General features: G+C 39.2%; 3 protein-coding genes across 8 annotated transcripts; 1 reads left to right on the top strand and 2 right to left on the bottom strand.

The window, feature by feature from the left end:
- Positions 1-397: 397 nt before the first annotated feature.
- crtc3 (CREB regulated transcription coactivator 3) lies at positions 398-48,645 on the bottom strand. 6 transcript variants are annotated; one of them, XM_056259017.1, is made up of 17 exons: positions 48,343-48,645; positions 47,209-47,526; positions 38,167-38,277; positions 37,405-37,533; positions 27,831-27,892; positions 22,326-22,388; positions 21,587-21,690; positions 10,588-10,626; positions 9,617-9,702; positions 8,654-8,703; positions 8,342-8,559; positions 7,357-7,622; positions 5,999-6,100; positions 5,177-5,410; positions 2,299-2,382; positions 2,014-2,209; positions 398-1,014 (listed from the first exon to the last, which is right to left on the bottom strand). In XM_056259017.1, the coding sequence occupies exons 2-17, from the start codon at positions 47,338-47,340 to the stop codon at positions 809-811; spliced, it is 2,082 nt and encodes a 693-aa protein (XP_056114992.1). In that variant the 5' UTR covers positions 47,341-47,526; positions 48,343-48,645; the 3' UTR covers positions 398-808. The 6 variants fall into 6 exon arrangements, with proteins under 6 accessions (XP_056114992.1, XP_056114993.1, XP_056114991.1 ...); XM_056259018.1 differs by having other exon boundaries at positions 47,209-47,383; XM_056259016.1 differs by lacking the exon at positions 48,343-48,645 and having other exon boundaries at positions 47,209-47,901.
- Positions 48,646-80,587: 31,942 nt separating this feature from the next.
- Positions 80,588-137,643, bottom strand: iqgap1 (IQ motif containing GTPase activating protein 1). Its single transcript, XM_056258987.1, has 37 exons — positions 137,446-137,643; positions 133,988-134,090; positions 107,061-107,217; positions 106,890-106,967; positions 106,633-106,709; positions 105,695-105,762; positions 105,155-105,268; positions 104,788-104,966; positions 102,648-102,735; positions 102,393-102,556; positions 101,188-101,272; positions 100,837-101,000; positions 98,406-98,566; positions 95,706-95,830; positions 95,453-95,616; positions 89,236-89,326; positions 88,969-89,136; positions 88,658-88,800; positions 88,343-88,513; positions 88,130-88,213; positions 87,837-87,908; positions 87,140-87,209; positions 86,163-86,527; positions 85,914-86,077; positions 85,592-85,816; positions 85,042-85,182; positions 84,184-84,268; positions 83,452-83,684; positions 83,221-83,353; positions 82,908-83,010; positions 82,690-82,825; positions 82,344-82,431; positions 82,045-82,254; positions 81,749-81,915; positions 81,519-81,641; positions 81,286-81,394; positions 80,588-80,874 (listed from the first exon to the last, which is right to left on the bottom strand). Exons 1-37 carry the CDS (start codon positions 137,489-137,491, stop codon positions 80,761-80,763), a joined length of 4,968 nt encoding a protein of 1,655 aa, XP_056114962.1. The 5' UTR covers positions 137,492-137,643; the 3' UTR covers positions 80,588-80,760.
- A 1,381-nt stretch (positions 137,644-139,024) lies between these two features.
- On the top strand, positions 139,025-139,985 carry cartl (cocaine- and amphetamine-regulated transcript-like). The gene is made up of 3 exons (XM_056259014.1): positions 139,025-139,233; positions 139,473-139,547; positions 139,684-139,985. The coding sequence occupies exons 1-3, from the start codon at positions 139,102-139,104 to the stop codon at positions 139,789-139,791; spliced, it is 315 nt and encodes a 104-aa protein (XP_056114989.1). The 5' UTR covers positions 139,025-139,101; the 3' UTR covers positions 139,792-139,985.
- Positions 139,986-144,179: the final 4,194 nt, after the last annotated feature.

Raw genomic sequence — 144,179 nt, 5'->3', positions numbered from 1 at the left:
TGGTTAGTTTAGATGTGTCTGCTCAGTAGCCCGAGCCAGACGATTCAATAGAGCGGCTGACACCAGACTCTGTTCTAGTCCTGGTATTGAAACAAAGGTTGGGTTGTTTTGCGAGGGGGGGCGGTGGGGGTTGAAGGCTCAACCCATCCTGCTGGTGTCTCGTATCACAGCATTTGGTGCATCAATATGGGCTGGTATTAGGCCGGCTGTCGACTCCTTCTGTTCCGTAACACGTCACATTGTCGTCTTCACATTCAAGACCGTCCCATCCGTTTGCTGCTATCGAAATGTCATTGAAAGCTGGTGTGACACGATAACATTAAAAAGCACTGTGTAAAACAAGCACATTCATTTTGTTTTGGTTGCATGGCTTTGAATTAGACCACCAATGCAACGGTTTGGCATTGCTATGGCTTCGGTGTTGATTGTCACTCGGCACTAGGAGTAGACACACGGCAGGTTCATGTGTTTAAGCATGTGTGTTTGTTTCGTCGTCTTTACAGGTCAAAGCAACTGTGAAGCGTCCAGATTGGTTTCACACATCTGTTGAGTGATGAGCGTTGTCTCGGGAGACAGATGGAGCATGCTGAGCAATGGCGGCCACTGAGAGACGGCGTCTGGGTGACTCATGCGAACTTGATGATTCGTTTTAGATCAACATGTAGTGTTTATGCATGCGCTTTGTGTTTAAGAAAACGTAAAAAAGATATTTTTTATATGTTTGTAGAAATCTGAGTGCTATAGGTTCTGTGCTTTAGTCATCATGTCCATGGACTTGTATGCATGTATACATGCATGATGTGGCTCTTTAAAGTCTGTCGCTTCGAAAGCTGTCCTCTACTGAGGGGTCAGGGAGGACCATATCAGGGTCACTGAGCATGCTCAGTCCATCCAAACTGAGCGGCTCGATACGAAGTTCATCCTCCAGTGGAAAACCTCCCTCTGAGTCCAAACACTCTGGCACTGCAGACAACACACTGCTGATGTCCTTAGACAGGTTGGGATTGGAGTCGTCTGAGAGAGAGCAGAATCGTGAGTGAATACAGGAGATGCGAAAGAACAGATGTGCAAAACTTCTTTTTTTTTTTCTTCAGCTGATCACCTGAAAGGCTAGTCCACTAATCAGTCTAATGGAATCTCAGAGTAATCTAACTGGTTTTGGGTTTGCGTGGCCCCAATCAGACGCGTTTCTTCTAGGGCATTTACATAAGACACATTCTTATGTTGGTACACAATATAGAAGTCTCAAGACACTATTTTGAACTTCACATACCATTAAGACTCAAACACTTGTGTCGGGACACTCAAAACAAATGCAGCGAGACACCATTTTTTTCATATATACACTACCACTTAAAAGTTTGGAGTCTGTAGGATTTTGTTGTTAAAGACATTGATACTTTTATTCAGCAAGGACAACAAAGAAATGTATATTGTTACAAAAAAAATATATTTCAAATAAATTCTGTTCTGTTAAACTTTATACTCAGAATCCAAAAAAATAAATAAAAGTCAGTTTCCACAAAAATATTAAACAGCACAGCCGTTTTCAAAATGATATGTGAATAAAAAACATGTCTTGAGCAGTAAATCAGCATATTAGAATGATTTCTGAAGGATCATGTGACGCTGAAGACTGGAGTAATGATGCTGATCACAGTAATAAATCACATTTTAAAATATATTCAAATACAATTTTTAATTGTAATAATATTATTTCACAGTAATACTTATTTTACTGTATTTTTAATCAAATAAAATCGCCTTGGTAAAGATAAGACTTCTTTCTAAAAATAAAAAAATAAAACATACCCCAAACTTTTGAATGGTATACCTATGAAATGTTTTTTTTTTTTTTTTTTTTTTTATATAAACTAAACAGCTGTTGGACGACTAAGTGATAATCAACTAGGATATTTTTTGATTCCCATTTCCCTTTTATTGCCAGTTACATAAAAACAATAGTCCATGAATGAGATGAATGAGACTTATTTTTTGAATCAGAGCTTGTACCTGTAAGGATGATGTTGGGCACTCCTCCTCCACAATTAGAGTAAAGCATGTTGTGCCTCATCTGATGGTGGTCTTGCAGGTTGCCATGGCTACCACCCAAGCCCATGAGGGCAGCCTGGGAGCAGTAGAGGTTGGAGGAAGGGTCAAATCCTCCAGCCACTGAGCTCATGACATTCTCCAACATGTTATACTGATCCTGCGGTTTAAACACATGCGACATGTTTGTAAGTGTTTATAAAACAAAAGATGAGCAACAGAGTGCACTGCAGAATCGTATACGTTTACCTGATAGGACGAACACTTGGACTGACGTCCGGAGAATTGCAGCTCCATAAAGGGATCGTTAAAGAATGCTGCCATGCTGTTGTGCTGCACGCAAACAGAAGCAAGAGGAAGTTATAAACATGTCCACACTATATACAGCCATGGTCCGAATTATTGGCATCCTTGGAAAATATGAACAAAGAAGCCTGTGAAAATAAATCTGCATTGTTAATCCTTTTAATCTTTTATTTAGAAAATTCACAAAAATCTAACCTTTCATTGAAGTAAAATAATTGAAAATAGGCGGGTTCCAATGGGGGGTGAGCTCCAAAACACGTTACACAATTAATGGCTTTTATCCTATCCTTTTCAACCTCCTTTTGCCAAGATAACAGCTCAAGATAATCAGTTTTCTTCTATAATGCCTGATGAGTTTGGAGAACAATTGACAAGAGGTCAGAGACCATTCCTCCATACAGAATCTCTCCAGATCCTTCAGATTCCCAGATCCATGTTGGTGCTTTTTCTCTTCAGTTCACTCCACTCAACAGGTCAGGGGACTGGGACGGTCATGGCGGAAGCTTCATTTTGTGCTCAGTGACACATTTTTGTGTTGATTTTGTTTTGGATCGTTTTCCTGATGGAAGATCCAACCACGGCCCATTATAAGATTTCTAGCAGAGGCAGCCAGGTTGTGATTTTTTATCTGTTGGTATTTGCTAGAATCCACAATGCCATGTATCTGAACAAGATGTCCAGGACATTCAGCAAAAAAAAAAAGGCCCACAACAACATTAAAGACCCAGCAGTATATTTAACCGTGGGCATGGGGTACTTTTTATCCCTGTTTGCACCAAACCCATCTAGCGTGTTTGCTGCAAGACAGCTCTTTTTGTTTAGTTTCATCTGACCATTTATTTCGTCCCCTTTGAAGTTCCAGTCGTGTCTGACAACTGAATTTGCTGGAGTTTGTTTTTGGATGAGCGAGGAGTATTTTTCTTGAAACCCTCCCAAACAACATGTGGTGATGTAGTTTTTTTTTATTTTTTTATATTGTTTAGGCTTTCTGACCCCAATACTCAACTAATCTCTGCAATTCTCCATCTGTGATCTTTGGCCACTCGAACTCTCCTCCTCACCGTGCATTAAGGCAATATATAGACACGTCCTCTTCCAGACAGATTCGTAACATCTTTAGTTGATTGAATCTTTTTAATTATTGCCCTGATGGTCAAAATGGGGATTTTCAATTCTTTAGCTATTTTCTTACAGCCACTTTCTATTTTGTGAAGCTCAACAATCTTTTGATGCACATCAGAACTATATTCTTTGGTTTTACTTATTGTGATGGATGATTAAGAGAATTTGGCCTTTGTGTTTCCTCATATTTATACTCCTGTGAAACAAGAAGTTCATGTTCCTAGTCACCCTGGTGTGTTTAAAAATATAAATATGAATGGGAATATCCTTCAGAGATATTTTACTCATAAGAATTTCAAGGGGTGCCAATAATTGTGGCCAAGGTGTTTTGGAGAAAAACATTTATTTCATAATGTAATTTTCCCCCCACTTTCAATTGTTTCACTGCAATGGAAGGTTAGAATTTTTTTAATTAAATATCAAAAAGATAAACAACGCAGATTACATTTTTCACCTCCTTCTTTGATCATATTTACTAAGGGTGCCATTAATTCTGACCAGAGGCCTATACCATGATGGTAGTTGAACACTCAGGGTTACAGGATTAATTGACAAAACCAAACCAATTTAATCAGGCTGTGTTGGTACAATGATGCTGATCATAAACTTTCTCGGTTAACTCAGGCTTTGACCTGAGTTCATGGAGTGCGTACACATGAAAGTGTGACATCAGTAGCGAACAGCCAATCGCATGCCTTGAAACATAGAAACTGCGATTCACCTCGCGGCGAATCAGCAAGATTCTTTTCTCTCTTCTGCCAAAGATCAATAGATTGAAGAATATGAATTACATAAATGCATTTACACAGCAAAAAGAAAATATCTTGCTATATCAGCGCAAGTGAAAGTTGTGAAGTTAGTTAATGTAGTTGATAATATATATAGGTATACAGAGACTCAGACATGCAAGCTCACATGTAGTCATTTTTAAAACCTTATCTACCGATTCCAAATCTTATTTATATTACATATTATCTGTATATGTTCATTTAAACTAAATGTTTAACAATAATAATAATGGATTAGGGGGTATAATAATTATATAAATAAAATATAAATCATATAAAATAACTATATTAAATAATCATTGCTAAAAGCCAGACATTTTTTTATTTAAAAATCTTTTAGTATGTAGTGAACTTTAATTTGGAGTAAGAGTAACAGGGGATTGTCTTTTTTGCATCAGACATGTGTCACTTTGCTCACAGCTGATTGGTCCAATTTCTGTTTGAGATCTCTTGCCTAGAACATTGAAACTATGTTCTAGGTAAGAGATCAAGTGCAAAGAGATTCAAGAGATTAGGTAAGAGATTCAAGCGTAAACTGCTGCAAACTAGAAACAGAAACTTGCAACGGAGCAGGTTAGCTGTGGAGAGTTACTATGGTGATGAACAAATCTAAAATTTGAGCCACTTTCATGGTGCCTAAAACCCAGGATTGGCGCAAACTAAACTGAAACATACCTGGCTATCACGGTATAGGCCCCCAGGACTGTATATCTCATATTCGAATGACATTATTTACATTATATAGTACCGGAAATAGTGCCAACCAAGTGTTTCTACAGTCTTGGCTGATCCTAATGTGTTTCAGTGTTTTCCTGTTCTGCCAAAAATAACCAGCCTGTGAAACAGCTGAACATTAGCCTCTCCCCTTAGAGCCCTGTCTCTATTAACAGCTGATTTCAATTGGAACTCACAGCGCTGGAATTAAAGTCGAGTGGGACGTTCTGCAGCGGGGACACAGGCTGGTGCTGTTGGTGCTGTTGTTGCTGCTGTTGGCCACCTGTTTGTCGCTGCTGCACCCCTGGATGCTGGGAGCTCTGCTGAATAGACTGATGGGACTGGGGAGGCTGTTGCTGCTGGGTTTGCTGGTAATGGGGGTAGGGAGGGGGCGGTTCCATTGGTAAGTTACTGGTGTCCAAGGCAACCCCCTAAAGAGAACAGGAAAGTTATTAAAATAATTTGACTGGGCTACGGTATGCATCAGAAACACTCTGTTCTTGGCAAAAACGAACAATAAACCAGCTGCAATATTTCAAAAATGTTGTGCTCCACAAAATAAAGTAAAGAAATATATTTTTTTTTAAACATGAGAGCGATGGCATTGAGTTATACAGATGACACCTGGTTTTATAGTCTTTTCTGCACACACAAAATCACACAAAAAGTATGACTTCAGAAGACTTTGAAAGTACACAGGTCATATTGACCATTTTATGGTGCTTTTCCCCCTTTTTTTTTATAACAAAACACCTGATTACACCTGGTCACTTTATGTGTTTTCTCTGATCTGATAGCTTTCCAATTGTGAAAAGACCAGGTGTAAATACCCTCCAAAACACTTTCGAGACAGGATTTAAATCCGATCACTCAAACGAATTTAAGGGGTGGTTTGAGACGCATTTCAAATGAAACTGGACAAGTGTAAATGCATCTGGTTGTTGAAACCACACATGTAAATTTTACTTCTCCCAAGATGGTAAAAAAAAAAAAAAATATGTGTAAGAGCATGTTATTACCGGCTCCTGGTAGCCAGATATGACAGCGCTACTGCAGCACACATTGCCACAGAAATGGCCCGCCGCAGATGAGTAGCTGAGTATCTCTTCAAGCGCAAACTGCTGCAAATGAAACTCAAAGTTTGGCGTCACATCCTGAAGCTCAACACAAAATCATCTTCATTATAAGTAGTGAGACTAAATGATCTTTCAAGTCCTGATGCAGCTATCTCTCTTATTGTAGTCTTTGACCTTGAAATTAACTGATAATAAAATCATGCTCATATATGTTGCTTTTGCTGACGTGAACTCCACTAAGACATATTTATATGGCCAAGTTTAATTGGAAATGTCTTAATAAATCGGATAGCTATTCAGAAAGCACATGAAGTGACCAGGTGTAAACAGGCCCTTAAATGCAGCCTTGGAGAGCATAAGAGACTTCTTTTTTTAAAAACGACAACAACAACCAAATGGTAGTGTATATTTGTATAACTGCTCTGTGGATACCAACTCAAGTAAACTTTAGATTGCATTTCTTGTGCAAACTCATAACAATGATTACAATTATTATAAATTATAAACTTCCGTTATAAACTACCATGAAAGAGTATAGAAAGTCTAGTTAAATGATTCCATAAAAATAACCAGTTTAAAAGAGTCAACACTGAAAGAAAACAGTGGCACAGAGCATAAAATTAATCTTGGGATTTTAGGAATCAAACGTGGAGCTTCTACAACTGAAAATTGCAATTACCGGTAATGTAAAAAAAGAAAGAAAAGAAATCTATGCTTTTACACAGCCCAAGGTACAACAGAAAAAACAGCAATAGGGTTTGGAACGACATGCAGACGAGTATATAATGAATTCGAATCATAACTATATGCTCTAAGCCGTTTGGAATCACCACAGTTTGTAGCAGAGAATCTGGTGTTGAATTCAAATGGCTGCGCCACATGGTCCAGATCAATTTGATAGTGTTGCACAGTGGATCCATTTGAATTCAACACAGAAATCTGTTACAATGCCTTGCAGGGTCAAAACTGATCAGTAGGGCGCTATTCAAAGACTCACAATAAACAAACCTTTGCTATCCACTCATGCCGTGCAGATAATTGGTCTGTGCTGCATGGTTCATTTGTTAGTGCTGTATCACCACACATCTAAGTATTTGCCTTTCAGCAGAAAATGGTAGTGCAAGATTAAAAAGATTTTTTATTTATTTATGTGTAGTCGCACCAGTGAAGTCTAACAAGATGCAGTCTGGAGCCCTGTACAGTTTAATACAAGAAGTCTGATCTTTTGGATGAATATTGAGAAAAGATACCACTGCAGAATGTGAGATGTTATGCGAGGAGTTTAATGAGCACTTTCTCACCTGTGTGATCGGAGAGAGTGAGGGCGACATTGTCGGGGAGAGCTGCTTACTCAGGCTTCGTCTCTGATCACCCCCTGGAGAGAGCGTCAGAGGACTAATGGGTGCCGGGCGCCTTCTGGGTGAACTCGCCATGCCCGTTGGAGGAGGGTTGGACAGCGAGGAGAGACGTAGGGACGTGTGGAGCGATGGATTGCTGAGAGATGAGTGCAGCTGAGAGTTGTTGAGGGACGCCTGGATGGAAGGGTTGCTTAGAGAGGATGACAGCCCTGAGAGGACAACAAATAAGACATAATCAGCTTCAGAGGTCAAAAGTTCTTCTTGAACTGCCTTAATGAAACCGAGATAAACCAATAATGGCTTTATGAGTCACTGCGTGCAGGCCGGCTCTTGTCCTGATGTCCACTCCTCAGAGAAGACACTAGCAATTGTCTGCAGGTTACTGGACCAGTGAGAGCGAGAGAGAAAAGAGCCGTTTATGAGCAGCCAATTCAGGGGTTAAAGGTCATCTGTGTCTCTGGGGATCAGCCAATGAGCGAGCAGCACAGCTGAAACGGGCAGCAGAAACATCCCAGCACACCCTGTTCCCAGACATGAGAGCGAATGGAAAGAATAAAGCTCAAGAGAATGGAAGTCAAAGAGAGCGATCAGATGGCGGATGGATTTAAAAAGGGGGGACGAGAGAGGAGGAGAGCTGTAGTCTTCTGCATGGATGTGGCCCTTTAGAAAACACATGGCATTCATTCCCCAGAAAGCGCCTACAGTGTAAGCCTACAGTGTGCCTTAAACAAAGACTAAAGTGTTCAGCCAGGCTCTTCTGAAGCCAGGAGATGCTTTAACAGCAAATGAGACTCCTTGAATAACGATTTGGTCACAAACAAAAGCTCTTTTTATCTTTAGACAGAGCATGAATGAGATTACGCATGTGTGAAAACCAGCACAAGTATTAATGTGGCTGTTTATGCCGGATATAGTCAACCTAACTGACCTTGTGAATTTCCAATGCCCAGATGCATCATGGCTGCAGGCAGGTTGCCGGTGCTGCTGCCTCCGCTCAGGTTGGGATATCCAGCCTCGTCAGGGTCCAGCGGAGTAGGCAACGGAGAGGGGAAGTGCAGGTTACTGAGGTCAGGCAAAGACCCGCCAGTGTTTAACGTGCCCTGGTAGTGAGACAGACCAGCATTCTGCTCTGGAGATGGGAATATACTGCAGAGAAACAGAGACAGACAATTTCAGGATGTTTAAATGAACAGCAAATATCAATAAACACACACAAACACGTAAATTTCCCTTGACTTACTTGATTCCAGGCACTTCACAGGACTTTGGCCGGGAGGACAGAGACTGCACCTGCAACCAGGCAACATGTGAATTAAACGTTCACACTAGCCGAAGAAGATATATTTAACAACCTACCATCTACAAATAATCAATTAGTACCACTGTACCTAGTAAGACAAAATGGCATCATACTCAAATCAATACTACATTTTCTGTAATCAACAGCACAAAGATTTTGTTAAAAGTCATCATGACATTTGACATGACAAACTGACAATTCCTATTTGTTTACTGAATGTTGCAGTGTTTATCATAAATGATTTATGCATGCACATCATTCATTAAAAAAACAAAGACAAAAACACATTGTGCCGTTAAATCCTTTAATAAGGATTTAAACTCTTGTAACCACAGCCACGTCCAAGTGATCTGAGGCGCGGGCGCTTCGGTCTGCGCAAGCGCCGGAAGTGATCTCTTCCAAAAAATTTTTTACAAATTCAACGTTGTCTGTTGATATATCGAAATCGTCTTCCATTACGATTTCCTGTATATCTAAATATATTTTTAGATCTTCACAGTGAAAGGTAACACTTCCGGCGCTTGCACAGACCGAAGCGCCCGCGCCTCAGATCACTTGGACGTGGCTGTGTTTACAAGAGGTAAAAACGATATAAATACTGTTCGTTTTCTCACACAAACCGCTCGTTTTGTGTCTTAGGCCATTAATGTGTACTTACATTTATGAGTCATTAAATCATGTTTAATTTGGACTTCTCTGTGCATGCTCTTTGAGGGGGACCCCATAGGAGTGCATTATATGACTGACAGACAAGAACGGTTTGACCTAAAAACATCAAAATTGAAACTACTGCGGAAACAAAGACACCTACATCTTGGATGCCCTTGAGGTAAGCTAAAACAAAAATTAATTTCAAAGTGAACTATCCCTTTAACATCCCTAGTCCTCATGACATGTACTCACCTTTTTGGCCTCCCATAACTGTTTGGGCAGTGGCTTATTCACACCGAGTAGATTGTCCTCATTAGGGACAGCAGGAAATGAGAACACTGAAGAGAAGAAAAAAAAAACAGACCCACAATAAATAACACAAATAATCCCTGTTACTATCCTTTGCTGTATGTATATTCACATTGCACCAGTAGTGTTGCTCAAGTCACTAAAAGATCATTTTATATTTTCAACAGCTTAATTACAAATATACTAAACCAATTTTAAAAAAGTAAACGTAAATCATCTGCATCCTACAACTCACCAGAAAACAGAAAAAAAAATGAGGGAGATTTATTAAGGTATCTTAAGGTAAACTATATGAGAGGCTGAGTGGGATTGCAAGCAGGGGACACCCAACTATTCTACAACAGCATCCATCAGCCCAGCACAGCAAACCACAGGAGAGGTGTCATATTGTGAGAGCTGATGCAGTCATTAAAGGGGTGAATACTTGATGGAGACTTATAGGTCGACCTGCCATAAATCAGAACTGGACTTTTTTTTTTTGACCGTTCTCTGACAATCATAATTTGTGTGGAAATATTACAAAGTCTGTAAACTGGACGTTAACACGAGACAGGACACACTTAAGATTATACCAGGCACATCGATAAAATGCCTATTAATGCAGTGTTTATAAGCGAAGCGCTGCTTTGTGTACAACAGTAACCAAGAAAACGTATTATTGCTGCTGTTCCATTAGAGAGATGTTTTTGTTTTGTGCATGAATATTTTATGTACTGTAGCATAATTTCACAAAGCTTGAATCCTTGAATGATTGAAATGCAGTTGTTGCATTCAAATGGCTACAGATTTTTGTTTTTGTTTAGGCATGTAATAGAGCAAATAAACAACAGGGGGGGGTTTAGGAATCGGCCAATTAGCTTGTAAAATAAATCGGAATCGGCCCTCGAAAATCATGATCATGCATCACTACTTACCATCTCCAGCATTGTCCACCTCTGCTTCATTCATGCTGGCTGCACGACCACAAACACACAAACAGAGAGAAAGAACAATTAGATCAAAGAGCAGTCAATCATTTTGCACTAGGACAGTAGAGAATGAAAGAAAATATTTGGAGAGAGACATTTCTTTCAGCATTTTAGCATTAATGTAGCTAATTCAACCACTGCTGATATAACAGACAATATATTAACACAAATCACTTGTGACGTGCATTAACACAAGGTTTTTACGTCAAAAAGATCCTGAAATGAATTGCCTGTCAAATATCTACTTTACAAATGATTGACTGTTTAAAAAGCATTAAAATGAATTATTTCTTGATTCACAGAACCTACTCTGAGGTGTAACTGTGGTGAATATAAGCACCCTCATACTGATATTTTATATCAGTGTACAAAAAGATTTATGTCATTATAGCATTACATTTATTATTTAATCATATGACTAGCATATGGCCTAATAATATTATTCTTGGTAAATCCCCTCTATTTTTAAGAAATAACAGAATTTCAGAATTTTTAAGAAATAACAGAATAGTGACCTTAAGGCAATTCACAAAGACACAGCTCAAACCAGACAGAGCCTCCACAAATTTAAACATTCAAATACAAATACAAATAAACATCAAAATCAAAGCTTAAAAAAGGTTCTTCCTGAATATATATATATATATATAAATATTCAAAAATGATTAATATAACTAACTGAATCACTGGTGACGTAAGAATATATTAGCAAGCATCACTAATGACATAAATGATTAACACTTTGACCGAAAACTTTTATGTAAACCAGATGAAATGAATCAGGTTTTATATATATATATATATATATATATATATATATATATATACACACACTACTACAGCATTACAGTCAGCAACCCTTCCCAGAATAAAAATGTCACTAGGCCATTAAACAATACATAGACATTTCAATTTGTGCTCATTCAAATTTTATATTATGAAAATTCTCCTCCTTGTTTTTCTAGCTGAAAAGTACTTCCAATGTTTGGAGAACATAACTCTTGATAGACTTTAGTTTATTAGTTTTTTAACCAAGGCCAGTTTTGAGAATAATTTAGGAAGAATCTGAATTTGAGTGTCGAAATATCCTGTAAACACAGCAGCTTCTTGATTATATAACAGGATATATAAACTGTAACCATAGTGACAGTGACTAAAATAATATAAAAGATGGGGACATAAATAAAACTGTAAAGTCTTATCACATTTGAAATGGGAAAAGTCAAGTCACAAGTTCGTTTAAAAAGATTTGTGCAAAATAAAAGAACACAAAGATGATGGATGTTCTATGTTTTCCCTGTTTCTTCCTATGCATCTTATTTTGTTTCTCTGTTTGGATTATGCTAAAAAAGATTAATATAACTAACTGAATCACTGGTGACGTAAGAATATATTAGCAAGCATCACTAATGACATAAATGATTAACACTTTGACCGAAAGCTTTTATGTAAACCAGATGAAATGAATCAGGTTTCCAAACTCCACGTCTCAAATGAATCACGCCTTGAGAATTCGAAGTAATTAATTATTGCACACAGAACCTTCACTCTCCTCTGCTGCCTGGAGTCTAGAAGAAACAGCATTACATACACTACAGTTCAAAAGTTTGGAGTCAGTAAAATGTTTTAAAAGGGGTCCTATAATGCCCTTTTCACAAGATGTAAAATAAATCTCTGATGTCCCCAGAGTGTGTATGTGAAGTTTTAGCTCAAAATACCCCACAGATATTTTTTTAGCATGTTAAATTTGTCACTTTTTGAGGGTGAGCAAAAACGCACCGTTTTGTGTCTGTCCCTTTAAATGCAAATGAGCTGCTGGCACAGAGGGCGGAGCTTGTGTGTCAGCAGCTCCGATTACCTCACACACGCACTGAAAATTTCAAAAAACTTTTAGCCTTTTATGTTCAAACCGAGTCAGAAAGATGGAGAGACTCAAGAAGAAGTGACAACGTAGAATGCAACAGGACATCTCTGAATGGTTAGTTGATGAATTTATGTAGCTGATGTGGAATTAGCTTTCTTCTAGTCATTGATAAGCATATTCTGTCATGATAATCTATAAATCTTGTTCCGGGGGTAAGGTTTATGTACATTTTAGGGTTAGTGATATCACTACCCCGTGAAGAAGCTCAATGTAGTCCCTACCAGCCGTTTGTTGTGGTCCTTAAAAAGCGATTTCTGTAAAATAAAATATCTCCCTTTGCTTTGAACTTTGAGCGTTGTAACTTTGTTTATGCTCAAACAGCAACATAACTAAAGTTAGAAAAGTGAAGTCATAATCAACCACTCCTTTAATGTTTTTGAACTAAGTCTCTTATGTTCACCAAGGCTGCATTTACTGTATTTTATCAAAAAAATATTACTTTATAACTATATAATTACAATTTTAAAGAACTGTTTTAATATATTTTAGTGTCATTTATTCCTGTGATACAAAACTGAATTTTCAGCATCATTACTCCAGTCAGTGTCACACGATCCTTCAGAAATCATTCTAATATGCTGATTTGCTGCTCATCACATTTATTATCAATGTTGAAAACAGTTGTACAGTTGCTTAATATTTTTTTGTTAAAAAAATATAGTTTTTTGTTTTTTTCCAGGACTCAAAGTAAAAAAGAACAGCATTTATTTGAAATTTCAAATATTATTCTAATGTATTAATTATTATTATCTTTTTAATCATACTGACCACAAACTTTTGAACAGTAGTGTATATATATACATATACATACATACATATATATATATATATATATATAGGCTGCACAGTTCAGATCAGACTGCTAAATACACAAACATTTGATTAATTGAAATGAGTCACTCAGTGCACACTCACTCCACCCATTGAAAATTCAGGGCACAAATTCCAGAAGGAGAAGTTGAAAACAGCTTCTTAGAGTGCACTGTCTCTTTAAGGAACCATGGAACCCCATGAAAGGGAAAGAGAAAGAGGGTAACAAAAAAATGTATAACGGGAGAAATCTGTGACCACAAGTGCAAAGTGAATCAATGGAGAGGCATTGTTTTCCATACACCACAGAGATCCTGTGGAAAACAAACCTCCTTTCTACTTCCTCTGCTGATGCTGGCCCAGCACAGATGCAGTGTGGGCCCGAAGCCAGATCAACCAGCTCCGGCACTTCAGCAAAGCTGCCGGTCTCAGACGCCCAACTGCGACGCACAATGAATCAAACAAAAAGTATGTCAACACCTCGTTTCCCCCTCACTGAGAGTCTCATTCAATGCCATAACTGACAGAAAAAGACGACTAGAACAGAAAAACACTGGCTTGAGTCCAGAGTTTCATCACTTTTATCTTGAAGTGTAAAGTACCTAAAAAACGCATAGTTCAAGTTAATGTGAAGTAAATTATTTACAATTACGTTTATCAAGAATGATCCAAAAGCAAAATTCGAGCATTAAAAACAGTAGTTCTTATTAAAGCCGGTGCCAAATCATAAATCCCAGTAGGGTAAGACTCAAGCGGTTGAATGTGGCACACGGTCTTGATGCTTTTGGGAGCTCCAGACATGAATAGCACAGTTGCATCACACAGTTAAGTTGGCTGGCAGGTTTGGAATGAGACTACTGTGATAGCGGAAGCGAGACAAATTTTTGTCCCATGTGAGAGGCTGGTTTGTACTTGTTCATATTACGCGAGCCTCACTGCACACCTCCACACACTGTCAGCTGTCTACATAGCTCAGATGAGCTCGCAGATGCTGTCTGCCATGTCCTTAAATGAAGCAGTTTCGTCTCAGATTGAACGGAAGTGTCTCTGTGAAAACAACTGCCCTGGGCCAGAGACAGCCTTCTGAGTTATAGTGCTCCATATCTCGGTTTGCTCCACATCTTCACTCATTATCTTTTTTAAACCTATTGACTATAAGTCTGATACACAAAGATGTTTTTATCTTGGATACGCAGTGCAGATGTGCTGCAAACTCAAGCCTATATGCGTGCAAATCAATTCATAAAAGAGCAAGTGATAAACAGAAAGAACGCAATAGAGAGTAAGACAGAACAGGGATGTCACAGATTCAATGTTACATTTTTTTGTGACAATGCTGATTACCACAGCAAATAATAGACTCATTCTCCAGTTCTTTCTAGGTTTTTTTAAGCAAATTTGCAAAGAAAATGTAAATACATTAGGCAAGACAAATCACTTGTTACTTTAAAGGGTTAGTTCACCGAAAAATAATGAAATCTGAGAGATTTCTGTCCCTCCATTGACATTACGCAAATGACAATGACGCTTTAAAAAGTTCATAAAGAGATCGTAAAACTAATCCATATGAATTGTGAATTCTGAAGAGACACGATCACTTCATATGATGAACAGATTGAATTTAGGCTTTTATTCACTTATAAACATTCATCAACTTTCACATCAGTTGTGGTAAATGGAACTCAAGCATGTTCGCTTGACGTGTGAGAACCAATGAGGTTCATTCTCGTGCTACGCACGTTTGAGGTTCATTCTCGTGTTACGCACGTTTGAGCTTCAGCAAGAACCAATGAGGTTCATTCTCGTGTTACGCACGTTTGAGCTTCAGCAAGAACCAATGAGGTTCATTCTCGTGTTACGCACGTTTGAGCTTCAGCAAGAACCAATGAGGTTCATTCTCGTGTTACGCACGTTTGAGGTTCATTCTCGTGTTACGCACGTTTGAGGTTCATTCTCGTGTTACGCACGTTTGAGCTTCAGCAAGAACCAATGAGGTTCATTCTCGTGCTACGCACGTTTGAGCTTCAGCAAGAACCAATGAGGTTCATTCTCGTGTTACGCACGTTTGAGGTTCATTCTCGTGTTACGCACGTTTGAGGTTCATTCTCGTGTTACGCACGTTTGAGCTTCAGCAAGAACCAATGAGGTTCATTCTCGTGTTACGCACGTTTGAGGTTCATTCTCGTGTTACGCACGTTTGAGCTTCAGCAAGAACCAATGAGGTTCATTCTCGTGTTACGCACGTTTGAGGTTCATTCTCGTGTTACGCACGTTTGAGGTTCATTCTCGTGTTACGCACGTTTGAGCTTCAGCAAGAACCAATGAGGTTCATTCTCGTGCTACGCACGTTTGAGGTTCATTCTCGTGTTACGCACGTTTGAGCTTCAGCAAGAACCAATGAGGTTCATTCTCGTGTTACGCACGTTTGAGGTTCATTCTCGTGTTACGCACGTTTGAGCTTCAGCAAGAACCAATGAGGTTCATTCTCGTGTTACGCACGTTTGAGCTTCAGCAAGAACCAATGAGGTTCATTCTCGTGTTACGCACGTTTGAGGTTCATTCTCGTGTTACGCACGTTTGAGGTTCATTCTCGTGTTACGCACGTTTGAGGTTCATTCTCGTGTTACGCACGTTTGAGCTTCAGCAAGAACCAATGAGGTTCATTCTCGTGTTACGCACGTTTGAGGTTCATTCTCGTGTTACGCACGTTTGAGCTTCAGCAAGAACCAATGAGGTTCATTCTCGTGTTACGCACGTTTGAGCTTCAGCAAGAACCAATGAGGTTCATTCTCGTGTTACGCACGTTTGAGGTTCATTCTCGTGTTACGCACGTTTGAGGTTCATTCTCGTGTTACGCACGTTTGAGGTTCATTCTCGTGTTACGCACGTTTGAGCTTCAGCAAGAACCAATGAGGTTCATTCTCGTGCTACGCACGTTTGAGGTTCATTCTCGTGTTACGCACGTTTGAGCTTCAGCAAGAACCAATGAGGTTCATTCTCGTGTTACGCACGTTTGAGCTTCAGCAAGAACCAATGAGGTTCATTCTCGTGTTACGCACGTTTGAGCCTCAGCAAGAACCAATGAGGTTCATTCTCGTGCTACGCACGTTTGAGGTTCATTCTCGTGTTACGCACGTTTGAGCTTCAGCAAGAACCAATGAGGTTCATTCTCGTGTTACGCACGTTTGAGCTTCAGCAAGAACCAATGAGGTTCATTCTCGTGCTACGCACGTTTGAGGTTCATTCTCGTGTTACGCACGTTTGAGCTTCAGCAAGAACCAATGAGGTTCATTCTCGTGTTACGCACGTTTGAGCTTCAGCAAGAACCAATGAGGTTCATTCTCGTGTTACGCACGTTTGAGCTTCAGCAAGAACCAATGAGGTTCATTCTCGTGTTACGCACGTTTGAGGTTCATTCTCGTGTTACGCACGTTTGAGCTTCAGCAAGAACCAATGAGGTTCATTCTCGTGTTACGCACGTTTGAGCTTCAGCAAGAACCAATGAGGTTCATTCTCGTGTTACGCACGTTTGAGGTTCATTCTCGTGCTACGCACGTTTGAGCTTCAGCAAGAACCAATGAGGTTCATTCTCGTGTTACGCACGTTTGAGCTTCAGCAAGAACCAATGAGGTTCATTCTCGTGTTACGCACGTTTGAGGTTCATTCTCGTGTTACGCACGTTTGAGCTACAGCAAGAACCAATGAGGTTCATTCTCGTGTTACGCACGTTTGAGGTTCATTCTCGTGCTACGCACGTTTGAGCTTCAGCAAGAACCAATGAGGTTCATTCTCGTGTTACGCACGTTTGAGGTTCATTCTCGTGTTACGCACGTTTGAGGTTCATTCTCGTGTTACGCACGTTTGAGCTTCAGCAAGAACCAATGAGGTTCAATCTCGTGCTACGCACGTTTGAGCTTCAGCAAGAACCAATGAGGTTCATTCTCGTGTTACGCACGTTTGAGGTTCATTCTCGTGTTACGCACGTTTGAGCTTCAGCAAGAACCAATGAGGTTCATTCTCGTGTTACGCACGTTTGAGCTTCAGCAAGAACCAATGAGGTTCATTCTCGTGTTACGCACGTTTGAGGTTCATTCTCGTGCTACGCACGTTTGAGCTTCAGCAAGAACCAATGAGGTTCATTCTCGTGTTACGCACGTTTGAGGTTCATTCTCGTGTTACGCACGTTTGAGGTTCATTCTCGTGTTACGCACGTTTGAGGTTCATTCTCGTGTTACGCACGTTTGAGCTTCAGCAAGAACCAATGAGGTTCATTCTCGTGCTACGCACGTTTGAGGTTCATTCTCGTGTTACGCACGTTTGAGCTTCAGCAAGAACCAATGAGGTTCATTCTCGTGTTACGCACGTTTGAGGTTCATTCTCGTGTTACGCACGTTTGAGCTTCAGCAAGAACCAATGAGGTTCATTCTCGTGTTACGCACGTTTGAGCTTCAGCAAGAACCAATGAGGTTCATTCTCGTGTTACGCACGTTTGAGGTTCATTCTCGTGTTACGCACGTTTGAGGTTCATTCTCGTGTTACGCACGTTTGAGCTTCAGCAAGAACCAATGAGGTTCATTCTCGTGCTACACACGTTTGAGGTTCATTCTCGTGTTACGCACGTTTGAGCTTCAGCAAGAACCAATGAGGTTCATTCTCGTGTTACGCACGTTTGAGCTTCAGCAAGAACCAATGAGGTTCATTCTCGTGCTACGCACGTTTGAGGTTCATTCTCGTGTTACGCACGTTTGAGCTTCAGCAAGAACCAATGAGGTTCATTCTCGTGTTACGCACGTTTGAGCTTCAGCAAGAACCAATGAGGTTCATTCTCGTGTTACGCATGTTTGAGCTTCAGCAAGAACCAATGAGGTTCATTCTCGTGTTACGCACGTTTGAGGTTCATTCTCGTGTTACGCACGTTTGAGCTTCAGCTAGAACCAATGAGGTTCATTCTCGTGTTATGCACGTTTGAGGTTCATTCTCGTGTTACGCACGTTTGAGCTTCAGCAAGAACCAATGAGGTTCATTCTCGTGTTACGCACGTTTGAGGTTCATTCTCGTGTTACGCGCGTTTGAGCTTCAGCAAGAACCAATGAGGTTCATTCTCGTGTTACGCACGTTTGAGGTTCATTCTCGTGTTACGCACGTTTGAGCTTCAGCTAGAACCAATGAGGTTCATTCTCGTGTTATGCACGTTTGAGGTTCATTCTCGTGTTACGCGCGTTTGAGCTTCAGCAAGAACCAATGAGGTTCATTCTCGTGTTATGCAGAAAGGTTTGAGCTTCTGGAAGAGGTTTGTTCTCACACGTCTAGCAGGTACGGTTGAGCTTCTGATTATGTTCAATGATCAATGTTTATATGTGAATAAAAGCCTAAATTCAATCTGTTCATCATATAAAGCGATCCTGTCTCTTCAGAAAATTTGGACTAAACTGCTCATATGGATTAGTTTTACGATCTCTTTATTAACTTCTTTGAAGCGTCAAAGTGTCAGTTGCGTAGCTGTCAACAGAGGGACAGAAAGCTCTCAGATTTCATCAAAATTATCTTCATTTGTGTTACGAAGATGAGCGAAAGGGTTTGGAAAGGCATGAGGGTGGGTAATTAATGACAGAATTTTGGGGTGAACTATCCCTTTAAGTATTGACTAGGGTTGTGAATTGAAAATTGATTCCATTTCTAGAATCAGATACTTGTTAAAAATTGGATTCCGATCAATTCCTGTGTGCCCATTTTAAAGTGATTTTAAACCATTTAAAGGTATTGTAGGTAGGAATTTTATAAAAAACTTTTTTCCAAATTTGTTTAAACTTTCTGTATATATCAATGCATAATTAAAATGTAAGTACTCTGAAAAAGAAAGTATAAAAATCGAGTGTCTGTAGACCTCTCACGACTGTTTTAAAGACAGCTCATTATTTCCATTCACTCCACCCCCTCCCTTCTGGGCTCCTTCCAAAGCCACGCCCCAAAAACACATGAACGCGCGACTCCGACCGCTGCTGAGCTGAAGACGCATTATTTACCTGAGACGAGCGGAGAGGAAGGAGCGCAGTGCATGTAGTGACATCATGTCAGAATCACATGTAATAAAAAAATCTAACTTTATCATTATGAAGATAAACAAATAAGATGTATTTTAGTACTCAGTACTATTGGTAAAGTTTAAAATATATATTATACACGTTTTTCCATTGCCATCATTTACACTGTGATGAAGATGAATTTCGTGTAACATTCATAACATATATGGTGTTCTGCATGTAAGAGTTTCCATGATGAAAGCATTGTTGACTCTGATGAGGACTACACTCCAGAGACAAGTACCGCATCGTCAGCTCGAGGACAGATCCGGGGTCGAGGGCGAAGCAGAGGAGGTCGTCACAAGGCGTCACTTTTCAGCCCCTTGAGGTCTCTCAGTTCTCGCCATCGCTGGAAAGCCACGCCGATATTGACACGCGTTTTATTTCGTTGTTTATCCAAAGACTTTTTGTTCATTGCCTTTTCTAGTAACGTTACTGTCTTCCTTTTTTGCCTGGTTTGCCTTCGCGAACTGCATATGTGAATTTTGATTGGTCTTTCTCTGCCATTGTTTTGCTATTCCTAGGTTCCGTGCCTCTTGAATTCCTCAAATCAAACGGGTACGCGCAAGTGGGCAGGTCCTGTGTGGCAAAAGGGTGGTTGCCATGGTTGCGAGAGAGTGACAGTCGCCTAAGCCAATCCTTTGTTTCGTCCCGGGTGGAAATAATGAGCTGTGTTTAGTGCAGATTAAACGGTCTAGAGTCACTCGATTTGTATACTCTTTTTATCAGAGTACTTACATTTTAATTATGCATTGATATATACAGAAAGTTTAAACAAATTTGGAAAAAAGTTTTTTATAAAATTCCTACCTACAATACCTTTAAGCGCAAGACGACGCAAAATAGAACTCAATTTAGCACTTGCGCCCTGTTTTCTATAGGCTTCTGATTTTTCTTTTTTCAGAAGCCTATAGAAAACAGGGCGCAAGTGCTAAATTGAGTTCTATTTTGCGTCGCCACTAAATATTTCTTTTTTAACCATATTGGAATCAAAACGAATCAATAAGAATCGGATTTGCTCAAATTAAAATGGTACTTAAACCTAGTGGCGAAGTATCAAACACTGTTTCATGGTTCAAGCCTCAACTTCATTTCAAGTGAGAATACTATTCTCAACTGCTATTTATGAGCACTATTCATTTTTAGCACACCTTTAAGCTAAGCATTTATAAACACGGTGTACACTACAGTCTCTGGGCTCAGGCTGTCCCGGACACCAATGACAGAAAAGATGAATCACTGTCTGGTCAACTGACATTTTAGTATGGAGATAAAAGAAAGGATCATTAAATGTCTTTGAAAGAAGAAAAAAAATTCCAGGAAAAAAAAGTGAAATACTATTACAATGCAAAACAACTGTTTTCTATTTTAATATATTAAAATATGATAAAAAAAAATCAGGATTGCTTGATGGGTAGAAAGTATTTGAAATAGGATTTTTTATTACATTATAAATATTTACTGTACTTTTGATTCAATGAATACATGATTCAATAAAAGTGAAGTGCTGATGCAATATCATGAAAAAAAGATTTATCGTATTATTGTATTGGCACAGCCACAAATGTCTTTGGCAGACTTCAACTGATACAATGATGAAACAGATCATCCCGCCCTATGACATAATCCTATAGTCTTACAAACATCTTCACTGCAGCACGTGTATGTGAACTCTGGCTATCTGTCTTTTTAGGGGAGGATGAGCCAGACTATCTGTAAAGCTCATGGGGATGTACATTCATTTGTTTACGAGAGCTCTAGAAATCACAGAAAAATAATGGTAGAGGGAACATCCTTTAACAGCACACTGGGCCGGCCGGGCTAATTGTCAACCATTTTCAGCATACCATCTGAAATGCCTGCGTTTGTAACCAAGACAACTAGATAAACATCATGACAGTGAGCCCCAGCTGTGTCATGCAAACACGCTGCACCACGGGTGCCACGGTTTGATTTGGGTCTGCTATAAATCATTGATTTATCATCCATGCCTGACATTGTGCAATCCATTTGACCCCTGTGCAACACTGTTATGCTACACAATAACAATGATTAGAATATGGTTGTGTTGGTATTAAATTGGCTCAAAATTAGTATGTAAACAGGCCTAGAGGGAGGAAGCCGAGCTCACCGTTCCGCTGAGGAGGTCCTCTGCCCATCTGCTGGTTCATGCCAAAAGGATCCTGTGGGTTTGGGCTCATGGCGCTGGTGTGCAGAGCTGAGTCAGAGTTTGTTCTGTGGGAGAAGGGAAGGATGGAGGAAAAACAAAACAGCTCGGTCAGTGAGCCATCATTGAAAAAAAAGAAAAAAATTGCTGAGCCAAGCCATGGCCACATGACCCTTTGCCCTCGCTCACTGCCTTTATTAAGCAACTATACATGACGGCACTCTCAAGAGCACTTCACTGTCCTCCAGAGCCTCTCTCTGCTTTACATCCTTTATCAGGTCTGATCATTAAACCATTCTCAGGTGACATTGAAAAAGAAAACACCTGTTTTAGTGCTGTTTTTTTTGTAGAGCAATAGTTCAAGGGTGCAGTCACTCTACATCACAATAATGAGTGTGGTGATGGGGAAAGAAAAAAAAACAGATTAGTAGAAATAATGATCCCTGGTTTGGATTAGTTTGGTACCGTGAAATATTAGTGTACAGAGAATAGTCGGCCAAGTAGAGAAACGGCATCTGTGATTTGCTTGAAATTATTCTGTTTGTATGAAGACTTGATAAAGAATCAGATTTGATAAGATCTAAAACACAAGAAGGAGAATGAGCCGAGAAGGAGATCTGCAGGAGATGATAATGAGAAAAAAATAAAAAATAAGACAGGTCCAGAGGAGATCTGTGAGAGGAATTTGAAAGTCAAAGGTCACCTGTTAAGCTGTGATATTAATCTAAATCCAGGTCGTTTCTCTTCAGTCCATGGCAGTTGCTCCCTTTAGAAAATGGAAACAGTCACGTGTTACTCACTACTGTACTGAACCTGTAGCCCTGGCTCAGGGGTTAGTACAGCAGGATGAGCAAGCAAGAGACAAAGAGAAGAAGAGAGCGAACAGGGTGAAAATTTCTCTGTGACACCTTCAGGAAAACATAAAGAGAGTGGTAGAAATCAGAGCCTATTCCCCCAGGTTAGTCTAATGCTGTGTGCAGCACTGATTTACTGCTTCAATTAGATTGGATCTGCTACGTCTGAGAGCAAACAAAAGTGCTATAATATCTTTAATGGTTAATGAAAGAAACACGAAGGCAACACTGCAGTAGAGTAACCACACCGGGAAATCAGGATACAGACTAAACCAAATAAACAAATACATCTTACTGGCCACAAACGCAATCAACACATATAAAAACCTTAATCTTTGTGACAGCCATGCAATTCAGGGACAAAAAGCAAAGGCTCTGTGACCTTAAAGATTGTGGTTTGTGACGAGGACGGAGAAAAGGTTTCTTTCAGGACTCTAGTCTAGTCCTGTAGCTCAAATGGTAGAGCATGGTGCTAGCAACGGCAAGGTCATGGGTTCGATTTCCAGGGAACATACATACTGTACTGTTAAATGCACTATCGTTCAAATGTTTTGGATCTGTAAGATTACTTTTTTAAATAAATAAATAATACGTTTATTCAGATTTTAAACGGATCAAAAATGACAATGTAAAAAAAATATAATAATAATAATTAGATTTCAAATAAATGTTCTTCTTTTGAACTTTAAATGAATTAAAATAAACTAAAAAAAAACTGTTTCCACAAAAATATTAAGCATTAAATATTAACATCAAAATCAAAAATAATAATAAGATTCTTCTTGAGCAGCAAATCTGCTGAATGATTTCTGAAGGATTATGTGACACTGAAGACTGGAGTAATGAGGAAATAAATTACATTTTAAAATTATTTTCAAATAGAAAACAATTATTTTTGAATTATTATTTAATAATATTTCACAATATTATTATTCTTTTTTTTGGTCAAACAAATGCAGGTTTGGTGAACATTTGAACGGTAGTGTATATTAAAGCAAAATATTGATTTCTTTATAACTGTAACTGCTTATCAAAGCAGCCATTGATATCATAACTCAGCGGTGCCATTACTCACGGCGAGTGCAAGACATGAATGTATAATGATCCACGTTCGCCCGTGTAGATGCGTAAGAAGTCCAGCAGATGTAGCCTGTGGTTCCCACTAACAGGGTTAACATATTCCTATCACTAAGACAATAAAGAGAAATAATAAACAGATTTCCTGCAGCCCGCTCTGCAGCTAAGGAGATGCTACAGTATGCCAGACCACACTAGGGTGATGTAATGCTCAAGGGAAAAAAGATACTCCTTGTGACAACAGAAAGTGGCCTTCTTTCTAATGATTCTGTAAAGCAGGTCTGTTCCCCTTGCTTTGAAGTGCATTAGGGCTTAGCTGCACATGCCAGATATGAAGCACTAAAGTCAGTGCCCATCGACCACCCATGCTGGAAATATCTGTGAATTTTAAGACTTAAAATAGAAGAGTTTAAAGGCAGCAGTATATGGCATAAATAGAAATGCACCAGGAAGTCTTAACGGAGTAACGGCTTTGTAAACAGCTTGTTATTTGACCCTTGATCACAAACGACGTGAAAAGCAGATGTTTTCAAACTGGCATCAGGCAGACCACCAAAAACGGAGAGATTTTTTTCAATGAAAGCCCATTGCTGTTGGATCACACTTGAGTCGAATGCCTTTCTAGAAAACCTCCCAAAGGAAGTCTTGTCTGGGAAGAGTAGAGGCTCAGATCCAGGATGGGAGAGCGTGGGACTAAGAGAACAGCGCTGACCCGAGTTCCTGACCCAGTCCAGCTGAACTCCACAGGGAAACATATGGATGTTGCCTAGGATTCAGAACCAGCCCGCGTTTACCCAGACACCAGAGGGACAGCTGTACCCCAGGGAGAACTGAGCCTGAAAGTATCATAGTAGCGCTGTCGTCCCTACGGATGCAACTGAGCTCTGGGGCACACTAAAACAGAGATTCAGACTGTACACAACATTAACGTTAGTTCAGGAAGGGTCACACAATGTTTATCTAGACCTGAGAATATGTTGTGTCAAAAAATAACCAAACGAAAAATGTGTTAGGAATGGACGATAAAAATCATTAATCTTACAGAATTGGGCTCTCTTTCTCTCTACCATTTCAATGCCAACAACATCTTTTTATTGGCAACATACTACCTCAGTCCTCTAACATTTCCTTTTCTGGTGATAGAACTGAGAAGGCCTGTGAACTGACCACAAAACACATCCGCCACCCATACATCAGGTTATTGTGTGAATAAGCGACAGAAATCTGCACTGGTTGGACCAAGTTGTGTGGTGAAGGGAAAGGAAGGGTTAATGAGCTGAGGGTGACGCCTTTTTCAGCTCATTAACCCTTAACCAGTGTGTGCTGCATTAGGTAATGCATCACAGATGTGTTGAGAGAACTGTAAACAGTTCCTCGAGGGCATACGTTAGGATGGGCCTCCCAGTAAATCAGGACCATCATCCTCTGCTGGCCAAACACCTGCCCACTGGACTCCTAAACCAATAGAGAACCATGACCAATCCCCTACAGACTACTCATACTAGCACCCAATGCTCATTTACTGAGTATTAAATGTAACCAGGGGGCTGGGGCCCACAAGGGGGCCTCAAGATAACGTAAAATGATTTCAAATAAGACAAAACAAGCATTAAGCAGAAAGTAAATAAGTAAAAGTCAAGTAAATAAACTAAATTGAGAAACTATTGGCATTTTAAAAATATGGAATTGTTTTACGACGCCTTTATTAACTAATTTGTAGTTAGAGTTTCAATGGAGAGACTGGCCGTCGTTCGAAAATATCTTCATTTGAGTTTCAAAGATTAGCTAAAGTTTTATGGGTTTGAAATGACATGGGGGGTGAGTAAATAATGATATAAATGTCATTTTTGGGTGAGCTTGTGAAAAAAAACATTTGATCCCAAATTTGCTTTCTACTACTGAGTTATAGTTTAATTTAGATAAAATTAGCAACCATTACCCAGGCTTTTTGTCTATTTGATTAGGTTGACATTTTGCAAAGCTCAGAAAATAATGCTCATATAATTAGTTTGACCTCATGAGGATATTTTTTTAAGGTAAAACACATCGCCTAACAGGGAGGTCAATCATTTCAGGCCCTATTTTGTACCCTTCACATGGAAATTCCCACTGAACTTTCACGAACATTGCTCTATAACCATAATCACCGATTTGTTGCCAACTGGCCTCGACTAAGCAGAACTCCTCCCTTCCCTTCTCTTTACATGAGTTAAAGAACCACAAATATCCAAGCAAACGTCCCTTTTACAACTACGCAAACCAAACACTAGTAAATCTGCAGATTTTCTGTGACGTGTCACACTGTCAAGACCAAAAAAAAACTGCAGACATCACAAACAAAACATTGTTAAAAATGCCAAAAAACATTTGCAATCGCTCTCTGACTCGTCCTAAACCTAGCTTAACCTCTAATGTCCGCACAGACAGAAAACATCTGTTCGGTCCTTCTTTTAATCACGTGAGGAGATATTACAGCGCAAGATCCCAACATAAAAAAAGAGACAGCAGAACACTCACTATTCAATCACATATATCTAAGCAAGGTCAAACGGGCAAAGCGGAATAAAAACAAAAACCAAACCAAAACATGTACTACGGTTTTTAGCAAATGCTAATCTGGTCCAGAGTAAAAAGGGAGGGGGGCGTACAAACACGCTGAGCTCACGATCTGTTCTGGGGGAGGGCGGCTCTGAGGGGTAGCTAGCAAAAGATCTGGCAGGTTTAGTTAGTGCTGTTTACACTGAGAAAAGATTTAAAGAATAGCTGAACATTCATCCTTGAGAAAAAAAAAAAAAAAAAAAGACTGTTAGAATCAGAGAGAAATGCTGTGGTTAGTATTCAGCCTTCACGAGGACACAAAGACAACACTCCTGAAGACGAGAAGAAAACTGGATATAATTAAAATAAAAAGGCATAGTACAAATTTCTGAAATATACATTGTAGAATAAGAAGATCTAACTGCGCTTGATCCTCTGAATCCTATGTTTCATAATTCATGGGATGCCTCTGAGACATCCCTTGAAGTGGAGTGAAGCGCTCACGGTTTATGCATTTATAATGAAGCTCTAAAGTTTGCCTAAGATCATATATTCAGCTAAACTCCGCATGAGGGTTCATCTTCTGCTACCCCCATCTGTGCTGCTTTGCACAACAACAACATATACGATGCAATTCGGTCAGTGTTTGAACTGTCATATTTCACATTTCCAACTAAAAGCAATAATATAAAGCCCTGCATCTAGTATTGCATGTGAGCCACTCTACGGCATATGGCTGTCACAGCAGTGTTTCGCCACAGTGGGAACAGAAGGCCGTGCTAAAGCTGATCAGGCCAACCAGTTTTCAGGTGTAAACAATGCCACAGGGCGTGGACTCTGAAAGTTTTACAAGTCGCAGAGTCAACACGGAGGACGAGGCAGCTTGCTGGTAAGAAGGTACGCTGGCCGTCGGCCAAGCCTGCATTCAAAACACGACTATGATGAGGAGAAGCTTCCTTAAGCCTTTTATTACTGGCTGCAATTCACTCCTCGGTAAACAAATGAGGAAAACCGTCCAATGGTTACACCTCACTGGGGCTGAACCCAGAAGAGTGACATTTGTGCAGAGCAAACGTGAGCATTTGTTCTCAGAAAACGGATTTCTAATCACCCAGAGAGTCGAGAACGACACAATGATGTGCGTAGTTCTCTTTGAACACCTCTGTTTTGTTTTTATCTAACCTTTTACTGGTGTTATCTGTCATTGCTGCGGATGCGGATTTTCCACATGCTGAAAAAACATACATGTCATCGTTACTGTTTTCTTTTCAGGCATCTGTAGGTATAGCCTATGCAAATGTAAAAACATGCATTAACACTCCCTCAAATGTGACATGATCTCTCTTGCAACACCACTTGATGTCACTAATATGGCATAATTTCAAGATAACATCATCTTTGCACTCTGCCCTACAACTAACAGAAGATATGATCAAATTCTACATGACGTATAATGTAACAGTGTACGTCACGCATGACCGGACACATATTTGTTGGCATGGATGGGTGTGTAGGACTATATCGGTCCTTATAGTTTGAAGGGGAGGTGTCTTTCCTGTAGTTCAACCGTCGTAGCTCCTGTAGCTAGAAACGGCAAAGTCCAGGGTTCGATTCCCAGGGAAAGCAAGAACTGATATATTCTCTTTTTTTTTTAAATGTACCTTGAATGCAATGTAAGTCGCTTAGGGTAAAAACATCTGCCATATGCATAAATGTAATGTAAATAAATGAGGACTCACCTTCTCCAGCTGTTGTCAGGGGGAGGAGAAAGGTACATCGTTCCATATGGAGAACTCTCAGCGTAGTTCAGTCAAGGAAAGCCTCCAAAGTTTTCACAGGCAAATGTCAAAATCACATGTGCTTCAAACCCTATATAAAAGGCATAAATCTAATTTCTCGTGACTATTTTCCACTCTCTGTCTTAGTTTAAATTGACATAATTTTTAGCAATGTACTGTATTTTTATATTTGAAAGAAATATTTAAAAACAATTCCCAATTAAGGATGTTTACTTTTGAAACTTTTTTTTCTTACAGTGTTGCTTCTTCACAAAATGAAAATATGCAACAAGCTATAGATTACACACGTATAAATGTAACTCAAATTCTTTGTTAGAAAACAATCTAGCGAGAAAACAATATATTTTAACAAATCAGCCTGTGAAGAGACGACTCAACGCCGGCGATATGTTATGCCCTAAATTAATACATGATGATTAACTAACTATATTCTTCTATGTACATTTCTGAAATGCACTTTCTGTAAAGCTGTTTTGAAACAATATGTATTGTGAAAAGCGCTATACAAATAAATTTGAATTGAATTGAATTGAATTGAAATCAGAGAAATACTTCACAGAACTTAACATTTATTTTGACAAGTTTGCAAGGCACCAAAATGGCTGTTCAAGATCAACAAATGTGTAAGATTTTCAGTGGCATGTCAACTGGCTTAAAAAACCCTCTCATACACTACACACAGCAATGAATACAACAAAGTTTGCCAAAGATTTGAAAGGATAGTTCATCCCAAAATTAAAATTTGGTTCTCATCCAAACCAAAGCAATTGAAAGATTTTTCGAAATATCTTCTTTTGTGTTTTGCAGAAAAAAGAAAGTCATACAAGTTTGGAACAACATGAGGAGTAAATGACGACAAAATTTCATTTTTGGATCAACTATCCATTTAAAGTTTCTGCTGTTTAAAGTTGCGATGAAACAGAAGTAGACAGACCATCCATATTATGATGTACATCAGAGTTTAACGGAGTATTGAAAAAAATGCAGAGCAGGTACTTGGTTCTGTTCAGAGCCATAGAGAGATCGCTATGGCTCTGGTTCTGTTAATCGGTTGAAAAAAATGAATTTGCAGTCGATTGTGAAGGAGCAGGGTTTAATCGGACTAAATGACTGGAGAAGTCCGGCATACGTCAACAGAAAGAAGTCTGTCGTTTTGACTTAAAGATTGAGCTATGACATTTTGATTAAATATTACAAGGTCAAAAAAAAAGAGAGATCTATAAGATCTATAACATGTCACAAGATCTATTAGTGTTGTCATGATACTGGAATTTCTAACTTCGATATGATACCTTGAAACATATCAATTTTCTATACTATTTTCAAAACCAAGGGGAAACAACATCTCATTCTAATAATTTGGGTAATTTGCAATAGCTTACACACAGCACAGGGAGGTTTTATTTGAAACTTTGAACTAAAATAAACTGTCAGTAATAAAATAAGAACTAATAGCAAATGATAGGACAAATAAATACAATAGAATAAAGAGACAAATAAACTTGGCTTTGCATGGCTTACATTCTAAGTATAACATCAACCTGTCCAGGGACAGCGGGTGGAAATTAGCATTTTTTGCTATAACCTGGTACATGACATCTCTTCTTCTTTAGACTAATGTTTTTGTTGTGCATTGTCCCTGATCAAATAAATAAATAAATAAAATAAAAATATATATTTTTTTAAGTTTTCAGGTGGTTCTAACAGTAGTATTCAGGTAAGAAATACAACAGAAATGAAATAATCAAATGTGAAATAACACTGGATAGTCTGCATTGTAAAAAAATAAATACAGATTACTCATGAGTTGTTGGAGAGGCGGCTTTATGTGTGCGGCTACGCGACACTGATATAGATCAGTGGTGCAAACGCTTTTGGTGTGAGTGAGAAACCTGCGGGAATAAGGTAAAATCAGACTTAATTGGTGTATCAATACCGCAGAAGAGGAGTATCGGAACTGTTTCAGATATTTCAGTATCGATACATTTAACGATATTTTTGACAACACTAGAATCTATCAGACTTTCTCCTTGTTGCCTCACTGTGGGCAATGTCTCTGAAAACCAGGTAGGATGATGTCACTTGATGTTAAGCTGTTTTTTGCAGCTTTGATTCAATAGATGCTCTGCAGACTGAAGAAGTGTTGAGTTCTAAAAGTTAGGGCCGGTTCACACAGAATGCGTTTTTGCTGTTAAAATCGCGAGACGGCAGGTCAGTGGAACGAAAAAAGCACAAGGTCTAGAAACGCGTTTTTAAAGGTTGAACTTATTTTAACTTGAGTGCTGCGTTTTTAGAAGGCAGTGTTATGTGAAAGACACTGCAAAAGACGCGAGAAGCGAGCACAATGGTTAAAGACGTCTGTCTAGGGCATAGGTCGGCAACCCGCGGCTCTAGAGCCGAATGCGGCTCGTAAGCGCCGCCCTAGTGGCTCCCTGGAGCTTTAAAAAAAAAAAAAAAAAAAATGGAAAAATATTTTTTGTTTTAATATAATTTCTGTAGGAGGAAAAACATGACAAACATTCTTAAAGTTTTTCAATGTTGTAAAAATGTGTATAATAAATATTTAATTTCAACATTTCTGTCAACGAAGAATTTACGTCATAGACTGTGACACACGTGTCTGTCAGATCGGCGTGATGCCAGACCGGTGGCTGACAAACAAACAAACCGGCGGGTGTGTCATGGGCCATGGATCCCAAGGGGAAAAAGAGAAAGATAGCTGAGCACTCCCAACGCAATAGAGTGCGGCGTGGGACTAGATTTGATGGCCGAGCGCGGGCGCGTGCGGTAATGCACTCACTCTACTAAAACAAAATAGAAACGATTTACAGGACAGAATTTCTATTCATAACATGTTTGCAGCATTGAGCGATGTAGCAAATCACAGACATATGTGTTGATTTCTTGAACGCAATGGCCAATCAGAAGCATTTAAGATAGACTCCCCTCACGCTCAAACTGACTTTTCTGTTCAGAGCTGAATTCTGTATGCTGGCAAATCCTTTAATTATAACGAACAAAGTGTGGATATTATGAAAGATTCATTGTGCAGTCAGCTTCATTGATAAGAACAGAGATGTGTGAGATCGCGATGAACTGTCAGCTTTTTAGCAATTATTCAGAGAGCGCACTTTGCGCGCATTCAGTCATGCCAAACCATGCACGCAGTAAACTGCTTGCTTTTATGTTAAATTAACAGTGGTTTGTGCTTTAATAACAAATAATTTATCAGGAGGATGTATGGTGGTGACACGTAGGCTAACTTGAAAGTATTTGGAGGTACAGAAAAAAGTCTTTTTGCAGGCGGGAGCGGGATAAAACATAAATGTTGCGGGCGGGAGAAAGAAAGTTGAGAACGTCAGTTATAACGACCCACACATTAAAAAATGGTCGGGTTAAAATCGGGCTCGGGCTCATAATTACGTTTAATGTGCCGGGCCGGGCCGATCTAAGCTCTAATTTGTAGCCTACTTATCATTTTGATACTAATAAAGCTAATATAACACTTACAGCATGTGTTGCCTTCATTATAAGGCTTATGTAAAGCTTTTAATTTTTTGCGGCTCCAGACAGATTTTTTTTGGGGGGGGGGGGGGGGGTCCAATATGGCTCTTTCAACATGTTGGGTTGCCGACCCCTGGTCTAGGGCGTATTTTTGCATTGAAAAACAATAGAAAAGTAGCACAGTGGAATGGAAAAACACATTCTGCGTGAACGGCCCCTTACATTACATTTTCATATTACAATAAACTTTTCTCATTTGATTTCTCATGATATGACCCCTTTAAAACTTACATTTTCTGCCCGAACCAACTCAAGACTAAAACAAAAGTAACAGGAATTATGGGAGAGAAAATAGCCCAGCTGAAGAACTCCTTGAGTAAACACTGTTACTTCGACTCAGACCGATGTTGACAATGCTGCCTCGTCATGTCCATCTGTGCCAAAACTCTCACATCCAAATGGGAGGAGGGGTGGATTTACAAGACAGAAAGCAGGACAGAGTCTTTTTCTGTTCAACATCTGCACCGGCCTGGAAAACACAGCCATCAGTTATGTTGCAGTAATGAGAGACTGAGCTCTTCATGCCAACTCTTCAACCACCAGCCTGCCCCGTGACCCAAACCATGACACAACACAGCACAACCAACCAATGAGCAGGCAAAGCCAGGCCACAGTAAAACCATTTTAGACCACTTCATAGTTAAGACTGTAATGTTATACCCCATATCATTTGTATGAAATCCCTGGCGTGACTGTGTAAATACTGTTGTCGATGCTCGGCCTGGGGAGAGCGATGATGACATAAGCCAGGCGGCTTGGATTTACGAGGGATCCTTCCTAAGATCTAATTAGCCCATGGCTGCTGAAGCGGTGTGGAGAGACAGGGTGGCTGTGACAGCACCTTCGTCTCAGAAGCTCCAGGATGGCGTGGGTGAGCTAACCTTTCTCTCTGACATTTCACACTCGACCCACACCGCTCGCCCTCCAATAGGACATGATTCCAGAAATACAGACAAAGCCAAATCAAGGCATCTGGCATGATATATGCGGCTTGAAGGCAACTACATGGGTTAGGAGGAAGTTGGACAGCGTTAGGTTGGCTGGCGAGCCTGTGAGAGAGTCTAATCTTGGCAGACGTGGTTGAATCGATGGGAGCAAAACAAGCCAACACTGTGAGGGACATCTGGCACTGAAGTGAAAAAAATCTAAGTGAAAGCAAATTTGGGCTTTGAATCCTCCCTCATTTTCTCTCACTAAGCAGAATTAGAGTGGCATGAAAATGAAATGCTTTAGACATTAACAGAAAAGCCTTGTGGGTGAATGTTTGTTTAGAGAGTCTCTGTTTATTTCGATTAAATGCAGAGTGTAGTTCTGAATTTAAGAAGATTTAAAAATCGTTTTTCTTTTTAAAGAAAATGTGAGTGGCGTATGGCCGTGAAAAACATGACATCATAATGACAGGGTGTTGTAAGTGGTTTCCAGGACCATCAGTGTTATTTTAGTATTATTTATTATATGCTACTATAGTAATTGTTAATACTTTGAATTAGTTTTGTTATATATTTTCAGTTTGCATTTTAATTTAAGTTTCAGTTTTAGTAATTTTGTTGTGCTTTTGTCATTTTTATTAGTATCTGTTTTCTTTAAAACATTTCTATTTAGCTTTCTGTAATTCATTTTTTTTGTTTCAGTTTTAGATTTAGCAAATTAGTTATTCAACTTAAAAGGAAATTAGAAATACTGCCTTGGCAACTAACTGAAATAAAATAAGTTTTTAATCTCAGAATTATATTTGTTTCATTTAAAGCTGCAGTCCGTAGCTTTTTTTGGGTTAAAAATTATCCAAAATACATATTTGAGAAAATACATAACCAGCCAGTGTTCAAAACTATCTGCTTGCCTTAGCTCGATTCAAAGCGGTAAGCTTGTAATAATGTTTTTAATTCCAGTGGTACTGGTGGATTTCTGCGGGAGATTCAAGCATGTCTTTGCGTCATTACGTCACATCTGTACACATAAAGAAGGAGTCTCGGCTAGTAGGCTATTGCGTGTGAGGATGCTGGAGGTGGGGATTTATAGCCTTTTCTCACAGCACTTGATATAATTAAACTTATCAATTTGATGGCGGATCCAGAAAGGTTCAACCGACAATCACCAGTGACAACTAGAGATTCACCCGCTGTAAAATGCAAAAGACTTTATTCGGACTTCGGAGTGCCTACAGAAAAAAAGAGGCTGCAACCGGACCCATGCGAAAACAAGGATAATATCGGAAGGGCATTACATGTAGTCATGCAATGCTGACGTTGTTAACATGAACAATTTGAGAACAAAGTATAATTTGACATGATATGATAAACGATCGTTAGATTTAATCAGCGCGATTTACTGCAATGCTTTTTTCCCCTTAGTTGGTCAGAACAAAAGTGGATGTTACTTGTTCAGATGACATTTTCCAGTGAAAATTCTTATGTTGGTCATACTTCCAAAAAGTAGAATCTGTGATTCTGAATGCCAGTATCCACACCGGCACGGTGACTGACAGCTGCACATTCTCCTCAAAACATTGTGTTCATCCACACTGAGCCGTGCCGAGGCACAACCCACGTAAAGTTAATTAACGTTACATCAAATTGAACGACTAGACGTTAATGACGTATTTAAACATGCATCAGAGATGTCTCTCATTTCTATCAGCACTGCAAGCAAATCACCGGGAAATACATCTCGTCTCATTCCCATTCTCTGCACCGTAATTGCTTTCACAGGCCCTGTGGTCTGGGCACCACATACTGTACATTAGAGTCCATAGAGACATTGTTGCCAGATCATTCTAGAAAAAGCAAACACTTGGTTAAACAAAACAAGCCCAAAATAAGCGATCTGCCTCACATAAATAAGCCTAAAATAATGCTAAATATATATCTCACAACTGCCCATATTTATAAAAAAAAATCTCAAAAATCTGAAGGATGCTTATAATAAGCGGACATGCCAACACTGCCAAAAAAAAGCGCACGGTTTAAAGCAAAAGCTTAAACAAAAAGCAATAGAATGATGGTTGGCCTTGTTATTGACACACATAATACATCTAAAACACCAGGATTTAAAATCGCCCCATTCCTGATGTCATGATTTTTCGCTGCACACCCTTAACGTGTGTTCCTAACTACTCGTGTCTCTCCATCAATCACAAGAGCGTTACTGCTGTGAGAGTAAGATGTTGAGTACGACCGTCTGATGTTGTTCTGTACCTGGATGTAGACAAACTGTACTGCATACCAAAACTGCATCCAAAATATCAAACTATTAGAAATGCATGACTGAAGTTCCTTTTTAACTATGCTTTTCATTTTTGTTTGTTCATCTCATTTCACTACATACTCTTTTCTTACCTATTCTCAAAATGCTGCCTGTTTTTCTAAATATCAATTAATTAAAGCAGTCCAACAAGTAGTTAATAATAGTTTTAGAACTATATACAGATAATAGATTTTAGCAATTACCAGGCTGACTGTTGCAATCATGTTGGTTCATTTTCTTCTGCCTTGGGATCTGACTCTGAGTAAAACATATATGGCTCTATTAAAGCACTGGCCATCTCGAGCATACAAATGGTGCAATTTAGTTTGCAAATCACAGCAGTGGGCATATACTCGCGTTTCTGAAAAATGTAATTCCCCTTGAAATTGTTTTTGATAGAGGGCTCAAAGAACATGGCAACACCAATGCCAAGGTCATGAGTTTGATTGCTAGGGAATGCATGAACTGACTAAATGTATAGCTTCATGAAGCAATTTAAGTTGCTTTGGAAAAAAAGCAAAAAGCAGCTACCAAAATGTAAATGTAAAATCAGTCACAAATGTAGAGGATGAGTCCTAACTTTAAGTATGAGAAAAAGTAACAGTGATGCATCACTAACAAGGCGGAATTGAATCAGTCTGGACTCTTTGCTGCATCAGATTAAAGGCATAGTTCACTTTGAAATTAATTTTTGGTATGTTTTAGCTTACCTCAAGGGCATCCAAGATGTAGGTGTCTTTGTTTCCGCAGTAGTTTCAATTTTGATATTTTTAGGTCAAACCGTTCTTGTCTGCCGGAAAGCACTGGAAGTGATCTCTCACGCGTGTACGTCACTCATTGTTTACACAGAACAGAGATTGTAGGTAAGACGGCTAATTAAAAGGGTACTAATTTGCGCTTATCCGGGATGTTTAAACCGTCGTAAAAGAAAACAATTACAAAAAAATAAAAAAATAAAACAATTGTATGAGTGACGTACACGCGCGAGGTTTCACTTCCGGTGCTTTCCGGAAAAGACCGAAGCGCTCGCGACCTCAGATCACTTGGATGTGGCTGTGTTTACAAGAGGTAAAAACGATATAAATACTGTTCGTTTTCTCACACAAACCGCTCGTTTCGTGTCTTAGGCCATCAATGTGTACTTACATTTACGAGTCATTAAATCATGTTTAATTTGGACTTCTCTGTGCATGCTCTTTGAGGTGGTGACCATAGACCTGCATTATATGACTGACAGACAAGAACGGTTTGACCTAAAAATATCAAAATTGAAAATACTGTGGACACAAAGACACCTACATCTTGGATGCCCTTGAGGTAAGCTGAAACATATCAAAAATTAATTTCAAAGTGAACTATCCCTTTAATGTGTTAGTAAGCTGCCTTATTCATATGCTGAATTCTCTAAAAAAAAACTAAAAGCAACAACAACAACAACTAAAACCAGAAAGTTCTGGGCCTAGAGCAAAAAGCTTTGAAGACGGTAACAACCCAGCTAACCATTTACTCATTAAACTCATTAAAATGATTTTCTTTGTTTCAGAGACAACTAAATACAAGTGTCAGCAATTAAGGCAAACAATCAAAAACATAACAATACAAACAGACAACGAGGTGAAGAAAACTAAATCATCTGAGACTCTGAAGAAACCCGTGAGAATACACAAGAATATCTTCAGCTCTTGGGGAGGGAGTGGCTCAATTCACAGAGCAGAGTTCTGACAAACAGGTCTTGCCGTTTTTAGCATGACTGCGGTCACCATCACAAATGCCTTTTTCCCGCTCAAAGAAGAAGGTGCACAGTGTGGAATTACTTTGAACCCATACTTTGAACGTCAAGTTCTTATGCAACTCAACTCTGCCACACTTTTTTTTTCTTCTGTCTCCCTCACACTGTCTTTGTTGTCTTTTCGTTTGACATGGCATCAGAGCAAGTGGACCATTCCCAAACTATTCCAATTTGAATGACTATGGAGTAGCTTCTTACTGTGTTTATAGATTTTTCAAACCCCAAAAGTTCTCTCTGGCTTTAAAAGAACGAAGATGAAATCAAAACTAAATCAGCAGAAGACTCTTCATGCCCTAAACATCTTCAAAACAGCATGGTAACTCAGAAAGCATTAGGGCCTTTTTATTTTTTATTTAATCTTTAGCGCTAAGCTAAATCTGCAGGCCGAATTTATTTTTTGAGCCCACAGACGATTAAGCTTACAGACAACCACAGAAAAATGAATGAAAGAAATCCATCAACTACACAACCGAGGAAGATAAAAGACCGGCCGGGCCAGCGTAGTAAGTGACTTCATCAACCTGCGTGATGAATGAATGCAGAACTAGCGGCAGAACACTTAAGACGATCTGCGGCAAGGTTTATTAATCACGCACTAATGAGGACACCAGAGTACTGATATTTCAATCTCTAAACGGTTCTCATGAGTGGGGAGAAAACAGGAGGTTATTGCAGTTACCCACTCATTCACACCCACATTGCAAGAGTGGGAATATCAATACATAGAGGATCATCAGCAGCCTAAAGCCTAAAAAAAGCTTCCCACATAAGCAAAGGTCAACATGTATGACACACACACACACAACATTCTGAGCTCATAATAATGATGCATCTACTAGCGTAAATAAAGACCCTCACAGATTATAAATCACTATTTCCCTCTACAAAGACCTTTACAGCAGTGAACTTAAAGGATATCTGCCGTCCGTGCTTGTCAATGGGCCTGCGGTGCGGTGAGTTGATCCGATTGCGGTCTCGATGGACCCTCTCCACCAGACCATGGTGTCTAGTCCCTCGCACAGAGTCCAGACCGGAGGGAAACACCCCCTGTGGAGAAATAAAATGTTGGTTAAGATTCTGCTTACAAATGCATGAATCTGTTTTAAACACCTTTAATAGTAACAGCCTAAAAATTCAGTACAGTGTTCATAATTCAGGACTGATAAAGCATGCAGAATACACACACACACACAAAAGTATTCAAAGTGCCACCATTAGCTTGCGTCCCCCTGTGAATTCAGTCTACTCCAAAGTGCTTTTACCTCTCTAGGTTTCATTTCTCATGGAGGACAAAAAGTAGGGATCACTGCTCGGTGTCTCAAAGAAGCTTTATTCAGAGCAACAAGAGCACTTTCACCTGAAGGTATACAACACTGTTCTCCATAGGGGATAGACACAGATACAGTTCTTCGGCTCTTGGAGCGCACCGCTGTATCAAGTGTACTTGTGGGGATTGCCGTGTACTGAAGGAGTAGGCGAAGTGAGGGCAAACTAAGAGCTGAAGACAAACACACTCTTTGTTTAATAAGGAGAAGGTTTGCAATTACCATCTCTTGACATCGTTTATCTGAGGGTAGAAAAGCGGAGTATATGGCTGGAGATTATCTTCTCCTAAATGAACATGCCTAACTGGACAGATTTAGTAGACTTTGAGAAGTGGAAGGAGGACAACCCGGGTACCTGGAAATCAGTGCTGGCATTGCCTATCTGGTTGACGTTGGGCAGCGAGCCACCGTAGTACTGTGCCCGGTTCTGAGACAGACGGAGCTGCTGGATCTTCTGGAACTGCACCTTTAATCAAGAGGAACACACAGTGAATGCATTTGAAAAAGAAAGGAGAGTGAGAGTCTACCCAGGCATTTTATAAGGTGTTGCTATAACATATGTATTTAACTAAGGTGGAAATTCTTGGAAGTGAGTTTGGTTTTTAAGTGTACCTCTGAGCCCAAGCTGGAGAACAATGTGGATTTTGTTGTTCGGCAAAAGTAAACAATGAAAATTATCGATTCTGATCAGGCACAAGCAAATCAGGAGGCGTTCCTTCCTCCCACTAACCAAAGGACAAAATTTGAATCTCAAAGACTGACCTCATTTAATGATATCAATGGGTTACTACACATAAGCTCAAGTCCTCTTTTTAATCCAACAGACTGACATTAAGCCAAAGCATAAAACCTGAGCTACGTCCTGCTTAGTTGTAAGGGCTACATAATTATATATATATATATATATATATATATATATATATATATATATTGCATAATCTGAAACACATCGTTGCTAAGATAAATGAAATACAAGAATTACATTGAAACACAAATTGAAACCTATTTTTTGCCAATAAATAGAGCTGCTCTTTAAAATTGCGATGAAGCAGAAGTAGCGACAGATCTTCTCCTTCATACATAAGTGAAACGGATTGTCGAAAAAGAAAAAAATGTAGGGGAGACTTATATCTATTGGTGGTTGATCTGTGGCATACGTCACCAGTGGGAAGTTTTTCTATTTTATTGTACAGCAGTCTATGGGATGGGTGTGTGATGATCTCCAGGATCTGCCTTTACCGAGAGACTGTTAGTATACAGTGCGCATTCTATGACTGTTTTTTGATTATAATTGTTTTGGATAATTAGGGTTGCCCCCGACCAAAGATTTTTTAGTCGACTAGTAGTCGTTCATTTAAGCCATTAGTCGACGGCTTACTTCTAAACTTCTAGTTTATATTAATTTAATTACTTAAATATATACTGAGGAGAATACTAAACCATAATAAGCGTTTAATATATATAATAGCCTATTCCGTGCTCAAGCACAGGCAAAAGTAATGATTATAAATGTGTCAGGAAAACATTTAAATTATTTATTAATAAAGTATTGATTTCTAAGTCAGTGTCAGCTGCAAAGATGAAGCTGATGATGGTGACTCGCATAGTGAATGCGCCTATATAGAGAAATGCACATTACATAAGCACAGAGTATTTCTTTTCGTTTTGAATTGGTTTAATAAAAGTGGACATTTCAATCTTTCTAAAGATATATTTCTCATGTCAGTGAGGCAAGTAGCCTATAAGCTGAGTTTTGGTTCATTTTTGTGAAGCGCTCCATGCAGTTCATGGAGACCGAGACAGCAGAAAGCACATCCTGTTTGATTTCTTTATCTTACAAAAGCACATTTTAATGTTACTGTGGCGCCTCCATGTCATGCAGTAAACACGCTATACTTTGCAGGTTCCCCACACTCCGCACAAACACTTGGATATGTGCCTAATAATAGTGCACATCTAAGTTAACGTTAGAGCGAGCCGCCGTGTGAAGTTACTACTTAAATGTTTCAAATGATAAGCCACATTTGAGATTGATGTATGATAGGTGAACGTTTGGATTTCCTGCCCAACATACTGTAACAACCACAAAGAACCACCGTCTGTTCCTCACGGGCTGCGTGATACAGGGTTTTTTTTTCTGCGACTAATACAATTTTGGTCGACTAAGCCTCCTCTAGACAACTAACGATTAGTCGACTAATCGCTATTGATTATCAGCTCTATCATGGCAAAAGTTTCGAATCGTGTGCACAGAATGCTGTCACACAGCACGCGTGTACTGAACTAAGAACTTTTTTACAATAAAATAAAGTAAAACAAAATTTAGGTCAAAACAGCTTGCTTTCTTGTGACATATTTCCTTTTGACATCTCTTGCCCCTTTGTAAAAAGACACCCAACAAGCTTTACTTGCATTGAACCAAAATTGCTATCTGCTATGACAGGTAGTATTAAATAGCCTAGAAATCTAGACGCACCCTAGCGGCAGCAAAAATTATTTTGCAGCAAAGTGTGGTCTAGCAACTCTCCATAGACTTTTGAGCTGGAAAAACCAAAAACTAGTCCGGCCAATCAGATCGTGTAGAGTTGGTGGGCAGGGCTTAACATATGACGGCAGAGTTATGACGGTTCCGCGTGATTTCCATAGGTGATTTCCCTCTGCTTGAAAACAAAGAAGATGCTGCTGGCGAACAGTGGTCTTTCGAATCGGCTTTGCCCGCGACTCTGGATGACTTGGAGTTAAGAGAACGTCACTTAAGTCATTCCTAAAACAGGAAGATGTGTTCAGAGTTTTGACGACCGGATACGGCAAAAGTTTAATATACCAACTAGCTGGTTCACTGGTGGAAAAACGCATGGGACTCACTCAGCCACAGCCGTTCGTTGCTCTGGTTGGTTGTAGCGCTATCCTATTGCGTGCCGAGGGATATTGAAAGACAACCGTTTATCCCGCCCCTCGGATTGCGGTATGCCAATTGTGAGTTCCCAGACCTAACATCTTGATGTAGGTCTGGCTTGCCAGGCTAAGTATTAGAGGGAGGGACACTTTCATTCTAGAGAGCATTTGATTGGAAAAAAAATCTGTTCAGTCAGTGCATGATGTGTTTATCTTTTTGGCTCGTCTTGACATAATTTTAAAAAGCAAACTTTACCGATTAACTGTGCAGCCCTAATTAAATGTCAGAAATTCATATATCATGGCTTTGTCCACACTGGCATCTACCAACATAACCTCACTCTAGAGATTATTGTGTTTAAAAATATGGGCCATAAAACAACAAAACACAAAATATTCTCTCACTCATCAGACACACCGTTTCAAAGCGTAAGCAAGATGCTGTTTCAAATCCAGTTGACACTGTTCCAGGCAGACAGCTCAGAAACGCAGGCTTGTTAATAAACAAGCACAGATCCTCGCTCTCAGCACACACTCTGGGGTCATGGAGTCTCACATCCAGCCTTTCAATGTACAGCGTTATCAAAACAATGACACCCCAGCTGTGGAGTAGGACCAAGCTGCTTAGTGAAGCCGAGGATTTCCCTGGGGCAGCGTGCTTAAGCTTATGCTCTTCCTCTCCTCTGTCGACATCACAACATTGCAGAGGATGGTTACTACATGGGGTGGCAAATTCGGCCGATACTGAAAGCCAATAATTCTTCGTGTTTGAAAGCCGATAACCGATATTTTGGCAGATAAATCTAAATTTGTATTTAATTTCTGAGAGCCTGATTTGAAAAACATAAGATTTACCATTAAGAGAAATGTCCCAAGCACTTCAACATAAATCAAACATATACAGCAGTAGCCTAGTTTGAACCACGGATTCCTTAACTTTTCAAATTCATTTTACACTCCTATGGCCAACTTACCTTAATAAAAAAAAACAATCTATCTTGTCTGCAAACAAACAAGTCGTTGGACAACATTAGTTGCGTATAAAGAATCAAAATGCATGTGCCATGGATAAATGCAATGGAATAGCCTCCGCACGGACAATAATGAAATTATTTTAATTATTGTCCGCACGGACAATAATGAAATTATTTTAATTAAACCATATTGTTGGTGAAAATGACACGAGAAAAGTAAAAGAGCTAGTTCTTAATAATAATGCATCAATATCTTTGAAAAAGAAACATCTGAAATTAATATTATTAATGTAATTAATATATTCTTCAAATAACAGCATTGCTGTTTGAGCTGTGTGCAATGAAGCTAAAGAGCTGAATGAACGCCGTGAACTGAAGCTTTCTGTTAGCGGGTAAATTAAATCAACAAAACGTATCCTATTTGAGATGAATTAGATATTTATACAACATAAACATATTACAACTTGCATCTGCACAAAATGACGCAAATCCACAAGTGAACTTGAACTAAGTTGCGTGTTTATCAGAATGTGTAACTCCTGTTGTGGATCTTCCCATAACAACAACGCGTTGAAACACGGTGACTAAACCCAAAGAATTCAATATTACAATAGTGTTCTCATTATAATGTTATGTAATATGACAGTCCCCCAATCATAGTTGCTAATGTTGTGCATTACTGTTTGAGCTACATGCTCTGAATGCATATACAAAAAAATAAAAATAAACAATGTTACTAAAACTTACATTTTGCACAAAACAAAAGGCTGTGAACTCGACTGTGCTGTCATGAAGGTGTAACTCTGTTCTGGATGTGCTCTTCCCATAACAACGTGCTAAAACACGGGCGCACAAATAATTCACAACATTCTTATATAGTAGTGTTTTCATTATAATTTTATATTGCCTATATGACAGACTTGTGCTGCACATGGTGTACTTAACTGTATTTTCCTTTTCAAAGTGATTTCAATCATATTTCAAGCAGTTCAAAAGCATCATGGTGAACAGTGGGCATCTGAAGTGTCTCAGCTTAAAGGGACAGTTCACTTTGAAATTAATTTTTGGTATGTTTTAGCTTACCTCAAGGGCATCCAAGATGTAGGTGTCTTTGTTTCCGCAGTAGTTTCAATTTTGATATTTTTAGGTCTTCTGTGCTAGCGCGGGCGCTTCGGTCTGCGCAAGCGCCGGAAAGCTCTGGAAGTGATCTCTCGCGCGGTTGCGAAAAAAATTCAACGTTGTCTGTTGATATATCGAAATCGTCTTCCATTGCGATTTCCTGTATATCTAAATATGTTTAGATCTTCACAGTGAAAGGTAACACTTCCGAAATCTCTGTGTAAACAATGAGTGACATACACGTGCGAGAGATCACTTCCGGCGCTTGCGCAGACCGAAGCGCCCGCACCCTCAGATCACTTGGACGTGGCTGTGGTTACAAGAGGTAAAAACGATATAAATACTGTTCGTTTTCTCACACAAACCGCTCGTTTCGTGTCTTAGGCCATCAATGTGTACTTACATTTACGACTCGAGTCATTAAATCATGTTTAAGTTGGACTTCTCTGTGCATGCTCTTTGAGGTGGACCCCATAGGACTGCATTATATGACTGACAGACAAGAACGGTTTGACCTAAAAACATCAAAAACTACTGCGGAAACAAAGACACCTACATCTTGGATGCCCTTGAGGTAAGCTAAAACATACCAAAAATTAATTTCAAAGTGAACTATCTCTTTAAGGAAATGATCCATTATTTATCGGCTTTATATATCAGCCAAATTGTCTTATCGGGTCGATAACTATAACATTAAAAATGAACATATAACAGCCGATACCGATATGGTGGAGTTACTACACTCAAAAAAATATTTAGGCCTAAATTTAAGATTACGTATTTGAATTGCACATAAAATGTCCATCCATTTTGATTACACAGTTTTAACATAAACTAATAATTTTAATGTGAAGCATATTTGTCATACATACAAATATTAGTTAAGAAAAACAGTTAAGACAGGTAAGATTTCTGTAATAGTACTCCTAATAATCTGATTTTATATTTTAAATACACAGCAAACATGTTTATATATTTCTCATTAATAAATCTAATTTGTTTCAATCTCAATTTTAAATAACTGAATATTGCTTGCTTGTTCTACAGAGTTTTCTACAGACATATTTTAACCGTGTTCATACTTTTAAACTGAACAAATGTAATAGTTTTCACAATGAACAGATTTAGCACTTTGGTTGAATAATCATATTTTCAAATTGCATTTAAAATGCCACAAGTCAAACAGATAATAATATACTATGCCATGATTTTTTTGTGGAATCTTAAATTTGGGCCTAAATATTTTTGAGTGTATTATATCCTTCAAAAAATGTTATCCATTATTTTACATTAAAAATAAACTAATTTAACTAGTTTCCCCAATTCAATATTTTCCTCATGCAGTGGTGCATTAAATTCTCAGTTTTAGTTTTTAATATTGTTAACTTTTACTAAGAAACACTTAAGATGGAAAATGGTCTCAAAAAATAAAGTGGCGGACACACTACACTTTTTGTTCCATTGACTTTCATTCATGTGCATGTGAATGCTGGAAACAAGAAACGCAAGCTCAAGCGAAGAAGTTTTTGCAGCGTTCCAAAGTTCAAGTTTGGTGAGCTCTGACAATTTGTATCACGTGAAGAGGTCCGACCAATAGAAGATTGATATGACACTCTTAGCTGAATTAAAAAAGTAAAGTGCAGTAGATTACGTTCAAACAAAGTCTAGTGACCGTGGCCTAACAGAGACACCTTGATCCACTACTTGCATAGGCTGGACATGCCCAAAGGACAGTCAAGCACACCTGCAGCTGGATGAGTTGCAAACATGTAGTGGTCTTATGGACAACAAGTGTTGTAACAGCACACAGACAAGTTCCGTTTACATTTGTGTTTATCACATCCTACTCAAAATGGTAAGACTCACTACAGCTCTGCAAAACATGATCTGGTCTTTGCTTTCCGCCAAATCTCTCAGATCCACAAAAACGTGAAGGTGTCAGATCTGTTTCTACAAGCAGACATTCAAAGCATATCCAATTCTGAACTGTGTTCTTGTTTCGAAAGAAGACAACTGTTTGACAAAAATTGTCAAATGATCTCTCTGTTGATACCAGTTTAATGTGCAGACAGACACCATAAATATAATTAAACAATTTGTGGATTCACTTCTTCAAAAAGTTTACAGAGTAAACACTGTGATGCTGTTTATTTGAGCGCCGCGAGAAATGTTGAGAAACCAAACACAAAGAAAAGTGGTCACTTTGGCATGCCAGAAGCATTGTTAGTCATTTCATTGCAATTGACACACTTCGCTGCTTACTTTGGGATTATTGCCATACAGTACACTAATTTCATTGGTGGATCATTTCTAACTAGGTTTGGAAAGCTACAATACATTCAATGTAAATGTTTCTGAAAAGTGCAATTCCTACAACAATCTTTTTTTTTTCGTCTGTCAGCTCTCCACATATAAACATTCGCAATTATTGATGTAGTATTGAGTGGTTTTATTAAAGATCAAAATGTTTAAAAATGAACAAAATTCAAGAAATGCTTGAGCGATCACAAACTTGCCTCTCTTTTTTTTTACTTCTCTGAAATGCAAGCATTTTCCTCAAGGGCTCATTCCATTGTCAAGAAAGATTGTGTGTAAAGAGTTATGACTTTAAACTCTGACAACGTACTATAACACAAACACAACCACGTTCTTGTGCCCTAGAAGAGGAGGCAGCCAAATCATGAACAGATCATGTTCATTCATTCCCGCCTACAGACTCCACACAGAGACAGAGTGCTGTCTGCCGCAGAGCTGCTTTCTGGTAAAACACTTCCTACTGGTGAAAGACCTACAGTTGAACCACTACACCTGACCGACATTTCTTAACCTTTCTCTAATCCATACTTCAAACGCTAAAAAGAAATCCATCGCAGACATCAACAAAAACATAACTCAAACTCAAGATACACACAAGCATTTTTCCACAACTAACAGTAAAGCAGCCTGAACATGTTCTTTTACTGTTCAGTCCAAAGCTAGGGGATGATGTTCACCATTACAAATGTTACTCTAAATGTTTACATGAAGTGCATGTAAATGAAACTGAAAATGCAAAGCAGCTCAGCACAATAAAAGCCTTTGACAACATGACCCCAAAAAATGTTACTAGTCCTTGTTTAAAATCATAAATTAGCCTATTAAGTGAATCTTCTCGGGGGCATGAGTAAGGGTGGGCATGAGTAAGGGTGTTACAACAATATAAAATCAGTCAAGTTTTAGCACTCTTTAAAAAATAAAGGTTATTTATTGGCTTTGATGATTCCATGAAGATCCTTTAACATCCATGGAACCTTTCCACTGCACAAAGGGTTCTTGATATGGGGGGAAAGTTGCTTCAGATTAAAATGTTCTTCACTGAGAAAGAAAAAGAGTTATTTTAAGAACTATGGTCCTTTATATTTAAGAGTGTTAAATGGCTTTTCTCTTCTGCTGATTTTTCATTCATTGGAATGATTTGATTCTGGTTCAGTCGCTACATCATGCAGTCAAGTATTTCTGAATAATGATTGATGTCAAGGGCAACACTGTATCTTAAGGCAGGGACACACCAGACCAACGGTCGGTCGTCAGCGAGTATCTGTCAGGCTAGTTTTTGCGGTGCGTTCCACACGATAACCGTGACGGGTTTATATTCCAATAACAATTGACTGATTGTACATTATCCATTACAAAACACAAACAAAAACTCCCTCCACATATCCAAAAAGAGGTGCAAATTTAAAAACTTTACATCAGATTCCTCACACTCACAAAGTGTAATAAATAATAAAAGTGTATTCAAGTGAACTACTTTACATTGTGATTCTGTTTGAAGAAATCACATAGAAAATTATTTCAAACAATATTTTTAAAGACAACATTTTATTTCAACTTCTCATAGACTTGAGATATCATAGACCCCCACCCCACATATCCACATACATCATAGAAACATCTCTTCTGTTTCTGTGTTCATTCTGTCATATATGTTGTTTCCACAGTTTTATTGTAGTAACAATAGCTGTGGTAACTATGGTATCTTGGCTGGAAACTATGGTTGCCATAGTGACTTGACTATCTATGGTCATCATGACTATCAAAAACATCTGTACTTAAAGAAAAAAATACGATTGTTGCTACTCACAGCTGATACTAAACATAATGAACAAATCATGAAGTGATGACTAGAAAATATGATGTGATCAATTAAAAGTATGATCGCTTTAATGATGTCCGTGTGAATCGAATGCGTGCAGTGTGAATGACAGCAGTCAGAGACACACTGACATTCTCATCCCTCCTCATGAGCTCGATCTGTCGGGCATTTCACATTCACAGTGATTCAGTTGCGCATAGGACACACTTAGGCATCTGCATTTGATGTATGAAATCGAGGGAGTGAGGTAATTTCCTAATTTGGCTGTGCTTACCCTTGAGACGGTGAGGTCTGTCATGAGCTGCTCGAAGGCCCGCGTCTCCTCCGCCTGTTTCTGGTTGTGCAGCGCGATCTTCTCGCTGAACTTCCGCGGGTTGGAGCCACTCGAGCCCGGGGATCCAGACATGGCTGGGCCGCAGAGTTTCGAGATCAACTTCACAGGGAACTGACTGTTGAATGTTGTCGATATGTCAGTCAAATGTTTTTAACTTGTCCCTCCATGTCTGAAAAGCGTGTAAGAGTGCAGCCCAGATGCTTTAGAGAGGTTTGACGATGTCGCTTTAATGACAAGAGCTTTGCCACCATTAATGAGCTGGAAAACGCGACGAAAACGTATTAATAACAACTTGATGGACTTAAATCAGCTGAAGTACCAAGTAACAATGATATATAGGAATTATTTATACTTATAACGCTATTTTTTGTAAACAGGCGATGAGCCGAATTTGCTAAAAGTTTGTCAGGAAACTGGACATTGCTATAGCTAACGTTATATTCAAGCGTTTATGACCGTTTTGTTTGGCATCACTAAAACAAGTTATTTCCTTGTATCGTGGGGGGGAAAAGGATGAGATGTGGAATACTGTACACTGCCAAACAACAAAGCTTAAAAAAATCACTTGGCTTTACGAAACAAGTTCAGTAACGACTCTAGCTAGCGAGCTAAATACTTTAGATTCTGACAAGAAGCATTAAAAAAAAAAAAAAATTACGATTTACGCATAAATATTTAAGTGCCTACCATTATTTATGAATTACGGTAGACAGTTGGTAATATAACTGTCTAAATGTGTGTAATTGACAGATATTGCTCGGTCAGGTAACGTTAACGTACAGGGTAAAGTCAGCCGTAACAGCTAACCAGCTAATGAGCGATATGACACAATCAAAATATCACTAACGAAATGTCACAAACGAACAGTAAATGACAGCAAGCGACCCACTTATATGGTCAATTCAATCAATCTTATTGCTCACAACACTGAACTTAGTTTCGTGAGATTTCAACAAGTGGTCTCGCCGATGTAAACCTCATTACGCATTCAAAACTCATATAAACAGGTAAGTTAAGCGCGACAGCAACTTTGCAGCAAGGTAGCAAATGAAACTGCACCAGACAGACACTCACTGTCCTGCGGCAGGACAACCAGCGGCCAGTGATCGAGCGCTGTTGTCATTCGAGTCAGAGAAAATGTTTAGATGTTACTGATTCGTGAAATGCAGCGGTGAAATCTGATCGTGTAGTCCGCGTGTACTCCCTTGGACTCTCTTCTCCGTGTCCATCATCTAGATCCACCTGAGCTGTGATACACCGAATCGTGACTCCACGGCTCACATTTGTTTTGTCAACTTCGATCCCTCACTCCGAGTGAAAACAAGCCGAGGAAAAAATACACTAGCCTGCCCCAAAACTGTGTACCAATTTTTTTAAAGTTGTGTCCACAAGGAGGCAGTGGAGTTCCCTTAAAGGGATACACAGCCCTATTATTCATGTTAAATGTGTCATATAGAACGTGCAAAAATAGAAAACTTCTACTCTACAAATCCTACAAAAAGGTGGTCATGAAATACTAAATAGATGCAAAAATGTATGTGTATGTTACTGTAATATTATTTAATACTGTTGTTGTCTTGGCAATAAACTGAAATAAGTTTATGAAGCACTAAAATTAGTAACTGGAAATAAATAAATAAAATATCTAATATGAAAACTAAAATAAAAAGAAATTAAACCTAAATAGCAATATTCTAAATAAAAATCTATACACTGACAAAAGCACATAATGAAATCAATACAAATTAAACTAAAATTAACATGAAAACTAAATATTAAAGCTAATTAAAACCAATAATACAAGTGAAATAAAATCTAAAATAACACTGAGCAGCACAACTGTTTTCAACATTGATAATAATAAGAAATTATTAGCAAATTTCTTATTCTAAATTTCTGATAGCAAATCAGCATATTGGAATGATTTCTGAAGGATCATGTGACACTGACGACTGGAGTTATGATGCTGAAAAGTCAGCTTTGCAGTTATGTATATTACATTTGAAATATATATATTAAAATAGAAAACAGTTATTTCAAATTTAATTTTTTTACACAATATAACTGAATTTTTATTTAAACATTAAATTCAAGCACCTGGTAAATAGTAAAACAGACTCTGCACTTGATGTTTAAATCCACATGATCCTCAGTAAAATAAGAGTAGACAGAGTGACTACCATGACTGCAATATCAGTCTGTCTTTTTTCCTGACACACTACATTCATTCTTTTTTCATGACATGCCACTTACCCAGAAATCTTCCACCATTGATCATATTTACTCAGGGCCTCCTGGCTGTAACTTCATCCTTAGTTTTGTTGCGAAGGCATGTGCAGATCAGCTGCCATTTTTCTTTTCGTATACAAAAAAAAAGAAACCTGCAACATTAATTTATAGTTCCTTAATACTTAAATAAGACCTCCATTGTGCCCGTTCTAAGAACCCAACACTATGGGCTAAAGAGGTAAAAGGAGGATAATATGCCCACTGATGTCCATAGGGCTTGTCACGCTCAGATGAGAGGAGCATGTGAGAATGATCTTTTTAAAATATAACTCTGCATTCAATATCAAAGTTACTTCAATATTCATCATCAACTGCTTGGGTTTGAAGCACCAATGAATCATCCTAACATCCTCAACTCAGTCTCTGAATACTATTCAAGGGGGTAATCCATCGACCGGAAGTTGAAGCCGGCCGGGTGCCGCCATGTTGTAGCAGAACTTCACTTGCGTTAGCATTTCCATTGACTCCCATTTAATTTTGGCATCACTTTGACAGCGAATAACTTTACATCTGAGGCGTTTAAAGACTCCATTTGTCCATTATTTATTTCTAAAGAAACACGACAATGTATAAAGTGCTCCATTACCTTCTATGTTACATTATGGCCCCGTAGAAACAGTTTTAGTAAAAATAGGCTAACGATTGCGTCATAACCACTCGACTCTCTGTCGCGCTGTAAAGAAATTACCGTACAGACAGGAGGAGAAGCTCGCAGGCAATCGGGGGGACGCCCCGTCAAGGGAGAAGCCCATAGATAATGAGTCCATAAAAGCAACGGAATACTTACTCCTGCTCACTCACGCCAAAGAACTCTTTGCTCAAGTTCCCCGTCTCTGCAAGATTAACGTTGGCAATTTTCACGCACAGCTACTAGAAGAGTAACGTCTGTCAGACAGGTTGCTCACGTCATCAAGCTTAGTTTGAGTCGGTTTGAGTCTGCGCGTCAGGAACGGAAGTGCTCAGAAATCGCTAAAAATGGGCTTCAACTGTCTCAACTGAGTGCCAATGAGATGGCTCTGTCCATTTCTTATACTGTCTATGATACTATTACCATGAATGTTTATATACTGTGCACTCAAAAAAAAAAAAATGTTGGATTTACTTAAAAAAAAACTTTGTGAAGTGGGTTCCACATAGCTTTAAGTAATCTCAACAAACAAAATGTAAGTTGTATTTACTAAAAAAAGTTTGTGTAAAGTTGACAAAAACTCCTTAAATACAACAGTAATAACAACAACAACAAAAATTAAGTTGCATTTACTAAATTGCTTGTGTAAAGTTGACTATGTATATGTAATAGTGACTTTACTAGGATTTTGTTAGTCCATGCAACATTTAAATTATGTAATGTTTCTAAAGAAACCCTAAAGTCACTACATGTACTTAATGTTATGTTAAATTTATGAACATTTAGTGTGCAATAAACATTTAAGGATTTTAGTTGCTTTGTAATTGCAATTCAAGAAAACCGTTAAATTATCAGACTACTATTTTTCAGAAACAAATTTTTATTTGCAATACAACCAAGTCTTAAAGGCACACTATGCAAGAATTGTACCTTAATATAACAGCTTCAAAGTCATTTCGGTGGTAACAAACTCATAGTAGGGCGAATCATCCTGGTAGTGAAGCTTGGGGGGGCGCCGCTGGAAAAACCAGCAATGCAAGTTTGAGAGGAGCGCCCCCGACAAATCTCGCAAGAATCACGACATGCTTTACGGCAACGACGTCACACACATCAACCACAACATGAAGCACGAAGACACTTGCGCGCATTTCAGACGTGATACTCGACGATGGAAAAAGCCAAGAAAACGCAGTCGGAAGAGACTAGGAAAAGAGAATGAGCCTCTCAACCCGTAAATAAATGCATCGATCCGCAAGTTTTGTTTGAGTTCTTTAATGGTCTAGTGGTAGATCTTTTGCCAAGCGTGTCAGAGGTTACAGGTTCTAAGTTTTTTCTCTCTCATCAAAACTGAATATGTTCATCAGTGGTTACAGTCTGTATCAAGCAGGGACACGTTTTTTGTGCATTTTAGTTTTTGTGATTTCACTGTAATGAATAGAGAGTCTCCGCAATTGCGATCGATTGAAGAGCGCATCCGAGTGAAGACTGCGCGCGCGCTGCCACAAGAGACACTATGTATCCATGACACTGATAGCAGCGGACACGAGCGCTCCGCTTGAGTTCAAAAACACATTTTAGCGCTAGATCTCTTATTTAAAGCAAAAAATGCACACCATGCAAGATTTGTACCTTAATATAACAGCTTCAAAGGGGTATCAGGCTGTGAGTGCAGAGACTATGGCAGAGACGCTCTGTGTGAGTAGTATTTATGACAGTAACATTAAATACAAGTACTCCACAGCGACTCTAGGGGTCGCTGTTTGACAAAAACGGAATTCCTGCATAGTGTGCCTTTAAAGTTGTAAATTAATTTTTCAATAAATTCTACAAATGAGCATGACAACTCGTGTCTAACATGCACCCCAAAGTCCTACAGAATTTGACCCTTATAGAAAGGAATATTTATGACTGGCATGTTTTTTATACAAAAAAAAAATAAAAAAAAATAAACAGCAGCATTGTACTGGAATGAGAATTAAACATCGATGAATTATTCCACAAGTTTGTTTTTAAGTACCTGAATTTTGTGTGAAAGTTTGCTTGCATCAAGTTCCATTAACACCTTTTGAAGAAACTTGAAGTTGTACATGACATGAGATCAGATGGATAGCTAAGATTCAAGCTATGTATTACTGCCAAGAGGAGAGCACAAGCCTTGGTGACATCTCCAAGCTGCTGAAGCACTTTCACTCATTCAAACAAGGATCCCAACATTGCAATGGTGGTTGTTCAGGTCCTGCACCTTCAGCTTGGACAATAAAAATTCCAGTGACTGTCTCTCTCAGCTTTCTCCAAGTCATTGTCCGAAAACAAAAAACAAAAGTCAAACAGTTTTAAAACATGAAACTTACTTTGACAACAACACTTCCTATATTAATATCATAATGAATAGAAAAGCTTTTAAAAATGTACAGTCACCTAAATGGCATCTTACATGGTATATTCTGTGGCAAGCTTTTCTTGTGATCTTGCTGCCTCTCATGTGTTCAAGTACTTTTTATACAGTTCAACGCAGACGCACAAGCTGTTGTCGTTGTAATGAACAATAATACCTGCTTGTGACACTTAATGAAAATAACCCGCATCTAAGACCGAATAACTAAATATTTAGAATAAAATGAGAGAAAAAAGGAGATTGCGTATTTTTTGTTTTAGATCACATATAGCCTATAGCCTACTCATTCGTTTCGGTTTATTGACACATGATGAAAAACACTATCTTTCCACACAGACACTTTATTAGGACACCACACTGAAAGGGTCCTTAATTTTAGCTTGAACTAATTTAAGTGTGTAATTTAATTTTTTATTTTAATATAGTTTAAATAAAAATACAACCTAAAGTTTAGAATCAAACTGCCTTATGTTGTGTATGCAGCCAACACACCCATGTGGGGCCCAAAGGGGTTGTACTTGGGCTGATATCTGGGGCCCACCTGGGCTACCCAACTGGGACCCAGGTAATTTTGTCCTCAGTTTCCATGGAGGCCCCACATGGGTTAGCCCAGATGGGTTGATGATGGGATCTTGATGGGCTCCATATCGGGCCCATATGGGTAACCTAGGTAGCTCCCATTTAGGGCCTACAGGAGTCTGCCCACATGGGTTGATGATGGGACCCAGATAGGTCTTATCTAGGGCTCTTATGGGCCACAACAGGTATATATATGGGCTACTATATTTGTTTGTTTGGGTTACCTTATTTTACAGTAAACCCCTAAATACAAACATTACATGTAATCCACTAAACTACACTAAAATGTTAAAGGTATTCAATGAACAGAAGCAGTAGTTCATGCTTTACTTTATTAAGCAAGTTATAATAACAATTTTAACATGACTATTAGAACATTGCACATTTACAACTTTATAAAACACAAGTATCAAAATGTTAACTATAAAAAAAGTTAAAGCTCCTGACAATTTCCAAAACAGCTTCTCACTCCTCTGTCGTCGCTCTCCCAACGGTCCTTTGAAAAGAGAAAATAAATGAATGAATCAACCATTATGCCACTTTTTTAAATTCCTTTTCACAGTTCAAACAGATGTGTCAGGTTAGCCTTTTGGTGCCCCACATCAAGTTTATCAAGATAAGGGGGTTTGCAAACCTGTCCTGAAACACCATCTGCACATATTGAATGCACAAAATGTACATTTTGACCCATTTTTACCTCTTTTGAAGTAATTTCAATATTCAAGTCATTAAATGTTCACTTTGTTGTTAAACCATTATGCTGCCTCATAAGTCTGTCTAAAATCAGTTTTGTGAGGCACCTTAGTGTGTAAACGCTGCCTGCTAAGACATTGCCTGATAAGGCAGCGAGGCAATGAGTCAGCTGCCTAAGTTTTCGGATGCAGACTTTGTATGTCTCCCACATCTAATACACCTGATTCATCACATTAGCTCATTAGTAGAAACTGCTAGATCTGAAGTGGGTGTGCAGTGCTGAGGGTTCCCAGGACAAGTTTGAAAACCCCTGATTCAAAATATTTTGGCTACAATCATTCTTGTCTTTTTAAAGTTTGTATTTCCATATAAAAACAAGCATATCTTAAGACTTTTACCCATCTGGCTCTCCACCGTGTGCCCTCGCAGTATGCTTTCTTCCCCTGTCCCTGGCACCGATTAGCCACTTTGACACTGCCTTTTCTGCGTCTCTTCTGGCAATTTGGTTTGTAAGGGCATTTTTTTTCAAGCCTCCTGAAAAATACATAAAAGAGCATTAGAGTGAGATTAAATTCCATATTTGAGCCCTTGCAGCAAAGCAGTTATCTCCACCTTGACATTTTTCACTCCACATCTGACACGATTTCTGTTCAGCAATCAACTATTGTTGTTATGCACTGGGCTAACGTTAGTTAGTTATCGAACTAAACTGCCAGTGTGAAAGCACCCTCAGTCACTTAGCCTGCGAATTCCTAGCGTAAACAAATAGGCGCTAACGTGTACAGTAGGCTACTTCAGTTGGCTTACTTGAAAAGTCTAGGGTGCTTTCACACTGGCAGTTTAGTTCGGAACGGAGCACTGTTTGCATGAAAAATCCCTAATGTGAACGCTGTCATGCGGACCCGGGTGCGCACTGGGGTACCGAACCCGAGACTGCCTGGAGGAGGCGCTCTGAGTTCGGTTGCACTTGATCCGTGCTGCGGTTCGCGTGAATGTGAAAGCAACACGGACTCGGCTACGCACTTGTTCAGGAAGTAAAGTGACCTGCGCATGCTTTTTAGCTGATTATGATGTATTTAGTTAAATAAAACACATTTAAGGGGTGATAGTGTTGATAATTTACCTTGGATAACAGCGAGAGTGAGTCCACCATGCCAACCTAAGGAAAAACAAGATTATCATTATGGGGGAGACAACACAAAATTAACCTGAATAATCACAATTACATTTCCTCCCAAATCGTGCAGCCATAGGTTAATCGATGGCTATTTTACATCAGAAGTAGTAATCTATTGTGTGTATTGTGTATCGAGTCATACACTAGATAGATACACAATACATACAATACAATACACTGACATTATGGATTCAGAAGGCAATAAAATCACACTTACCCCTGTAAACGTTTAAAATACTGTACATGTGTGTTACCAAATCCATCAAAAGGAATTACTAATTATTTGAAACAGTATTCTAAAGTGTAACTATATTGGGTATCTTTTGTGCAGTTGTTTTTGAATTAGCACTAAATAAAGAAAGGAAAAAATAGCACAGGAATCCAAAGGGTTGCCGAGATGGTGTTAAAGCTTCTCAGGTATCATAATTCAGTGAAAACTAGTTGTTCTGTGACAAAATAGACATTTATTAAAGATTTATTTAAAATTAAACATCAAGAATGTAGCCTAAATATTTTATTGAATGTGCACACTTTTAGAATAAAAGCTAAAATGGTCGCTGTATGACGCTGTTCTGTGATCACAATATAGATGGTAGCAGACAGATTAAACAGGCTTGTCGGGTAACGTTAATTAAATTCGAAATATTAATATGTCCTGCTTTCATTTTGGGTGTTTAATGTGCACATCTTATAAAAATTAAGAAACTGCTGCCATTGTGGGATTTATATTGTAAAACAGTGGTACAATTTTTATGCTGGAGTCTCAACTCCAATCAACTTGTTATAATACACAGTTCAAATAGTATTTTTTCGACTATTTTTGACTGACAAGAAACCGGCGGCCGGAAACAACAACAGCTAAAATACGGTCAATCTTAATACTGGCGTTTCCATCATAATTATGCTTTTAAACAAAGGTTTGCCTCGGGTAGATTCACAAAAAGGCCCTAGGTTGCATTTTTTGGGAGAGTGGACCTTTAACAATTATAAGAAACTAAGAATATTACTTGCTATAATAGTAGGGTTGCCACCTGTCCCGGTTTTACCGGGATTGTCCTTCTTTTTAATAACCTGTCCCGGGAAATTTACGCACTCTCCCGGGACACTGAATGTCCCGGTTTTCGAAAGGCTACGTGAATATGTATGTTCAAACTGTGTAGCGCGCGCAACGGCAGAGAGCGAGAGACCTTGCGTGTGTGTGCTAGTGTGAGTCGAGTCTGCCTCAAGAAGCGCATAAGAAGCGCATGTAATCTGAGTGTGGAGCGCGCTTGCTGCACGAGGCGCGGGCGCGAGCACTTCCGTTTTTCTATCAACAGTGGAAACAACTTAAAATAGGCCTACTACTCTATCATTTCTGGTCATAGAAAATAAACATCATTCGCAACAATACATCATTCGCAACTACTTTTATTTGTGTAAACTCACAATAACAAGAAAACGTTGTGCTTTTGTAAAATAAAATAAAACAATCAGTCGCGCTCTTTTATGGTCTCCGTGAACTGGATCGCGTCTCAAAATAAACAAGCCCATAGGCTAAAGCTTGAAATGTCCACTTTTAAACGAACAAATTCGAATCAAAAGAAAATACAGTCTGATTATGTAATCCATATGAATTTCTTCTCTAAAGGCGCATCTGCTTTACAGCGGAGATGGAGATATGTTGCAGCCGATTTAGAAAATACTAGTTTATTAATAAACAATTAAAATGCCTCGTTACTTTTTCAGAAACATTTATAATAGCCTATAAATCATCTATAGCCTTAGAAATATAGTGTTTGGCCTTAGAAAACCATTTTATCCATATAATTTGTGAATATTTTAAATGCTTATTAAAGGGGCAAAAAAAAAATCATGAACAAAAATCTGAAAATACGCGAATATAGGATATATTTTTGCGCAGCATTTGGTGTATAGGCGGGCCTACAGTTAAAATTTAAATTTTGGTGTTCAACCGTTCATTTTTGGTCTTCAAACCCCCCCCCCCCCCCCCCCCCAGTTGGGCGGGTAATATGTCCCGGTTTTTTATCAGACATAGGTGGCAACCCTATATAATAGCGTGCAGAGCGCCAGAAATAAGGGAAAATGGCGCGATCTGAGGGAACTCGAAATTCTAACTGAAATTCTAACGTGACAATAAGCTTTTGGTTAACATTATGTTTTGAAAACAATGTATTTTAATTAACATTTCAGTTTTTAAAAGATTGTAGTTCTTACCTTGAATACAGCAAGAATCTCCTCCCGAAAATTACAGCAGAATGAGTGAGAGTGCTATGGCGCCCGCGCGGTTCAGGGCGTGGAGTGGGGGATGGGAATTGCTGAATGAAATCTCGCGAGATCCATCCTGCCAAAGATTTGTACACTTTCAAGTCTTTTTTTTTTTTTTTTTTCTGTATCCGAAGTTTCTTGGTCCTTTTAATTTGCAAAAATTGGGTACAATTGCAATTGTGTTGGCATTTATAGATTTTTAATAGATTAAAGTCACATGTTAAAGTGACAAAATAACAATACTTTCTTTTTCAAAGGTGCAGTGTAATCAATCTTTGGGATTGACTTTTTGCACTTGTCTTGGTAAACTGAATTAGTCCCCTTGTAGCCCATTTTCAACCCATGTACTCAATTTCCCATTAGTGAACCAACTAGGTCCCATATGGGGAGCCCACCTGGGTTTGCCCATGTTGGACCTACTTAGTTGACCCAAGTGGGCCCCAGATAAGATGCCCATTTTGAGCCCATGCCCACTCTGTACCCACGTAGCCCATGTGTAACCCATGTGGGCCCCACATACACGTGTTTGCTGGGGTGCAATGAACATTACAAAATAGCACCACCTATTAACCCATAGAGCAAGCACTAATACAAGTATTACCGGTTTGAACTTATGCATTTGTGGTGTGCAATATCACGATTTTTGATCGTGGGCGATTAAATTGTCTCTGCTTTTGAAGAAATACTGTCCCAACATTCTGTACAACGTGGCGTAGGCTACATTCACATCATGTTAATGCACAGGTAGAGTTAATTACACTCACGGGACACTGCAGTTAAAAAAAGTTCATCATTTGCCTTAATTCCGGTTAAACATTTATTCGCGTGCTGATGTTCTAACATGTTCTTTTCTGAGCGCGTACACGCGAAGCTCGCAGGCACTAAAAGCCTGTCAAACAGCACCTGGTTACTAGTTATCTTTCGAGTCTTATTGCGCTAATACTGTCAAATACATACAAGGTTTACATAAACACAGTTGGTTATGTCTAAACTGAAAGCAAACATTTGAGAGAAAATCGGGTGCGTGCGCGACGCGTCATATGAGTTATTATGAGTGGTTTAAGTGACAGTAGGCTAGCCTATAGTAAACTGCGGTCAAGTGGGCCGCGCGTTGAAAATACACGGTCAAGCCAGCCGCACATTTTTTTTTAGTATCCGCGTCTAATCGTGTACTTACGGTATGGGTGCTGGAAGCGGTCAAAATTGTTTTTAAGACTCTATTTTCCGCTATTTTACATTTTATTAGGACACAAATAATACATTTTCATGATTTTTTTTTAAAAGCATGACTGTTTTATTATTATTATTATAAAGTGTGTAGGCCTATGAGTTACATTAATTATTACATAATATATTCATGTTCATAGTAATATCAATTAACATGAATCATTTTTACATTTTATTGTTAATTTTAATGTTTTTTTAGAAACTATTTTCTGCTATTTTCCATCTCATTAGGACACAAATAATACAGTTTTATGATTTAAAAAAACATTACTTTTTTATTATTATTTTAATGTTTGTAGCCCTATATGTGATTCATTAATTATTACACAACTTATTCATTTTCATATTAATGCTAATTATCATACATCATTTTTTTTTTACATTTTTATTGTTAATTTGAATGTTTATATATATATATAAAATACATTATTGTACTTTATTAACTTTAATGAAATGTAATATTAATGTTAATTATCATACATTTATATTGCATTTTTATTGTTGATTTTAATGTTTTTATATAAAGTATACATTAATTATTATACATAATGTATTAATGTTTATTTATTTATTTTCTTACATTTTTTTATGTTAATGTTAATGGCAAATATTTGGCAAATAAATGGCAAATAAATACAACAGGCTTTTGGTGGCTTTTAATCTGTCAATTATAATTGAATTGCATACCGGTATATAAGCTATAAACACCTTTATACAATCTATGAAATATACATTCATACCTGAAGTATGAAATATGATACTCAAAACACACACACACACACACACACACACACACACACACACACACACACACACACACACACACACACACACACACACACACACACGCACACACAAACGCACATATACATTTTATATATAATGGGAGTTTTGCCATTTTACTTCAACTTCTAGCACTTACACCATGTCCCATGTTCAAACACTCATAAAAAGTGTTCCTTCATAGGTTTGCTCATTCTTTCATTTGATTCCTGTTCAGAGTGACCCTGGCTATTATTGTATTTATTTTCAAGTCATGTTACTGTATAGTTTTGGAGAAAAGTAAAGGCAAACTCAACCCCATCCATCAAAGTGCATTATAGCACTTACACCATGTCATATATTCCAACACTCATAAACAGTGTTCCTTCATAGGTTTGCCCATTCTTTCATTTGATTCCTGTTCAGAGTGACCCTGACTATTACTGTAATTATTTTCAGGTAATTTTACTGTATAGTTTGAGAGAAGAGTAAAGGCCAACAACCCCAATCATCAAACTGCATTGTAGCACTTACACCATGTCCCATGTTCAAACACTCATAAAAAGTGTTCCTTCATAGGTTTGCTCATTCCTTCATTTGATTCCTGTTCAGAGTGACTCTGACTATTACTGTATTTATTATCAAGTAATTTTACTGTATGGTTTTGGAGAAAAGTAAAGGCAAACTCACCCCAATCATCAAACTGCATTGTAGCACTTACACCATGTCCCATGTTCAAACACTCATAAAAACTGTTCCTTCATAGGTTTGCTCATTTGTTCATTGGATTCCTGTTCAGAGTGACCCTGACTATTACTGTAATTATTTTCAGGTAATTTTACTGTATAGTTTTGGAGAAGAGTAAAGGCAAACTCACCCCAATCATCAAACTGTATTGTAGCACTTACACCATGTCCCATGTTCAAACACTCATAAAAAGTGTTCCTTCATAGGTTTGCTCATTTGTTCATTGGATTCCTTTTCAGAGTGACCCTGACTATTACTGTAATTATTTTCAGGTAATTTTACTGTACAGTTTTGGAGAAAAGTAAAGGCAAACTCAGTCACTAGTGCATTCTATCACTTAACACTATGTCTCATGTTCAAACACTCATAAAAACTGTTCCTTAATAGGTTTGCTCATTCTTTCAATATATTCCTGTTCAGAGTGACCCTGACTATTACTGTATTTATTATCAAGTCATTTTACTGTATAGTTTTGGAGAAAAGTAAAGGCAAACTCACCCCAAACATCAAAGTGCTTTCTATCACTTACACCATGTCCCATTTTCAAACACTCATAAAAAGTGTTCCTTCATAGGTTTGCTCATTCTCTCATTTGATTACTGTTCAGAGTGACTCTGACTATTACTGTATTTATTATCAAGTAATTTTACTGTATAGTTTTGGAGAAAAGTAAAGGCAAACTCACCTCAATCATCAAAGTGCATTCTAGCACTTGCACCATGTCCCATGTTCAAACACTCATAAAAACTGTTCCTTTATAGGTTTGTTCATTCTTTCAATATATTCCTGTTCAGAGTGACTCTTAATATTACTGTAATTATTTTCAAGTCCTTTTACTGTATAGTTCTCTTACGAGAGGTTCTCTCGTATTGCGTAAGCTAGCTCACGCTATGGGAAAGATTCATCTTTTCTGAGAATTTGAAGCCAAAAAAATATCCTATAATTTTGTATCCATTGTCAACGCAGTTCAGCTGCAGCAGACCATGAGCGGGCTAGCTAGCAGCTCATTGGTTCGCTCACAGAGAACTGCTTAAGCCTATGAGGAGACGCGAATGAACTCTCAGCAAATGAAAGTCTGACCTGCTCTCATTTTGTCAGAGCCCGCCGAAACGGGCGTGGTCAGAGAGTATAAATTAGCGTCCCCAGGCTGTAAACTCTGGTTTTCATAGAATGAAGCGAGAACGCTAGGAGCACAAGCACGGCCAGGAACGCAATACTCGTTCCCTCATCTACAGAGAACCGAGGTTACGTTAGGTAACCGATTCGTTCTCTTACGAGAGGTTCTCTCGTATTGTGTAAGCTAGCTTACGCTATGGGAACACCTGGTCAACGCCGTGCGTGCTAAGCATCCACTATGAGTCCCAGGGGAGACCCCGGGGAACCCTTATGAGTGGGAATAATTATATGTACCTGTGACAAAGGCCAGCAGAGCGGGCCGGAGATTGTGTAGTACATAAGCACATGATAGAGAGGGACAGAGCGAAACCGGTCTGTGTGAATGACTCCCTATAGTGCAGCTCAACCAGAAGAGCTGTAACATACTAGACTGCTAGTAGTTTAGCCTGCAAGGCGGGAACTTCCAGATTGTAAAATCTGACAAAGGTGGAGGGGGAAGCCCATCCCGCTGCCACACAAATGTCATGAATGGAAATTCCGCTGGACCATGCCCACGATGAGGCCATGCCTCTAGTGGAATGAGCCCTGATGCCCAGAGGGCATGGCAGGTCTTTTGATGCGTATGCGGCTGCAATGGCATCAACTATCCATCTGGATAGAGTCTGTTTCGAGGCGGCCAACCCCTTGGTGCGCCCACCGAACGAAACAAAAAGCTGCTCGGATCGTCTGACCGGAGCAGTGCGAGTAATGTATAATCTCAGGGCCCTGACCGGACACAGGAGATTAGAGTCAGATTCGCTATCGGATGCAGGCAGAGCCGATAGGGAAATAACTTTTGCCCTGAACGGGGTACCAATCGCTTTTGGGACATAACCATGTCTAGGCTTGAGAACGACTAAGGAGTCATTGGGCCCAAACTCGAGACAGGAAGCGCTAATGGACAGCGCGTGAAGGTCTCCCACACGTTTTACTGACGCGAGCGCGAGCAGAAAAACTGTTTTGAGCGAAAGGTATTTGAGGTCCACGGTGTTTAGCGGTTCGAATGGAGGGGCTTTTATAGCTTCGAGAACTATGGAAAGGTCCCACATCGGCACCGAAGGGGGGCGTAGGGGGTTCATCCTTCTAGCTCCTCTGAGGAAGCAGATGACCAAGCCATCTTTGCCCAGTGACTGGCCGCGCCGGGGTTCAACGAACGCTGCGACGGATGCCACATACACCTTGAGAGTGGACGGGGACCTGACCTTGTCCAACATCTCTTGGAGAAAAACTAGCAAGGAAGGAACCTCGTGTAACAGGTCAAAGAATGACAAATATTTTTGTAACCTTTTATTTTCTATTGGTTGTGAGTTTATTTCACCAAAATACTGTATTGTTCAGTTATGTCATGGTAGCTTATAGGTATTGGGAGAGTTATTTGTTGTGTATGTGCGCCCTCTATTGGATGTGAGGTCATATACTGAATTTTCGCGTTCTTTTCTCAGTCTGCATTCTACATGATTAAGAGAGACTGATTCTGCTCGATGATAGAATCCTGAATTTTGCTCTCTTTGAAATGTAACAGTTGAGCCAAATAAAGTGCCTTGAGGAAAGTCAGTGTCCTGTCTTCAGCGCACCAGAACACAACGCAGTAGTCGGCGAAGTGCAGACCGCGCCGGCTACACTCGCATAACCGTGGGTCCAAGTTTCTGTCGGTGCACCATTTAGAGAACACAGACCCTTTAGACGCATAGAGCCTTCTAGTAGAAGCCGCTCTAGCCTGTATGATCGTGTTTAACACTCCCTCTGGCAAAGCAACGGGTAGTTGTTGATCACCCACGCATGTAGCGCCCAGCGCTCTGGGTGGGGATGCCAGATCGTGCCGCGAGCTTGGGAGCGGAGATCTGCTCTGATTGGAATGGGCCACGGGGCTGTCTGTGACAGCTGAGTGAGCTCCGGAAACCAAGTCTGACCCTCCCAACGCGGGGCTATGAGGAGCACCGAGTGGTGTGTTTCCCTTCCCAGGTGAAGCACCTGTGGTAGCAGAGAAACCGGCGGGAATGCATAAAGCGGGCGGCTGGGCCAGGTCTGGGCTAGCGCGTCCTCGCTCTTTGAGAAAAATGTTGGGCAGTGGGTGTTCTCTACTGAGGCGAAGAGGTCCACCTCTGCTCTGCCGAATATTCGCCACAGCTTTTGGACTGTAAGAGTGTGCAGGGACCATTCCTCGGGGGGAATGGGGTTCCTGGACAGACTGTCTGGACCGTCGTTCAGATGACCCGGCACGTGCGTCGCTCTGAGCGAGAGCAGGTGACACTGAGACCAAACTAAGATGCGTTCTGTCAGCCGGAAGAGATTCCTGGATCTGACTCCGCCCTGACGGTTAAGATAGGAGACCACGGCTATATTGTCCGAACGGATCAGCACGTGGTGACCGTGAATGCGCGGAAGAAAGTGCGTGAACGCGTTCTCGACCGCCAGCATCTCCAAACAGTTTATGTGGAGGAGGCTCTCCTGAGCTGACCAGGGGCCGAAGGTGGGTGGGCCCTCGCAGACCGCACCCCAACCCGTGTTGGATGCGTCTGTCGAGATGACTTTTCGGCGAGAAAGGGTCCCCATGGAAACGCCCCGCTGAAACCATTCTGCCACAGTCCATGGCTTTAGAGCTGTGATACAGGTCTGCGTTACCTTTATCAGCTGGCGACCCGTGGTCCACGCACGGTGAGACACACGGCTCTTCAACCAGAGCTGAAGCGGGCGCATGCGCAGTAACCCCAGCTGGAGCACCGCGGAGGCTGAGGCCATGTAACCCAACGGCTTCTGAAAAGTTTTCAGAGGTGTGAGTCTGTTCATCTGAAAAGATGCGGCGAGACGCTGAACACGGCGTACAGACGAGCCGTCATCGTGACCGAGTCTAGCTCTATACCCAAGAAGGAGATAGTCTGACTGGGTTGTAGTGCACTCTTTGTCCAGTTGACAGAGAGGCCCAAAGCTTTCAGATGGTCGAGGAGAACTGTACGATGAGACAGTAGCTCTCTCTGTGATTGTGCCAAAATCAGCCAGTCGTCCAAAAAGTTCAGTATTGGCAGCCCCTGACTCCGCAGGGGGGCGAGCGCCGCATCCAAGCACCTCGTGATCGTACGGGGTGCTAGGGATAGACTGAACGGAAGGACGGTGTATTGATAAACCTGGCCTTCGAAGGCGAAACGTAAGAATGGCCTGTGAAGGGGATTTATTTGAATCTGAAAGTAAGCATCTTTCAGATCTAGTGAAATGAACCAGTCCCCCTGGCGCACCTGCGTGAGGAGTTTTCTGATAGTAAGCATTTTGAACGGTCTCTTCTTGAGAACTTTGTTCAGAAATCTGAGGTCTAAGATTGGTCTGAGGCCACCATCTTTCTTGGGAACCAGAAAATAACGGCCGTAAAACCCAGACTCGCTCATAGACAGAGGAACTCTCTCTATAGCCCTTTTGCACAATAGTTTTGCTATCTCTGAACAGTGTCACTGCTTCTGGGTTCACAATAGTTTCTAGCCGCGCTCGAAAACGTGGAGGGCGGCGGTGAAAGCGTAAGCGATAGCCTAGCCTTATTGTGTTTAGCACCCACTGGGAAATTCCCGGAATAGCTTCCCACGCTTTGAAGCGTAACGCTAAGGGGTGAATGGGTACATGGTCCCCGTTGCTGCACATAGCGGGCTGCGCGAGCGTGCTCAAAGTGTTTATGACAGCGGGACTAACAACCAGAGAGGAGTTTAAGGGCCGTGTAACAGAGTGAGCAGAGGTGGGACGCGCACACAGGCTCGTGGGCGCGCTTCTGTTCTCTGAAACTCGAGCGGGTTGGAACCGCTTTATGAGAGTGGGCTCTGTGAGAAACACGGGAACTGAAATGCTTTTGTGTATGAGTGAACACAGTGTTGTGGGCACATTTTCTACACAGGAGGCTTTTATGCTCTTATTGAGATTTCTCTGGGTCGCCGTGAAACCGGCGTTTGTGCTCATGCAAGCGGGAAAGGGGACCGGCTTGGTAATGGCGGGGTACACTGCTGTAGTAGCCGCGTGAGCGGGGACTAACAAAGGGCGAAACTTTGACGGCGGTCCGGCCGCGGCGGGAGAGCGCCGTCTTTTTCTCAGCTGTGCTAGGCAGACTTCGAGTGATCAGGTTTCAGCGTGATCCTAGGCCGAGGCCCCCGAGGAGGCGGCGGTCTGTGGCGGCTGTCAGAGCGAGAACGAGGGCGGCCGCCCTGGCGTCGCTGAGAAGTCTGACTGTGCTGAGCTGGGCGCTGGAGTGGGGCTCGTGCAGGAGGCTGGTCACGTGAGCTGCCTGCAGAGGAGCTAGCGCGACAAGGCAGAAAAAGATTCATGGCCTGAGAGGCTTTCTGCACTTCGGAGAAACGGTCAACGATACCCGTGACAGCAGATCCGAAGAGGCCGGATGGAGAGAGCGGGGCATTGAGAAAGGCGGCGCGCTCAGAATCTCCCATGTCGGCGAGTGTGAGCCACAAATGTCTTTCAGACACACAAATGGCGGCCATGCATTTCCCCAGGGCTTGAGCAGCAGATTTTGTAGCACGAAGGGCAATGTCCGTGGCGCTCCTCAAATCCGCAACTGTGGGGGGATTTTTTCCGCTCTCGTCCCATTCACGAAGTAAATGGTGAAGTGCAGAGGCAGCTTGGCCGGCGGCTGAGTAAGCGCGGGCGTTAAGGGAGGTGGTCACGTGATGTGGTAACAAGTGAAGCACGCTGCGTCTCGCGCTCTTGCATTTGCAAATGTTCGCTCATTAATCTCAACGATTGTAACCTAACTCGCTCCTAAAACTATCCAAAAGTGGTGGATTTACTATCTTGCTGATCTGCAACAACTATGCCGAAAGCTAAAGCGGTGCAAACCGACTCAAACGCCGAGGCAGTCACCATGGCGTCACTCACCCACCTGCTTGAGTCTCATCGAACTGCCATCTCCGAGGATTTCAAACAAACTTTCTCAGCTCTTGAGACCAAATTGAACTGTGTCATAAATGCAGTGACAGAACACGCTGAGAAACTTGAAATTCTTGAGAGCGAAGGTGACGCGCGAGAGATACGCCTGAAAGCTGCAAATGAAGCTATCGCTAAGCTCCAGACGGACCATGCTAAACTAGCAATTAAAGTTGTCGACCTCGAATAACGAAGTCGGCGTAACAACATCAGAGTAATCGGTGTACCTGAATCCGTGGAGGGGATACAACCGACAGTTTTTTTCACAAAGATGCTCGAGGAGGTCTTTGGAGGGGTCCTAAATTCGCCTGTGGAATGTGAACGGGCCCATAGAGCCCTGGCACTTAAACCTGCACCCAACCAGCGGCCAAGACCGGTCATCATCCGTCTCCTCAGGTTCCAGGTAAAGGACAAGATCATCCGTCATGCCCGGTCCATGAGGGGTAGGCTGAAATTCCGGGATCATTCCATCCTTGTGTTTGAGGATTATCCTCCAGAGGTCGTGCAGCAGCGGAACGAGTTCAAGGTGGTCATGTCGGAGTTGTACGAGCGAGGGTTTAAGCCGGCCCTGCTGTACCCGGCCAGGCTTTACATCAAGATGGAGTCAGGAGGTAGGAAACATTTTCCAACGGTAGCTGAGGCTGAAGCCTTTATTGTCTCCTTGCCCTCGCGGAACGCATAAGATCACAGGTCGCCCAAAAACGGGAGATATTTATTATTTATTATAATTATTTATTATAGTTATTATTATTTCTTCTTTTTTTTCTTTTCATTGCAAGTTGTTGCTGATGACTGTGGCGTGGTACAAATTACTACACAATGGTACTACAATATTTTTTTATGTATATGTTGTGTGTATGCGTATGCGTGTGGTTGCTCCGTTGGCGTTTGCGGTTATTGCAGTGTCAATGTTTCAATGTAATTCCAGAAAATTCCATGATCAATTTGTACTGTTTATATGGGCTTTGATGATCTTAATATCGTTGGAGATTCTCAGCACTGCATTGATATGGGTGGAAAAATCAGTTGTAATGTTTTTGACCTTGAAAATTTAAAACCATTAAATGATATATATAATTATTCACTGTTACATTTAAACATCAGAAGCCTAAACAAACATCACTCTGATTTAGCTTTCCTGTTATCTAACTTAAGCTGTCATTTTGATGTTATTGGATGTAGTGAAACTTGGCTAAATGACTTTTCAAATGTCGATTTACTTAATCTCGATGGGTATAATCTATACATTAAGAACAGACCTAATAGGATAGGTGGAGGGGTCTGCCTTTTCGTCAAGAGCTGTCTCCAAGTCAATATCTGTAATTTTTGTTTAGAGGATGACCACTGTGAGTCTTTGTTTATTGAGATTAACACGTCTGACAAAACATTTATTGCCGGTGTTATCTATCGTCCACCAGATATTGCTCTTGACATATTTTGCAGTAAATTGGAAGATCTATTACACAAATTGAATAAGCTAAAAAAGGACTGCATACTTCTTGGTGACTATAACATTGATATTTCTAAGGAAGATGGGGCAAAACACGACTTCATGAACACATTGCATTCCTTCTCCTTTTTCCCCACCATTAACAGATTTACTAGAGTTACACCGACATCTAAAACTATTATTGATAATATCGTGACTAATATTCAAAATACTAAGTTGGAGACAGGAGTTGTGCAGTCTGACATTACAGACCATTTTCCCATTGTAATATTCTTTGGTTCTGATAAATCATTCTCTCCTTCACTCTTTAAAATTAAATCTAAAATAATCAATGAGAGAACCTTACAACATTTAACTGTTAACTTACAGGCAAAGTCATGGGACTCTGTCTATGACAGTGTGACTCCTGATGCTGCATATGACAGTCTGATAAAGATTATTCAAGATTCCATCAAGGACACAATTCCCGAGAAGACTGTCAGATGCAGTACTACTCTCCAGAACCCTTGGATCACAAAGGGGATTTTGAAGTCAATTAAATATAAAGCTAAGCTTTATAAATCTTACATAAAAAGCCCTTCTATCTTAAAAAAAGAGAAATATATTTCATATAAAAATAAACTAACACAGATCATAAGAATAAGAAAACGAATTCACTATACCGAACTGTTAAAAGGTTCGCAGGGGGACTGCAGGAGGACATGGAATGTTCTAAATGAAGTTCTTAATAGGAGGCATAAACCGACTGTTCTACCTGACATTGGTGATGCCAAAGCTGATCTAACACAGACTTTTAATGATCATTTTGCTTCAATAGGTGCAAATTTGTCTAAAAAGATAAGCCAACCCCAGGATGTCACCTTTAAGCACTTTCTCTCTGGTAGCTACACTCACTCATTTTTTATGATGCCAACAGACGGTACTGAACTCCTCAAGATCATTTTGGACTTGAGGAGCTCATGCTCAGCTGGTGTGGATGGAATATGCAGTAGGATCATGAAGGCAGTAGCGAACATTATTGTAGAACCATTGGCTCATTGTATTAATCTTTCTTTATTTACTGGTACTGTACCAAAAATGACAACAATTGCTAAGATAATCCCAATTTTTAAATCTGGTGACAGAAATGATATGAGCAATTACCGGCCCATATCAATTCTACCCACTTTCTCTAAAGTAATGGAGAAAGTGGTACACAATAGACTTAGTGGTTATCTTGACAAATTGGATATTCTTGTCCCTTCACAATATGGTTTTAGAAAAAAGAGCACAACCTGTATGGCAATACTCGACTTAATAGAACAAATTAATGACTGTATTGAAGAGGGAAAATGCGGTGTTGGTGTCTTCTTGGACCTATCAAAAGCATTTGACACCATTGACTTTGATATCTGATATCTTGATATCTTATACAAATTACATCATTATGGTATCAGAGGTCTAGCACTTGAATGGTTCAGAAGTTATCTAAATGAGAGGGAACAGTATGTCCATGTCGATGATCAAAACTCTACTTGTATACCTATAATCTATGGGGTCCCCCAAGGTTCAATCTTGGGTCCACTTCTATTCATTATATACATAAATGATTTTATAAATTCCTCTAAAATATTTCATAAAATAAATTTTGCTGACGACACAAATCTATTTGCATCACACAGAAACCCACATATACTACAAGATATAGTAAACTCAGAGTTAACTAAAGTTGACTCCTGGTTTAAATGTAACAAACTGTCATTAAATATTAGCAAAACAAATTTCATCTTATTTAATGCGAACAAAAAATCAGCTTTTTTAAAAAACACTGCACAATGCCTGATTAAAATCAATGGGCAGGTAATAAAAAGAGTATACTCAACAAAATTTTTGGGGGTCCTCATTGATGAATCTCTTAGCTTTAAATGTCATATTGACCATCTAGTAAATAAATTATCAAAGTATGTTGGCTTGTTTTATAAGATCAGGCACTTTCTTCCTCTGTCTGCCCTTATGATGATGTATAAAACTCTCTTTGAACCACATCTTATCTATTGTAATGTGATATGGTGCAACACCTTTACAAGTCATCTAAAAAAACTCGAAACCTTGCAAAAGAAAGCCATTCGGGCTCTGTCCTGGTCGGAGATAAATTCCCCGACCCGCCCCTTTTTTTATCACTTTAAGATATTAAGACTGGCTGAGCTAAATAAATATCATAATGCCTGTCTAATGTTTCAAATCGTAAATAGCCTGAACCCTAGGTTGAGTAGTCTTGTTCCTATCTACAGCCCCCGGCATACATACCAAACGAGAATCAAACCACTTATATTCGGAAAATACCGCCGACATGTGCGCACCAGTATGAGTGTTGTTTGTAAGGGGCCGCAGATCTGGAACGGGATTGATGATGGTCTTAAGGTGTTGCCCACTATCTCCAACTTCAAAAGACAATTAAAACATAAGTTCTTATTAACCTATATCTAATTCTAAAACTGACTTTCATGGATTACTGGGATGTGTGTATGATTGTATGAGTGAGTATGTTGTTAATACGTATGTTGTGGTATTCCCTGTGTGCACTTATTGTGTTCCCACTGTACCTTGTCTATAATTACTTGTACAAGAACCATGTACCAGCTATTTATAAGCTTTTTAGCTTCTTTGGGAGACCCATTTCATGATACTTAACCTACTTTGTATCTTCAAACTGTACTATTGTAATGTGTGTTGTATTGTGAATAAACAAACAAACAAGCGTGAAAGCTTAAAGTCGGTCTGCAGGCTTTAAAGGGAAGCACAGGAGATGAGCGCCATCTCATAGAAGGCGGGCATAAATGTGCGGCGACCAGGTCCTCTACAGGGGGAATGGAGAGATAGCCCTTTTCTGCGGCTCCGTCCACAACGCGAAGCGGGGCGGAAGAGTCAGAGCGAGTTCTAGCAGAGAGCGGGGCATTCCAGGACTTCGTGAGTTCCGCGTGCAGTTCAGGCAGGAAGGGCGCGGCCCGTTTAGTGACGGGAGTCGAGCGCTGGCGGAAGTAGCTGCCGTCCATACGGTTGATGGTCTGCTCGGGGGGAGGGGACCAATCGAGCCCGAGGCGTTCGACGGCCTGTGAGAGGAGGCGCACTAATTCCTCCTCGATTCCAGCGCGGGTCCCAGAGGATTCTCGGGCCGAGGAGGCGTGAGAACCGGACCATTCCTCACTGTCTGAAGCGAGAAGCGAACAGGTTTCCTTAATGTCCGCGGCGTCATCGGAGGCGACAGAGCGGCCACTCGGCGGCAACTGTATGTCCGGAAGCGGCGGAGAAGGAGAGCGGGAGGCGACAGGCTCCGGCGGGATGAACGCTTCTAGCTGGGGTTCCGGCGGCCTCTGAGAGCGGCGTTTCTTCTTCCGCGGCGAAGTCAGAGGCGGCGCGGAAGCAACTTTAGTGGCCTGAAGTCGAGCCCGCAGGGTCGACAACGGCATGTCCTCGCAGAGATCGCAGCCGCCATCGGCGAGGGCGAGCTCGGCGTGCTCCAATCCGAGGCAGAGAGCGCAGATGACGTGGTGGTCTCCAGTCTCGAGGGGAGCGCGGCAAGAACCGCAGGAGGATTTACGAGACATCTTTAAAAAGACGCTCGGCTCTTTTAGATACAAATAAGTATAGGAAGCTTTTTGTAAAAAGGATACAAATCCGTCGGATGGCGCTAGCTCGCAGGACGGCTGAAGGTGGCGAAGACGGCCGGCTTCCTCAGTCTCCCAGATGCTCGCTAGAGTTGCCTTTTTTAACGACGGCCGCTTCTCTCAGGATCAGCAGATGCGTGTAGCCTCGCTGAAGAGATGAAAATCAGAGTTTACAGCCTGGGGACGCTAATTTATACTCTCTGACCACGCCCGTTTCGGCGGGCTATGACGCAATGAGAGCAGGTCAGACTCTCATTGGCCGAGAGTTCATTCGCGTCTCCTCATAGGCTTAAGCAGTTCTCTGTGAGCGAACCAATGAGCTGCTAGCTAGCCCGCTCATGGTCTGCTGCAGCTGAACTGCGTTGACAATGGATACAAAATTATAGGATAATTTTTTGATGAAGGACAAACCTATGAAGGAACACTTTTTATGAGTGTTTGAAAATGGGACATGGTGTAAGTGACAGAATGCACTTTGATGATTGGGGTGAGTTTGCCTTTACTTTTCTCCAAAACTATACAGTAAAATGACTTGAAAATAATTACAGTAATATTAAGAGTCACTCTGAACAGGAATATATTGAAATAATGAACAAACCTATAAAGGAACAGTTTTTATGAGTGTTTGAACATGGGACATGGTGCAGGTGCTAGAATGCACTTTGATGATTGAGGTGAGTTTGCCTTTACTTTTCTCCAAAACTATAGAGTAAAATTACTTGATAATAAATACAGTAATAGTCAGAGTCACTCTGAACAGTAATCAAATGAGAGAATGAGAAAACCTATGAAGGAACACTTTTTATGAGTGTTTGAAAATGGGACATGGTGTAAGTGATAGAAAGCACTTTGATGTTTGGGGTGAGTTTGCCTTTACTTTTCTCCAAAACTATACAGTAAAATGACTTGATAATAAATACAGTAATAGTCAGGGTCACTCTGAACAGGAATATATTGAAAGAATGAGCAAACCTATGAAGGAACAGTTTTTATGAGTGTTTGAACATGAGACATAGTGTTAAGTGATAGAATGCACTAGTGACTGAGTTTGCCTTTACTTTTCTCCAAAACTATACAGTAAAATTACCTGAAAATAATTACAGTAATAGTCAGGGTCACTCTGAACAGGAATCCAATGAACGAATGAGCAAACCTATGAAGGAACACTTTTTATGAGTGTTTGAACATGGGACATGGTGTAAGTGATAGAATGCAGTTTGATGATTGGGGTGAGTTTGCCTTTACTCTTCTCCAAAACTATAAAGTAAAATTACTTGAAAATAATTACAGTAATAGTCAGGGTCACTCTGAACAGGGATCCAATGAACAAATGAGCAAACCTATGAAGGAACACTTTTTATGAGTGTTTGAACATGGGACATGGTGTAAGTGCTACAATGCAGTTTGATGATTGGGGTGAGTTTGCCTTTACTTTTCTCCAAAACTATACAGTGAAATTACTTGATAATAAATACAGTAATAGTCAGAGTCACTTTGAACAGGAATCAAATGAATGAATGAGCAAACCTATGAAGGAACAGTTTTTATGAGTGTTTGAACATGGGACATGGTGTAAGTGCTACAATGCAGTTTGATGATTGGGGTGAGTTTGCCTTTACTTTTCTCCAAAACTATACAGTAAAATTACTTGATAATAAATACAGTAATAGTCAGAGTCACTCTGAACAGGAATCAAATGAATGAATGAGCAAACCTATGAAGGAACACTTTTTATGAGTGTTTGAACATGGGACATGGTGTAAGTGCTACAATGCAGTTTGATGATTGGGGTGAGTTTGCCTTTACTCTTCTCCAAAACTATACAGTAAAATTACCTGAAATTAATTACAGTAATAGTCAGGGTCACTCTGAACAGGAATCCAATGACCAAATGAGCAAACCTATGAAGGAACACTTTGTATGAGTGTTTGAACATGGGACATGGTGTAAGTGCTACAATGCAGTTTGATGATTGGGGTGAGTTTGCCTTTACTCTTCTCCAAAACTATACAGTAAAATTACCTGAAATTAATTACAGTAATAGTCAGGGTCACTCTGAACAGGAATCCAATGAACAAATGAGCAAACCTATGAAGGAACACTTTGTATGAGTGTTTGAACATGGGACATGGTGTAAGTGCTACAATGCAGTTTGATGATTGGGGTGAGTTTGCCTTTACTCTTCTCCAAAACTATACAGTAAAATTACCTGAAATTAATTACAGTAATAGTCAGGGTCACTCTGAACAGGAATCCAATGAACAAATGAGCAAACCTATGAAGGAACACTTTTTATGAGTGTTTGAACATGGGACATGGTGTAAGTGCTAGAATGCAGTTTGATGATTGGGGTGAGTTTGCCTTTACTCTTCTCCAAAACTATACAGTAAAATTACCTGAAAATAATTACAGTAATAGTCAGGGTCACTCTGAACAGGAATCCAATGAACAAATGAGCAAACCTATGAAGGAACACTTTTTATGAGTGTTTGAACATGGGACATGGTGTAAGTGCTACAATGCAGTTTGATGATTGGGGTGAGTTTGCCTTTACTCTTCTCCAAAACTATACAGTAAAATTACCTGAAAATAATTACAGTAATAGTCAGGGTCACTCTGAACAGGAATCCAATGAGTAAATGAGCAAACCTATGAAGGAACAGTTTTTATGAGTGTTTGAACATGGGACATGGTGTAAGTGCTACAATGCAGTTTGATGATTGGGGTGAGTTTGCCTTTACTTTTCTCCAAAACTGTACAGTAAAATTACTTGATAATAAATACAGTAATAGTCAGAGTCACTCTGAACAGGAATCAAATGAATGAATGAGCAAACCTATGAAGGAACAGTTTTTATGAGTGTTTGAACATGGGACATGGTGTAAGTTCTAGAATGCAGTTTGATGATTGGGGTGAGTTTGCCTTTACTCTTCTCCTAAACTATACAGTAAAATTACCTGAAAATAATTACAGTAATAGTCAGGGTCACTCTGAACAGGAATCCAATGAACAAATGAGCAGACCTATGAAGGAACACTTTTTATGAGTGTTTGAACATGGGACATGGTGTAAGTGCTACAATGCAGTTTGATGATTGGGGTGAGTTTGCCTTTACTTTTCTCCAAAACTATACAGTAAAATTACTTGATAATAAATACAGTAATAGTCAGAGTCACTCTGAACAGGAATCAAATGAATGAATGAGCAAACCTATGAAGGAACACTTTTTATGATTGTTTGAACATGGGACATGGTGTAAGTGCTACAATGCAGTTTGATGATTGGGGTGAGTTTGCCTTTACTCTTCTCCAAAACTATACAGTAAAATTACTTGATAAGAAATACAGTAATAGTCAGAGTCACTCTGAACAGGAATGAAATGAATGAATGAGCAAACCTATGAAGGAACACTTTTTTTGAGTGTTTGAACATGGGACATGGTGTAAGTGCTATAATGTAGTTTGATGATTGGGGTGAGTTTGCCTTTACTCTTCTCCAAAACCATACAGTAAAATTACCTGAAAATAATTACAGTAATAGTCAGGGTCACTCTGAACAGGAATGAAATGAATGAATGAGCAAACCTATGAAGGAACACTTTTTATGATTGTTTGAACATGGGACATGGTGTAAGTGCTACAATGCAGTTTGATGATTGGGGTGAGTTTGCCTTTACTCTTCTCCAAAACCATACAGTAAAATTACCTGAAAATAATTACAGTAATAGTCAGGGTCACTCTGAACAGGAATACAATGAACAAATGAGCAAACCTATGAAGGAACACTTTTTATGAGTGTTTGAACATGGGACATGGTGTAAGTGCTACAATGCAGTTTGATGATTGGGGTGAGTTTGCCTTTACTTTTCTCCAAAACTATACAGTAAAATTACTTGATAAGAAATACAGTAATAGTCAGAGTCACTCTGAACAGGAATCAAATGAATGAATGAGCAAACCTTTGAAGGAACACTTTTTATGAGTGTTTGAACATGGGACATGGTGTAAGTGCTATAATGTAGTTTGATGATTGGGGTGAGTTTGCCTTTACTCTTCTCCAAAACCATACAGTAAAATTACCTGAAAATAATTACAGTAATAGTCAGGGTCACTCTGAACAGGAATCCAATGAACAAATGAGCAAACCTATGAAGGAACACTTTTTATGAGTGTTTGAACATGGGACATGGTGCAAGTGCTACAATGCAGTTTGATGATTGGGGTGAGTTTGCCTTTACTTTTCTCCAAAACTATACAGTAAAATTACCTGAAAATAATTACAGTAATAGTCAGAGTCACTCTGAACAGGAATCAAATGAATGAATGAGCAAACCTATGAAGGAACACTTTTTATGAGTGTTTGAACATGGGACATGGTGTAAGTGCTACAATGCAGTTTGATGATTGGGGTGAGTTTGCCTTTACTCTTCTCCAAAACTATACAGTAAAATTACCTGAAAATAATTACAGTAATAGTCAGGGTCACTTAGAACAGGAATCCAATGAACAAATGAGCAAACCTATGAAGGAACACTTTTTATGAGTGTTTGAACATGGGACATGGTGTAAGTGCTACAATGCAGTTTGATGATTGGGGCGAGTTTGCCTTTACTTTTCTCCAAAACTATACAGTAAAATTACTTGATAATAAATACAGTAATAGTCAGGGTCACTCTGAACAGGAATCAAATGAAAGAATGGGCAAACCTATGAAGGAACACTGTTTATGAGTGTTGGAATATATGACATGGTGTAAAGTGCTATAATGCACTTTGATGGATGGGGTTGAGTTTGCCTTTACTTTTCTCCAAAACTATACAGTAACATGACTTGAAAATAAATACAGTAATAGCCAGGGTTACTCTGAACAGGAATCAAGAAAGAATGAGCTTTTTATTTAAGTTTTGAGCTTTGGGACATGGTGTAAGTGCTAGAAGTTGAAGTAAAATGGCAAAACTCCCATTATATATAAAATGTATATGTGTGTGTTTGTGTGTGCGTGTGTGTGTGTGTGTGTGTGTTTTGAGTATCATATTTCATACTTCAGGTATGAATGTATATTTCATAGATTGTATAAAGGTGTTTATAGCTTATATATGCAATTCAATTATAATTGACAGATTAAAAGCCACCAAAAGCCTGTTGTATTCATTTGCCACTTATTTGCCAAATATTTGCCATTAACATTAACATAAAAAAATGTAAGAAAATAAATAAATAAACATTAATACATTATGTATAATAATTAATGTATACTTTATATAAAAACATTAAAATCAACAATAAAAATGCAATATAAATGTATGATAATTAACATTAATATTACATTTCATTAAAGTTAATAAAGTACAATAGTATTTTATATATATATATATATATATATATATATATATATATATATATATATATAAACATTCAAATTAACAAAAAAAAAGTAAAAAAAAAATGATGTATGATAATTAGCATTAATATGAAAATGAATAAGTTGTGTAATAATTAATGAATCACATATAGGGCTACAAACATTAAAATAATAATAAAAAAGTAATGTTTTTTTAAATCATAAAACTGTATTATTTGTGTCCTAATGAGATGGAAAATAGCAGAAAATAGTGTCTAAAAAAACATTAAAATTAACAATAAAATGTAAAAATGATTCATGTTAATTGATATTACTATGAACATGAATATATTATGTAATAATTAATGTAACTCATAGGCCTACACACTTTATAATAATAATAAAACAGTCATGCTTTTTAAAAAAAATCATGTAAATGTATTATTTGTGTCCTAATAAAATGTAAAATAGCGGAAAATAGAGTCTTAAAAACAATTTTGACCGCTTCCAGCACCCATACCGTAAGTACACGATTAGACGCGGATACTAAAAAAAAATGTGCGGCTGGCTTGACCGTGTATTTTCAACGCGCGGCCCACTTGACCGCAGTTATAGTAAACATGCTGCCATTTGTCCTTCAATGAATAGTTCACCAAAAATGCTAATTCTGTTATTATTTACTCACCCTAAAGTTGTTTCAAACCTGTATTAATTTCGTTCTTGTGCTGAACAAAAAAGAAGATATTTTGAAGAATGTGGCTATCCAAACAGTTGCTAGTCCCCATTGACTTCCAGAGTAGGAAAAACCATGGGAAAAACTATAGGCTATATGGAAGTCACTGGGGTAATCCACATTTTTCAAAATAACTTTTGTTTTCAACAGAAAAAAAAATGTATTCGGGTTTAAAACAACTTGAAAACAAGTTTGGGCGCTCTATCCCTTTAATGTTAATAAAAAAAACATGTAATGTTTTATTTTTATATTTGTTCAATTAATTTCTAATTTGAAAGCTATTTCGCCACTTGGCCTAATGTCTGTCATTCTTTTTTATGTTGTATAAATTAATTAATTCCGTGTAACCGCAGCTTATGACATAAACTGACATCTTAAAGTAATAAAACTGTATAGTGTACTACAGATACTTTTATTTTTCAGGATGGCAAATTGTTTAAACAAAATATTCATACCTCACAAAGTCGCCATGTCGTCATCTCCTCAACGTGCGTCTCTGTCTTGCGCTGCTGCATTTGCATACGGTGTGTGCAAGGGACATGCTGTTTTGTATGTGTGTGTGTGTGTGTGTGTGTGTGTGTGTGTGTAGTGTGTGTGTGTGTGTGTGTGTGTGTGTGTGTGTGTATGTGTGTTTGTGCGTTCCACTGAACAATGATTTGTTGACTGAACAAAAACACCTAAAGTTTAAGATGACAAGACACATAACAGAAGTTAAATACATTTTATCCACTGAAAGAAAAAAGAAACCTCAACCTGCATTTCCAGACTCCACAAAAACTCATACCATGAAGTGCAAACTATTTGGTCTTCTACATCAGTTAATTATGTTTTGACAGCATTTATCGATATGTCAAATGATTTCAAAATATTAATAAGTTACCTTACAAAGTTGCCAAAACATTCGATCTGATTCGTCTGCCTTTCACAGCTCAGCTCATCTAATAAACTCCATTATTAACTTTGCAGAATGTCCTGATTAGGTCCCCTTTATTAAGACGTTTAATTAAGTGACATCTAGTTAGCATCTTGGAAACAAAAATAGTTTTTTTTTTTTTTTGTATTTATTGTAAAAATGTAAACTAGCCGGTATCGTCGACGTCGTGGGCAGCACCCCGACACATTGCGAGGCTTCAGGTGACCCGAGTTTGAGATCATAAAACTTGTGCCTACGTATATACTGCATGTCCTTGCTTCCAGTTGATTATGTGAAAACGCAGAATTGGAATATGTGCATAATAATTAGAACCTAACTGTACACTTTCATTATCTAATTATCATTAACTAGTTCAACATACCAGTTTTTCTTTGATTTACATATTATTGTATATTTATTGTTAATTTGAATAGCTTTTTTATATTTGCAGTTTTCATTTCAATTTTAGATTAAGTTTTAGTAATTTTATGTGCATTTTTTAAATATTAGCTTTCATTTGTATTTATTTCATTTGGTTTTTATTTTAATTAATCAACTTATTTTATAAGTTAGTTGCACAAGTAACATTACTAATTGTCACTGTATTTTTTTAAGTTTAAATTTTGTATCAAATATTTATATTTTCTTTTATTTCAGGGTTCAGTTAACAAACTAAAAAACACACCTACAACCTTTTCTCATGAATTCAAATGCTTAAAACTATTCAAAGAGGCCTTTATACTTTTCAACTTTTATAAATAGAAATGCCTGATTAAATCTCTGTTAGTGTTAATAGGGCTTCAGTATTAGAAATGCAATATGTACCATTTATATTACATGCTTTTTCAAAAATCTAATTTATTATTTTATACTCCGTGTCCAGATCCCTATAGTATACTGTTGCAGCAAAGGATATATATATATATACACACATCAAACAACTGAAATGCCCAAATATTAAACCAGATTTTTATCTTTACACATCACAGCATCCCTACATTGTATACAGCATAATCAAAATTAATATCCAAGCCTAATTAATTGCACCTTTCAAATATAAAAAAATAGAATGATCATCTGAATGTGTTTGGGCTTCTGAACAAAAGCAAATACTGTAACATCATTCTCTCCATCCCTGTGGTTTTCATTTATACAGTTTATTAATAGTTTTTCAGTGAAACAGCTAACAACTGACTGCTTGAGCTATCTGCAATTCATGAAGAGGAAAAAAACATTACATTGAGTAGATATTCAAGCAAGCATTTTGTGTTTTGAACCATACACTGAGGTCAAAGATCATCAGGTTTGATTACTTTCTGCCGTATGAAACACTGGGCAGTGAAATTTATCATCCCTTGTCATCATTCATGCAGCATCTATGTGAACTACATTTAAAGTGTTACTGGTAACATTAGCAAATTGACTTTACATTACTGTTACATTAAAACATTTTAACCATTCGATATCGGATGCACATGTGAAAAAAATATACTGCTTCATAAAACCTTTGTATAGAAAAAGGTGTGGCATTTTGTTTCAAAAGTACAGTAATTGAGAACATCCCAATCAGACATAAGACCAGTTACATAAGTTTGATGTTCTGCTCTAAAACCTGAATCCTTTTGTTTAATGGACTGAATTAAAATCCAACTTGATATTTGCAATGGTTTTTGAATACAATTCAAAGAAAATGTGTCTGTACATCTGTTAAATGTAATAATTGCTCTGTTTATTATGCCATTACTGCCTTTATGAACATAATAAGTGTATAAACCAGCATTACTAATCAGTCAAAATATGTAATCATCATTCAACTTTTACTCTTTTTTTAAATATAAGAGACATTAACTGCAACAGCAGACAATGAGATGGACTGACATTATAAGCACTGTGTTGATAGGATAAGGCTTCTCCACACATTTCCCAGCAGTTTATTCAAGTTAAGGCACCTTTTTTTTTTTTTTAAATGGACACAAGGCTGCAAAAATTAGAGGGACGTAAACTTAAACGTAAACACATCCAGCATGCAGTTTCCAAATGCTCAGAAAAAGAAAAAGAAAAAAAGTATTTTCCAATAAGTCCTCATTTTTGACCAGCCAATGAACCCATTCATAGCTAGGTTTTTTACAAATAAACAAAAAAAAAAATTGCTCTGATAAATATATTTTGGTAACATTTCGAGGAATGTGGCTATAACACTCATCACTTTCCTATACGATAGGGATACTAAGAAACAATTTGGTTTCTCCTAAAGAATAGATTAGGTAATAAAAATGTTCATTTTACATATAACATGTACAGTATTCAAAGCACATGCAAGGACAGTTTGCAAAAGATCAAAGCAAACTACTATTGATACTCTTTTGGACACTGATAATCTCAATAAAAACAGAAAACAGTCAACCATGGTTGACTGGTGGTCTATGACAAGTATAATTAATGTACATTCAAGGAATCTATCCTTCGAGAAAGGCACAAAATGTACACAGGCATACTCAGGGTAGTGCAGAAGAGATTTAAACTGTAAAGATGCATGTGGTCTGGGCTTCACTTTGTATGCAACAGTCTGTCAAGTCCCTCTGAGTCTCTATTTGCCATAGAACTTCTTGTTGAGCAGGAAAATGAGGAGGTTAACATTTACAGTAGCTCGATCGAACAGCTTCATCACTGCCACCCCCTCGTACTGCAACTGGAGCAGGTCCTGATATTAAAGGGGACAAAAAAGACACATACACTTAAGGCCCATTCACACCAAGAATGAGAAGTCTAAAAAGGCATCTATATCTATATCTATATATATAAAACCACATGAGCGAAAACGTTATAAGCGTGCACTGCAGTCATGTCATCTGCTGCTTTAAATGATCAAGCTCTTTACAGTCTGTTAGATTATGATTGGCTCCGAGAGTGAGTTCAACAATATCGTTCTTCTGTGTTGGTATCGTTATAGTTATCGTTATAGTTGTGGTATACTTCCCTCTTCTTACAGTTTTTGAAACTTTATAGATAGTTATCTTTTGGTGTGAATGGGCCATTAGTCCTTACAAAAATCAAACATTCCTTCCGACTATATTAGATACAAACAAAAAAATATCAAGGGAAGAACTTTCACCTGGTATTCTAACATTAATGTCTCCAAATGGACTCCCATAAGCTTCGCTTTCACCTCAAACACTCCCACAATCTCAGATGGTGAGATCTCGAAAATGACATTCTTATACCTGTAAAAGATAAAGCATATTATTAATCAAGGACAACAAGAGGAAATGCAGATATATAAACACATAGTACGATAAGATATGAATACAGTAGATGAATCCAAATGCACAAGTTGTTGAAACTCACTGATTTGTCTGCAGATCCTCAATGTCAATGAGCACTCCCTTTTCATGCAGACGGGCTGCTGTGTACTTCTGCGATACCTGCTTGCTCTTCTTTGCCTTACTGTCTCCAGGTTTCTTAGAAACTCTGTGTGTGAAGCAATGGCATTTTCCATGAGCGTAAGCAAACAGCAATTATCCAATCAAAGATAATGACATGAACTTAAATGGACAGTAAATACTCCAAACACTCACTTGCCCTTGCTGGCTAAATTGTCCATGCAGGTCTTGATGTATTGATTGTAGTAGTCAATCTGCACATTGTAGAAAGTGCTCTTGGAGTTCAGACCAGCATTGGTCTGCTGAAGCTTGACCAATTCTGCCTTTCGCCTCTGACGATATCGCCTCTGGTTCCGGATGTCCTACAAAAATCGTCAACAAATAAATCAAGACGCTTTAGTATAAATTGAAAGGGCGAAATAGAAATTTCGCATTCAAGTACCGTCTGAAAATCCCTAGAACTCAGAGGTCAGAGGACATAGGAACGGTACCTTGGCAATGTCATTGATAAGATCCTGGTATTTCTTCTCAGGGTGAACTTTACCCAACTCTCCTAGTCTTTGCAAGTTGCTCTTGATCTTGTCCTTCTTGCCTTGCAAGGTAAGGCTGTCATCCACAACTGGTTTGGCTTGCTTCATCTTCTCCGGGGTCTTAGCATCACGAATGGCTCGTCGCTGCATGGCACGCTGGTACTCTGCTTCCTGTTTCAAATAAAAACACCAACATGAACAAAACATCCCTGCTTTGATGGAGTTTCTTTTTTATTCTGAAATACCTGCTATTAAATTACCTGCTCTGGTAAAGCTACATTCTCCAGGATCTCGGTAAGTGTCTCTCCTGGCTGAAACCTGATCACATCTACTATGAGCCTCTTGGTGCTAAATGAACAAGATGCATGGACAAAGATTCATGGTAAATACTTAGAAAAGAAGCCAAACCGCATTAACAAGTAAAAACATTAGTTCCAGAACATAGTGAGCCTGCCACAATGCATTATCAAATTGTCTTCTCTGGGAAGGATTTGGTAAAATGAAGTAAACGAAGTATCTTAGGAGGCATCATACCTTTTGGAAGTGCCTATGAAAATATCTCACTAGGTTTTGGAACAGAACAATTGAGTAAGGCTTTGTCCTTACTTGAGAAGGAGAGTCTTGGCATCCATTTCAGCATTGGCCTCATCAGGAACATCAAATTTGTTGGTGAGAGTGAGAGAGACTTCTGTCTTACCCATCATTTCCTTATTGGGATCATCTGCGGGAAGTGGGCTCTCACCTATGAGAGAGCAACAATCCATTACTCTGACTCGGCAGGACCTCAGCGTCCTGACACATTAAAGCATTTCTCAGAGGCTCACCTATTAAAGACTCAATGGTGGGAACCTCTCCTAGGTCATCTAGCAACTCATGGATGGGATCATTGTGGTCTGGTGCGATGGCATCTTGGTGATCCAGCAAGAGCTAAAGAAGATCACACAAAATATTCAATCCTGAAAACCAACTATACTGGATGTGATCTCTTCCATAAAGGTGTGGTCACTTTAGCAAAATTCAAAGGAAAAAGGGTCAATTGTCTATTATCAATAGTGTGGCAATGCTTAAAGCACTGCTCACAGGATTCCTCTTGACATGACTGGATTTTGAATTTGAAATTTCAGTCTCAGATTTTACCGTGTGAGTGTTGATGATCTCCCCAATGGAAATGTAGATCACAGGCTTGGTCAAGGTGACCAGGTCAGAGTACTGATCCACATTGAACTTGTCTTCCAAAGAAGGGGCGTCACAAGCGGACAAAAAGAAACGTCTGGGAGACAGAGACGTTCTTGCATCAGCATGGGTTGATTATGAATTAAACTGCTAAAAATGAAGAAACAAACAGAAGCATTTTGATGTCACTTATACCTAAATTTCTGGTAGGAGTTGGAGAGGTATTCATTGATGGGGTTCAGATGAGCGTTGTCTCCAAGAAACATCTTGTTGGAGGCGGCATGCTGTAGCATTTTGGCAATTGATCCCAGGTTTCGCCTTTGTTCTGTGGTAAGCTGACCTCCAGCAGATAAATCTATGATGTCAAAGGCATCGGGAGCCACAATGGCAGGGTTCATGTAGCGGTAGTACAGCAGGTTGCCCACAATCTTAAAAGATAATAAGGATGAGTATGTTCTTCTTCTCAAGCAAGTACAACATCTCTGGAATTTTTAAAACCTATTATCTATTGTTTCTATATTTGTGCAATTAAAGCTCTTCTGCAAAATTACTGAGAAAAAGAGAAGCAGCAAGGCAAGATTAAGAAAGATGTGGCTCACCTGGGCTGGGTGCTCATCAAAAACCTCTTTAAAAGGGTATAAGCAAGGGCCAAGAGGAGAGCTTGAGCCAGGGCAGAGCAAGTGTGGGAGAGATAGATAGAAAAAAAGAAAGAGAGAGGAATCTCTTTCCAGGAGAAAAGGAAAGAGAAGGAAACCACATTTAGTATTCAGAGCGAGGAGCCTGTATTATCACAACAGAATAGAAGCACGAGAGCAGAGACATGCTCAGGATTTAGGACAATGTTCCACAGTGGGACAGCAGCAGGTGCAAGTTTAGCAAAGAGGTAATCAGAGTGTTTAAGACATCTGAATAAAGCCTGTAACAAACCTTCAAAAGCTCATCCTCTGTGGCATCAGGGAACCTTTCATTAAGTGTGTCCTTCAGCGTCTTGGCAATGAATCGCATGCCATATCTACAGGGGAACAAAATCAATCAAATGTACAGAGACTTACACCAATGTTTCCTACAGAATTCTGCTTTTGATATATATTTGCATGTTTCTTTAGTTTAAATACCACTTATTCTAAAAATAGTACACATAACATGGTTCAACAGTACCTGGATTACTTTCGCTCAAAAATGAATGTTATGATGAGTTAGTGTTCAATGAATAGGTGAATTAATATTTGCATCATAATTAATTCATAATTGTTAATTGTGCTCTGATGGATTCAGTGAATTATTTATTAGAATGATATCAAAAGCGATAACATGTGAGATCATTAGTTTCATTAGAGTCATTAAAAGAACAGATTCATAAAGAGTCATTTGCTGTACCAATCGGTGAAGTAAAGGCCATATAAAACCTTTTTTGTGTGTGTGGTACTCTGCCTTTTTAACTCATTAGGTTTATTTCAAACTGAAAGCTCTGAAAAATATGATTCAGCTGCGGCACAGCGGCATTTTTTTAACAGCGGTGTAACACTAACTTGTACAAAAGCATGAACAAAGAACCAGCTCATGTAACAGACATGTATTTAAATATTCAAATCTGGACTTGCTAAAAGTCATTTTCATATATTCAAGAATGATTTATGGTAGATGCTTCTAAATATAGATGCAAGACATGGAATTTGTTGTTCCCAGGGGGAAATTCAGCTGGTGGATATTAGGTACACACATACCTGTATACATACACACATACAGAGACAATTTTATCCAGCAGTGGCAGATGTGTAAACTCACGGGATTTTATCCACAGAAACAATAATGGCAGACAGAAATTTGTCTGTGACCGTCCTCATGTTCTTGATGGAGGCTTCCAGGCGGGTTCGAACCTCCTCGTGACTCATTGCCTGCTCTGGAGTCACATCATATGGCAATTTACTGCAAAACAGAATAAGATGGGCCTCATTATACTTAAAATCATTTAAATTAATCAATTATTATTATTAGAATAAAAAAAATTATCTAACTCTAAATTAAAATGCGATAAAAAAAACCCAATCAGGATGTAAACTGAAATCATATTTCTTTATATTTTCCCTCAATACCTACTGTTTTTATTGAAGAACTCACAGTTCTGGAAGACAGAACATAACCTCTAGAATCACAAACTGAAATATAACCACATTATAACCTAAATTAAACCCTTTAATTAATTTAATATATCAATAAAAAAAACAAGCAGCTTTCTCATAATTACAGCAGAAATAGCAGGAATATCTTAGGGGGGCCTTAAACTATTGTGTTCCATGACGAGAAGCCTTCAAGTCAAAAAGGTTGAGGAACACACCTGGCCTCTCCTGTTTGACTCTCCATCTGGTTCACCCAGCTCTTGTATATGTCGACTGGGTCAGTTTTAATGTTGAGAGTCTTGTCATCCATGATTTCCTTCACGACAGGAGCCAGGATCTGCCGAAGGGCGTTCTGACCTCGGGCTCCTCTGTTAAAGCTCACCACCATCTTAATGACTGTGGGGTTTCCTGTGACGATCTCCTGGATTTGGTCCACTTTTGATCTGCATTTACAAGACCGAGAGATCGTAAAAGAGTACAAATGCATCTTGATAAATATGGAAAGAATATATAATGTATGGAACATCATTCAGTTCCTACTTGATTTCCTCTTGCAGGGCTGTTTTGAAGAGATTGAGCAAGAGGTACTCCTCACGCTGATTGGAAGCGTAGTTGTACAATGTGAAAATCACAGAATCCATGAACTTGGTCGATTTGTTCTGTGGCATCTGAAAGATCAGCTTGGCCAGATAGGTTGGATTTGTCTGAGGAAAACAGAGAGGAAAATGAACAGGCCTGGTGAGACACTGATTTTCAAACAATTGTTGGACTAGATTTGATGAGGTTTACCTGTAACAGGTAGAAGAGGAACTGATATGCCTCCAGCTTGTCTCTCTTCTCTTTACTGAGAGCCTTCAGGCCTCCTTTCTGCTTGTTCATCATCATGAGGTTGGACAGCTCCCCCTTGTTCTTCTTGGTGAGCTTCTTGCTGTGAGAGACCACCTCCTGAAGGGTGATCTTGTTTTTTACCAGCAGGCCAATCTTAATGTCCATCAGATTAAGGTCGTTCTCCAGCTGCTGGTTGGAGCGGATGTTGGTGATCACCTCCTCTCTTAGCCGCATCAGTTCCAGCTCTTCCTGGAAGTCCTGGTCGCTGTGGTCCAGCAGGTGGACAAACTTACGAACGACTGCCATTGGAGGATCATCTGCGTTGACTGTTAAAAACAGAATTTGGAATTTTTTGTCTCTATACTAGCTGGTGGGGACAATTTGCAGGTATACACTTAAAATTTAGTCTTTTTCTTCTGGGACAACAAAAAAAATATTGATGACTCATCCTGCACTCTAATTTTTGTCCAATCAAATGTTCTCTTGAGTGTCCCTCCCCTTAAAGGGATAGTTCACTCAAAAAAGAAAATTGTGTCATTTAAAACAGTTGACTTTCATTGTATGATACCTTCATCAAAAATACCTTGTTTTATGTTGTGTAGGAGAAATAATGTCATACAGGTTTGGAATGACATGAGGGTGGGTAAATAAATAAAAAAATCATTTTTGGGTGAACTATTCCTTTAATACCATCTGCAACTGACCAGCAAGTAGAAAATCAATGTTCTTTAGTTGTGACATAAAAAAAAAGCCTTAAAACAAAATGCCAAAACGGAAAAGAACTGCGGTCAATAAGCCATTTCGTGGTGTCTTCAAAATTGCAGCAGTATACTGAAACAAATGCATGCATAAAAAAAGTTCTCTCCATAGATTGATGAGGTATGTTCTAAGTGAGAGGATGTGAAACAGAATTTGAAGGAAGTACATGAAATGCTTACTGAGAGTTTTGTAGTCATCTCTTGCTTTGTTGGCTCGAATGAAAGCCTGAATTTTCACCACATCATTTATCTGAAATGAGAAAATTGGAGGGAGGACATTAAAGACAGTCCACTGTGTGGTCAAAGATCAGATTATATTAAAGGGGTGATGAACTGAGAAATCAAATTTTCCTTGAGCTTTTGACATCTAAGAGGTCATCAAATTATAAGAATATCCTGTAAGTTTCAGAACTGAAAACGTCCTTGTTAGTCCAATAAAAGCTTTTATTGACACCAGGCTCAGCAAACGACTCGTTTTTCAAAGTGGGGAACTATGACGACAAAGAGGATAAAACACCACCCCCGCAGAAGAAGATCAACGCCTTCTTCAACACGGCCGGTTTAGCCCCGCCCACCGATTCGCGCATTACACGAAACTCATTATAATATGCAAAATTGTTATCCACTCACAGCAGTGGGCGTTTACTTCCAAGTCTTCAATGCGAGACGCCCATAAAAACCGAGCGTTTTTGAGCTAGACTCAAAACTAGGGAAGAAAATAGCCTATTACTTATTCATTTTGAAGTTTTTGAATGTAAAAACCAAGCGAACCTCATAAGTTGACCTCAGACAACAATATAAAAAAATTTAAAAAGCCAGTTCATGACCCCTTTAAATATAAAAATACACAAGTCCTTTGGTTTGACTTAAAACTCACATGGTCTTTGAAGTACTGAAGACGATCTTTGTATTTTTTGCGAGCTTGGTGCATCCTGACCATTGATTGAATCTACAGGGAAAAAAAATCATATTTACCCACACTCAAATTTCACCATATTAAGATTGATCTTAACTTAAATAAAAGAGCCAAACCCGATAATTAGGGGATGACCACATATTTTCAGCTATGTAGTGTATAGCCTAGCGAGTATAATCCTGACATTTTATGATGCAAGAAGCATGGCTCTTATATTCCATCAGAATTTCTCATGCTGATTCCCATCATCTTACCTTGACAGCATCTTCAGAGTGATCCTTCAGGTACTGCTTCCTGTTATTGTACTTCTTTCTTTCCTTAAAGCCTCTCCAGTGGGCCTATAAAGCAAACAGAACCAGATGGTCATGATTGACTTGGTACAGACCCATAGATGTTATGAAATATTTTAGCATTAATGACCTGAAGTCTTGTTTAGGATTAACTGAAGGAAGAAAGAGAAGAATGACCTGTATGCATGTAACAGACGGCTGCTGAGTTGTCAAGAACCCAAGACGGTCTTTCATTCCACGTCGCACCAGAAAACCATGGCACCGGGCCTGCAGTTTGGCGATCAGACTCTCGTTGGCCAACCACAGTTGCTCTCGGTTATATGCTGTGGTTACTCCTGACACAACAGACTACAAAGACAAAGACAGTACGTAAATTAGGAAGAGAAAAAAAATTATAATATAATTATAACAACAAAAATATTAATTAAATATATTATGATTTTTTTAATGATATATAATTAAATATAATTATCAGAGAAGTATAAGATTTACCTGTATTTCCTCCTTGTTAAGCTGAGTGTTGTTCGGAATGAACCCTGCAGGCTTATCCCAGGTGCCTTGTCCAGTCTTGAGGTTATAGTAGTAGTTATGTCCTCCCTTCACCCAATGTTCCATCCATTCACTGCCATTATCCCCTAACAAAAAAACACTATTACTCTCTCAGTCACAATGTGTACATTTATGACATGTTGTGATAGAACTATTATCACCAAATAGTTTAAAATAAATACTTTTAACTGAGAACATAAGTAGATTTTAGATATAGCCAAATACCACAGAATCAGCACAAGAACCCATCTCACCTTCCTTATTCTTCTCCTCTTTAATTTGAAACAGGTCATCCTGGTAGGTTTGCGCACACTCAGATGTGACTCCATACAGACCAGAAGAAGATGAACGCAGGGCTGCCAGTGTTTGAGAAGAGTCCTTGTTATCCACAGCCTCATTAATGGCCTGGATCGCCTGAGAGACTGAAGGTGGACAAGTAGATCATTCTTTAGAAAAACAGATTATTCAACGAAAAGAATCATCGTTTATATTAAAGCTAAGATTGAAATGAGGATTATTACACTGCAGAGCTTCTTCTGAGTCCTTGTTGGCTCTCATGATCGCATCCTGGATCTCATCTAGCCAAAGCACTGCAGAAGGATCTCCGCATTCCTGGAAAGACAAGAAAACAAAACAAGGAATCAATTACCAATGATGTGAATTAAGATGTGTTCTGGTCACTTTAGTGAAACTTTGTGGAAAATTCATTTCTATTATTTGACTTGTGCTGTAATTTTGATGACTGAAAAAGGATTTATAATTTATAAGTAATTTCTAGACAATAAATTATTGAGAACTAAGCATAACTATAAAGATTTATATTGGCTATAGATTTTTCCATGGATTATCTAGGACTGGAAATCACACTTTTGAAATTGCTGGTTTTTTTAGGATTATGGGAACTCTGGTTGCACAGAACTTGCTTCACCTTGGAACAAACAGAATTGCAAAAAATATTCATGTTTTCAATAAGGATTAAGCAATTCCAACTAGATTTTAATTTTGTAGTTGATTAGGAATAACACTCATATGGGCACTAAGTGTCAGTTAAACCTTTTGTGATGAGATGATTAGACATTAAACAAACAGTCGACCCAAAAATGAAAATAATGTCATTACATACATTTTTTCAAAATATATTTTGTGTTCTGCAGTGGGAAAAAAATTCCAGGTTTGGAATCAGGTTTGGTTTGGAGTCACAATGATGACAGTATTTTCATTTTGGAGTGAACTGTCACTTTAATTCCATTAACAAAAATGTTTTGACTGTCAACAGGTACAGTATAATGAATGTAAAGCACAGCAAGGTCATTTAAGTCACAACAAATGCTGTAAAACTGGTAGAGAGAAATAGTTTAATTATTCAACAATACAACTGTTAAAATTATATAAACAATTACACTGCCTTTCAGGAAAATCGCACACTGTCCTTCCGAAAGTGCTGAGGAGAACCAAAAACAAGACTGAGATGACTGACTTTATCAGATCATGTTCTTTGGCTGTAATAATCTAAATATGTAGGGGTACCTGTATAATTTTCTCCACTGGATGAATCACATCTGCTTCTATTATCATTTGTAGGGAGTTGTAGGGATAAACACATACTAATGGAGGGGTTCATTACTACTACCACCACCAGGTGGCGCAGTTGCCCTCTCATAGTAGTCCTCCTAACCGCATGCTGAGCTCAGTTTCCGGAGCACGATTTGCGGCTCTCTGATTTGCTGAATGCAAAGGTCCCTCTATGCAGTCCGCCCGCCTTTCTTGCAAACGCACAGCAGCGCAGCACACCAAACCTGAGGGTGTGGCAAATTGTGCAACAGAGGAAAACGTTGTTCCTTCAGGGTTGATAAGGCTCCGCCTCACTGTTACATTTCATCGGCTGTATAAAACGAATGCCTGCTGATTTAGAGTGCAAATAAGACTTAATGTGTCCCAGTGGGGTGGAGTAGAAATGATCAGGATCTGAATATCTGAATAAAGTCTGCCAACTGTAACTAAGGAAGTGAAAAAGGGTGTGGGGTGTAATGTCCAAGATTACAATACCGTCTTTTCTGGGCTTGTTTACTACCCTGAATGACAGAAGAGGAACTACTTCTATTCCAGCTACACTTTGGTAAAGATAATCCGGAAATGTTTAAGTAGGAAATTTAACACAGGATGTTATACAAATATACTACTAAAATCCATATGAATAGTTGTCAAACAGAAATGCCTTGAATTGTTATTCTCTGTGAGGTCACACATCACTCCATCTTTTTGAGATCCTTGCTTATTGGAGATCATTTAAAATTGCAGAAGTAAAAAAAAAAAAAAAAAAAAAACAGATTATCAAACTTCCTTCCAAACCACTTCCTGTCAGTTGAGCAGATCTGGTATTATTCTGTGCTTCACACTTCGTAGTGACCTAAAGCTAGCGTAAGCCTGGAGGAGTGATGTCAGCGCTAAAAACCCTTTACTGAGCTACACCAGCTAGCGGGACCAGCATTTTGCCCTTTTAAGGCAGAGAAAAAGTCATCAGCCTTGTTATTTCCGATGCTTGTGCAAATCATTTTGAAAAGGAAACACTTTGTTTTCCCAGCCATGTTTTTCTTGGGGGGGGGGGGGGGGGGTTGCAGCATGGGTTCAGCACTGACTTTGGCAGCTATTACAAGTCCCAAAAATGTTTTATCATGCGACCCTCTATTAAAAGAGTAGTTACTTAAACTCATAAGAAAACCCCCAAAATTTGGGATTTGGTGTCCATAATGCCTGTGAACGAGTATTCTAGATACTTTCTCTAGAGCTAAAAGACTGCTCTTTGCCTCAGAATCTTCAGTTCAGCTCTGAACCACAGTGGTACGCTGCTGTGGTAAACCATGGCCTTCTCTGTGCCCATTCACCTGCATCTCTGAGGTTTCAGTTCACGTCCACAGGAAACATGTGGGGCGTGGCTTAAAACACACAACTGAAATACCCTAGACGTGAACCTACTTCACGTCCTCGGTGAGCCTCAGATTAGAACCAAAATGTTCTATTATCATACAAACAGAAACCTTTTGAAAGAGGGACTTATATAGCTCTTTACTATGTAATACTTTACACCCGAAGCGCTTTACAATCCTATCAGGGGGTCTCCCCTCAACCACCACCAGTGTGTGCAGCATCCACTTGGATGATCTGACGGCAGCCACAGAACAACAGCGCCAGTGCGCTCACCCACACACCAGCTATAGGTGGAGGGGATTATTATGAGGCCAAGATTGATAAAGGCCAATGTAGGGAATTTGGCCAGGAGACTGGCGTTACATCCCCACTCTTTATGAGAAGTGCCATGTTTTTTTTTTTATGACCACAGAGAGTCAGGACCTCGGTTTACCATCTCATCCAAAGGACAGATGACTTTCCTCAAAAGATAAGGTGAGTTAACCTGAATAAAGTCATTTTTACATACAGTCATTTGAAAATGTTAGGGGGTTTCTACTGAAAAAGAAGAGGGGAGCTGGCAGATAATAGCCAGACAAAATACGAGGGTGAGAAATGAGACTATGAGCTCAAATGATGTCATTAGACTTGAGTCATGAGAAGTTCAGACTGAAAACCCACATGATGCAAGTTTAGAGAGAGCGAGAGACAGACTTTCAGACAGGGGTACATGGTTAATCGAAATAAAATAGAATAAAATCGTGTGATTTAATCAAATAAATATGTGCAGAAAATTCTGGCCCACATGAACTCCATCTCTGTAAGCATTGTGAGTCGCTTATAACATACATTTGGGAATCTTCCATACCTTGTAATGAGAAGCACTTATAAACCGCTGTTAACAACAAAAGAGCTTTAAAGTAACAACAGGTAGTTTTTTGCTCTCGGGCTCCCCCTACAGTTGGGAAACAGTATTGTCCTCTACTACTGTCGTAAACTCTGTCATCCTACATGCACGTGCAATTGTTGACAACCATGATAGCCCTGAACACTGTAGGAGGAGGTCACATGCAGGTGTTCTGCTTGCATCGCGTGTGAAATGTCTTCATCCCAGGTACAGTGGCATATATTTCAGCATGTCATATGAATATAATTTCATGGGTTTTATTTTTTTTTCTAACGACAAATGATCGCGATGCTCACGTTTACAAGCCAGCGTCATTATAGTAGCCTAGTCTATTGGTTACCATTTTACTGAATCTATATGATACTTCAATGCAATGTTTGAGTGGTTGATAATAACCATATATCGTCAATATTATAATATCAAGCTACCATAAATGAATCTGCACATTTTACAAATCGATTTGCATTATAGCTTGAGGCAAGACAAATAAACAAATATCACAGACATGTTAGGTATCCTAAAATATGATTTTATTAATAATCTTCCTCCTTTCTTTGTACATGTTGAGTAGACTACACTTTTTAGGTCAAACATTTGCTATTTGCATTTCATCGATTGCAAAGTTCAAATCAGAACGAGAATACTAGCGATAGCTAACCATCAAAAACTAGAATATCGTTTACTAGCTACCAGATTGATAATTCGCTACTACTCTAGTGAATTAGGGAGGTTAGAGAGAGGCATTCTTTTTTCGATGGGGGGTTCGATGCTCCCTGCACACGCAAGGTCTCTCGCTCGCTTTCTCTCTCTGCCGTCCGCGCGCGTTGGAGCACAGTCTCTGTCTCGCGTGCGCGCTCGCTCTAGATTCCGGGAGATTTGAACTAATTTGCGGTATAACTTGTCGATCACGAGTGGCTCAACAGGTAGAGATCTATAGATAAACTCATCTTTCAGGCATTTGACCGACCGGGTTGACAATTTAGCGTGAGAAACCGGGGGTGTGGCGTGTGAGCGTGTGAAACCAATTAAATGCGGGTGTCTCACGGCCAATGCGTGAGAGTTGGCAGCTCTGCAATGTTGATCCTCGTTCTGCCTTTAACGCGATCACTCTCTTTTTCTCTTTTTGCTTTGCTCCGATAAAACCTTTGCTGTCTTGTTTTTCTGTGCTGCTTCGGCCATGACTGTAACATTTGGCTCGCAAGTCCGATTTTAAGGAAGTGGGGGTGGTGGTGGAAGTGACGTATATGCCGTAAAGCAGTCGAATTTTGTAGTTCTCTTTGTTCGCCGGTTACTACCCGAAACCCGAAGTTTAAAAGTACGATTAAAAACGCTACAGACCCCGTCAGGCTATGGCAGACGTGTCATTCAACCTATTGTAAGTCGATGTACCATCACAAGAGACTTGGAAATATATTATGAAGGCTGAAAAGTTACCTGTTGTTACTTTAAGGGCTTTCTGTGGGTTTCAGCCAAAATAAAAAGTTTGATGGTTCAAGACAGTCAAACATTAGTATTGTCATTTTACAGTTTTACTGTAATTTTACAGTTTTACTGTAAAATAAGGTTATTATTATATTTGTTTTAAAACTTTTTTTACATATAGTAATATCATAACATTTTTGGTCAAATTGCACAGCAAACCTGGAGCTTAATAAATAAATATTAAACAATAAATAACAATTTGATTTTTTTACCCAAAACATGCAGCCCTATTTTCAGACCTTAGACTTCTCTTGATGAAAGGATTCGATCAGCTGTTCTCCAAATAAGCCAAACTCATTAAATGACTAAGAATGCAGACCCTCCTCACCAGATCACTTTAACACTAGAACTCGAGTCCCAAGGCAGTCATTTTGACTGTTTTAAAATTTTGCAATGTAATAACTTTGTTGACATAAAACCCATGTAACTATAGGACCCTGACTTTTCCTAAATGTGTCTATATTTTATTCTATCATTGTTATTTTATTAAAATTACAAGACACAAAAGAGTTTTGAGTATTTCTACCTTGGATGGCCATAGCAGTCATACTGACCGTATGCATTACAGACCGTCAGTTGCTCCTTTTTCCCGCTCTTGAAGATGCATCACCGTTGACTAGCAACAATTTCTCTTGTTGTTTGTTTAGTTTATTGCAATTCTGAAATCTAGCATTAGCTTCGAGCTAAAACCAAATTGAAATATTGAAAAGAGAATATCAGAACAATGTCAGCAAGAAGAATGACTGCCACAGAGGCTTTAGCCATGCTTCAGAGCCTTGATGAGGCTGAGTAGTTGTTGGTTAACTAATACATTTTTACATAAATCATAATTAAAATGTAGTGTTCTGATGTTTATTATTACCTATCCTAACATTACAGATCCATTTATTCTTAGATTTGATATAGCTTATTGAAATTATATGCAAATAATGTATGAGCAGTCAGAATGACTGCTATGGCCATTATAGTAGTTATAGAATTTCGGGAGTCCTAGTGTTAACTACGGCTCTCTTCACACATCAGCAGAATACTTCTGAAGAGCTAAATAAAATTTTTAAAAAATGCTTTACATTTTCAGATTTAAAACTGAATTTTGACAATTAATTGTTTATATGTATTCACTGAATACAACCACAACTAGCTGCCTTTGACGTCATTGACATCTGTATGACAACGCGCACTTCATGGCAGTTTCCTTTTTGCTAACATCAGTAAAGTTAGAGCTGTAAACCTACCTCAGGTTATAAAGAATGGGAGAAAATGCTATCATGTGTTCAGAAAGTGTGACAAACTCCCATTAGGGTTTGGACAGAGAAGGAAACAAAAACTAAAAAATGGAACGGGATATGAGAGGATGAAAGCAGTGGGAGTAAACCAACATGCTAAACGGTTCAAAATGGATTAAAAATACTATTATTGTTATGGGTTTGTATAAGAGTACGTACGTGGGCCTTCTCTCTCCTTGCCTCCTGCAGTATATCATAGTAATGCTGGGCCAAAGATGGATCTATATCTGTTAGCTTGGCGGCTGGGTTCTGTAAAGCAGCCATTGTCTTCTGTAGGTCACCCTCATCCAGAGCCTCGTTGATCAGACCAATAGCAGCAATCCCTGAAAATGCAAGAGGACACGTACACTGTTCATAATGGAGAACAATCTGAATTTGCCCCGCTCATAATGAGGATGAATGCCATGCTTACTTTCATGCTCTTCTTGAACAGTACCGTTGACCTGGTCCACACAGGCCTGGATGTCATTCCAGGTGAGATAGTCACTGCCCTCCTCATGCGCAGCTGCCTTCAGACGTATCAGCTCATCTATATACCTGCAGGGAATCAACAAGCAGTGGCTAAAACCAGGAAACAATTTGGCATCTTCTGTAGTCAACATGAAACTCATTCACAACACATTTTACTTTAGTGGTTTGGCATATTTCTGAGCAAAACAAAGTAGGCTGGGACCTAATTTTATCCATCGGGACTAATTTGATCGTGAAAAGTGGGTGTTCCATACAAGAAAAGAGCCTGCGAGTTAGCTAAAATAATGCCTAAATAGCTATTTGGCTAATGGTTGACAATGTAATGGCCCATGCAGCCTGTGACTTTCAGCTGAAAGGAAAGTCATTCCAGAGGCCAAGTAATATCACCCACACATTTCATGATTTTAGCCCTGGTTTTCAGTTCACAGACAGGTAATGGAGATCGCAGACAAAAGCCCAAAATTGGAAATTGGAAATTCGGAGCTCGTTCACGCGAATGACAATCGCTGTTTGAATGATCAAAGACGCTGAGAAATCCAATGAACCGCTGATGACCAAGAGATATTTATCAAGTTACATGTATCTAGACTGGTCTGTGAGTACTGTGGTGTGAAATGTGTTTTGACTGGAACTGTCATCGGTGATGTGGTGTAAAAATAACAGTAATCTGACGACTCTGGGCCCATTTACACCTACTACTTCTGGGCCCGTATTCCTAAAGAATCTTAATGTAAAAAGTAGCTCCTAGTGACAAAATTCTAAGAAAATTCTTAGAAATGTGGGCGTTTACTCTTAAAATTAAAGAAAAAATCCTAGTAAAGAAAAAAGTAATTCAGAAAGCATCTTAACCCTTAAAAGAGGTCTTAAGGTCAAAATTGTTAGGAGTATGGATGAGGACTTTTAAGAGGCTTAAGAGTTTCTTTAGCAGAGGAGAAAATGACAGAACGATGAAGAGGGAGAAGAAATGTGATGCAGACAATAGATGACGACAGTGAGTTAATAAGACGCTATAGATGAGATTGTGCAGTGATCACGTTTGTGACTGATCTTATTAGAGACACGCTAATATCTCCGACACAGCGCAGGAATGCCATAACGCCAGAAATGATCACTACATTAAGATATTTGGCAAATGGGAAAATGCAATAAAGCAATAGTGATTTGGGTCTGTGACAACCTTCTGTAAGCAGTGATCACACAAACATTACAGCACTTTCAGAACCTCTTATTGTGTCGCAGTTCATTTAGTTTCCACTGGACATTCCCACCTTGCAGGCTCAAAAAACTGTATTTATGAATATAGCAGGCTTCCCTGGTGCGCACAAGCAGGGGAATGAACCGTTAATAATGTGCGCTATAAGCTCCCACGTCCACTTCTCGCTCCATGCTGTGACACCCTGCCCGAATTTTCCTTTAAGGACGGCCTAGTGTTCATCCACTAACTCGGCTAACAGTTAACACGGTTCTTCTGACCAGTCAGGCTTTCTCGTCTTTCTTGTTTTTTTAATCCATGTTTTCAAAACAAACATTCAAACCACCACTTAAATAGACAGCAATCAGTGTAATTGGAAAGAGTGGAACAATTTTTATCATTCTAAGCCAATCAAATTAACAGCAAGGTAAAAAAAAGGATTTATATACATAAAAATAATGTGCGTGTGTGTGTGTGCATGTGTGAGTAAACTCTATACTTAAAATGGCTCTTTTTTTTCCTTCTTGGACAACCAACCAATCACAGTCTTCAAAAGATTGTGTCATACATAGCAACGGGGTCAGCCCCGCCTCCTCACTAAGATGAGAGTTTTTGTCTTTTCCTTACTCAGAGTTGCTCTCAGATCGGTCCCGAATCACTCTTAAGCTAAGACTCCTACGTAAAAGTTTTTAAGCTAAATTAAGAGTTTTCTAAAAGGATTCTTAGATTCTTTAGGAATACGGGCCCTGGTCTTTTCACAATCAAGATAGCGGGTTTTAGTAATTAAAATACTGCAGCAGGTGCTGTTTATGGATCACAAGTGCTCAAAACTTGCATTTTGTTCAGATTCTTTCAGAGGACTTTAATGCCAACGTCGCCACGCCTCTGGACAATGCCTGCCCCACAAAGCCATCCGATCCGAAAAAATAAGGTGCAAATGCCTTCCGAAATGCTTTTGAGACGGATTTAAATCAGATCACTCAAACCACTTCAAGAGGTGTCACATGTAAATGCATCTGGTTGTTGAAGGCACATACATAAACACAAAAATGGTTTAAAAATATATATATGAGAGCATGTTATCGGCTACTGGCTCCTGGTAGCCATATATGACAAAACTACTACAATTCGCATCGCTACATTATGGCCGGCCAGAGATGAACAGTTGAGCATATTTCTTCAGCAAGCAGACGCGCAACGCTGCCACAAATGAAATTCAACATTTGCTGTCACAGACTGAAAGCTCAACAGTCTTTTGCATTAAAAGTGGTGAGCCCTACATAAAGTTACAAGTGTAAATATATAGCCTTTGAAAGCAATAGTTGCTGTACTTTGATGAAAGGCCAAGATTAAGACCACTAAAAAAAAATTGTGCACAATAATGTGTATTGAAGTAAATGGGACCAGTTTCAATTGCACGTTGACTTTAACCACAAGCCTCATTCTCACCTCTGGGCGTACTCGTCCTCTACATTGCTGAGGCCGGTGACGTTACTGCTGAGCTGTTTCCACACTGCTGCCCGGTCCTTGACATCCAGTGCCTCGTTTATCAGCACCACCGAGGACAGCATCTCCACAGCAACCAACAGCTCGGGGTGAGACAAGGAGCCCTGTGCAGTCAAGCAAAGCACCAAAATCACTCACACTAAACTAAAAGGTTACAGTTCATCTACTTATGTAAACTGCATGTAAAAAATTGCTCTGCTCTAAAACCTAGTGAGCTGCTTACACAGGCATCATAGGTGCACACCTTGAGGTCAATTCACACCACACAGTCAAACACCAATAAACAAGTTGGCCGTTGGATTTAGATTTTATGAAATATAACGGTCATGTTCACACTGCCCCAAAAGACACGACAAACGCTGATTGAACAGATTCAGTCGGGTGAAAACAAACCCTGACCAACGCTGTGTTCCAAAGCTCTATGAATTGCTATAGTGTGATTATTAAAATTCCTTTCTATGTAAAGCTTTTGAATAACTGTTTGAATTTTCCTTGCTTTTATTTTGTGATTATTTCATCTCTATGTAAAGCACTTTGAATTGTCATAGTGTATGAAATGTGCTATATAAATAAACTTGATAAAACAAATACCAATAAAACAAATCTGTTTATTGGTATTTGTCTGTGCTGTGTGAATTGGCCTTTAAATATACGGTCTCTTAAGATGCCTAATTTTGACAATATTCTAAGTCAGAATTACATGTATCCTTCTCGGAGAAGGCAATCCCAGAATTCATTTTGACAAGTGAAAAAAGATGCTGGACATCGTGAGAGATGTGTCAAGAACAGGGCTGTCGTCCCAGTATCAGATTTTCACTACCAAATAATTCACAATAACGGTATTATCATGGTAATTTTTTTTTCCTATCAGTCAATGCTATCAAATTCATCTTTAATCTTTGGCCAATGAATCGCACTAAAAATAACACTGTGCAGAGTGGCGGAGAGAGAGTCTTATTACAGTAGTGTGGCATTAGCTTGGCAAGCGCACACCAAAAGCTAATGATCGGCACTTCCTGCACCCTAGTGTCTAGCTCTTTGTTTTTTACGGAATTTAAAAAACTGGCAGGCTCATTTTTTCCAGGCACGGGTAGAGGGTAGACTTTCATCCGTCATCTACACTAACATGATTTTGTGTGACCGTAGTAGTCACACAGTGTCGGTGTCTTCTTTTTTTCCATTTTAAGAGGGGTGACAATATCGCCACCTATGTTAGAGGATCAACCAGAGTGGTGCTGGATTATTTACGATATTATTGGATGTGTAGTATTAACATGATAATAATAAAAATAATAATAATACATTTTTTAAATGTCACAATTATCATCAATGCTCTTGTATTGCGACAGCCTTGTTTTGATCAAATGTATTGATAAAAATGGTTCAGTGCAAGTTAAATTGAAATGTTTTACCAAATATCTTGCCATTAGATCATGGCGATATGGCTATTGCTAAACTACTGAAATCAAGAGCTGGTCCCCTTTGTAGAGCAATCCATATTGAACACTTAATAGGGGCCACGACCGTGAAGCCTTGTTTATACTCGACGCGTCCGCACGAGCGCGAGTCTCCGCTGACTGCGCGCGGACCTCTCCATATGGACGAGGCGTTTATACTTGACGCGCTCGCCGTTGTGCTATTCTGTGAAACGACAGGGGGCGACTCGGAGTAATTCTCCTCTAAACCACCAGGAATCAGCAGTGAAGAAGTAGTTTGCCATTTATTAGTAGTTTATTAATTTCTGATTCATATAAAAAGAGTAATAAATGCAGTAGGTTTATTGTACTTTCACTGCATGTAAACTAGTAAACAACTGAAGCCTTATTGAAGAGTGTTTAAACCTTAATTTCATCAGCAGGGCTTACTTCTGCTATTGTAGGCTTATTTTGTAAATATAAGCAGTTACTTTAGAGTGCAAACTGGGTGCTTAATGTAAATGTGTTCCTATTCAAAAAATGAGAGGCTTTTATGGTCGCCCATCAATGCAAATGTCTCTGTGTATAGAAGGATCATAAACATGCTGATACAGACGCACCAGTTCGGCCAGATTCGGCTCGAAGTCGTTCATCTTCGGATGCGGCGCCGCGCGCGATGTTACAAAAAGTGCCGTGCACACCGCCAGGCGAAATGGGGTCTTGCGCACCCAACGCGCACGACCGCCCACACCGCAATGACGTCATTTTTGCCGCGCGCACTTCGCGCTCTTGCGGACGCGTCGAGTATAAACAAGGCTTTAGGATTCTGCAATGTAAGGCAGCTGTCTGTGTAGGCCATAGGAAGCTCTCTTGGTTCTGGAGACAGTTGTTGTCTCTTTAGAAATAGGGTTACAGCAAAATAATGTGCTAGAGAGTGAGCAGAGATTGTGTGTTTTAACCTCTGCGCTCTGCTGTTGCAGGCTGGCGAGTTCTCTCTGGTACAGATCTGCAGCACTAGGATAAACCTGCGGCAGCTGGGCATCTGGGTTCATCAGTTCATTCACTGTTTCCTCTGCTACACCTTTTCTGATGGCACCATTAATCCTTTCCACTGCCCGCAGCACTGAGACACACACACATGCACACACAATCTCATTGTTCTTTTCACAGAGTGACAGCTGTAGGACAGCATAAATGAACACATAAAAGAGAGACAAAGAAAACACTGGCGTCTCTGATGTATGGTTCTGAACACACAAAATATTTCATGAGTTTAAAAAAATAATGTAGTGATACATAAGAGTACACACATCTTTGATAGTCCGCTGCATGCGAATTGGCTGCCTCTACTCCACTCTGTAACTCCTCCTTCACCAGCGGCTCTCCCGGGGCATTCTAGGCATGAGGAAGAATGACACAAGCCAAAATTATGAGATACTTTTAATTTAGAAGAGACCGTTCATATTTTTCACAGTTTGGTTTGTATCACGAATCAGTTGTGGTACAGTAAGGAATTGCTACTTCATTAATAGGGGTGTGCAATGATTTGGAAATCTGAGACCAAAACAGATAACCAAAATTTTAACATCATAAACAGAGGCCAATGTAAATCTGATAGTGATATTAATATTTACTGCTGTTTTAAAAAAAAATCTTTTTCACTCACTTTTAAAAACATTAAGCCATACGCTGCAGTTCTAAGCTTGAGTCAGTAAGACTTTTAAGAAAAATAAATTATTATATCAAGGATGCATTAAATGATTAAAAGTGACACTAAAGACTTTTACAATGTTACCAAATATTTCCGTTTAAAATAAATGCTTTCTATTCATAGAAGAATCCAGAGAAAATGTTTCACAGTTTCCACAATCATATTAACCAGCACAACGGTTTTCAACATTAATAATTATAATAAGAAATGTTTCTTGAGCAGCAAATCAGCATATCATTTTGATTTCTGAATGATACTGAAGACTAAAGTATAAATATAAATACAATATATTCATTTATTTTAAACCGTAACAATATTTAAAAATATAATTGTTCTTCTATGTATACTTCTGTAAGAGACTTTTTACGGACCCCAAAATTTTGAACGGTTCTGTATATTGCAGGGGAAAAAAACTCTTGCAGACAAAATGTAAATTTTGTGATATCTACAATTAGCTTACCCTTTTTTGAAATTTGTTTAGGATTAAGTAGCACAAATCACTTATAACTAAGCATTTTAAGGAAAAAAAAGACGTCTCAGTGCTGTTATTGCAGAATATTTTTATGCGGAATGAACCCTTATTGCTGTTATTATGGTTATCATGACCAGCATATATTTCTGTTGAGCTCTGGGCTTTGTCAGAGATGTGCTGTCCCTGAACTCTTGAAAAGGGACAGCACATAATACATGTGCATTCATTCAATATTTAGAATTCTAAAGGCATCATTAGACAAAATCGAACCTCGGTACAAAAGTTGACCAAACTATAAGTAGCAAACCATTGCGAGGAGCAGAACCTGTTACCTGTTCCTTCTGCTCTCGATCGGCCAGTAGCTGTTTGAGGTACCATCCCTTGTTCTGAGCCTGCACTGACTGCAGGCCTAGCGCAGGGGAGCGGAGAGCGTCATACAGCTTGTCCTCATCCTCACCCAGCAGGGCCTGTTCTGCCGAATTCAAGGCTTTGGACACTGAGAATCAGCACAAGCACAGAACTCAGATCACATCATTCACTTCAGAAGAGCACAGAGAGATAGACGTAGACATGGGTGAGGAACTTACGATTGACTTTGTTGATGTTTCCTTGGATTTCAGCCTGTGTAAGCAGCTCATCGTAAGCATCCCTTTCAGCCTCAGCATTCTCGCCAATCTATACCAAAGAAATACATACAATCTTCATACTATGACAATGGATAGATTATCAACAATGTTGTTACTGTAAACTGAAACTAAAAGTATAGTGTCCGTTAACCGAAAAAAAAATTAGATGAAAAAAAGAAACTTACATTTTAACAAAACTTATAAATGTTGCCTTGGCAACTGAAATAAAATAAGCAGAGTTTGAAGTACTAAAATTACTAAAACTGAAATCAAAATAAATTAAAGCTAATTAGAAATATTAAAAAATTTAAATAAATAAGCACATAAAATTACTAAAACTTTAATTAAAATAAAAACTGAAAAAATAAAAGCTAATTTATACTATAATGGTATATAAATAATAATAAAATTACACTGATTGTCAATATTTGTTTAGCTGATTGAATCACACTAATAGCGCTCTACATTCAGTTAATAAGAATTAAGAATGTTGATAAGCTAAAAAAAAAGGACATTTATTTTTATTGATACATTTTATTGAGTAAAATGCAAGGATGTTTATGGCAGTCTGCTGTCTTGAATATATTTCAGTGATCTTGTCGCAAAGCTTCATAATTTTAATCATGAGGGGTGCATGCTTGGCCAGAATTCGTTATTTCAGTTAAGTTTATAGATAGTGGACAGAATTTAGAGAAATTATCATTATAAATATCCCTGTATTTTATATAATAATTATGCTGCCTACTATTTAGAACAAACTTCACATCACACTTCTGATTAGGGATGCTCATAATTAACCAATTACCAACATTAAGCATTTTAAAAGTAAGTTTTCTAGATATTTTGAAAATGTTTGCTGATTGATAAAAAAAAAAAAAAACGCCACATATAAAATTGAGCTTTTGAGAGGGGAAAAAAACCCCCTGAAAAGTCGCATTTTATTACATTCATGTAAAATACCAGCAGGCCTAAATAAAGTGAAATGTTTATAAACATTAAAAACACAGCTCTCTCAACAATAAATACTTTAAATTTACCAGTATTCAGAACAGAACAAGAATGAAAAATAAAACTAGCTATATAAACCTCAAGCCAAAATTAATTTAAAGCGAAACTGAAACAGAACGTTGGGCTCACGTAAATAACCTCTCTCATTCGGCACAAATCCAGATGTTTCCATATTCGCAATGTATTTGGATGCTAAGCTATTATTTATTATGTAAAGTAGGCTTTGTACTTCACTCGCGTTACAATATCCACGTGAAACATCATCCTTCACATGCGCAGAAATGTGCTTGGCATAACAACCCAGTCGGGCGGTGCTCACACATAACGGCACAGATTGTACTGTACTGGACTATTTAAATTAAGCCGTGTAACTTTTTGTATGTTTGGTAGTGACTATATTTTATTTTGATAATGAACAGGCTGTGATGTCATGTTCACAAGAGCTGATAGGCTAGTATGTTGTGTGTGTGCGCGTGAGGCGTCTGCGCGATCATTTAAATGATTTTTTTTCCTTATAACAGCGGAAACAACTTAAAATACTCCGTCATTTATGGTCATACAGATAAGAGTAAGACGACATAATTAGAAACTGTAAAGGGTTTAATTTATTTGTGTACAGTTGTTTTTGGAGCGCGTCACAAAAATGAACCGAAACTCCGCATATAGGCTACAACTTGTTGCACAGTTTTTTCTTTCGTTTTGTCAATCTGTGAATTATTTCAGTGATATACATTTTGCGTATTTTGTCCTTTTATACATATATTCTTATTTTGATTTTCTCCGTTCACAGAAGAAATTCAGGTGCATGATGTAATGCCATTTGCGTAAAAAAATCCCTCTCGAAATCAAATTTTGTTATTTTTAATGGGTCATGGACACTTATCCATTCTAATTTAACATAATCTTGTCGGTTAATAGTTAAATGATCAGTTAACGAGTTTCGGTTGTCGGTTAGGGGAAAACCCCGAAATTAACATCCCTACTTCTGATGCCTTAAAATGCTGTCTAGCTAGGTTTATTGACAGAGATATACAACCTTAGTTACCCAACTATTACTAATCTTTTAATAGGAACTGTAGAGTGCAGTTCGTACTCTCTTTCGGGAGTTGGCCACTTTCTCAGTCTTGGCCTGGAACAAGGTGTCCTGGTAGTGCTGGGCAGCCCTTTCATCCATCTGCAGTAACATGGCGTTTGGGTTTCTCATGGCAGCTAGAGTACCCTCAGGGACTCCGTGGTCAATGGCGTCATTGATGGCGATCACAGCAGCGTGCACTGAATCATTGCAAACAGAAAATATTGCTGTTCTTTTGGTGTTCAAATCAATGTAAAACAGATCGTAATTACTGTGCTGTTAAACTCTTGGCTATGCAAGTTAAGTCTAGTTGTTTATGTTTACAAGGGAAGGAGTTGCGCCAAAGAGCCAAGAGGAATTCGACTTTAAAAGCAGAAACAATACTCACAGGCTGCTTCATCCACTGACAGTTCGTTAGCTAAAATCCCACCAATTTTGCTGAATGATGGCATTTGAATGTTGTATTTCTCTAATTCAATCTTCATGTTGTTAATCTCCTCCTCTGAAAAGACAAAAAACAAACTCAGCACACAAGTCACAAAAAATGGGATTATTTGTCTCAGTGGAAAGTATATTGTTTGTTTTCATTATTTTATACAAAAAGTATCTGGATAGACTTCAGATAAATCTGGATAAATATTGCAATGTCATGCTGTAATAAGCATGGTAACCTTTTGGAAGGTAATCTTGGCTGTGTTTTTTTCCTCGCTTTAATGTGATTGGCTGGACATTGTTCTCAATAGGTCTGGTAAATAATGTTTTCCACTCATAGACTTGGCAGGCAGTTCGAGCAAGCCAAAATGGCAGGAAACACTCATACAATTGATAATGATTTTCACATTGACTGGAGCTCCCAGGAACAGGGGCTTTTCTAGATGTTATTGCATAAACTCAAGCTTTTGTTTGATACCACAGCTAGCTGACTCACCTGTGAAGGCGACCTTGCCATACAGGTCTGTAATCTGGGGCGCAAGGCCAAGTTTAAACAGGTAGAGGCTGTAGAGAAAACAGAAAGAGATCATGAGCAACAAATTTCCCAGAGGAGAGCGATCCTATTCCACAGGTGTGTGCGGGAAAAGGCACTACTGAAAAGAGAGTCAGATGTTATCTGCATGACTTTCAAGTTGAACCCACATCCCTTCATCAACATTTGCTACAGAGACCCACAACTTGATTCAGTACCCCTCACCCCACGCCAGACCTCCGCAAAATTCTCGCCACCTAAATGCTGTTATTTCCTGTTTCTGAAGGCCAGATTTATGCCCTTTGGGCCCAGTGTCAATTCTGCATTGAGCAAGAATGTGAGAGTTACACATGGCAGGATTCTCTAGCCTCATGTTAAGTGGCTCAGCAGAAACCAGAACAGGTTTCCTCATTAATTCTGACTCATTAAATACAAGATGAGGAAGTGTAGATGCAGATCAAATCTACACAGCGTCATTCCCTTGCACTTCTAGGATGATTAACATAATTTAACAAAAAAAAAAGTTAAGGCCTAAATATGCATATCATCTTTAAGAAGCTAATTTGAAACTGCAAGTATTTAACTAAGTAATTTATAGGTACAGTATTTATATGCAGGCATTTATCCTCAATAAAATGACACTCAATACAACTAATGACACTAAAAACCATTTTGCTCTAAAGTGAAGTATTTAATTTACATGAAACCCTGAATGTACTAGTTCACTAAAAGGAATTATAATATACAAGTAAATAGCTCATTTGAACAGGAAGTGTGAGAATGAACAGACTAACTAAACGACTAGTATTTTGTTACTGGATAAGCTCTACCATTATGAACACAGCTGAACTACTGCAACACAAAATATTTGTAAGCGTTTTTTCGAAGTACACACTAGGTACCTGAGAGCATGTATGCAATAGATGCAGCGGGGCATGTTCTTCCTGTCGTAGATGTCTGTTGTCTCAGGATAGAAAATCTGACAGGGAGAGACAAGTATATGTACTTTGATGAGATTGAATACAGCATTGTTTCCAAACATGGGAAAGGAGATCAGAGGCTAGCTCTGTCATGTTAGTGACTCAATAAAGCCGTAGAAATGCTGCTAATGACAGAACCATGTAGACTCGTGTTCAACTTCACCACCTACACTCCTCACCTTAGGAAGGCCCTTATCGGTCATTGCATTCAGCCATTGGATGATATTGTCTGTATGTCTGAAATGGAGCCCAGTGGCCTACAAATGGGACAAAGAAGCAACAAGTGAATCCATACCTTCTGCTTTTTCCATATCAGTGCTTGTGAAAATGGTTTTTAACTTAAGTCTTACCTTGTAACGTGTTTGTTCGCGGTCATAGATCCTTTTGATAGAGACCACACTGGGAGCGAAGAAGTTTCCCAGCTTGGCCAGATACACGCCGTTCCTCAGGCCCTCCTCCAGCTCGGTGGTGGGCGGAAGATCCTCATTTAAACACGCTTCAATCCATCTGAAACACAAAGACACATGGCATTGTATTCAGCAAGGTAATGCACACTTTTGTACATGATGCAAGTTACTAAGTTACAACAACTACCTAAGCAATGCAAAAGTATGCTGTTATAAGAGAGACATCGTGTTAGGCTTGCTCATTATAGTGCATTTGTACGGCTTGGCAGAGTTTTCAAACACATTTGAATACCTTTATATAGTTTAAACCTCTGGGGGAAATACAAAGTCAAATATAAAAGAATCGGTACAAAAGGTGGCACTCATGTTATGAAAATAAGCACATTGCCACACCCTGTTCTCTTTTTCATTTGTTATGAGGCTTTATTACAAGAGGATTTTGTCCAAAGACCAACAAAATACCACATACCAACTGGTTATATCATGTGCATCACATTGACAACATTCTCCTGCACATTTCAACCTGCTGAAATTAACATAAAAACATTCCAAGGCGGCCAAGAAATGTTTTCAAACAGAAACCACACAACATACTTCAAATATTGAACATCTGTAACAGATGTTAACAAAAAACAGGAACTGAAATGGAGAACAAAATATCTTGCTCTGCTATGGTTGTCGTCTACTTGCGGGTCAGATAGATGACGTAACAATAGATGATGATGCAAAGTTCCCATGGGATTTACATGTAATTTACATACTGCTAGTTGTCTGCTTTGCAAAGGCTAATTCTGTTTGTTCTAGAAAAGCAGCAGACTAGCTGTGTCCGTTTCTTAAAGGCATAGTTACCCAAAGATGAACTCATTTACTCAAATGTCATGATGCTCCAAAACTGAATCACTTCAGAAGTTCTCCCTTTTGTGTTCTTCAGAAGAAAGCAGAATGGGACTAGGGGACAGTTTAGCTCCAATAAGGACCACAAAAAAAAAAATCATAAAAAGTAATCCATGCAACTCATGCAATGTCATCCAAATAAAGCCATACAATATCTTTATATAAATTTACTTTTGCACTTTTTATAGTAGTGTTCTTTTGCACAAAGAGAACACAACTATCAAGAACAATAGTAAAGTATCAGAACATTTTCAACCAGTATCATCAAGATATATTTTCCGAGCTGGAATGTTTTAGTCCGGATTAAAATGTGAAAATGCATAAGTCTGAAAACAAATATAAAGTATTTAAGCACATGGTGATTTCTGATAAACACCACAGTGAATACAAAAATTTAAATGGCTATTTGAAAACATCCAAATACTGTTTGACTTCCTTTCATTAACTTGTGGACATCAGAAACAGAATAGGGATGCACGATATAGGATTTTGGCCGATATTCGATATGCCGATATTTTCAAACTAATTTTGCCCGATGCCGATCATTTTAAGCTTTTATCGGCCGATACCGATGTTGTCCCGATATCATCGTGCATCCCTAAAACAGAATGTTGCGCAGCACTGCTTTGTGTACAGGGGTAACCGGGTTGATGGAAAAAAGCTAATGTGCATTATACAAATCTAGACAATTTGGATGAGCTATATTAAATAATTTGCTGTATTTTAATTGGCCATGATAACAACAGGGATGTTACCAAAGACAAGTTCCCCCCAATAATTAGAAATGACCAAAATGTACCCCCCAACATTATCAATGCTGCTCTGCCGCCCTCCATTACACACTGTGACTGCTCTGTTTGTTGTTAGGATGACAAAACGTTTTTAGGTTGGTTGGTCAGCTTCAGCAGTCTAGTGGCACTCATCAATGTCAAAATGTTTGAGCTGGCCAATCAAAGCAAAGAAGCAAGGCTTTACTAGTGGTGTACAAGTGTGAATTCCAGCATTCAGTTTTAATGGTGAAAGAGTGCAAGGTATTATGCAAATAGTCAAATATGAAATACGATCTGAACAATTTACATCTGCCAGCTCATCTCTCTAGGTATTGCCGTTACAGGTGATTTTTGTTACAGAGAGGTGTAATTTAAAACTAGCCTGACTTAATTCATATCTAGATAGTCACACACTATGAGCTTAATTAACTTCACCGGTAAGAGCAAAAAGTTTTGTAGAAGCTGCTTAATGTTTTGACATAACATTACTAACATAAACGTCACTTGGGTGAAGGCGGCATTTATTAATTAAAAAGTTAAGAAAAAGGAGATTTTTCAATGACTCAATTAGGCTCAGCCAACCACAGGTGTGGTGCTGCCTCTCTCCATCTTAGCTGGTCATCTCACTCCAGCATTCAAAGGTGGCTTTGGCATGCCTGTGGACATTAGAGGTTGCAAAGGAAATCTTCGGAGTCTGCCATTTTTGCCACATGGGGTCAGATGCCTTTTGATCTTGCCGGGTTTATCCACTGCCTTCTTTCTACCCATTGACCTGTTTTTCAGCTTTTCATTGAAGGAGCCACTCCAGCAGCATAAAATGTCATCCCACTCGTCCCAGCATTCAAAGGTGGCTTTCTGGTGGACAATTAGAGGTGGCAATTAGAGGTGGCAAAGGAAACATGTGGTATCCATCTTTCCCTGCAGTTCATTAATGTACATGGGTTCTCCTCTTCCTTCTTTCCTTTGACCTGCTTGTCATTGAAGGAGCCAGCAGAATACATGTCACCCCACTCGTCCCAGTATTCACAGAAGGCTTCGCTGTTACAGGAGAACTTAGGAAGTGGGCACATCACATCTGACTGGCTGACTGTCTTCTTCCAGCCATCATCCCATGTACTCCAGTCAACATCCTCATCCCAAATTTCATCAGTCGTGAAATCTCCCCAGTCAATCACTTCATCCCACTTGTTCAACGACATCCAGTGCTCATCGTCGGCCGATAAGATGGAGGACTGCAGAACACTTTTCATTTCTAGCTTTAAAACTAGCAAAAACACAGACCAGTGATTGTGCTGAATTTATTGTGTTCTCAATTTCAACATTGTACTGGATGCCAGCAGCCTTGGCTGATGATGAGACATCACTTCAAGAAAGGTTCCATTTACAAAGAGTCATCAATTTTCTCTGTGTAAAAATTAAAAGATTTACACTACAAACATCTCATTTATACTTTGATTTGCAATTATATTAATATGATCTAAAACTGGTCGGTGCCAGTAGGTTCCCTTGTTTCAGTTTATTTATAACACGAATTCAAGCTTTTCACCTGAATTCCATGTACTTCAATCTGTAGCAGACAAATATAAAAATGTTAGCCTATATAATAAGACAACCACTTTTATTAAGTGTAATTTCGGGATGTAATTTTTCAAATTATGCAAAATGTGTGAACATATTATTTGTGTTCACATAACATTTTAGCTATTAAATTAATTAGCCATAGCAGCACAAAGGAGTTTTCTTTTATACATTTACATTTTATTTCTTGTTTAAAATTGTATTTTATAGACACTAGGCGCGTTTCCACTGTCGGGCCCAAAGCGGTCATGCTAGTGCGTGCCAGAGCCAGTCGCGTGTCCACTGTCACTTCCGGGGTTTGATCGGGCCTCGCCGGGACTTCCACTGGGCCAACGGCCAGGGTTTTTTGGCCTGCCGACTACCTCGGTCCAAAGTGGGCCAACTCGTGCTTGAAGAGTGGTTACGAACAGAGGCGGAGTTTACCTGAGTCTGGAGACGGCAGCGCCGGATGATTTCATATACCATCTAACATCAGCATTAAAGACTTTTAAAACCGTTTTAGCTCAAAACTCACATTCAGACAGCAGCGAGTGTTTGAAATAACTTCTGTTTGTGATCCGATGTGGATTCTGATCACCGTATAAGGCAGAAATATATGCGATGCAAAAGACTATAGGCGCAAACCATTTATTTGATCTCTCAGTGTGTCTCATCTTTTTATAGCCTACCGGACTATATTTAGATCCGCATTAAAATAAAGCAACTCTAGCTTTTCGGGACCTTCCTCTGTTTGTCTGACTGAAAATATAACTGTATTGGGACTGTCACTGGAGAGAGTGCTAAAGCTCCTCAGGTCGTATTTTTGGGTGAAAAATTTGTAGAAATTATCATTCTTTCTAAATGTGATGTAAACACTGTCCTGTGACTACAAATAAACAGAAACAGATGCGACTGAATAAGTACATGTGTCCTCTTTCTTTTGAGAAATAACAGTAAATACCACTTTACTTCTGTGTGACTGATGTACAATCTTGACATAAATAAATTAATTATTATCCCAGCCCGGCCCATTGAAAGCCCTGGCTCGCACTGGCCCCACAGTGGAAAAGCGGCTACTTCGGGGAACAAGTCTCCCCAATAATTAGAAATGGCCAAACTGCTGGTCTGCCTCAGCAGTGCTCGTCAATGTCAAAATAATTGAGAGGGTCAATCAAATCAAAGCCGATTTGATTTGGAATATATATTTACTTTTATAGTATGTCAAAAGCTGCCAGGTAAACCAAGAAATTGGTCAAATTGGCCAATGGTGATTCTATTGCCACGTGTATTTCGGTGTGATCTATTCCATGAAAGTGAAAACGGGTATCATTATTGCACTGCAGCAACAGGAAGGCTCTCTAACTAATCTGTGAACGTCCACACAGGACACACATTCATAGCAGCAGGACAACAACCCTCCTTTCATTCCCTCTCTCATCTGAAAAACTGCAATGGTTCTTCATGAGGGAGATTCCTGCATTTGTGTGTGCGCACACACACACAGGAGAGACACCCAAGTCGATGCTTTTAATGGGGCCAGAGAATGAAACAACAAAAAAAACTGAATTCTATCATTAACAGAAATGAAACTATTCATGAATTATACCATACAATATGGAGACATTTCAAATGTAATCCAATAGAAACTGAGACTGTAGCTGAGAAAGTGTAACAGTATCTACAACAACGGACTTCCTTTCAGTGTGACACAGGAAGACTGAAGCTGCACACAGTTCACAGGTCATTCCAATAGGAAGAGAAGAGATGAGAGTGAGCTCCCAAGGAAGACACACAAAGGCTTCCCCCTCCGGTTTTGTAACTCCAAGAAAAATATTGAAGGGGTCATACCTTGAGAACATCGAATCAACTTGTCCTCATATTTTCCTTGATCTTTTGAGATTAAAGTTTCAACTATGGCTAGATCAGGGGTGTCCAGTCCCCCGAGAATTCAGCTCCAATTAAACACAACTGAACCAGCTAATAGAGGTCTTACTAGGCATACTAGAATCTTCCAGGCAGGCATGTTGAGGCTAGTTGGAGCTAAACTCTGCAGGACACTCCTGGACTAGATGATACATTGAATATTAGTGATATTACTGTGATGATTTTCCTGACTATATACGATTAGGGAATATTGTGATGTTAAAAGTTAAGTCATAAAGAGAGTAAACCAAAATCACTTCCCTTTTTCCATCTCACAACTAGCTGATATGCATTTGCTTCAAACACATTTTAAAACGTTCCTTTTGTGTTCACTTATCAAACAGCAATAAGTGGTCACTAGGTCTAAATAATAATTTAACTCTTGAGACAACAAAACAACTTGTATTTTGTAACATTAACTGTTCTATATTTTTCACTTGAGAGGGGGAATATCACCTTTTTTAATTTTTCAAGAGCAAATGCAAAAATATCTATACATATCCAATATCATCAAAATTTGGAAAAATATTGAGATATACATTTTTACCTATATTAACCAGCCCAGAAGTACTATGAAACATTACTGTGACTAAGAACGGAAAATTGTCCTCTCCAGTCCAAAAAGAACATATTTAGATCTATGAAGTCAGAAAGTTCCCTCCACACTTTCATGACAACAACATTGTTTATTCAGTTCTGTATTGAAATCTGTACCTGAAAACGTACTCGGTTACAAACGTAACCTCGGTTCCTTGAGAGTAGGGAACGAGTATTGCGTAGCTATACGCAATGGGGAAACTCCTTTTCCTCGAAATTCTGAAGCTTAATGTAAAACGCATTTTGCAGCTGCACAGCTAGCACATTGAGTGACTGACTCACTCATTGGCTGTGCTGCGGCAACAGCGTCTAACAGCTCTTGCAGGAAGAAGAGCACCACAGGTACCTCGCATGACATGGGTTCGACCTGTTTGTCCAGGCACCAGCTGGAAAACACTGACCATTTAGAAGCATACAAGCGCCTGGTAGAAGGGGCCCTGGCTTCATTGATCGTGCTTAGGACATTTTCAGGAAGGTCTCTGGGTACCCGTTGAGGGGCCACACATGGAGAGCCCATAGATCGGGACGTGGATGCCATACCATCCCTTCCGCCTGTGTGAGGAGATCTTTCCTCAACGGAACAGGCCAAGGGACTCCGTCCACCATCTGAACCAGCTCCGGAACCCACGGTCTGGATTTCCAGAGCGGGGCTACCAGGAGGTCTGGGCATCCGCTCTCCCTGACCCGTTCGATAACCTGGGGTGTCATTGAGATGGGGGCAAATGCATAAAGGGGGAGGTTGGGCCAATGATGGGCCAACGCATCCCTTTCCTTTGAGAAGAACACTGAAAGAACACTTTCGGCCTCGCCAAACACTTCCCATATCAGGCGCACCGTCTGAGGATTCAGGGACCACTCGCCTAGGGGAGTGTTGTCCCGTGACAGCATATCCGCACCCGTGTTGAGGATGCCTGGGAAATGTGCTGCTCTCAGAAAGCTCAGATTGGCTTGTGCCCAAATAAGGAGATCTCTCGCCAGGGCGTACAGGCTGCCCGACCTGACGCCGCCCTGGCGATTTATGTAAGACACTACAGATGTATTGTCCATCCGGACTAGCACCTGATGTTCCCCTGATGTTTGGCAGAAACGCTTTTGGGGCTAGACAAACTGCTTTCATTTCCAGGCAGTTGATATGCAAGCTCTGCACTGTGCTCGACCAGAGGCTGAAGACAGGCTCGACCTCGTGCAGCGCTCCCCAACTTTGGTTGGAAGCGTCTGTGAAAACCACCTTCCAAGGGGAAATCACACCCAGGCTCACACCCTCGAGATACCAGTCTTGAGCCTGCCAGGGAATCAGGGCCCGAAGACAACTGTGATTCACCGTGACATATAGGCTGCCTGACCGCCACGCACGGGCTGGCACACGGCGCTCGAGCCAGTGTTGTAGTGGGCGCATGCCAAACAAAGTACTGACGATACGGCTGCCATGAGACCAAGAAGTCTCTGAAACTTTTTCAGGCGTGAGCGCTCGCCTGCTCTGGAGGAGGCTGTGAGCTGTTGAATAGAGAGCGCGCGCTCTGCTGTGAGGTCAGAGTCGACTCATAGTCAGAGTCGATAACTATGCCCAGAAAGATCACACTCTGGCTGGGACTCAGTTTGCTCTTGGATATATTGATTCTGAGACCCAGGCGTTGCAAATGGTTCAGAATCAAAGATCTGTGTAACAGTTCTGTTCTCGACTGAGCTAGAACCAGCCAATCGTCGAGATAATTCAGCACGCGCACCCCTTGAAGCCTCAGGGGGGAGAGCGCCGCGTCCATGCACTTCGTGAACGTACGAGGTGCTAAAGACAGGACGAAGGGCAGAACTGTGTACTGATAAGCCCGACCCTCGACGGCGAATCTCAAGAATGGCCTGTGACGGGGGGCTATCTGAATGTGAAAGTACGCGTCTTTCAGATCCACAGTGAAAAACCAATCGCACATTTTGCCATGTCTTTTTAAGAGGCTTGTTTTGCTCTTTTTGTGATATCTGGCGACCCGTCACCTGGAGCTTTAATCAAGAGAAGTTCAAGTTCACAAGTGACTAGAAGGAGTTCAGCAGTATGAAAACCGAACAGCAGCTACTTTGACTAAGTAGTTTAAATTATACACACCTTGTAACTGCGTCATTATTTGACCATAGCCCGGTGAACACTGACACAACGCGCTCCCTCTCAGTGCGTGCGCGCACGCGCGCGTCTTTTGCATCAGTAAAATACGATCGGTTAATTTGAGTGTCAAGTTGTAATCACGTATCAAATCAAAGGATAAAATCTTCCTTTGATTCGATACGTGATTACAACTTGACACTCAAATTAATCAGCTGGTTCAGTGGCCAATTGTTTGGAGTTAGATGGACCTCGGGAAAGAAAGGAGCAGGCCTATGACGAGGGGCCTGCTGGCGCCCCGGCAGAAACCAGCCGTCCAGCCGACTCCGAGGCGGCTCGTCGGGCGAGGCCCACTCGAGCCCGAGGTCCGTGACGGCCTTCGTCAGGATCCAAAGCATCTCAGCGTCGGAGTTAGTCCCAGTAGCTGCGGCGCTCGTGCCAGACTGAGAAGCAATGGCGAGGTCAACAGAGCCCGACCAATCCTCCTCAGAAGCAGCGATGGAAAGGCTGTCGTCGTGGTCGTCGATCGATCCGCCGAAAGAACCCAGGCCCACCGCATGGCGGGGGGGGGGGCTGCTGGTCTCTTTCAAACAGGACCGGAGACTGTGTCTGGGTAGGGGAAAACGAACACGTGGCCGACGTGGGATTGTTAACCTCCATACCCTCCGGTTGACGCTGGCTGCGGCGCTTCTTCCTGGGCCGTAGAAGGGCAGGGAAAGGAAGTGCAGGTGAAGAGGCTTCGCCATCTTGGACGAGAGCGAGCCGAGACCGCAGCCTCGAGACGGACATGCCCTCACAGACCGAGCATCCGCCAGCAGAGAGTGCAGCTTGAGCATGGGGGAGACCCAGGCACGCGATGCACTTGACATGTCCGTCCGCATCGTGCAGGAGAGAGCCGTACGTGGCGCATGACGAGCTAGGCATTTTGACAAATGCTTGCGTTCCTAAAAGCAAGAGCAAAAAGGATATTTGTTGATTCCGTTGATCGCCGGATAGCGACAGCAGAGAGGCAACAGGGGAAGATGGCTTCTAGGTCAAAGGCGAAATCCGCTGCAGAGATGCACACTCTAACCGTAGGGCCTGATTCGACGGCGAAGCTCTCAGAGGACTCAGAGACGTGAAGTATGTCGCTGAAGGGGATGAAATCTGCTATAATGGCTATTTCAGGGGCTTTTATGGGCTCTGGCCACGCCCCTTGTGGCGGGCTCTGACGTGTCTGACGTAATTATAGCTCATTGGCGCACACGTTGGAGCCACCCGCGCCATTGGATGTGCAGTTGCCGCAGCACAGCCAAAGAGTGAGTCAGTCACTCAATGTGCTAGCTGTGCAGCTGCAAAATGCGTTTTACATTTTAAGCTTCAGAATTTCAAGGAAAAGGAGTTTCCCCACTGCGTATAGCTACGCAATACGAAGTGACCGTTCTCGAAAGGGAACTACTGTTAGACCTACATGAAAAGCAGTTTATTTTATTTCTATCTTTGCTCTATTGTATTTACCGTATTTTCCGCACTATAAGGCGCACTTAAAAGCCTTTAATTTTCTCAAAAAACGTCAGTGCGCCTTATAATGCGGAGCGCCTTATATATGGATGGTGAACACACGTTCATCAAGACGGGGAGACAGCGCCGGCCGACTTACGCCACTATCTGGCAATGGATCGTGGATGCCTGGGCTGATATATCAGTCTCCTGTGATCCGAGATTTCACGAAGGCAGGAATAATCTCTTTATTCAGCCGGCTCACATACCCGTATTTACTTCCTGTTTTCGGCCGAAGTCCACAGTAGTTGATTGTCGAGTTCGCGCGCTGCGCGCGATCAAACCTCCTCCGTGTGTTCAACATCTGATTCGGATGAACCAGAGCCGTGGCTCTGGGATGAACTATCCATTTGAGCTGATATTCTCAGAACACCACACAGCACCGTCATCGGCTGACAGCTGACAGTCTGAGTCTCCACTGTTGCTTACCGGTAGTTACCAATGATCGCGCGCGCGCACTCGACAATCGCCTACTGTGGACTTCGACCGAAAACAGGAAGAAAATACGGGTATGTGAGCTGGCTGAATAAACATCATTTTTATTCATATCTTTCACATTTACTGGAGTCAGATTCACCGTGTTCACTCACATGGCTGTGCACTTGTAATGACACATTAAGGTTGTTAAGAGGCTAAAAGCAGGTTTAAAACTTTTCCCGTTTAAGTCAACAGGGTGCAAATTTTAAAAAGAGGATAACACGGTGTAGGCAACACCGTTTTTTGTCGTTGTTATCTGTACTGACAGCACTCCAAATTTACAAAAAAGGAGTTTTCCTTTAACGTTTGAACAACGTTACTATGGGAGTGAACGGAGTTGTCAGAACGCTTAATAAAGTTTGACTTTATCTGACTGTTTTGTTGACATTTGTTGACATCTAGTGGATGCATAACGCAAACCCAGTCAAACGTTTGACTGCAGTATCTTATGCGCCTTATAATCCGGTGCGCCCTATATATGAAAAATGTTCTAAAATAGGTCATTCATTGAAGGTGCGCCTTATAATCCGGTGCGCCGTATAGTGCGGAAAATACGGTATTTGTGCTATTTCTTGTAGTTTGATTATTTGTTCTTATTTTCTTAAAAAAAAATGACAGTAGTCCTTTTTCCCCTGAACCGTACCAAAACTGTGACCCTAAAACCATGATACAAACCAAACCATGAGAAATTTGAACCGTTACACCCCTACTTTGCAAAGAGACTGTTATTAAAGGATGGGGTAGTTAAAAACAACTGAATATTGGATAAGACAACACATCTGTAACCCATCAGTAAGCCCTGTTCCACATGTCATATGAGAAGAGGGCATTATATAGGAGTCTTAAAGGCACAGAATTGGATGTAACTTTTTTTCTTTCTTTTTTTATGGCAAAGAAAGAGAGAGGAATGGTCAGAAACATAGAAAAAAACTGAACATAAATGGGGATAAATCACAGGATAAATATACATTAATAACTGTGAATCACTTATCAGTAAATGTGTTATCAGTAAACCTCATTTTGAATGTGACTCAGCGATTCTTAATGCATTAACTGCACTTTTTTACCCCTTTGGTTCTGGAGCCGCCTCACAGCTGCTGACCGCAAACAGTCACTTCCTCACACATAAAAAAAAACTTCAAAAGGCAAAGTCCTAGACAGTTACTCCACCAATCAAAGCACAGCACTGAACGAGGGGGAGGAGCCCTTAGAGGGAGTCCATAACACCACTGCTCCAGCATTTGAGTTTACAGCCAGTTACGATTCTGCTCATAAGTTTCCCCTGCAAAATATGCATGATGTAAAAAAAAAATGAATATATATATATAAAATAATTAATAAATTATTTAACATAAAATACTTTTTCTCCGTTATAAAGAAACTTACACAAATGATCCTTTAAAGGGTTAGAAGTTCCCTTAGATATTAAAGGCGTATTCAACCAAAATTTTAATTCTCTCATCATTTACTCATTCCAAACCCATAAGACTTTTGTTCATCTGTCAACAAATGAAGATTTTTATTGATTCCTGAGAGGTTTTTATCCCTCCATTGAAAGTCCAGGTAACCAAAACTTAAATTTCAAAAAGGTTATAAAGGGTTATAAACTAAAGGCTTCAAAATAAATCCATATGAACCAAGTAGTTTAATCAAAGTCTTGAGAAGCTTTTATTCACATGTAAACATACATACATACATACAGACAGCACATTACATACTGTACAGAAAAAAACAGAAGCTTGTGCATGTAATGTGCTAGAATAAACCACATTGGTTCTTGTGAGTGTGTGATGCATAAAAAAAAAACGTGTAGCCTATGTATGCGTGTCAATTTAAATTGAATCTGTTCATTATATAAAGTGCTTGAATCTCTTCAAAAGACTTTGATTAAACTTCATCCCAGTCTGTAATAATGATAATGACGTCTTTATCACTTTTTGGGATATTTTAAGTTTTGTTTCCCTGGACATTCAATGAAGGGCTATATCTTTCCCACTTCATTTCCTGTCAGGTCTCGATACTATCCTATCGAAATGAAGGCAAAAACAGCGAAAATAAATCTTTAAATTAAATCAACTTGTGTTGTTTTTCGAAGATTAACCAAAGTTTTATGGATCTGGAACGACACGAGGGTGAGTAAATTATTACAATTTTATTTTTTGTCATCCATTTCCTCTTTGAGCAAATAAATGTAGGCTTACTTTGACTGCAGTTAGATTAAGCAATTACATGTCTTCTAAAATGTCATGTTAACACTTTAGTTAATCTGAAAACAAACCAGTATTATTTTGACTAAGAAGACTAGACCAAAAAAATGTGACTAGCTCAACTTTGTTCAGAATGTTCACACATAATTGGACAACTATTGCCCTTAGCATTGTTTGCTTGTTCCAAAAGACCACAACATATTTCTCTCACTACAAACAGAGTGTGCCACGAAACAACCAGCTGTACACCTTTGTCTGGACCAGTTCAGATGGGCAGAGAACAGGCAAATCAGTGGTGGAGCTTATCTGACCATATTGAAATATCGGACTAATATCTGAGAAAGGCACAGACACACCTTTTACCCAGCAGTATTTCATTGTGACAGCAAAAAACTAAACATTTCGTCTCATATAAGCATTAAAATTGCATCAAAAAAAGATATGATTATGGCAGAAAGATAATGACAGGAAAAGCCCTGGCACGAGAAGGAGAGCATTTCACAGCGTGCAGTAGCCAAATGCTCCATTACATGCTCAGCTGCAGAGGAGGAATTCAGTGCAGGACGACCTCCATGATCAGGTGCCACAGACACGCACAAGCTGTGTCTCATTTCGAAGGCTGCGGCCTCGCATTTCTCAGCCGCATACATCATAAAGGTTGTCTTATTTCAGAACAGTAAGCATTATAAAATTGCCTATAATTCCAAGTGAAGCGTAAATTGTTTTAATTTCTCAATGACTTTGGAATGTAGGGGTCAGTTTACTCAAATGAATCAGCCTCAATGATGTATGCAGCCGACAAATGCGACCTACGGAGGACGCAGCCAACGAAATTAGACACAGCAACAGACTGAGCTGAATCACCTCTCAACAGGAAGCCGCTGTCTGAAACTCACTCACCCTGAAACATCCCTATGAACTGCTGCTTGTTTGCCAAATCTTCAACTCAGGGTTACTTACTACACATTTTCCATTTCAAAATTCCATATTTTTCCAGACTCAAAATTCCAGACCTCCTTCCAAACGATTTTTCAGACCATATTTAACTAATTGTTCGCACAGCATTATTTTCAGAAAATAGTACAGTAATCTGTAAATATTTGTATTTTCTCTGTTTTTCATTGTTTTCTCAAAATTATAACATGCACTTGCATGATGAGCAGAAACCTAAAAAAAAAAACTTTATAACCTGCATATAGTCACCTCTGACACATGACTTTGATAACGTAAATGCTGTTTGGTGATCATCCAACATCAAACCACAAAGTACAGTCTAAATTAGATGATTGTTTGCTCCTTTATCTGTTGCTGGTTTGAGTGGCACATCCACATTCATTTAATGAAGTTCAAAGGAGACTTGCTTATGGTAAAGAATTCATTCAGTCAGTTGTGTTCGACAATCAAGCAGAACTCAATTTAATACTGAGAGGCAGCTTTATGTGTGCACACTTTGGGTGTGAGGTGAGCACAAGATCTGCAGGAATGAATAAAATTATGCACGATACGCGCAATCCCCCGCCATAATTCAAGCCCTGTAAAAGCAACAAATTCATCCAGAGCAAAAGAAACGAGAGAATGACGGGAGACGGGTCTGTGTGTAACTCGCTGTCAGAGAGATGAGCATAATAAATGGCATAATAATGTTTCTACTCATTTTTTTAAATATAAGCATTAAGCTGTCATAATAAAATGGATTTATTCAAGCATCCATTCATACATTAAATATTGAAGAACATGTTAAGTAAAAATACAATAAATATGCAATACATTGTATACATTTAGCAAAATGCTCCTCTCTAGAGTTAATTTTTCTAGCTGCCAAACAAGTTAATGGTCATTGAATGGCTTTGAGGTTGATGTAACATTACGTGACATATTATTTACAACATTCCAGGAGATCTGCCTACCTGAAGAGTTCAGATCCAACACACCTAATTATCTAGTGCCCCTGAAGTTCTTAATTAACTGCTTCAGTTGTGTTTGATCGCTCCAGACTAACTTTTCCACTGGTTGCACTGGTGCTACCAACTTTCTCAGTTGGTCGCACCAGCATATGATTTGGTCGCACCTTTTTTTTTTTTTTTTTGCTACATGCCATAGGATTAATCAATGCATGCTGAGCTGATGAATAGTGGTTTTAAATGGACCAAGGTTAGCAAAGGCTTTCTGGGTTGCAGCATAAATACCTGTAATATATTATATAAAAACACATAATATATGGTAATTATCATTGCCAAATTTCAGGATTTTCATGGATTTTGGACAGTAATTTTAATCTGTAATTTTAAGCATTTTACATTTGAATTATACAATCTATATATTTACATTTGAATTATGTTATATCTATCTATCTATCTATCTATTATCATCGTTCTGTCTATTATCATCTTTCTATCTTTTAAAAATCATTAAACATTCAAATGTATGCATTACATTTTAAAATATTAAATACGCTGATACAGATTTTCGTTATCAAAGTTTATAGTTGTAACAAAAATCAGAAATCTCACACCTTAGCTTCTGCATTTGATAATCATTTCCTTTTCCTCTGTGGAGCGATTACTCTCATCTAACCGCTGAAAAGACGTAGGAAGGGGCTTGGTGTTTCGTGAGACCTTTTCATTTTTTTATGCCTTAATTCACCATCAGTGTGCAAAGCGCTTATTATAGGCGTACCGTAGTGATTCAGGATAAGTCAAAAACACGGTTTTGAAAATGGATTCATGATGTACTCGTTCATTTTGAACATACGTTACGGACTGCAGCAGCTGCTGATACAGCGGCGTTCTGTTGCTCAAGCGTCCACTCGCACAAATGCGACCACATTCAATTTTAACTCGCACATTCTCAAAAAACGGTCGCAGTCTGGAACCCACTTGGAGCTGAACTTTGTTTTGAACTAATGTTAGACCCCCAGGAACAGGATTGGGCACCCCTGATTCGCAAGCCGTTTTATTGACGTCTTTCCGCGGTTGAAACGCTAATTGAGCCATTACATGGGACATGATACGGATTTCAGTAAGTAGTACTTTATCTTTTAACATTCCTTCTGATGTTTATTCCTTATGAAATGTTTATTTCGTGCTGTAACAATTAGTAAAGACTAAGAGGTAGATTATGATCCATTCACATGCTCGCTGCGTTGGCACTTCGGATTTCCGCTACTTTTCCAGACCTGGAAATTACTCAAATCAAATTCCATACTTTTCCAAAACTGCATAGGAACCCGTCAACTGGGTGTATTTTCTAGTTTAAAGTTTTAACTGTTGAACCATCATAAAGTAGAGATGTACCGGTCAACCGGCCAGGGTTTTTAGTTTTATTTTGGCCAATCTCTCAAATTGCACACAAACTGCATTGGTCGGGGACTAGACACGTGGAAGACAGACGCAAAAAGGAGAACACCGACGCACCAACAGAGAAAATACTAAACAAGGCACAACAAGCTAACTGTATTCACGATGCATGCATCTCTGAAGGAAATCAACTGTCTTCAGAAAAGTTGATGGCATTTATTTCCTTTTACCTCTGTGCAATGCCCGTTTATAAGTGCAGCGCTGCTTTGTGTACAACGGTAACCGAGGAAACGCTATATCGCTGTTGTTCCATAAGCGCCACCTACTGTCAGTGTCAGAGTGAATTTGCATTATATGTCTGCTGTTTTTATTTTTTTGTGCAGATCGCAAGTTAGCATATTTTCACAAATCTAAAGTCTGAAGACTATTCTGTTTTTGCTTTAAATCTTGGAGTTATACAATTATAATTATATCTAATTCAAATCAAAAACAACTGCTCATGCTAACAGTTACATGTGTATAGCATCTTTGTTTGGGTCGTGATTAAAACACAGTGGTTGCCTCTAAATGGCTACAGATATTTTTGTTTAAGGCCAGTTTGCCTGTTAAAGAGCAAATAAACAACAACAAAAAATCCATTAATTTTCTCCATAAGGAAAATGGTTTTGAATAATAACTTATAAACCTTAAAAGACAGACCTACTTTGAGCAACGAGATTGCAAACCCATGGTATTTGCTTCTGCTGAAGACGTCAGCCCGTATTATTTCAGTTATTTTTTTTTTTTTTTTTTAATAATCGTGTTTAACAGCGGAATTCCTGGTGAAAAACTACATTACCCATGATGCTGTAGAGAAAATTACACCAATCTGAGAGTAGAAAAAAACCAACATGCACCAAAGTAGCTCCATGCACTCACATGAAGCAATGTGAATGACTTAATGAGTTGGCATCTCTACGCTCCCAAAATATTCAAATATTTATATTTTGCAATAAACTTAAAGTATATTGGTGTGTGTGTGTATATATATATAAAATAAAAATCAACATTTGTAAATGTGCAAACATTTGTAAAAGAGTAGTTTTATATTTCTCCATTATGATTATGCGGTTCGCAGTGCTTCATGGGATTGTAGTTCTTTCTCTCACCGAAGCGGTCTTGTACCTTTGTAGGATTTTCAAAAAAATGTTTGTCTTCAAATCAAAGTTTGTAGTGGTGTGATTCACCTCATAGCTGATTCACGACTTGGTTCACGACTTATAACTCTTTAACCAATACTTTTTTTTAAATCCGGATGGGAGAAATTAATGGAAAAAATTCTTCCGGAACCAACGCAGCTGAAAAGGGAGGCGAGCATTGTTGCACTCTATTGCATACATCTGGGAACCGATACACTGGTCCCAAGAGGTATTTTATACAAATAAATGATCCAACACATTTTCCCCAAAAAAAAAACGTTATTAAGCACAATACGCCACTGTGAAAAAATACTCAATGCAGTACTCATGGCTGTCTGAAACACACCCAAGTACATGTACAGAAAGTGTCTCTCAAACCTGAAAGTTCTCTTTCAAGGCTTTTTGCACTTGAATGGTCAATGCAGGCAAACTTATGTCAATAGTATTCAAGTAAACAGATTTAATTTCTGTATCTTTCTTAGTATTATTGTATTTGCCCTGTTGTTTGTAATTTGCATCTTTGAACTTATTTTAATAAGTTACAAAATAACAGAAATGTGAAATAAACAAGAAATTACTCTCATGATGACATAAAATGTCATAATCACCCACCCTTAAACATGATTCACTTAATCTTGATGACCAGAAAGCGTCCGCATACATTTGTCTTCATTTTGAACATTATTTGTAAAATCCAATCAATCTTCTGTTTGTTAAATATTTTGCTTGAAAAGTGATTGTACTATAATTCCCTAAAATATCAATGCAAGCATCACTTATTTTAGTTATCTAATGCAATGACATTTAATTGTTAAGTGCTTAAGTGTCCTCATATTCCACTTTTAGGGCCACTATAAGCATTTGGAGTAGAGGAAATGGACCTTGCAGCCAACATCTCCAATCTCCCAAACATTACAGACAAGCTTAGGCATCAAAATGGGTCTGTGGTTTTAAAACGAACAGTCTCCCCTTCCTCACTTTAGTGTGTGACAATGGACTTAGTGTGTGCTTCTTTCATTGGTATCACAGCTGTGACCCAGGGGTCAAGAGACCCTGTACAGTATTTCTGTTTCCAGAGAAAAAGTCATTCACGGAGGACAAATAATCTCACCCCCACATATTCTCACAGAAAATGTTGGATAAAGCAACTCTTAGAAGTCTAAACCAAATATGTATCAAACTAAAGTTACTTCAGATTGTCAGGTCAAACAGTCATCATAAAAACACTGATGAAGGCTCATTTCTTGAAGCCAGAGCCAAGTGGACGCTGCCATTTTTCCTGGGAAGAGCACCTGTGAAGGGCTTGAGGGAAAAAAAGCAATGGGTAATGAAGGGTGGAGCAGACAAACACAGGGGTGTGGGCTCTTTCCTGTCCAAACAAGGGAGAGGCTGTCTAATGTGTGAGTGAATGAGAGCCGTACTAAAGCAAATCACATAATGAACAATGACCTCATGCTTCTGTATAATTATAATTCTATAACGTAGCAGAAGTTCTGCAGTATTTGGTATTCCACAGTAGTGAAGTGTCATTGGTTCCCTGACACCAAAAGCATTCATTTTCTCTCCATCCACTGCTGGCATTTAGCGCCTAACCACCAATGCCTGGTGATTTACAGGTAATTACCAGCAGCTTAAACACAGAAGATTGACCCTACATTTCTACACAAAAGCAGAAATGTACTAGGGATCATTTTGGATCAGGACTCCTGAATTGAAACTAAATCATGACTAAATATTCCTACCTCTACTGCAAATAATGTTTTTTCTAGATCTAGTCGAAATTATTTTCCAAAGCAAATTAACTGCTGTCCAACGTCATAATGAAATGGAAGTAGCAACAAATACGTACACCCTGAGTGGGGTTTCAGCTAACTAAATGATTGAGCATATAGAGAAGTCTGTCATTTTCACTGGATCTAGTTATATGTTGATTTACAATATGAGGTGCAAAAATAAAACATCCATGCATGGATGAAAAGTTCACAGATGCTTTTAAAAAAATGATTCAATTTTAATTTCATGTCAACTTTAAGTTGCATTGTGTTTAAATATTTTTAAAAAGATGTAAACAATGGGCAGCGTATTGCACAGTTCCCCACATCCTCTGTATTGTTTCAATTATTACAGCTCTATTCCCTAAAGACAGCCAAGGTTTCTCTACCTCACTCTGAGAGCATATTTAAAACTGCCTGTAGCTCAACAGGAAATTGCATGAAAGTGTTTTTTTGTTTGTTTTTTAATAAGAGGAACATGAAACTGTTTTTATAAGTGAATTTAATAAAACATTTGGACATACAAGCAAACTATCATTAAACCTGCGCTTTCTCGGTCTGCTTTAATTTTACCGTTTGTGAAAAAAAAATTGTGGAAAATAGCTATTTTCCAACCGATTCAGTTCTCAGTATTTTGTGGTGGTAGTTTAAGAAGCACAGAGAGCAGCCTAAATGCCATTCACACTGGCAGTGATCTGCAGCAAAAGTGAATTCTGAAAAATCCCTTCTTTTCAAGGAAAGCTGACTGCCGGGAAGAAGCCTGCAGTGAGGGCTCTGCAAAAGTGCGCATCAAGGGTGCGTATCGGACACCTAAAATGACAAATGGTACACCCTACGGACTACTGGACATCACAATCATGCGTACGCAGCGACCATTTTAAGTCCACAAGACCGTAAGTGCATATGAAGAAGTGTGCTATTTGAAACAGGGCCTAATTTGCCATTGGTTCTTACCAGGGGCGTTGCTAGACCCATTTTACTGGGGCACGTGCCCCAGTATAAATCTGCTGTGCCCCAGTAAATCTGAAGTTTGAGTTTAACAATTTATTTTATTTGTCAGTGTATTTAATAGAAATTATATTATAGGGTAATAGAAATGATCTATTTGCAACGCAGTAATAAACCAATCAATGCTTGTAAAAGCAACGCAGTTTAACCGAAACAGAAGCTGACCCACGCGACAGAAATCCGCGCGCGTCTGTGTTTCCTAGCAACAGCAGCGCGCACACATCTGAGCACACCGAAGTCCGGTGTTGGCACGCGAGGTAGGCTATGAAAACATGACGAAACAAAAGTTTCTAAATAATACAAATAATCTTAAAAGTAAAATTGAGTCAGAGTCAAGTGATTGACCGTTTTGCCAAAATGAAGCATAGGCGGTAGCCTACAGTTTAATGCTCGACAAATAAATCAACATAGTTTGGACTTGGCTGGGGAACCTTGTTTTCTTTTAGAATATACATGCTCTTTATTTTATATAGTATATATTAACTCTTTATTGATTTATTGAAATGTTAATTTTAAATTCTTGAAAAATATAAAGGCTAATTATTCATTATTAACATTGTGTAATGTAGAAGAATGCAAATGTGCAAGAAAGTTCTCTCTCCGTTTTCTATTTTCTAAAGTTTTCTATTTTCATACAGTGTTGCCTTCTATGGCACAAAGAAAAAAGAAATTCGTGTAACATGATTTTAAAGCTATTGTTATCCAATTTGTTGGCATTCAAACACCTTAAAATGCACATATGTAGGTCCGAGAAATGTAGGTCCCTGGTTCCCTCTACAAAAACCCAATAGGATATTTCCACTGGCTTTTGGATTATTCACCATGACTAAGCATCCAACAACTCTTTCAGTCTGTTTAAAAACATTTTCTCTGAAAGTTAAAGTTATAATAGTTTGCAAGAAGCGAATATGAACACAACAAGGCTATGAAAGTTCCCTATTGAGTAGATGAGTTTACCTGTTCGGTTGATGACATTTAATGTCCTATAGTCCCAATTAGCCACTTGCTAGCAATTGCCTTTTACAAGACAAGTAAAGGCCTTAATATTTTTTTTTAATAAATCACGAGAGGGTATTATTGATTGATTATTGAAAATATATTGGGCTTGTGTTTACCACAGACCTTATTTCAAGCATTTAACCAAAAACCAAAGAAAAAAAAAAACAATAGGGGCTCTCACAGAATAGTTATAGGAATCAGTTTTGGAAATGAGGGTTATCGGCGGTCCCGCGATAACTAAATTTTCCCCTAGGGCCATTTTCTTGGTTGCATTGAAACCGCCAGTAAGAACTCTGAAGTGATGTAAGTCGGCCGACAGCAATGTCATTTAATCGCGGTATTCAACAACATCCACAACTGGAGGATGGAGGATGCCATGATCGGAGCTGTGTTGCGTGTCATGGGTTTCGTGATAACAGACATGGAATGTAGACGTATAAGTTATGAGATTAAAAGAGCAAAAAGGAGGGCTAAGAGATTAAAAAACCTTCCACTACAACTTGCAGTGCTACATATCATCAAGGTTGAGAAAAGAACACAAGAACACAATGGCATGTGTTCAGCCAATCAACATACACTTACATTAATAGTAGTTCCTATTGTGCTGGGTTAGACTCTACTCTTAAGAGCTTATATAGTCCGCCCAAAAGGCGTTACTATAACTAAAATCGTTCCCAGTTTCTGCGGTGCAAACACGCCAAAAAGCGTACTACTGCCAAAAGCTATAAGGACAATGAAAATTGTAAATTGCTAACTCGTTTCCTTGGTTTTGGCCTACAAAAATACATCATCCCTGCACCACTCTATACCCGTCAACAGTCACTAGCGCGTGCAACAGCCCCCTCCAGGTCCTAGTGCCCGCCAAGTAAGAATGTTATTTATTAAGGGGGCAGTAGAAAAGTAGAAAAGTCTAATAAAAAGAAAAGTAAAAAACACAAATAACAGAAGTTACTTATTTTTCTGAATAAAGCAGTAATTGATATCATTAAGGGTGTACTCACACTAGGCGATCTGAACCGTGCCAGAGCATGTTTGACCCCCAAATTCTGGTTCGTTTGACTAGTGTGATCGCTCCGAGTCCGTACCGTGCCGGGGTGCTGTTTGCTGAACTGTCCCTGGCCGGTTTGGAAGAGGTGGACAATCGCGACAGGGTACAAGGCAACTAGTGTGCCTAGTGTGTGTGAGTACTAGTTTAGCCGGCATAAATAGTTGGGATTTGGGTCCGGCATTTAATAGTCATAAAAGAGATCTAAATATTTTTCAAGGAAAAAAAGAAAAGCATGTAACAAACTACTTTTTACTGACGTGATACTAGTATAACATGTACATACTACTACTATGTAGGGGTGTGACGGTTATTATATAACCGTGGGACCGACGGTTATAGTTGAACACCGTCATTAGAACTCTATAACCGCCAAAACCGTCCATATTAAACCGTAAAATATTAAAATATTTTTTACAAACATTTATTATCATAGAGAATGTTTAAATACTAATAGCAGCTTACGAGGGAAACGGAGGCGGAGTTAGTGGTGCTTCGGACTCGGAGGCTGAGTGCTGGAGATGATTAGGGAGAGGTCTCTGCCCCTTTACCGATAAGAGCGCGCGCTGGCACGGAGTAAAGCCTTGTTTAAGCCCCGTTCACACCGCCAGCGACACGCAGCGACAAAGCGACATGATCCCATTCATTTCAATGGAGCGCTGGCGACATCCGGCGACACGAGCGACAGCGACCGTTGGCGACAGAATGTGGGCGTGTCAAGCGACAAGAGACAAGCGACAAAAGTTGAGAAATTTCAACTTTATGCAAATGTGAAGCGATTTTCGCGAGCGACAACCAATAGGAAAGTAGACTTTCAGTGGAGCTCACGTCACCGTCTCGAGTGCAGGCAAGACAGAGGAGTTCGAGGGAGATTTCACTGTTTATATGATTTGACTGTCTGTAACCACATACATGGATATAATAAAATGAGGCATGGAAAAGAAACTGTCGACAGTCTCAGTGAGTTTAATTCATACATTTAAAGTTCGAGTGTTGTAATTTTGTGATGCAAGTTTAGCACTGCTGCAGTTCATTTTACAGTTTCCCCTGCATTATGTTAACTATTAGGGACAAGAAAATTGATTATTTGTCAAATTCGAATGACGTTTTAGTCATTTATGACGGAATGAGTGAGTTTAATTTGTTGATTCATCGATCGTTAATCTTGTAAATGATTTAATCCACTGAACACTGCTGTGGTAATATAAAAACACTCTCCCAACAGCATACTGTTTCTTTTGAGCCTAATTCCTAGTCAAATTAAAATGATATTGTTGTATATATATCACTTCTGGTGGTATTTTGTATAGATATGGCCAGGCGTGCAGTCAACCAATAACATTAGAGCGACAGCACTACGAACGCCCACAAGCGACTTCACAGTAAAGAGACTAGCGACATGTAGCGACAAAATCGCTGGCGATGTGAACGGGGCTTTATACTCGACGCGTCCGCACGAGCGCGAAGGTGCGCTCGGCAAAACGCGTTGGGTGCGCAAGATCGGCAAGGCCCCATTTCGCTTGGCTGTGTGCACGGCTTTTTTGTAACAGCGCGCGCGGCACCGCGTCCGAGGATGACCGACTTCCAGCCGAATCTACCCGAGCATGTATGTCTCACCGCACCGGCACACAGTTTGCGCGTCTAAATTGCAAAGTTCATTTGTTAAGGTTTTGTTTACTGTGTGTGATTCATTTAATGGAAAGCACATTCACTTCTAGTTGTCTTGCTGTTCATTTTAAGAGCGAGTTGTCCTAAAACAGACGAACAGTTATTCAACCGAACGTCCTAAACCCCCCCCCCCCCCCCCGACGGTTATGTTACGAACCGTCACATTTGACTCACGTCATAACCGTCATCACCAATTCTGAAACCGGCACACCCCTACTACTATGCAACATAACAGGAATCTGGCATAGGCTACACCTTCACAAAGTTATGAGAGGGGCGGGTGTAGTTTAGAAAGGACCAGTTATGAAGGGCTGAACCAAATATTCACACATCCTAGTGTGAATGCCAGTAATAGCAGCAGTGAACCATACAACTACGTTGAGACATATGGCGCTTTTCCATTACCAGTACCAGCTCGACTCGACTCGACTCGCCTTGGCTCGCCTCGACTCGGCTCGCTTTTCGCTCCGTTTTCCATTGCAGAAAGTACCGCCACAAATAGTACCCGGTCGTCATAGCGACGCATTTCGTTCCCCCATCAAGCTCTCGCCGGATCCTCTCTTCGACAACCAAACAAAGGAATGTCTGCACCTCCTCGTTTGACCACGGCGTATTCTTCCGAGTTGCCATAATAATAGTAGTAAGTTTAGTAACTATCTCTGGCCAAACTATTTAGAAATGGCGGGGTTATTCTGGATACTCCATCTGGCGCGTGCAATGATGACGCAGATTCTCTGTGACCAATCAGCAGTCGGCATTGTTTTCACGTCACATTTTAGTATCGGCTTAGCTCGCCTCAGCTCGCTTAGAACCTCGCCGGAGGTGGTACGAAAAAAAGTACCCGAAAGCAGGTACAGGTACAACTTTTACACAGTGGAAAACCAAACAAAGGCGAGTCGAGTGGAGTCGAGCCGAGCCGAGGCGAGCTGGTACTGTGTAGTGGAAAAGCGCCAATACACACCACAGGTTACATTCTCACAGAATCCTCTCTTTCCTTGCAACCTCAGCATCAATCTCTTGTCAACATTTACAGTACAAAAACCTACAATTAACAGCAGGCAAAATGGGAGGTTTGTATAACACTCCAAAAGTAGACCTCATCATGACACAGCTGTTTTCACACAGAGAAGATGCTTTGCACTTCACTGAGTAATGATGTAAGGTCAATGACAAATAAGAGTGTCAACGATAAGGAAAGTAAAAATCTTGCCAAATTCTTAGAAATGTACTCCTTCACATTGTTTTTGAAAAACATTTCAAGAAAATTGTACTAAAACAAAGCATCTGGACTGCTAGGTAATCAAAAATGGCTGACTCCACCCACAAGGTAATGCATGCAACTCTACATGCAAAACTGTGACCTTGTGCCCTGACCTTCATGCATCTTACACCAATTTTTACAGCAGGTCTCCTTCTGTTGAGCTCATACTGTTTCAATTCCAGAAGACATCATTCACTCTTAGAACCACATTGTCTTGAAGAATACTTTAATGCTGAAATGATTCTTTGTGTTACAGTTTAGGGTTCTTTATACCCGCACTTAAAAAAAAGTGAGCTATAATACTATGGAAGTCACTATCAACTGTCTGGTTACCTACATTCTTCAAAATATCTTCATTTGTGTTCAACAGAACAAAGAAACTCATACAGGTTCTTTATAACATCATTAGGGTTCTATAGCACTTTCAAAGCATGGTTCTTAATGGAAACTTTTAAAAAGGGTTCTTTCTATTTAACACCAAAAAGGGTTATGCTATTATTCCAAAGAACCTATTCTAGAACTGTTTAGAACCAAATGAGTGCTCAAGAGTGCAAAATAAGAAATGGCACAGTGGTTCCTAGATAGTCACAGATGGAAATAAGAATGGATAAAGTAAGCGCAGAATTTGCATTACATAGCTCAGAGACAAACGCAATTAACTTGAGCAAATCGTCACACAGAGCAGCCTTTCATGCCTTAAAGTAATCTGTGGTATGGAAATAAACCAAAGATAAAAGCTCGTTTGGAAATATCAGCACAGCGGTATTCTAAAAAACTAACACAAATTCACAAGCTTCTGCTCTCAGACACTGCATGTAAACCTGCAAAATTCTCATCATACCGCAGATCGCCGTACGTCACACTCGCTGCAAACTCCAAGAATTCCAGAGATCAAGCCCGAGGGCAAACACTGTCAGCTCAACAAGGTCTGAGAAAGAAACTCCAGGCAAAAGCCTGATGGATGACGTCAAGAATAGCAACAATTTGGAGTTTTAGTTGATTTATTAAAGTGCAGGCGCACTGTAAATTTTGGATGCCACAGCAGGACAAATGAGGACACCTGAAAAGGGTAGCAGTGCAGTATAAATGAGTTTGACTCTTTTGACCTTATCTGCCCACTTATGTATGTATACAGTGGAGTTTCTTTCTCTCCCACTATGTCACGCACTCATTCCCTCAAACACGCAGACACCGGAACCAGTCTCTATGACAACCTCATGTTGCCACAGTTACATAGTGAGATACTGAAATCAACAGGGACTGACTCACTTCCTGTTGCACCACTGATGTGTCTTTGTGTATGTAATATATGCAATGACAGGCCATAATCTCCAGAAGATCCCAAAAATATAGATACAGCTGATTAGAGACTTAAATAAACTTCTACTTTGGCATGTAACTCATCACACACCTTTTGTGGTACCTCGAAATGTGTGGTTTGATGGAGGTGAGCCATTTCTTATCCAAGCCACCTAACTGGACCTAGAAATAATCTAGAAGGCTTAACCACACACCAACATGCTTAAAATCACTTACAACACATTAGCAACCGCACAGAAACACCCTGAGGCAAGCACTACTTAAATTTACCTATGAAAATGTACAAATCTGCCCAACCATTCAAAAGGTTAATGCCAGTAAGAAGTGGGGGTTTTTAATTGAGAAATTAATTTTTATTCAGCAAGGACGCATTAAGTTGATCAAAATTGGCAGTAAAGACATTCATAATATTACAAAAGATTTTCAATTCAAATAAATGCTGCCCTTTTGAACTGTCTATTCATCAAAAAATGGTTTACAAATAAATATAAACAGCAGCACAACTGCTGTTTATATCGATTCAACATCGATAATAATAGGAAATGTTTCTTGAGCTGCAAATCAGCATTAGAATGATTTCTGAAGGATCATGTGACACTGAAGACTGGAGTAATGATGCTGAAAATCCAACCCCAAACTTTTACTTTTCAACAGTAGTATTATGCACTCAGATCTTACTTTCCACACACTCCTTGAAAACCTGTTTTAATTTAAAGGACAATTCACCCAAAAAAATTAATCTTCTCACCCTTATGTCATTGCAAATCTGTTTGACCTTCCATTTGCATTACACAAAAGAATATACTTTTAAGAATGTTTAAACTTATTTTGTACACAAAATGAAAATCTTTAGGGCTCAATTAAGTTTTGGACCCCCAATGGCTTTCACTGTGTGGACAAAAACAGCTGAAATACTCATTAAATCTTTTTCATCAAATCTTTTTCAATTGTTCCACAGAAAAAGATTTTGCAGGTTTGGAATGAATGACATGATGGTGTGAAAACAACGGCAATTTTTTTTTTTTTTTTTGGGGGGGGGGGGGGGGGGTGACCTATCTCTTTATGGAGAGTCTGAGTTATTTAGAAATTCACTGTAGCTAGGTCTTGCTGGGACATGCAGATAGAAACCCTAAATCATGTGACAAGTATTCATCCCAGAGAAATTAAAAAACCACCAACTGAAAGCTAAGCTGCTATTTTAACCGTAACTGTTAACCGTCATGAAGTAACACAACTGCCGAGGGGCTGAAATGGAGATTTGGACTCTTACCGTTTAGCCTCCTCCAAGTGGCACAGGTATTCATAGGCCATGTTCTGCTGACGCCGCTCATCCATCTCCTCAGCAGTGAGCCGCTCCACACCATCCAGGACAGCTAAAATGAGGGGGGAAACATACGAGACATGAGAATGAAACACACACTTACTGTGTACTGTTCAAAAGTTTGGGGTCAGTAAGATTTTTTTTTTCTTTTGAAAGAAGAAATGTTTCTTGAGCAGCAAATCAGCATATTAGAATGATCTCTGAAGGATCATGTGAGACTGAAGACTGGAGTAATGATGCTGAAATTTCACATTTTAAAATATATTAAAATAACAGCCTTTGTTCAAAAAGAGAACAGTAGTAGATATATTTCTCACATACTGTACATAATATCTTAAATACAGTCACCCTCAAACGGTTAGAATAAAATATAATTAAACTGCTCCATTCTAACCAAACTGTTTCAGCAGTTTATGCAAACTTTGTAATATATATAACATGTCTTATGAGCCTGACCTCTGTGATTATTCCACATACTGAAATCATTTAATAGGGTTTAATGTCATGTGCAAAGAGAAGATACATTGAATTATTAATGGCCACACATACTTCAGACAGAAGAAATAAGGAGGAAACTTTGGAAATACACATTTGTCTGTAAAAGACCTTAGCCAGGACAGACACCATACTGAATTTTATGCGAATGAAAATGACACTGTAAGGGACAGACTTATAGCCTGGGAAAACCCAGACAACTTCCGGCAAATTTAGATTTGCTCTGAAAGTTAGTCTGGCAAAGAGCTCATTCAAGCCCATTTCCAATCCGTCGAAATCGAGGCACCAATCAGAAACGTTGGGGCGGGCTTTACACGATGACGTCAGCGCTGGGATTTTGAAGCAGATTTTGTAGCCTACATTACAAAGATGGATGCCGCCGTCGAACATCACTCGTTCGAATCCGCTATCGAGTCTGTTTTAAGCGATTTGAACGTTTCCCTTTTGTTAAAAACCGAGCAAAGAACAACACTTGGAGATGTTTCTCCACCGCTCTGCATACGTCATCTCCTTCATCGCTCTGATTGGTTTTAGGTCTATACGCGACGTCTGTTGGTGACGCCCCTCTGGAAATGATTTGTCTATGACGCTTTGCCAGACCATAACTCAGTTACAACTGAGAATGGTCTGGTTTTAACCAGGCTAACAGACTTACAGTCTATCAAGTAATTTTCAAAACACAACTTTCAAAACTGTTTCATGGAGTTTTTGTCGACTGAAAGTGCTTCTTTAGAAAGATGAACAATAGGCATGTTGTTAAACACAACAGTACAATCTATTGAACACACTGTACTTCTATCCCTATTTTTTTTATTCCTGCCAAAATTTAAATATGGCCTGAGATTTGAAAAGCTTCTAATTTCAGTCTCTAGAGTTGTACAGGAACATTCAAAATGGTCTGAACTGTTATGATCCACTTTGGACCAATTTGATGCATTAGATGCATTTGTAAGTCAAACCTCTGTTGGAAAATAAACATTAAGGGAATAAATCAGGCTGCCAAGCTCTACCTCTGAAAACAGCTTTCATCTGAGGGGATTCACATCCCTAGCAGTCAGAGTAAGTAAATCCTAAATTGTGAATATTAAACTTTAAATGACAGTGAGTGAACCATAACAGTATTGCGGTCTTAGATTTTGAATTATTAAACCTCAAAACAATCCTTTACCCTGCAACAAACTGCAAAGAAACCCACTTCAAAATGATGTTTGCATGTTCAGACGTGAACAGATCTATGACGAGGGTAATCTTAAGGTACTATGTCACTCATTACATTCTTCAGTGACTGTTTTAGGCACTGCTCTAAAAGGTTTTCCAAGAACAAGACTATTAATGGCATTTTTCCATTGCATACAGATAAAAAAAAAAAAGTCTAGAAGATAATAAAATGGCATGATTCAACCACCAAATGATTGTTGTTCAGAGCTAAATAGACTCAAGCCTCATTTGAACTGTTACGTTACCCTACCTAAGTAATAACTAGCTCCACCACACCTAATAATCCTGAATGTTTAAAAGTTACTGATGACCAATGACCATACAGAAATAAAGTCACCAAGTTTATCACATAACAGGTTTTACAGACAGGGCTTAGACTGAACTAGGATTATGCCTGAATTCAATAAGGGCATTTAAGTAGCCTTTGAAGACGTGCCCTAGAAAGAAAAAAAAAACATTACTTTCTTGTTACAAAACAATCCCACTGACATATTTTAAGATATGTCACCCATAATCCTTGACATATTTTAAGATATGTCAGTGCAAATTGTTTTCAGTTAAAACGGCTCAAACATGCATTTTAGTCTAGGACTATAAACCGTGTCTGTGAAACCGAGGGTTAAACTCCCATTTACTTTATTTACTATAGGCCTAACTTAACTTTTTATACTTAGATTAAAATCGTGCAGTTTATTTAAACCCTTGTTTCAGTCAACCAATTGTTTTTTTAACGAATAGATGAGTGAATGATTCGATGACTCGCTCATAACACACAAAAAGAGTCGTCTCCACCCACCGCCATAAAGCCCCACTGAACGAATCAGTGACAGAATCTAAATGAATCATTTAAATTGATTCAAAAGATTCAGGTGAGGTGAATCACACCACTAAAGCGAAATACTGTATCAAGCTTAGAAAAGTGACTGGTTTTGCAGAGTTGTCAGCTAGTGAAACAGATCATTGAAACTGTATTACCAGAAACAGTTAACCGCCTTTGCGGCAGCAAAGTAACTCCATAATTAGTCAGTTTGGTTTTTCTCTATATGGCTCTGGTTTGACCCATAGACAGGGGTGGAAATAAATAGCAGCGCGCGATACAAAGACTCCAGCGTTTGAGTCACTGGTAGTGACGTCCGACCTTCATTTGTGCGTTTTTGTTGATTGGTTTTCTGCTTTTAATAAAGGTTCATTAATAAACACTCATTAATGAGAGAAAGCTTCCTTATGGGCTAGATCCAAACCACTGACTACTTAATAAAACTGCTTTTCAAACGGTCTTGTCTATATCAAAGGTATGCAGAGAGTATGTACTACGCCGTGCGCAGATATTTCATGTTCAATTTATATTTCTTGATTAGTACTGCGGTTCTCCCAGCATAGAGAACTGAATATCGATGATTAGTGTAAAATCACATTAAAAACAACATGTTTGGTTGCTCAAAAACGCTGTCCATGTGATCCCGCTCGGTTCGCCCCAGCACATACAGGCTATTATAATGCGGAAGTTGTTAACCATGCCGATGCAAACTTGAGCATTAAAAACACGAGCAACTGTATTAAAAGCATCAAAAGCAATTGAACGTCACTTTCTTTGAATTAAAGCATTTGTATAAAATGAAAATGAAAAGTTTTCTTGTAACACACCGAGCAACATGTTTCAGAACGCCTAAAGAAAACGTATTAATATTACTTACACCCATATCTCGGTCGGACACCGTCTGTCTCTTCAGAAGTTGACATGTTTTCTCAAAAAGTTAGTCCTTTTTCCTTCTGAGTTCTCAACGCAGATCTGTGTCCTTTAGGATTTATATTTAGACCTTGAGAAGGCACCTCTGGCCCCCTTCTTACTTCGCTTCACAGTTTCAGCGACTTTTTTTCTTTGAAAACCCACTGATGTCATGGGCGTGTTCCTTCCTAAATCCTGAAGTATGCGTTTCAGGAAACACCCATTTCAAGAAAATCACTTCAAAACTTTTAACCGTGACTGCAGCGCCCTCTACAGCCCACACTGGTCATCGTCTGCCACCAGTGATTCTCCAGCAGGGGGCCCAAGCAAACTTCCTATATACATTTCTTGAAACCATCACTCACTTTCTCAAAACCTTAAACACAAAACCAAATTTTCAAACCACATTCACAGAACCTCTTACTCTTCTGGCAAAATCAAACAATTGACCTCAAAATTTTATCTGTGCTCAAAATCAAACAATGCTTTGAGATCATACTGCGAGTCAAAATTATAAACACTACAGATCATTCGTTAGACATTACAACAAAAGATGGAGAACACAAAATCCAAAGCATGCAATTACACAAAACAGTATTGTAACAAAATAAACAAATTTTGCAATTACGTAAAAAAGTATAGTAATGACAACTTACAGTAGCCTAGTAAGGTGAATAAATTGTATTCTGTATGCACTGCAAGTATATTGTACTGAATATTGTATAGTAGGCCTATCGAATGTCTGTTTATTCAGCACTTGCATACTGTGAAAATAAAGTGACGCAACTGCAAAAGGCAAAAAGGTTACAGTAAAAAACTCTATATGAAAAGCGTGTTACAGTACACCCAGAAGAACTGTAAAATCACGGTCAGTGAGAGAAATGTTTCCATCCATTGTTGGTATCAACATTCAGTGCAACATTTTTAAGTCAATTTGGGCACTGTGAACTTGAATTATGCTACTTGGGTTGGTCACATCATTAGAAAAAATGGTGAACAATTTTGAATCGTTTTGTGTAAACAATGACAGTGTTGTAGTTGTGTTTAACTTTTGCCTGTCTGTGTTTAGCGTTTTAAAAACACTAGTGCATCACAGTGCAGCATGTGTTTAACATTTTGCACACAAAAAAATAGTGCTTGAGATTTGCAAATGGTGTCTTATTAAAAATTGCAGGCTATTAAGATTTGTGGTTCAGAGAATGGGATTTAATGTTTTAGCAATTCATAAAAAACTGTAATATGAGCTCAAACGGCAGAAATAATTATAAAACAAAATAAGCCTATTCTATTCTTTTCTATTCTATTCTATTCTATTCTATTCTATTCTATTCTATTCTATTCTATTCATGTTTCGACAGCTGCAGTATATGCCTGCATAAGTAAACGACATCAGGAAGGAGAATTGCCTTGAACATGCAATAAACCGCATGTTTGTGCTCCAATCTCAGCGTTAGGAAAATGCTATCCTTTGCCCAATAGCTGACACGATATAAGTCAGGGCGGGGCAAATCAGTTTATAAAGCAGCCAGTGAACTGTTTAACACTAACAGACCGTGTTTACTAAGTGACCCGCCTCTCCACACCTCAGTGTCCTGTGACCCGGACAGTTGACTGGAGTCTGGACATGACGAGCTCAGAGATACTGTCCGGACTGATCATGGTCGGCCTCTTTACCGTCATGTGCTCTGGACAAATTTCACAAGAACTGTCCTCGGAAGACTCACAACTGTCCCAGCTTGAAACGGAGAACGAATTAGTGAGTATTCGCAAAATTTCTTTGCTGTGTGATATCTTTTGACATATGTGGCCAATTATATGTGAACCAAAAACTGAACAGGCTAACTGGTTGGAGAAGTGTTAAAATTGTTTGTGTTTATATTTAGACTATTTTCATATGACTGGAATAAAAAGTATAATTATTTTCATTCATATCTCAAATAAAAAAATAGGCTACTCAGTTGCTTGTTTTTTTTTGTTTTTTGTTTTTTTGCATAGGTTGAGGCTATGACTGCACTTTTGGGGAGATATAAGACCAGTTTACCAACTTCAGAAAAACGTGGCATTGCGCAGGTAAATATTGCTCCATTTCTTTGTCACCTTTTTTTCCTCATATTATAAGTAATTTGCTTCAAATGTCTTGTAAAACAACATGATCATGGTCTTCACATCTGATCATGAAATTCTTTCTCTCTGTGTCTTTCTGTAGTGTGCTGTGGGGTCCCGCTGCGCCATGAGACTCGGTCCACGCTTTGGGAAATTGTGTGAATGTGTCAGAGGATCCAACTGTAACTCATTTCTTCTGAAGTGCATCTGAATCATTAAAAAGAAGCAAATCCATCATCCTTTCTTGATGCATAATGTCATGCACAAACGATGACCTGAAAGACGCAGGGTGGAAATCTGTTTTCTGAATCACTTGATAAGGTCCATGATAACAAGTTTTCATCAAAACGCAGAATGTAACAAAACAGCATGGGTTTTATGTTTATATTATTTATATTTTTTAATGGTTGTCTTGTGTTATCAATAAACATGATTGTTCTTCAGCACATCTTATTGTCTTCATGAATTATGCAGTTGTTTAATACATTCTTAATAAAGAAAATTAGACTAAATTCTGAAATTTAAAAAGTTGCAGTCTTAAGTACAATCAACTTGGATGTTTAAGTCATCTTAAATTACATTAAACTGACCTTAAAAATGAGTTGAATCTTGTATAAATTATTTTTAAAAAGTTGAAAATTGCTTAACTTATTTTTACACTTTTAAATTTCAGAAAATATTCAAAATGAGAATCTGTCACAAGTAAAAAATGGATGAAAATGAATGGTACTGGTAGTGATTTGATTCTTTCTCTTCACACACAATAAAATTGGTGGTTTAGGGACAGTGTACTGAAACCTTATACAATTTGTCACAAACAAGTATAGCCTGATTAAAAAGTCAATAACAAAAAAATACTATAAAGCACTGAAACTTTGGCCACCAAAATGTTCAGCCCAGTTACAATGTTTTGGTAAATATATATATATATATATATATATATACACACACACACACACACACACACACACAGGTGAAACTCAAAAAATTAGAATATCGTGCAAAAGTTCATTTATTTCAGTAATTCAACTTAAAAGGTGAAACTAATATATTATATAGACTCATTATGCAAAGTGAGATATTTCAAGCATTAAATTATTATAATTATAATTGTTATAATTTTGATGATTATGTCTTACAGCTTAATGAAAACTTTTCACAATATTCTACTTTTGACTTTGGGGTTTTCACAAGCTGTAAGCCATAATCATCAAAATTATAGCAAATAAAGGCTTGAAATATCTCACTTTGCAATATAATATATTAGTTTCACCTTTTAAGTTGAATTACTGAATTATATTTGCATTGTTTGAGTTTCACCTGTATAATACTTGCCTTAGACAAGAATGTAAAGCCATCAGGGGTGTTTCTCTTCTGACACAGTATAGGATGGTGGGAGTACACAAATACACACAAATGTATTATGGGCAATGTAATTCAAATTCTCGCTGTGAACTTGATTGGAATATGCAACATCCATCACAAATCGATTTACAGAAATAAGCAGCAATAATATAGTCAACAGAAAATGAGAAGTATAAAGTGCAAAATTGCAAAATGTGATTCATTGGCCATGCGCATCAGATGTTTAAAAGTCAATGAACTAGAAAATTACTAACTTAAAGATCCTGCAGTTTCGTTGCCTTTAGGAAGAACAGAGATGTTATTCCTGAATGCTTTCTGCCAAGACAATAAAACGATGCAGCATCCACAGAATCTCAGTTCATGAGGGCATCCAGGCCATTATGTTTGGGTTTAGTCTCTCTTGATTACAGTCAATCAGGGTAAAACCCAGGGGTTCAATTGTAAAGTTGTCTGTGTGATCTATGCCCTGTCCACATTGATCTAAGAATGGCGTCCTCTGAGGGATGATAAAAAGCATATTGTTGTATAAGATTACAATCTGGTATCACATGCCAGATATACAGTAAGATGCTACAATCTGACTTTCCTATTGAAATACTATTCCTGCTGAAATACACAAAATACGTTTTCTGTGCTGATGCCTGTCACAATTAAAGTAACAACAGGTCGTTTTTTGCTCTCGGGCTCCCCCTACAGTTGGGAAACAGTATTGTCCTCTACTACTGTCGTAAACTCTGTCATCCTACATGCACGTGCAATTGTTGACAACCAGGATAGCCCTGAACACTGTAGGAGGAGGTCACATGCAGGTGTTCTGCTTGCGTCGCGTGTGAAATGTCTTCATCCCAGGTACAGTGGCATATATTTCAGCATGTCATATGAATATAATTTCATGGGTTTTATTTTTTTTCTAACGACAAATGATCGCGATGCTCACGTTTACAAGCCAGCGTCTAGTCTATTGGTTACCGTTTTACTGGATCTATATGATACTTCAATGCAATGTTTGAGTGGTTGATAATAACCATATATCGTCAATATTATAATATCAAGCTACCATAAATGAATCTGCAAATTTTACAAATCGATTTGCATTATAGCTTGAGGCAAGACAAATAAACAAATATCACAGACATGTTAGGTATCCTAAAATATGATTTTATTAATAATCTTCCTCCTTTCTTTGTACATGTTGAGTAGACTACACTTTTTAGGTCAAACATTTGCTATTTGCATTTCATCGATTGCAAAGTTCAAATCAGAACGAGTACTAGCGATAGCTAACCATCAAAAACTAGAATATCGTTTACTAGCTACCAGATTGATAATTCGCTACTACTCTAGCGAATTAGAGAGGTTAGAGAGAGGCATTCTTTTTTCGATGGGGGGTTCGATGCTCCCTGCACACGCAAGGTCTCTCGCTCGCTTTCTCTCTCTGCCGTCCGCGCGCGTAGGAGCACAGTCTCTGTCTCGCGTGCGCGCTCGCTCTAGATTCCGGGAGATTTGAACTAATTTGCGGTATAACTTGTCGATCACGAGTGGCTCAACAGGTAGATCTATAGATAAACTCATCTTTCAGGGATTTGACCGACCGGGTTGACAATTTAGCGTGAGAAACCGGGGGTGTGGGGCCAATGCGTGAGTTGGCAGCTCTGCAATGTTGATCCTCGTTCTGCCTTTAACGCGATCACTTTCTCTTTTTCTCTTTTTGCTTTGCTCCGATAAAACCTTTGCTTTCTTGTTTTTCTGTGCTGCTTCGCCCATGACTATAACATTTGGCTCGCAAGTCCGATTTTAAGGAAGTGGGGGTGGTGGTGGAAGTGACGTATATGCCGTAAAGCAGTCGAATTTTGTAGTTCTCTTTGTTCGCCGGTTACTACCCGAAACCCGAAGTTTAAAAGTACGATTAAAAACGCTACAGACCCCGTCAGGCTATGGCAGACGTGTCATTCAACCTATTGTAAGTCGATGTACCATCACAAGAGACTTGGAAATATATTATGAAGGTTGAAAAGTTACCTGTTGTTACTTTAAGTGCGTAATTCAACAGTGAATGGGATACATCCTGCAGTTATTATGAAAGACCCACAGCATCTGTGAAATAGGATGTAAAGTAAAAAGAGATATGAATGGACAGGCCTTCATTTGAACCCGATGAAAGATTATGAGCTGTTCTTCAATGCTGGATGTCACGATTTACACATTGCATTCTTGCATTTAACTGTATGACTTATATGAGGCTCTATAACAAGACTGCAGTGTGAATGTTTCCCCTGAGAAAGAGCACAGTCGATACATTGGTTGAGAGTGCAACTTTCTGGTCCATTCCTTGAAATCGGTCAGTTTAGTGTCCCCTTGAGATTCAGTGGTGCATTATTTAGCTGTCCTGTGTTACACACATGCACTCTGGCACTTTATTGACCCCTAAATAAATATGTTTAACCTGTTAGTCATGAGGCCAAACCACTGAATTATTCATTGTTCCAATGTTTCACTGAATATTATGGTGCAATACACAACTTGCTGCTGTGTGTTGTTTTGTACCTCAGTTTTCCTGCGGGTGAAGGATTTTTTTCAGGACTTGACATTAATATACGCCTTTAATGTATTTAAATGTACGTTTAAGTTACTGAACAATAACAGAAATTAATTTTAATTTCAGGGCACATGTTGAAAAAAGCTGGTTGTTATGTACTAAAATGTTTATCTTATTTGGAAATTGGATTTTATTCATTTATCCTACATTTACAGTTTGATTGTATAAGGCATTTAACATAAACAGTAAGACTTGCTATTTGATTTAATCTGACATGCTAATTAAAATGTTTAAATGAACCCATAATGACTGGGTGATTATTTGTTTTCAGCATGTTTATGACTCATAACATTTCTGGCAAACTGATTAAATGGTCCGAGTGATACAGTTAATGCCTTTAGAGAGGCATGTCTTGTGTGTTCAAGAAGAATTCAAATATATATATATTTTTTTTCATCACTTTTATTATGACAGGAGCTTTAGTGTTGGAAAATATGTCTGTAATATCACTACCTGTGAGCTGGAAAGGGAATTACCAGACCTCAGCATCAATATTTCACTGCACAAATTCTTAGGTAAGTTACAACAGGCTGTTTGATGCAACATGCAAATGACTCAAAAGTACATTCTTTGATTCCTCAGATATGTGTGTCTTGTTGCCACGTAGAAGCCAACATGTATAATACATTGCATCAGCT

The sequence above is a fragment of the Rhinichthys klamathensis genome, unplaced genomic scaffold, assembly GCF_029890125.1.
Source record: "Rhinichthys klamathensis goyatoka isolate OS25496 unplaced genomic scaffold, OSU_Roscu_1.1 h1tg000161l_1, whole genome shotgun sequence".
NCBI lineage: Eukaryota > Metazoa > Chordata > Actinopteri > Cypriniformes > Leuciscidae > Rhinichthys > Rhinichthys klamathensis.
Note: the sequence above shows the minus strand (reverse complement) of the source record. Positions and strands in the feature narration are given on the sequence as shown.

Excerpts from the sequence above, each read along its gene's own strand:
- crtc3 (XM_056259017.1), bottom strand. The coding sequence starts at position 47,340 with ATGTCTGGATCCCCGGGCTCGAGTGGCTCCAACCCGCGGAAGTTCAGC. Across the intron at positions 38,278-47,208 it reads CAGACCTCACCGTCTCAAGG|GTGCAGTTCCAGAAGATCCA; the intron begins GTAAGCACAGCC and ends TCTTGATTAAAG. Across the intron at positions 8,704-9,616 it reads AGTTATGGGAGGCCAAAAAG|GTGCAGTCTCTGTCCTCCCG; the intron begins GTGAGTACATGT and ends GCCTGGTTGCAG.
- iqgap1 (XM_056258987.1), bottom strand. The coding sequence starts at position 137,491 with ATGTCAACTTCTGAAGAGACAGACGGTGTCCGACCGAGATATGGGT. Across the intron at positions 88,514-88,657 it reads TTAACAAGGAGGAAATACAG|TCTGTTGTGTCAGGAGTAAC; the intron begins GTAAATCTTATA and ends TTGTCTTTGTAG. Across the intron at positions 83,011-83,220 it reads AGATCATCAACACTCACACG|CTCTTGCTGGATCACCAAGA; the intron begins GTAAAATCTGAG and ends GATCTTCTTTAG.
- cartl (XM_056259014.1), top strand. The coding sequence starts at position 139,102 with ATGACGAGCTCAGAGATACTGTCCGGACTGATCATGGTCGGCCTCTTT. Across the intron at positions 139,234-139,472 it reads TTGAAACGGAGAACGAATTA|GTTGAGGCTATGACTGCACT; the intron begins GTGAGTATTCGC and ends TTTTTTGCATAG. Across the intron at positions 139,548-139,683 it reads AAAAACGTGGCATTGCGCAG|TGTGCTGTGGGGTCCCGCTG; the intron begins GTAAATATTGCT and ends GTCTTTCTGTAG.